Source organism: Eschrichtius robustus, chromosome X (assembly GCF_028021215.1).
Source record: "Eschrichtius robustus isolate mEscRob2 chromosome X, mEscRob2.pri, whole genome shotgun sequence".
In the NCBI taxonomy this organism is placed as follows: Eukaryota; Metazoa; Chordata; class Mammalia; order Artiodactyla; family Eschrichtiidae; genus Eschrichtius; species Eschrichtius robustus.
The window spans coordinates 42,887,694-43,031,872 of NC_090845.1; the positions used below are offsets into that span (position 1 = coordinate 42,887,694).

At 39.6% G+C, this 144,179-nt stretch overlaps 1 protein-coding gene across 1 annotated transcript; it reads right to left on the reverse strand.

Annotated features, from left to right (window-relative positions):
- Window positions 1-9,967: 9,967 nt before the first annotated feature.
- On the reverse strand, window positions 9,968-115,283 carry LOC137756299 (5E5 antigen-like). The gene is made up of 7 exons (XM_068532606.1): window positions 115,253-115,283; window positions 108,627-109,064; window positions 106,436-106,533; window positions 63,674-63,820; window positions 32,987-33,160; window positions 24,739-24,811; window positions 9,968-10,013 (listed from the first exon to the last, which is right to left on the reverse strand). Exons 1-4 carry the CDS (start codon window positions 115,281-115,283, stop codon window positions 63,782-63,784), a joined length of 606 nt encoding a protein of 201 aa, XP_068388707.1. The 3' UTR covers window positions 9,968-10,013; window positions 24,739-24,811; window positions 32,987-33,160; window positions 63,674-63,781.
- Between the last annotated feature and the right edge of the window lie 28,896 nt (window positions 115,284-144,179).

Below are 144,179 nucleotides of genomic sequence, written 5' to 3' on the forward strand. Positions count from 1 at the left end.
ATATCTGCAGACATTGTCAACAAAATACTAGCAAGGATTATGCATCTTGACCAAGTAGAGTATATACCAGGAATGTAAAGTTGGTTTAACATTTGAAAAATCATTCAATGTAATTTACCTTATAGACTAAAAAAGATATGCCATAAGATCATCTTAATACATGAAAAAAAAAAAAAAGAGAAAAAGAAAGTATGTTTGTTCTCACAACATCTATTCAACATTGTACTTGAAGTCTTACCCAGGGTAACAGGGCAAGAAATAAAGACATATATATTGAAAAGTAAAACTATCTTCATGCGCTGATAACATGACCATGTTTGTTTAAAAAAAATCCTGAGATATCTACAAAAAGCTACAAGAATACTGCAATGGACTGAATATTTGTGCCCCCCCTCCAAATTCATATTGAAATCTTAACCCCCAATGTGATAGTTTTAGAAGGTGGGACCTCTGGGAGATGATTAGGTCATGTGGGTGGAGCCCTTGTGAAGGAGATTAGTGCCCTTATAAATGAGACCTTAGAGAGCTCTTATCTCCTTCCACCATGTGAGGATACAGCAAACAAGAAAGCAGACCCTCACCAGACACCAAATCTGCCAGTGCCTTGATCTTGGATTTCTCAGCCTCTAGAGCTGTAAGAAATAAATTTCTTATATATGTATAACTGAGTCACTTTGCTGTGCAGCAGAAATTAACACAATATTGTAAATCAACTATACTTCAATAACATTTAAATATATATATATAAAATAAATAAATTTCTTTTGTTTATAAACCAACAGTCTATGGTATTCTGTTATAGCAGCCCAGACAGACTAGGACAAATATGTAAGTTTAGCAATGTCACAGAAAACACAATCAACATATAAAAATCAACTGTATTTCTATATATGTAGAATGTAGAATTGGAAACTGATATTAAAAAGACCAGTTGCAGTAGCATTGAAAAAACATAAAATACTTGGAATAAATTTAACAAAATATGGACAAGATCACTACTCTTGCAAAACGTAAATCACTGCTGAGAAAAAATTTTAAAGCCCTAAATAAAAGGAAATATCCATCCCATGTTCATGGATCAAAAGACTCAACATTGTTAGGATAAAAATTCTCTCCAAATATATCTACAGGTTTTATGTAATCTCAATCTAAATCCCACTAGGTTGTTTTGTAAAAAATAAAAGATGATTCTAAAATTTGTATGGAAATGCAAAGGATCTAAAATAACCAAATAAGATTTGAAAAAGAAGAATAAAGTTAATGGACATACACTACTGACTTCAAGTCTTACAGTAAAGCTTCACTTATCAAGACACTGTGGAATTGACATGAAGATAGATATACCTATCAACAGAACAGAATAGAAAGCATAGAAATAGACCCACACATATACGGTTAATTGATTTTTAAAAATGAGGACAAGATAATTAACTAGGGATAATTATCTTTTCAGCAAATGGTGCTCAGAAAAATTGGAAATCTACAAGGAAAAAAAAAGTTTTACCTTTACTACAAACCATACATAAAAATTAACTAGAAATGGATCATAAACCTAAATACAAAAGCTAAAATTATGAATATTCCGTAAGGAAATGCAACAAACATTTTTTTCCCTGACTGTGTGGTAGTCAAAGATTTCTTCAATAAGCCATCAAAAGCATGACAATCTTAAAAGGAAAATGCATAAATTAAATGTCAAAATTAAAAACTTTTGTTCTTTCAACAATACTCTTAAGAAAATGAAAAGGCATGCAACAGACTCAGGTTGGGATAAAATATTAGCAAAACAGGTATCTAGGGGCTTCCCTGGTGGCGCAGTGGTTGAGAATCTGCCTGCCAATGCAGGGGACATGGGTTTGAGCCCTGGTCTGGGAAGATCCCACATGCCACGGAGCAACTAGGCCCGTGAGCCACAGCTACTGAGCCTGCGCGTCTGGAGGCTGTGCTCTGCAACAAGAGAGGCCACGATAGTGAGAGGCCTGCACACCGCGATGAAGAGTGGCCCCCACTTGCCACAACTGGAGAAAGCCCTCGCACAGAAACGAAGACCCAACACAGTCAAAAATAAATAAATAAATAAATAAATAAATAAAATTAAAAAAAACCAAAACAAAACAGGTATCTAATACAAGATCTATACCCAGACTATATAAAGAACTCTTAAAACCCAATAATGAGAAGAGAAACAATCCAATTAAAAATGAGCAAAAGATAAAGAAATATTTAACCAAAGAAGATATATGAATGGCAGATAAACACATGAAAAGAAAGTCAACGTATTTAGTCATTAGGAAAGTGCAATTTAAAACCATAATGAAATACTACCATAAGTGTAACCATAATGAAATGAAACCGTAAGTGTAGCTAAAATTAAAAAGGACTGCCAATACCAAGGGTTAGCAAGGATGTAAAGCTAATGGAACTCTCATAAATTGTAGGTGACAAGATAAATGATAAAATCACTTTGGAAAACAGTTTAGCAGTTTCTTATAAAACTATAAAATTAAAAATACAACTACCCATGACTCGTATTTTCCCAAGAGAAAAGAAAATATATGTCCATACAAAGACTGAATATTCATTGAATATTCATAAAGCTTTATTTATAACAGTAAAAAACTGACAAGAATCCAAATGCCCATCCACAGGTAAATGGATAAACAAATGTGTGATATTCATACAATAGAATACTACTCAGCAATAAGAAGGAACAAACTACCAATACATGCAACAGGATGAATCTCAAAAACATTATGCCCAGTGAAAGAAGCTTAACTCAAAAGGCTGCGTATTGTATAATTCCATTTACGTAAATCTCTAGAAAAGGAAACACAATCTACAGGGATAGAAAGCTGATCAGTGTGTGCCTTGTGTGTGTGGCAATGATGGGAATTATTTAAGAGAAGTACAAGGGAGATTTTGGGGGTAATAGAATGCTTTATATCTTGATTGTAATGGTTGTTAATGGGTATACACATTTATCAAAACGCTTCAAACTATACACTTAAGATGGTTGCATTTTAACATATGTAAATTATACCTCATTAAAGGTGATTTTTTAAAAAAAAATCAGTGTAATTCACCACATTAACTAAACAAAAAAGACAAAAATTAGATGACCATCTCAATAAATCTAGAAAAAGCATTTGATAAAATTCACTATCTACTCATGATAAAAACTCTTAACCACCTTGGAAGAGAGGAAAACTGTCTTAAAAGATGTCTACTTTACAAAGAAACTATAGTAAACATCACACTTGCTGGTGAAATGTTGAAAGCTTTCCCTTTGATACCAAGACAAGGATGCCCTCTATCTACCCTTCTATTTGACACTGTACTACATGTCCTAGCCAGTACAATTAGTAAATAAAAATAAATAAGAAGTAAAAAGATTAGAAAGAAAGAAAACTTATTCACAGATATATTTATATACATAGAAAACTTCAAAAGAATCTATAGTTAATCTTGGAATTATCAAGTAAGTTTAGCAAAGTTGCTGGATACAAAGTAAAAACAAAACAAAAAACACATGTTTATATACCAGCAACAATCCATTACAAAGTAAAATTTTAAGAAGGTACCACTTATAATAGCATCGTAAAAGATCAGTTACCTCTGAATCTAGCATATGATATGCAAGAGCTCTACATGGAAAACTATGAAACATTGTAAGAAAATAAAGAAGACCTAAACCAATGGAGAGATCCCAATATTCATGTACCAGAAGACTCAGTGAAGTATAAATGTCAATTCTCCCAAAATTTACTAACTGTAATTCCCATTAAAATCCTAAACTGTTTGTCAAAATTGACAATGGATTCTGAAATTTTATAACACAAATGCGAAATGCCTAAAATAAATATCCCAAGCAATATCAAAGAACAACAACTCTAGTGGATATCAAGAGGGAGGGGATATGGGGATATATGTATACGTATAGCTGATTCACTTTGTTATACAGCAGAAACTAACACACCATTGTAAAGCAATTATACCCCAATAAAGATGTTTTAAAAAAATTTATATGGCTTAGTAATAAAGACAATGTGGTATTGGCACAAGAATACTCAAATAAGCCAATAAAATAGAATAGATATCTAGACACCTACATATATGGGCATTTGACTTACAACAAAAGTGGCACTGCAGAGCATTGGGGAAAGTCTTTTCAACAAACAACGTTGGGTAAATTGTATAGCCCTATATTAAAAAGTGAAATTTGATGTCTAACACACCCAATTTACAAAATTCAATTCCAGGAGAACTGTAGATTTAAATGTGAAAGGCAAAATAACAAAAATTTTGGAATAGGGAAAGATTTTAAGCGGGTACACAAAACCCAGCACTTACTCTGAAAGAAAAGATTGATAGATTGAAATACATTAAGAATTTTTGATCACTGAAACCACTGAGAAAATAAAAGGGAAATCAGAGTAAAATATATTTGTAATAAAATAACAAACAGCTCACATCCAGGATATATGAAGAATTCCTACAGGTCAACGAGTAACCCAACCCAACATAAAAATGAGCAGGAGATTTGAACAGGTACCTCACCAAAGTGGATATCTAAATGGCCAAAAAACATATAAAAAGTGCTCAATTTCATTAATCATCATATTAAATGTACCATAAATATCATTAAATACCTAGCAGAGCGGTTAAAATTAAGAAGACGTACAATACTGTGTTGGTAAGGATGTGGAGCAATAGTAATTCCCATACATGGTTGGTGGAAGCGTGAAGTCTAACAATCACCACGTAGCACTGGCATTATCTATTAAAGCTGACTTATCCAAATTCCATGACCTAACACTTCTACTCCTAGGTATTCTCCAACAGAATGAGTGTACATGTCCCATCAGGTTGTAAGTAAAAGAACATTCATAGCAAGGTTACTGGATGCACAACTGGAAATATCCAAATGTTTACTAACATGGATTGAAATGCAGCAATGAAAATGAACAAACTACACCTACATAAAGCATGGATAAATCTCACATTTTTTGAGAAAAATAAGTCAAACACAAAAGATTATGTGCCATATAGTTCCATTTATAGAAACTTCATTAACAAACAAAACTAAGCTATAATTTTAGATTTTAGGAAAGGAGTTTCCTTTGGGGAGGGGGAGGGATAGTGACTGGGATGGACTCATCAGAATAGTGTTTCTGAAGCACTGGCAATATTCCATTTCTTGACCTGGGTGATGGTTACACAAATCTGTTCAGTGAGTTGTTCACTTATTTTATGTGCATTTTCCCATATGTGTGCTATACTTCAGAACTTAAAAATTTTAAAAATGGTAAAAGATATGAACAGGAAACTTACAGAAAACTCCCAAAGCTCAAATGCATATGAAAAGATGTTCATAATCATTAGTAACTAGAGAAATGCAAATTAAAACAATAATATATCACTTTACACCTTTTAGACTGGTAAAAACATCTCCAGTGAATCAATTATTGGCAGGGATATGCATAGGACATCTCATTCACTGATGTTGGGAGCAGAGACTGATCAGGCCATTCAGAGGGGTATGTTGTGTGTGCATGTGTGTGCGTGTGTGTGTGTGTGTGTGTGTATCTATTATGATCCAACAACTCCACTCATTATATATTCCAAATAATTTCCTACACAGATCCAGAAGGAGACATGTATTAGGATGTTTATTATGATGTAATTTGTGGTGGCAAGAAATTGGTTCCCATTTGGGGTCCATTACTAGAAATGGTATAGATGAAATGTGTTAGTTGCAACTCCATGGAGTACTATGCAGAATTAGAAGCAACAAATTAGACAGCAATGTGGACTGACCTTAAAAACATAGTGCTTAATTTAAAAAAAGAAACAGAATGAGCTATAACATAGTACCACTCATGTAAATTAAAAATACCTGGGACTTCCCTGGTGATGCAGTGGTTAAGAATCCGCCTGCCAATGCAGGGGACAAGGGCTCGATCCCTGGTCCGGGAAGATCCCACATGCCACAGAGCAACTAAGCCCGTGCACCACAACTACTGAGCCTGTGCTCTAGAGCCCGTGTGCCACAACTACTGAAGCCCACGCGCCCTATAGCCCGTGCACCGCCACTACTGAACCCGCGTGTTGCAACTGCTGAAGCCCGCATGCCTAGAGCCCATGCTCCACAACAAGAGAAACCACCACGATGAGAAGCCCACGCACCACAACGAAGAGTAGTCTCCGCTTGCCGCAACTAGAGAAAGCCCACGTGCAGCAATGATGACCCAATGTAGCCAAAAGTAAAAAAACAAAATTAAAAAAAATACCTGAATGCCAAAAACAAGATATATTTTCAAGAATGTATACAAATTAAATGATGTATATTAAACATAGTTAACTTTGGGTGGGGAGTGAAGGAAAATGGGAGTACAGGATGGTGATAAAGGAAATTTTTTTAAAGCAAGAAAGAAAAATGTAAATAGCCTGGATCAGACACCAACTTAACCAAATGATCAAAGTTAACATTACCAGTAATGGAACAAACCAACATAAAGTGCCTTCTGATATGATGCACCAAGGACACGATGTCACTTGTGTGGTATTCTTGCCAAACACATGTAACCTGAATTTAAGTAGAAGGAACCATCAGGGAAATCCAAATTGAGGGACAGTCTACAAAATAACTGGCTTGTACTCTTCAAAAGTGGCAAAGTCATGAAAGACAAAGGGAGGCTGAGGAACCGTTCTGGGTTAAAGGAAACTAGAGGTAGGACAACTATATGTGGCATCTTAGATTGGATCTTGAATGAGAAATAGGACAACAGTGAGACAAGTGATGAAAGCTGCATAAGGTGTCTAGATTATATTATCATATCGATGTTAATTTACTGATTTTTATAACTAGTTACATGAGATATTAATAGCTGGGAAATTGGCAAGGAGTATGTGAGCACTGTATTTTTGATATAATTCACATACAATAAAATTCATCCTTTCAAAGTGTACAATTCAGTAGTCTTTAATATATTCACAAAGTTGTGCAACCATTACTTGGACATTAATTCCAGAACATTTTCATCACTCCAAAGAGAAACCCTCTACCCATTAGGAGTCACTCCCCTCTCCCTTCTCCCCCTAGCCCTTGGCAACCATTCCTCTACTGTCTGTCTCTCTAAACTTGCCTATTCTAGAAATTTCATGCAAATGGAATCATACAATATTTGGCCTGTTTTGTCTGGCTTCTTCCACTTAGTGTAACGTTTTCAAGTTTCATTCAATGTTGTAGCACCTATCAGTACTTCATTTCTTTTTATGGCTGAATAATATTCCATTGTATGTATAGAACATCTTTTGTTTATCCACTCATCAGTTGATGGGAATTTGGGTTATTCCCAACCTTTGGCTATTATGAATATGAACATGTGTGCACATGTATTTGTTTAAGTATCTTCAGTTCTTTTACGTACGTACCTAGGAGTGGAAGTGCTTGGTCATATACATGGTAACTCTGTTTTAACTTTCTGAGGAACTGCCAAACTTTTCCAAAACAGCTGCACCATTTTAAACTCCTACCAGCACTGTCTTTAAATTATTTTGGTTAACTGTTTTAAGGTCTGAATTGTTTCAAAATGGAAAGTTAAAAAAGTGATCATATAGCCAGGGTGCTGTGCCTTTTCTAGGAAAAGCCAACATACCAACGTCCATCCTTTCCTGGGTCCCATAGAGTGAGAGAAAAAGTGAGAAAACAAGCCCCTAGTCATTTGTACCTTCATTCTTGCTTTGGGGATCAGTTCAGTACTGGTCCATCAGACTTGAGAGGGAAATGAAAACCTGACCATGTAACTAGGGGGTTCTTCTTCACACCAGCCTCCAGTGTCAACACTGTCTTGTTTAATGACAGCCAAAGGGACTCAGAACATCACAAGTACAGGAGTGGAGATGGGAGGAAGAAAACTGTCCCTTTGATAATTATAATTTATTAAACATAACCATGCTTCCCAGAGACTCTTCTCACTCTTCAAAAGCTGTCAACTAGCTCGAGTAGAATGACTTTCTCTTAACAGGGCACAAAGGCCAGTGACTTGGGTACAGAATAGACAATGGAACTGATTGGTGGATAGAAAGCCAAAAGACACACATACACACACAAAAAAAGCACAATCTTTTAAAAGCTCCAAGTCATTGGCTTTATTTTTACTGAATTCAGCATGGGGTGACAAAAATACATTATATCACTAAAATCGACTATTACATGCAGACATTTATCCTTTCATTCCGTATATTCATTTTCTACTTTAAATCTGTTAAGTCATATTCTTTTAAAATACATGTTTACTAACTAAATATCTCCAGTTCATATAACCAAGGGTTTATAACATCTCCTTTAAAAGTTATGTTCCTTTATTATTGAGAATTTAATGGTTTAGATTGGTCTATTTTTTTTAACGCTTAGAGATTTAAATTTATTTACCAGGAACAGAAAAACAAAACATAATATAAAAAATAGTTTTCCAGAAGCTATTTCCATCATTCTTTTCTTCCTTTTCTCCTGCAAACTGGTGGTTTATCTTTACAAGTTCTTGGTCATTCCATAAGAAAGCTGCTCTTCTTCCGGTTTCATAAGAGATGGTGGACAGTGGTAAAAAAAATCCAGTTTACTTAAATTCTAGAGTTCACTTCAGGGAGCAAACAATGGGGTGGGATATTGGGACAGAGTGAGAGATATGGATTCTGGTGAGACTGAGAGTCATTCACAAAAATTACAGGGCTGTGGTAAAAGGAGAACAAAAAGAAACCGGGTTCCTGCTGGTGGGCAGGAAGCCAAAATGAGTACGAATGGTGAGGTAGCAGGGCAGTGTGATGAGGCCCATAGGTGCTATGACTTCTGATAGTAAATATGAATAGAAACCAAATAATAATTACTAATAACATGTAGGTGACCAATCCTTGAGAGTTGAGGCAGAGAGAAGGAAGGATGGCATTACACCTGGTCTCTGGTTCATTGAGTTTCCCGGGCTGGTGTGTGACCATCTTGGTGAAATCATAACAAAATCATGTTTTGCTAAGGTGATCAGCTTTCATGGGGTCCTTTCTCTGCACTCTGTCCAATGATAAAGCCCACTGGCTTATGCCACCTGGAAAAGTTATTCCAAAACAGTATAGGTGAAGCATTGATGAAAATAGCCATGAAGAACGTGTTTCCAGGTAGCCTGAAACCCAGCAGACAATGTAGCTGTTGCCCAACAAACACAGAAATCTACATTGTATGCCAGGTTCATGCCCCAGACCTGGATGTTGTGCCTGCAAGCCTTCCCACATATGATTTCAACATAAATGCCCCCTGCATCCAAGATTTCTGGCATTTATCTTCTCTAACACAGGGAAAAGACAACCACAAATCACAAGTGCACTGCTGGGATGTATTTACTACAAATGAAATTTCCTTAAATTACCACATTATTCTGAGAATGCCATTTAAAAGTCAAGAGATGAAAAAGATGGATGGATGGATGGATAAGATAGATAGGTAGGTAGGTAGGTAGGTAGGTAGGTAGATAGATAGATAGATAGATAGATAGATAGATAGATAGATAGATAGACAGATAGATAGATACATAGACAGACAGATAGTTTTGTGACCAAATGATACCTTCCACAGGGGAGGGAGAGAGAGAAAAAACAGATAAACAATCCACAGATAAAATATCCAGATTCCTCCCCTTTGTGGTGCTGAAATCAAATGCACCTCATTACTCATAAAACCCTGATGGTTCCCACACTCCAGCTAATAATGGAAGACTTACCACCCACCCAAGAACTTAATCCTGTGTGTATATGTGTGTGTAAATCAAGGTAAAGCCTTATTATTGAGTACTTCCCAACAACCTCACTCAGGACACTGTAACAGAAGGTAGAAGATGCCATCAGAGACCCAGTAGCCAGATGTAGCTACTGATTACAAAAGACAGGATCTACACTGGCTACTGAGCCATTGAGGGTACCTACACATTCCAGCAGCTAGATGATCCGCAGCCTTCTAGGGAGGGGCTCTGTGGAAGGAAAGAGAAGACATCAATCCTGGAAACTTATGTGGGAATGGTATTAGGAGGTTTCAATTGCATATTTTCTTTATTGACAGTCTGACACTAACCCCATGTCTGCAGTTTAAAACAACCTCTAGATTTATTTACTTACTCAACATATGTTGATTGAGTGACATTGAGGAAAGTACCAGATACTCTCTCAGGTGCTAGAGAGCCAGCAGCAAACAAAAAAGATGAAATTCCCTGCCCTTCTAGAGCACGCATGATTGTCTGTGAGAAAATCTACAGTTGATTATTTGGCATGTTTTTGCAGTAAAATGTAAAAAAAAAAAAATATATATATATATATATAATGTATATATTTAATGTAAAAAAATGTGTGTATGTGTGTATATATATATATGTGTGTGTATATATGTATGTATATATATGTATATATATGAAAAACAAACAAGCAAACAAAAAACCCAATCCACCATTTCACTGTGGTCTTGGAGCATTTTTGTCTGCCTTACTACACTTTAACTTGGGTAATCCAGCAATGATGCACATATGTACAATAAAGAATACTGTATATTGCAGTATATTGTTTCCTCTATAAACTGAGGATGATGCAGTTATTTCTACCAAGTTTCTAAAACACCTAGGAAAACTGCAAAAAAGATACATGACAAAGTATCCAAAGCAGCATCTCACCGGTATGTCAGTTCCAAGCTTTCCTCCCATAATACCATGTAGGTATAAAAAAAGTTAGAGGATAGGTGTCTTCCTCATTGATTCATTCATTCACCCCAGAAATGCCTGCTGAGAGCCTTCTCCTTATTTTCTGCCAGGCACTGGGGATGTGACACTGAAACAAGACCCAGCACTCATGGAACTGAAAGGTGAAGATTTAAGGTGCAGGTAGGGAAAGACAAAAAGCAACTCAACAGGTACCGATGGTTATTTCCATTCCTTTTCCACAGTGAAAAGGAATGCTATTTTTCACAAGGCTTTTCATGAAAAGCCTCATTGCGGGTGTGACATTGGAGCAGATTCTTTGAAGGAGGAAGAGGAGAACTGTTCACACACCTGTGGTGAGAGAACATGGCAGAGAGAGGCGAGATTCAGAACAAAGGCCCCGCCCGAAGTGGGAAGAAGCCTGGTGTCTTGGAGAAGGTGTTCTTATATTAGCACATGACTGCTGTAGCCAATTATTGTTTTCCACTTTTAGGATTTTTTTTTAGAATGTAAATGACTATGCAAGTTTGCGCCAAGTACACACATTTTAGAATCTGACCTTCTTATGAATTTAAAATGCTTTGGCTATCACTTAGAAAAGATTTAGGAAAGTTATCGTCAATTGGAAGAAAGTCTATACTGAGAACTTTATATTAGTACAATTGGACTGAACATGAAGCTGGATGGGAATATTTATTGCCCAAAAGGTAGCTTTTAAAAAGATGTGTTAGGCAACATTGTAAATCAACTGTACTCCAATTTAAAATTTTAAAAAAATAAATAAATAGTTTAAAAATGTGCTAAGTGTAAGAAGAGACAACCAGCTTTCTGAGAGCTCTAAATATATAAATTTCGAGGGAATGATTTAACTATTTAATCACAGGTGTCTAATTTTAAGAGGGAACCCACTTGCCAAATTATAATAATAGTGTTTCACCAGGTGGTTAGCTCTTAGGAAAGGAGAAGGATGGAATTTATAAAGTGAAGTAGGTTTTTGTTTGATTGCTTGGGGTTTTTTTTTCTTTTTAAATAAATTAAAAAACAACTCAGTCTATGAAGTATATTTTGGCATTACCTAAAAAGCCAGGGCGTACATACCAAAGTAGGAAAAAAGACTGCTTAGACAGGTTTGGCTGAATCTTACCCTCAATATAAAATAAAGCATTTACAGAACATACAAACTTACATTTCATAAACCACTGAAACTAAATGTTCGTAACTATTTTTATGAATAATAAGACTAACAATTAAAGTGAGGCAAGGGTTTAGCTTGGTTAGTCTTAACACCAAAATCCAAAGGATCATCTTTTATAAATTTTGGTCTATATTTAGATTAGAAGAATGGCATTTTTAATTCTCAAAGCTCACCCTATCTATCCTCTAAATCTTCCTAAGTCAAAATAACTATAAAGTTAAGATAGTTTTCTCCCCTTATGTTTAAATTTATCTAGGTAATACAAAAAGGAAAAACTGTAAATAAAATTTTATTAAAGGTTACTCTATAGATTAGTGTCAACCACTAACCAATAATACACATTTTAAAGTTTATTAAAATATAGAGAATATATAAGAAATATACTATAGCATAGACTATTAACCAATAATACATTTTAGAAGTTTATAAATAAGTCAAACTAAAAATGGCAAATTACATAATTCTATTATCTAACAAGAAGACAATTAAACCCCAGGGACGGGTGAAAGAATTATAACCAAGGTACTCAATGCTCAAGTCCTATTCACAGTACAAACAAACAAAACAAAGACAATCATAATAAAAAAAAAACCCCGTCCATGCTGGCTAAAGACCATTTATTTGAGGTACACATAATGGGAAAGAGAGTTAAAAGGGAGGAAAAGACCGATTAAAAGTTAAGCCTGCTACCTGCTGTTGGAAAGCCTGCTTGGAACTGGGATAAGGACCATTTCTTGAAACATTAACCTAGAATTTGAAGAGCTGACCCTCCGGAATGAGAACAGGGGCAACCCATAAATCCAACCAAGAAGCAAAGAAACCCACTGATGTTTAAAGCCAAGCTGACATTTGCATCAAAGTTTCACTAGAAATTAATGAAATGCAGCTTCGTGGGTCATTCAACGAAAGGAAGAGTAGACGTCCCTGTCTTTTTAAGGGATTATCTGGATGATTCTATATTGCCTCCCCAAAGCATCCCTAACTTTAGAAATTGTAGTTTTTGGAAAGAAATTTTGACCCCAAGCACTGTACGTGGCAGTAAATGAAGAGGGATGAACAATTTCATAGCACTGCCAGAATGTTAACTTTACCAAGTCAAAATTGTAAAGTTTGGCTCTAGATGTCCCCTTCCAATCCCCATCCATGATTTTTCACATATTTTAGCACATGTACTAGCAGCCTTCTGGAACTAAATAGGAATATACGACAGCATATTTATGGATTTGACAGAACACACGCCAGTACATTACTCGAACAAAGATTTTACTTCTAACAAAAATTGCCTCCCATGGAGTAGATCTCATGTTAAGTGTTCTGACCACACATGCATTAAGATAGACAAACGGAAGCTATGTTAGCCGTTGGATATGTCTATTACCTGGATTGTGGTGATGATAATGGGTGTTTGCACACGTAAACTCATCAAATTGTACACATTAAATATGTGCAGTTCTTTGTATATCAATGATACCTCAATGAAATTGTGTACAAAAAACAAACAAACAAACTGCCTTCCACGTGGTTAAGAACAAAAGTCTAACTCTAACTGTAGCCCAGGAAAGAAATGCACACATATATGTCTACACAGTGTGCCGCGGGGTGAAATTATGCCCGAGGAAAAACCAACCTTTTAAATACAGGTGTCTAATTAAAGTACGTTCTTGTGAACTTGGATTCCTTTTGTGTTACGTTAGAGCATTTGAGCCAGGGTCTCACCATAACCAGCACGTGGCTGCAGCCCGTCCAAGTCTTGCATACCTGAGATCCTGTGACTACACTGACCAAAAACATTTACACCAGCTGATGGTCACTTGATTCTCATATCACTTATTTAGTAAATTGCTCGGCAAGTCAACTTGAAGATTGAGGTGAACGTTTTCTGAGATGTTGCTGCTCAAGACATTAAAAAAAAAAAAATTCCCTGCCAGATAACTCTAGTCTGAACAGACCTGGGAAGGGATGGGGTTGGCGCGAGATCCTAAAACAAGCTTCTAAAGGCGAAACCACTCACAGCCCATAAAGACACACTCAGACCAGTTTTTAAAAAATAATATTTAGCAATTAGGCACATGCCTTTAATCCTTCTCAATGCAAACCAATTTTTTTTAAACAACCATTGGATGAAAACATGAATCATTTTACTCGCTAAAAGCACTCAGAGAAAAAGGATAGTTTTCACCTAAGTAACTGCCTTTTTAAGGACAAGTTCCAGAAATTAATTGCACTAAATCCACGTGCAAATATCTCTCTCTCTGTCACTCTCCCCCTCTCTCAGAGAAACTCCTAAATTCTCTTCATACAATGTTGGCAGCGTGCAAGAGTGGTGAGGAATTCATCATTGGAAAAACAACGAAATAAAATAATCTGCATTCTTCTACCAATGATAAAAAAAGGGTATCAAAGTAAGGTGACTATTTTCTGAACCTGTAAATAATAGAAAAAACAGTTCTCCCAAGAATCCCCGATACAGACTTTTAATAACAATTAACCCATTACTATTCTATACTATTACTGGGGCCTTTCTAAATTTGGTCTCATTTCTAAGCCTTGTGCTATTTTCTAAAGGCGTTGACATCACATACGCCTAACAGTGCAGGTTTCATGTATAATCAAATCTCTACCAAGCCTCCGCTTTCACTACTATACAGAACTCCTTTTGTCACCAAGTGTTCTCATGGTACAAAATTCTTCGTTTGGTCTTCCTTGACTCTTCCCATCAAGTTTCACTCAGCTCAGATGCACTAAGGAGGAGCAAATCCTTGGCCTCTACATACTGCTTGCTCAGCCCCCCTCTTCGCCCTCTGCTGGGCCTGGCTCAAAGAGATTCTAGAAGAGTCTAGAAGGATTCTAAGGGGCCTTCCCGGAGTCCTCCGAAAAGTTAGCTGCATGCTACTCAGGGCCAGCTCCCTGATCACTCAGTCTGTATCTCAGGCAGAAACACAAGCCAAATTGTTCTTTAATTATTTGTTTAGAAATACATCTCCCTATAAGAATATGAGCTCTGTGAGGGTAAGGATTGAGTCCCGTTCTTTTGAGACTCCCCAGGTACTAGCAGGTACACTGGATCATAGTCATCTTTTAATAAATATTTGTCAAATAAGGAAATCTGAGTGACGTGCCTGGCACCTGTACTGATATTCTTCAAAAAACAAAATAACCTAAAACAACAGGAGACTATCTCCACTTCAGGAAAATTCTTACATTTCTTTATCCTTTAAACATTACTCACTTCCCATCTCAGTTTTATGGTACTTTTCTATAATATCTGTGGGTGCTTATAGGATCAAGCTATTTGTAAAAGAGGATATTTTCCTAACAGAAGTGCAGACTAGTGAAAGCACTCTCTCAAGGTGAACATCTCTATACAGTCCCTTGTAGCACAAGGAGAATAGCCTTGTAGCACAGAAGATGGGGCTCAGGAAGGCTATCCTAACTGCCTTCATTCCACAGGACAAGTAAACTCTGATGAAATGGAAGAATTGAGACAATTGAACAGGTAATGGCGGGGGATGGGAGAAGAGGATAGAAGGAAGAACAAAGGGAACATCCATGGGTTACAATTTCCTTTGGTTGTGATGGCTATGAAATGAAGTATGTTGTGAGCAAATGAAGCCTCTTCCAAAAATCATACATGTCTACCAGCAGCTAACATTGGGCTTCAATTATTATGAGGTCTATGGTAGCGTGTTGATTTTTTTTAAACATCTTTATTGGAGTATAACTGCTTTACAATGGCATGTTAGTTTCTGCTGTGTAACAAAGTGAATCAGCTATACATATACATACATCCCCATATCTCCTCCCTCTTGCGTCTCCCTCCCACCCTCCCTATCCCACCCCTCTAGGTGGACACAAAGCAACGAGCTGATCTCCCTGTGCTAGTTAGCATGTTGATTTTTAAAATTATGTGGTTTGTGTAAATGGCTCATACCACAAAGGAAGAGAAGGGGAGACAGCTAACAGACAAGTGTGAAGATTTGGAGGGGCTAATAAAAATGATTAGAAAATGGTGGAGTGCAACTAGAGATTATCATATTAAGTGAAGTGAGTCAGAAAGAGAAAGACAAATACCATATGATATTACTTATTTGTGGAATCTAAAATATGACACAAATGAACCTATCTATGAAACAAACAGACTCACACACATAGAGAACAGACTTGTGGTTGCCCGGGGGGCTGGGGGAGGGACGGATTGGGAGTTTGGGGTTAGCAGATGCAAACTATTATATGTAGGATGGATAAACAACGAGGTCCTACTGTAGAGCACAGGGAACTATATACAATATCCTGGGATAAACCATAATGGAAAACAATATTAAAAAGAATGTATGTATGTGTATAACTGAGTGACTTTGCTGTACAGCAGAAATTAACACAGCATTGTAAATCAACTATACTTCAATTAAAAAATTTTTTTTTAATTGAATGTGTTGACAAAAAAAAAAAAAATGGTGGAGGGCTAAATGTAGCATATATCATACTTACTGATACTATCTGATGACCTAGCAGCTACAGCACCCACAAGACGTTTAGCAAGGAGGAATAAGATGAAAACTTGAATGGTACTTGTGTAACAAGAGAAAATGGGAACGTTAATTAAGATTTATAGAGAAAGACTCTTCTGATATGTGTTAAATAAAGGAAAAGGGGGTAATTGTCTACTTTGAAACTTCTAGAGAATGCATCAAATATTCGCTCCCAGAGTGGGCGCCACCCAGTGGATGTGTGACCAGTTCGCCAACTGGTCGTAAGGAAACAGAGTTTCAGCGGTAATAACTCAGTACAAACCAAGGGCCATGAAAAGTCTTGCCAACAGCATTTTTCTCCACCTTCTTCTCGCCTTATTAGTTGATGATCCCAGTGAAGGGTTTTTGACAAGGGACGGACAGTTCTGTAGAACAAATGAAAGTGTTCAGGGAAACACTATCCATCTAATTAAAAGTCAGATTCAAAAAAATAATGGAGGAAAATATCAAAAGATTAAGCTCTTGGCTCACAGTTGGAGACGGATTTTTGAGATGGTCACAGAAGTAGTCTGGAATGGAAAAAGGAAAAGGGATACCAAAGAAGGAGGGCCATTGAAGAGAGCAAAGAGGAGAGACGTCAGTCAATACAGCCAAAAGGGAGTAGAAGAGAAGCCCAACACTCATTTACAACACTGAGGCACTCATCAATGGGGCAACAGCTTCATGGCCATCCTCTGTGAACTAGCTAGAAAAGGAAGTTTACCAGATGGAGAAAACCAGAAGGATACAGGAGGAGTGACTCTTGGGAGTTTAAAAAAAAAAAGTTAGAAAAGGTGAGCATCCGGAGTCCAAGAGAAAGGGAAGATTATTCATAGGCCTGGGCAAAGTCAAGAGATGAAGGAAGGAAGTCTTTCTTCCTGTGCGGGGTCGGGGGAGCAGCAGTGGCAACCTTTATCGCTAGGTTGAAAGGGGAATTAACAGAAACAAAACTACGGTTTATAGTGATGGTAAGTAACACTGGGGAAATCTGGTTCCTCTTTCTGTGAGTGGAGAAAGAGGTCAGGAGAGGTACTTGGCACTGAAGGATAGTATAACCTTGAAAGGACTAGCTCAAAGAGGACAAGAGAATGTGTGTGTGTGTTGGGGGGGCTACAGAAGTCATTTTTAGTCAAAAAGGAATAGCAAAAGCCTCTCATTTAGAGAAAAGGGGGGCTATAAGGAGCTCAGAAATGAAGGGGAACCCTCGACGTCTAATGAGAACACACTAGATGTAACATGGCAATTCTAGAAGAGCAGTCAACCTCAAGAGCCCCATGAGCAATCCAAACCACCAGACCAAGCTTTCCTGGGGTATCCTGCCTGCGGCTATACATCCCATGTAGATGTCACAAGCCAGGAATGATCCCAATTTACTAAGCCCAGAATTGCCTGCTCCCCTTCCTGACCCCATGTTCGTCCTCCTGCCTCCCATTTCTCGCTGGGAGGCAATGGCATCAAACCTGTTGAAATTTCTCACGGACAATTACTATTCATTCTGACACTCTCTTTTAAGTCCTAGCCTGCTTATTGAACTTTCTATAGTCTGGGGAACAAACTGTAAAAAAAAAAAAAAAAAAAAAAAGCCATCCATACGATGATAATCCTTTTCATGCTGAGAGTCAAACTCATCTTACTACTGGAAACACTAAAAGTTAATGCAAACCCTATGCTGACACAAGAGAGCTGTTATGTACATCACCACTTTTCTTTCATCTCTGCCCCTATGGAGGCCAGGACGGGCCACAGAATCAGGGATGGAATAAATGGAGGTACTTAAAAGGGCAGAATCTAGAGGATTTGGTAGAAAAAAAAAAAAAAACAAATAGGTATTCCCTAGATTGAGTTTCATACTCAGACAAAACCTTACAATCTTTGTACGCTCTTATTATTATATCTTCTGATTTTCTAAGGTTAAATGAACCTCAATAAATTTTAAAATCATGAATAAAAAGTTGAGAAACTAGAATTCTCGAGACTTGGTCAAGAAAACACGTCATGTTTTGTTTTAGATGTGCCAGTAGGGACAGACAGAAAACGCTTAAGAAAATTGTCATTTTACCAATATATGAAATAACAGGTTACAAAACAGCATTACCCAAAGTGTGTTCTTTGGAGTATTAAACCAAGAGATGACTCAAAAAAAACCCTAGGGCTTCCCTGGTGGCGCAGTGGTTGGGAGTCCGCCTGCCAATGCAGGGGACACGGGTTCGAGCCCTGGTCCGGGAGGATCCCACGTGCCGCGGAGCAGCTGGGCCCGTGCGCCACAGCTGCTGAGCCTGTGCTCTTGAGCCTGTGCTCTAGAGCCTGCGAGCCACAACTGCCGAGCCTGTGTGCCGCAACTACTGAAGCCCATACACCTAGAGCCTGTGCTCTGCAACGGGAGAGGCCACCGCAATGGGAGGCCCACGCGCCGCGGCGAAGAGTGGCCCCCGCGTGCCGCAACTGGAGAGAGCCGGCGTGCAGCAACGAAGACCCAACACAGCCAAAAATAAAAATAAAATAAAATAAATAAATTTATTAAAAAAAAAAAAAAACCTACAGTTCTTGGAATCTATTAAATTTAGGAAATGTTGTAGACGTACCATATGCCCCTCTTGAAGTTTCGATACAAACATGAAAGGTTCTGAAAAGTCCTGCAGGAGAGGAACTTATTTAATGTTGTTCAACCCAGCTTTTCCTGAACTTACTGGACCACAGAATTTTCTCCCTGTCTCCTGAAAATGTGTTTTGTACTAGACAGTACTAAAGCCTACACTGGTCCCCGCACAGTTTATCACATACACTAGGGAGAAGTTTGGGTGGCCACAGACCTGTCAAGAATTCTGCTGAGGAAGCTGCCCCCAAGCCAGGAATGTGAAAAGGAAGAGGGATACTGAAGACAGAGGGCCACTGAAAGCGACAGAGAGCAAGGGCACATGTCAGTCAACACAACCAAAGGGAAAGGGGGTGCCGGGCATGGGCCAACCTTCTTGGCTAAGTAAACTCTAATGGCACCTGCGTCTTCAGCTCTATGCTGTTTCCTTTCAAAGCCACCAGTTTCCGTGGCTGGGACAAAACGAATGACTGTTGAGATCTTTTAAAGAAGAATTTAAAATAATACAGTGCACCAGATTTCATTTATAATGAAACACGGCAATCTTGATGGAAGCCACAGTGCGAATAATGGAATTAAGCTCTCATGTTTCCTTGTTGGTTTTACAAAGCCACCCGCTCAGTACTGTGCCATCCGTAATCAGGCCGGATGAAGGCAATCACGTAGTAAATGTCAACACCCGCTGTGTATACAGTACTGCCCAACTATCACAGTTCTTTCACATCCAAGTCTTTGACCCTTACAACAACCTTGTGAAGCCTGTGGTTGTGTTATTATCTATTTACAGATGGCGAAACAGGATTAGAGGGGATCATTGCCATGAACACCTCATATACAAATAGAAGGGACTCTAGTAACTGCTTGACAAATTGATGAGCAAAAAGTCCAGGCCAAATACTCAATGACATGAGTTTGGGGAAGCAGCAAGGTGCCATGGGGAGAATGGTGACCTCTGCCTAAGAAGATGGGGGCTCTGTGATCCAGGCAAACAGCTTGGCTTCACTGGGTCTCAGTTTGCTCCCCAAGCAAATGAGGATAATACTTACCCTACCTATAATGGGATCATTGAGATGACCCCACAAAATGAGGTTTATTAAAGTACTTTACCAATTTTCATGCATTCTGCAAATAGAAGAGATTTTATTTCTCTCACAGTGGTAGAATACGATGGTAGTATTTTCATGTCTTTGCAATCTGAACCCTGCTTCAGATGCTTTAGCCCCCATCATACAGTGAGTGCTACAGTAGTTGTGTTTAAGTGCAAATGCTAATAAACCAGGGCTGGACCAGATACTTTCTGAGCCACTTGCTTCAACACCTTGTAAACAGGAGGAACTAAAGCAATGGCAATTATTACAGTTTAACTTTGGTTTCTCATCTGTACTAAAAGGTTACATTTCTATCCCCAAACCATTAAAACTTCATCAGTTTTTTTCTCTTAAGAGATGCTAAGTTTTTATTTTGCCAAATAAGGGCATTTTTAAACCCCTCCATCTATAAAAATGATTTCTCATTTTTTTAGGTTTTTTTTTTAAAATTAAGAACTAACACAGTAAACTGCACATATTTAAAGTGTACAATTTGATAAGTTTTGGCATACATATGCACCAATGAAACCATCACCACCATCAAGATAATGAAATTATCCACCAGCTCCAAAGCTTCCTCATACCCTTTTGTAATCACTCCCACCTGCCCCCTCACAGCTCCCCCACTCCAAGCAACCACTGATTTGCTTTCTGTCACTATAGATTGCTTAGCATTTTCTAGAATTTTATATAAATGGAATCATACAGTATGTACTTTTTTGGGGGGGGTCTGGCTTTTTTCACTTAGTGTAGGGTCATCTGTGTTGTTCAGTATATCAATAATTCACTCCTTTTCACTATTGAGTACAACCTGCTGGTGGACATTAGGGTTATTTCCAGTTTTTAGCAATTACTTACAAAACTGCTGTAAACATTCATGTACAAGTCTTCATAGGGACACATGCCTTCTTTTCCCTAGGAGTGGAATATCTGGATCAAATGGTAGGTGTATGTTTAACATTTTAAGAAACTGCCAAACTGTCTTCCAAGATGTTTGTATCATTTTACACTTTGACCTACATGTATTATGAGAGTTCTAGATCCTCCAAAAACTTGCCAACACTTGGTATAGTCAGCCTTTTTAACTGCAGCCATTCAAATAGGTGTGTAGTGGTATCCCATTGTCTTTTTCATTTGCATTTTCCTAACGACTAACGATGTTGAACATCTCTTAATGTGCATATTTGTCATTTGTATATCTTCTTTAGTGAAGTGTTTGTTCAAACCATTTGCCCATTTTTTTCTATGTTGTTTGTTTTCTAATTATTAAAAACCCCAGTTTTTTTAACAGATGGTACAAGACTGGTAACTAAGAACTCAATCAAAATTTTACATAATTCATGGGTACCCAAGAGGATAAAAACTTCACAATGATTATTTCCTAAAACCTATGCTGAACTAAAATATTCTCTAAATGTTATGACAAACTTGAAATTCTTCTAAAGCTTGAAAAGAACTTTATTTTTTATCAGTATTGCTGCTAAGTCTACACAAGTTCAGAACTTAATAAAAAAGTAATTATATTTCCATGTATTCTACTAGTACCTAAACCATCTTAGTTCCTCCTCAGTGCATTAGCTGAAAATCACCAAAGTTTCTGTCTCTAAACCACATTTCACACTTTGTACTAATTATATTCTAATCCCATAAGATCCCATTTTCCAAAAGTAATTTTTTTATGTCAGACGTGTGCCTACATTCAAAAAGTGACAAAGGCCAAAACCTCTGTCACGTTGTTTGTGCAAACAGTCACAGCTAAAATGTGATTTGCAAGCATGAAGAAGAATTCTCCTTTAAGATCTGTAGAGCAGGCTGGATTTGAGGGCTGCTACGGGCTTTCCTTTGAGGAAAAGCAGGCCCAGTTCTGCTGTGCAGGGCCATCGGTTCGCAGCTCAATTGTTACAGTTGATGTGGGTTTCCTTTTAGATGCCTGGAAAATGACTCTGCTGACCACATCCACATTCTGAAATACTTTTTGAGAACTTGTAACCAAACTGCAGGAACTGACTCATTTTGCAGTGCCCAGCTACCACACAATCGTACCAGAATAGACTCCAGTCAAAAGCAGAAATAGCAAGGTCTTAGAACACAGGCAACAAATTGCCTATTTATATGGGGGAAGAAAGGGGGAAATCCCAGGGTGCATGGGGCAAAACGGCTCAAGCCCCGAGAGACCATGAGACGTGACCAGCCTGAGAGGAAGGACCGAACAGAACACATGACTTCATGGGCAACATATGTGCTTCCCTCAAAGCTAGAAGTCATAGGCTGATAGAAAAGGAACCTTAATGTCTAGCTCTCCATAGTCCACCTAGAAAGTAGATTCAGTTGAGAGAGATGTACGCAGGAGGATTTGGGGGGGAGATGGTGTCTTGAATGCCCATTCCTGAATTCCTTGCTCAGGAAGTCAGCAGCATGCCCCTCATCTCCCAGGAGATGAGCAAAAATGGACATCCTATCAGGGATGCCAGAAAGAAGTCAGGCCAGGGCCCGGGGACACCAGGGCTTAGGACCAGAGAGATTTGCCAGCACCCTGAGGCTCCCCTACGTCCTTCGTTATCCGTTTCTACATCTTTCTCAGCTCCCAACGCGGTTCATCCAAGTGGGTCAGCTTCCTCATGATGTGCGAACTCTCACTCCCTCTCTCAGTGCAGAGTTCCTACCTTAGGTGGAAGATGGAAAGGAGTAAACTAGGCCCTCCTCCACGAAACACTCTATGTTCCCAAGGTACTGATTTCTCCTCCCCACAAGTGAGACTGTCATTCTCTCAGTCAGTTTCAGCCAGAGGAGGTAAGGAAATCCGGTCCAGTTGAACTAAACTATAAATGACAAAAGCAATAACTCTTTTCTGCAGGTGGCTCCCTGGCTAAAAGAATATGAATGTTAACCCAAATGCATAACTAACTAGTCAGGCTAGGTCAGGCTAGGTGATAAAAGTTAGATGGGAAGTCTCAGGTGATGTAAAGTAAGATAAACCTGGACCATACCTCCAAAGAGCTACCAAGTCCCTGCTAAGCCCTGGTTGTTATCAGGCCTGGTGACATGGTCCAAGGTTGATAAAATGACCTATATATACATTTTATGTCTCACCTCACTGAGGCCATGTCTCTTAACATGTAAACTCCAAGATAACAGAAATTATACCTACACCTTATACAAAAGGTAGGACTTTTAATATCAGATATTGAGAGTAAGAGAATGACAAGGGGCTGCAATTCATTTACACCAATCAACTCTATCTTTAAGAAACTGCAAAAGTGTTTTCTTCCCAACTGGTCAACTGCTTTTATTTTCCCATGATCCCCTTCTGCCTCCAACTGTGAAAATGAACACTGTGTGACACGACTTTTTAACCCGTATCAAACAATAAATTTTCATACAGAATTCTAAGAGGGAACCTATCAATTGATTGAACAGAAAACGAGGCGCTACAAAAACCATTTTGAACACAGAATTACTTAAAAACCACGCAGTTCAAAAGTCTAAACTATTTCTCACCGAGTGTAAAATCAGCAAAGACACACCCCATCAAAAGTACGTTTGGGGCAAGTATAAATAGAATCGAAGCATCCCACTGCTAGAAAACTGAGTAACCTCACGCCTCTGAGGAATAGATACGACAGGAAAAAATTACCCACTTTTGGATCTTTAGCTGATAAGGAGTTGATAGCTCAACTTTATCTTTCTTTACCAAGGTTTTCATATCATCATAATTTAAATGAAAAAAGTAGCATTTTCCCAAAAGAGTGCCCTGCACAACTTGTACACACTCTGGTCATGAGGCACAATGGGCTGGACTCCCCAGGTTCCCTGCAGAAATCACCTGTCCCTTCGGAACACCATCCTCCTTCTCTTCTGTTATCGTCTCCCACCTTCTAGCAGCTTCTTACTGTGGCCAACAGGGCCCTACGTAATCTGCAGTTCACTACACCTCCAGACCTCATCGACTACTTTCCCACGGGTAAACCTCTGCACAAATATCACAACATCAGAGAGGACTTTCCTGTCGGCTCTAGATAAAGCAGCTCTTTCCCGGACCCCTGGGTGCGACCTCTCTGTTGGACCAGGTTTTATTTTTTCTCTCTAGCACCTTCTAACGCCTGGCATCTACTTATTGGTTCAATCACTGTCAGCCTGCCCCCTCCATGCAATCAGGGACCTTGTGCACTGCTGTATTCCCAGACTAGGAACACCATCTGGCATGTAGTACGTATGCAATACATTTTTGTAAAGTGAACATCTCCCACCTGATAGCTTGGCCAATTGTTCTGCTACAAGCTTATGAGGTCTGGTTGGCACCTGGGACACTTTTTGTTAACATCTTATCAAATACTCCATACTTCAAGGGCCAGGTGGACAGTGTGAAGAGAAATTAGGCAGGGGTTGGGGAAGAAAGAACAGTTTCTTTATACTCTCCCTGCTCCCCAAGGGTAGAAGATACCGGAGAATCTTTCAGAAAAGGTAGAAATTTACTATCTTTATCGACCTAACTTGTCACAAACAGTCCTTACTTGATCTAGCTCAGAGAGAAAGAGCCCTGAGATCGGGAGCCATCCTTTTAGAGGTTGAATGATTTTGTTTTTAAATTTACATTCACATTTCCTTCCATTGGGCCGTATATACCTACTGTGGATGTAGACTTCGCATTTCATGCTAAAAGATATAAAGCATTTTCATCGCCTTTGTTGCTGTGGCCAAACCTGTATCAGAAAACACACAGACAAAGTTTGTGCCATTACAAAGAGTTTGAATGGTTAGTTATGTGTTTTTCAAAAACTATGCAAAATAACACCCAAGTTTAAATCACTGCGAAATCACACGTAAAGATGATGACCCAGTCTGCCTTGAGGAATAGTATTCCTAACTGCAGCATGGTACCAAGTAACACTTCTTGAAGAGTTAGTAGTATAAACCCTCCTCCCTATCCTCATTTCCCCCAAAGAGAGGGTATCCCTCATTTTTTCCCACCTTTACTTGGAGATATTTTCAAAAACTCATAATAAATTTAATCGAGGGCAGAACAGGACTTTTTACCTCCACATTGGCTTAAATTCTATTTAAAAATGATTTTCCAAGACATCGTTGTGGAGGCCTTTGTTGTCTCTTAATTTTCTTCAGAGAAATGAGTCAAAAGCTTGGGGGAATTCTTAGACCGGATTTACTGACAGATTCCCTACTATGAGCCCTCCTTCCACCACCATTAAAAGAAGAAAGAAAAAACGTTTCTCCGCATTATTTTCCTGTCATGAGCCCTTTTTTCCCCCTTACTTTAAAAAAGAAGTCCGGCTGCCAAAGGAAGATGCTTAAAGTCTTTAATGAATGTCAGTCTGTGAAATGTGCCTTGCCTCCAAGATGGCAAAGGATCAAATAAAAGATGTAGTCACTAAGGTGAAAGGAACCAAGAGTGAGTTGGTAGTTACTCCTCCTTCCTTCCCCTAATGGACCCTCCACCCCGTCCTTTCTTTCATGTGTCTGCAGGTAGGCGTTGAATGAGTTACACGAGAATACGGATAAATGAATGAATGAATGAAAAAATGAACGAATGAAGACAGACATGCTTAATATATCCTCCCATGGGCAGGCTCAGTCCAAGGCCAAGGGAATTTTTAAAGAGATTTCTAAGCACTCAGAACCCACGGGCTACGGTGACCTGCCCTTGCCTTCTAAACCAAATTCTTAACCTATATTTGAAAGAGGAGGAAATTCTCAAGGTGAAACCCCTTTCCCATATTCTGAAAATTAACTCCTCATCCAAACAAAGGGCTTTATGCACATAGATGGCTTCTTATAATTCTTTACTTACAAATTCTGCCCCTCTAGATTACACCCAGAATGAGATGGAGATAAAGGAGAAAATATTAGTAATCACAGATTCTTACTCATCTTATTTTCTATGGATGAATGCTATACTGATAGAAGAATCTCCAGAAAGGCTGATGAAAGTGCATCCTTAGGACCCGAAACACATACCTCTCCCTTCCACCCTCATTTTCAAGTGAAAACATTAGAGAAAAAAATAGGGGAAGTTACATGAGTAAATGTGTTAGTGCATGAGATCAACTGAAAACAAGGAATTCCCCTCTTGGACTTCAGTGGCCTAATTAAAACTCATAAAACACAAGTGACTAAAACTGTTCCCAGAGATCTGTGTAATAAGAAGCAGAAAAAGTCAATTTTGTATTTCAATATTGAGAGGGCCAGGCCTGGAAGATGTGACACTTCGCAGAATAGAGATGAGAAGACCATTTCTGAGACTTTCAAGTTCAATCAACTTTTATTCTGCTTTTCTGCCAGAAGTACTTACCGTCTGTACTGGTGACATCTTATTTGGATGTAGATTCTGGTCCCACAGCTTATCAGCTGAGTGGCCCTAAGCACATTCCTTTACCTCTCTGTGCCTTAGTGTCCTCACCTATGAAATGGGCATAATAATTGCACCAATGGGTTGTCAAGAGGATTACACAGGTCAATGTGGGTAGAGTACTCACAACTGTGCCTACCCAGAACATGGGAAGCGTGCCAGAAATGGCAGCCACCATTATCATCACTGTTTTGCTTAATCTGGTGTGAAGAAAAACATATAGCTTAGAACGGATCCACAGGCTTTGAGACTAAACTGAAGTCTGTTTCCGAAAGGATCTGGGAAGGAACTCAAGCGTGTTAAGTACCATTATTCCAGGGACCACAGCATGTGCTTTACATGCCACGGCCCTGGAAGCTAAATACTGATGCTCTATTCTCTGGGGCTTACGGACATAAATGGGATAACTTACTCAGCTAGCAAGGGGCCAAGTGAGCTTAAAGCACAAGTCTACTTATTTCCAAAGCCTGGGCCTCTTAGGGGGCAAACACATCAATGGATGCTGTGAACAGGTACCGTCTTGGGGTCATATGAACCACTGTCACATACTTGATACTCACTGGAAAATGTCTGGATGTCTGGAGGTTTTTTTCAGGTAATCAGAACTTTGAAAGCACCTTGTAACGTTTTGCTGGGCCTGTACAAAGTCACTCAGTTTCTCTCATTGTTAAGAACTCTCGTCTCACTTTATATATATCACACAACTAATTGAGAGAAATCAATGGGTTTTCATTTGAAAAGTCTTTATCCATCTGCTTTAAGAAAGGTGAGAAAACTAAGCTTTCTTCTAATACCACCACCAGCCATGGGCTTTCAGTAAAACAGGTGCTTAAGGAGAATTAAACTCTTCCGAGGCAGAAAGGGAAGATCATTTAAAATAAAGCCTTAGATTGCCTTTCATAATCAATGACTCCATCTTCTACCTTAAAGTAACCAGTTACACTTCGTTTTTAAGCAAGTTATTACTTTGTTAGATTGACCATTTAAAAGAAAGCAACTAGAAACTATTTTGCTATTAAAATATAGCTAAGAAAAACAAAATGTCTCAATTATATTGACTTAACAAAAGTATTTTATATTCAACTTTTATATGCATCTAATCTGTTTTAAGAATTTAAAGAAAAAAAAGAATTTAAAGAAAATCAACTCTATGAGCGTTCTAATGATGTATATACACGACCATATTATTTATAGTTCATAATATCTATGTATTTTTCAATTTTATATTTTAGATTAACCTAAATACTTTGGAATGTATAAACTAGAATAAATATAGGGTAGAAAGACAATAGGTTACACAGTTGAGAATTTAAGAACTTGAGCCAGGAAATGTCCAAGATTAAATCATTTACATTCTTTAATATGTAGAATGATTGTTTTATATTCATTTTTTTTAAATTTTTCAAAGGAAAAGAATAGCAAGTAGGCGAGTTTAAGATGTTTTCACTGGAATAAATGTTATGTATTGTTCTCCAGTTCCTTATCTAAATTGAAGGTAATTCATAAGATACAAAAGTATTTTACTTTGCATGTTTCCCTTAGTAATTTAAAATTGTCTTGATTTTAAAAATACTCAATGATTATATTCAAATTTGGCTGAGTTTCCTCTCCTGAATGAAGACATGGGTTCTCCAAATTCTGACTGCACAATCGAAACAGTTTGTTTAAGAAAAAGAAATTCTCGTGGTTGTGAATATAAAAATAACTAACAGTAAGAAAACTCCAATGGGCAGAAAAAATTTCATTATTTATGATAGTCTGAGATTGATAGGAGGGAATGAGTTTGAATAAGGAGATCAAAGAGAAATAAATCTAGGACCCTTACATTTGTTCAAAGATAACATTACTGCTAGTATTTGACTGAAATGCCAAACAAATAACTAAGTAAAACATATAGTATGTCAGACAGAGATAAGTGCTAAGAAGAAAAATTAAGCAAGATAGTGGGATAGGGAAGTTGGGAAGTAGAATGGGGAAGTTGCTATCAGCTTGGAATGAATTTTTATCCTTAGAAATATAGAGGTATTGGAGAGACACCTTATACACTTCTTTGAGAAGTATTGTTAAAAGTATCCTTTTGTGGCTTCAGGGTCATGCAGCACAAGGTCCACAGGGACCCTTGCTGTGTCCAGTGTGGCTCCCACGCCAAGGAGTTCACTCCCTCTGCAGTGACCCGTGTCCTTCTCAGAGCCCAGACCTCCTGCTGGGTTAAGGGCCCAGGAAATGTCTCCAGAAAGAGACTCTTCCCACTATTCCAGATCATTTCCTTGGGGCGGAGGAAAGAGTTATTTTGTGCATCTTCATTTTTCAAGATAAAGAAGTCAGGCTGACTGCTGATGGAGATCCTGTTGGGAAGCCTATAAAGAGATAAAGAGCCTCTCAGAGCCCTGGGACACCCACCCTCCCACCGAGGAAAACCTGTTCTAAGCATTCTTCGGCAGGCCCCTGGTAATGACCATGGTGGTGATGTCTGATGACACCAGGAGCGGGGTGACTAGGAATAAACAGCTGAAACGCCCCTGTGACTCAGTCAAGAGTTCCAGTGCCACATGTTCAGGCCTCCCTCATACCTGAAGCAGACTCATTAAGAGCAAACCTCAGCCAGACTGCTTGCTTCCCAATCTTGGCTCTATCGCTTCCTGGCTGGGACACTTTGGGTAAGTTGCTTCACCTCGTTTCTCCATGTAAAATGGGGATTAAAAACCATATTGGCCCTCTTCGGTTTTTGTGAAGATTAAGTAAGTTAATATATGTAAGGCATTTTATACCAAAACACATCTACTGAGCATCTGCCATGTGCCAGACACTGTTCTAGATGCCAATGATTCGTTTAGAGCAGTGCCTGGCATATAACGTGAGCTCAACGTATACCAGTAATGAGAGGTCTACAAATCCTTATCTCACTCTCAGATTGATTATTATGATGATGATTTTATAAAGATAATAGGGTAACTATTCTATCTATATAAAACTCCAGCAGTCCATGATCAAACACATTAATAATTTCTACAGTAAAACATAAAAACATCCTACTAATTGGGATAAATAAAGACTATAAACACTGGCTTCATGTCAGTTTAGGTCAGGATTTGCTACCAAATTTTCTACATTAAAATCTTTTGGTTTTCAGACCTTTCTGGATTTCAGAAGCGAGCGATGGTGGACCTATATAGTAAATAAGGGGCAAAACCCACTGAAGTCTTCTTTTCCTTTCTAACTTCTGGACATGCTGATGACCAAATAAACAGTCAAAACCATTTAGGAGTAGAAAATAGGAAGCCCTTCAGGCATGGGAAATCCACAACTGCATAATTAATCTATGCCAAATATAATCTAAACAATTCCTCCTCCCCTCCAAATAGAGTGTGCCATAAGCTTCTCAGTCAACCAATTCATTTCCACAAACAACAGGTCTCAAACAGTCTTTAAGGGTTTTTCAAAGTAACTTTTGAATATAGGATAATATACTTAAGTTTTACCACTATTTGAATAGTACAACCCTATCTCTCCTATGGAAAAGAGACAAGCTATTAAATGATTTAAAAAATTGACTTAAAAACATAGACCTTCAAAGAATACAGGATGCCCTGTAGTCCATCTAGGGGAGATGAATAAACGTTATGCCAAAGTGGTAAACTATCCTGCTACCAAAGGAATTTTCTCCACATTGCATTTAAGGAAATATTTGCAGCTCTTGAAGAGCTATACAATAACTAGTTCAAGATGTTTGCACTGCTGGTCAGCACTGGATAAAGGATTTGCACAAACGCATGGAAACCGACTTCTCTTGCCTCTTCATTACCCCCATATGTTGTTATTTATCTTCCCCAGCTTCTCTGACCCCTTTCCACTTATTTTATACTCAAGTAGTGCTTTGTTCATGACCTATGTTTACCACTCCCATGGCGATCGGTACACAAAGGCAAGTCAGGAAGACATGGAACGAACGGAGATACTTATATTGCTTCACGGTTTTTTTCCCCTTCTCATTATCCTCCTACTCAGTGAGACTGTAGTGGGAGGTCTGAATGACATTTGCAAACCGAGAACTTAAAGCTACATTTCAACACCCAGCCCCTCAGTTGTTATAGGAACAACACTACGAGGCTTATCTAGGTTCTGACAAACAGCCACTTGTTCCGCTAGTGATTAAAGTTCCCGCTTCCAATCAAATATATACACATATACATATCCATACCTCGAAACATTTAGTTGGCCAGAACTGTATACCACACCAAAAATGTAAATACAAGCCCAAAGGGAAAGTGTTTATATTCCCAGATTTGCAAATATCAATAGTGCTTAAGAGAAGTTATTCTGAGGTCTGTCCCCTGACCTGAGTTCCTTCCGTTTGTAGCTTTACGTACCCACCAAGACAAAGACATGTGCATACCATTAATGTCTTTTAACAAAGTATACAAAACTTTTAAGACCCTCCATAACCCCAGAGAATTCAGGGCAATGCTCTGTTATTTATTTTACATGTATTTTTTAAAATTAATAAATTGTAACAGAGAGGAGCACAAAGAATTGAAAACATGAAGATCTAAAGAAATGCTTTTGGAATATACTTTTTAGCATTTACTGTTTCAACCTGCTTCTGTCATATTTTTGTCATTCAAAACAATGGCTTCTAAATGGATGAGTAAAACCTAAAAATTACATAGAGGCTTTTTTCCATTAAGCATGGCAGTGTTTAGACAGATTATTAAATCACCATGTTTCTCCCAAGTATTTCCATGAAATACAGAGCTGAAAACAATCGTGAATCACTGAACACAAACTAGCAATCAGATATAAATTACCTGTAAATATCTTAATGTTTTGTCACCACTTTTCTGTCTTCAAGACTTTGAAACCTATAAATCCATGTACTTCAAGAAAAAGAGTAGCATTTTTCCATATCCTTAGCCACACTTTAATTAAGTCAAATAACTTGTAATATTAACAAGTTTGGATCACCAGTCTGATTTACTGGAGGACCTGCCCTTAACGGCCATGCTTACCTTGCTTTTTATCTATTTCTTTGAAAATAAATACTTCTACAGAAGTCTTGAGAGCTATTAGTCTGAGAAAAATGCTCTCAAAAATTCTCAAAGTATATAAGCAGGAAAAAAAGACCAATTAACAGATCCCACTAGATTCATCTTCCTCCCCTCCACCCTCATCTCACTCTAGTGCCAACAAGAGAAACTGTAGAACTGCTATCCTGTTTTTTATTATACATTTTCCCCTTTCGAGTTAAGGATTTCAAGATTTTGAAAGAAACAGAATGAAAACCCAAAGTCAGAAATGCAGATTCAACTCTCAATTTGAAATAATGTACTTTAAAAAGTAAATAAATAATATTGTATCCTCTATAACCCTAAACTTACAATTCTGTCACTAATAGTTTTAACTATATATATTCATATTCATAAAGGGAGATCACCAAAATTACCTACATGTTTGCTAGCAGTTAAAGGACAAAATATCTTTCCATCTGATTCTATAAGTGGACATCACATGATTACTTCTATTGACCAATAAGAAACTGATAAAATCAGGTAGCCACCCTCCATTCTAGTTTTATTTTCTTATTTTATTCAACTTTTCCACCACAATCATTCTTAAGAAGCCAAATCAAGAAATCAGACACTCATGCCTAATATAACATTGTGTTTCCTTACAGTTCATGAACAAGAACCTATTATATATATATATATATATATATATATATATATATATAAAACACAATTCCTCAAAGCATTATTGTATTTTTCTGGAAATTTAAACATAGGGGCAGCTCAGATTTAAGATTAGAAAACTGAATTTAAGGTTCCGGAGAAAGAGAGACACAGGCACACCAGTAAGAACTGCTAATCATGATATCTTGAAACATCTCTCAAAAATGAACCATGTAGAAATAAACCACCCTTCTACTGTACTAATGTAATCAAAGAGAACAGTCTTAAAATTCATGACACAAGTGTAAAAAAAAAATCTGTTACCATCTTGATCTGCCTTTCACAATCAGTAGGAAATTTTTCCAATGCATTTCTTAAACTATCATTTTGTAGAGCTCTAACTAAATTCTTGACATCCTAGTGTAGAAGGACGGAAAGGAGGGCAAGTTGACTAATTCTGAAAACATCCCTTTAAATATCTATCACACATACTGTTCAGACTAAATGGAAATCTATATCCATGGAATGTTAATGCCACAACTCTACCAGAGAACCCATTTTTATTTTCTTCCCCCTCATAAAAAGAAAAAGGTGGCGGGGGGTCGGGGAGCCAAGCTAGCTGTATTACATATATTTGGCTAACTGGTAATGCTCAGCTCATCTTTGTTAATTACCTGGCTTCTTCTCAGCCTTTATGCTGTATTCTTGGGCTGCTCCTTTTTTAGAATTCCTCACTCTGTTTATGTGTTCTTTGGTTCAACACAGTTGTTAGGGGTCTGTGAACAATTTTACAATTCCCACACACACCATATGATATCTATTAGGGAGCAATGCCACTTTTCACTTACCAATTCTGGATAAAGCAGTATTTCCTGGTGACAGAATGCTGCTGCTTCCGTTCGCTAAAACTCCCTCTTCACAGCTTGATAAATCTGATTAGAAAATGTCTTTGTTCCAGATCACACGAGGCGCTTTGCTTTTTTCCTACGAAAGTTTTCTAAAGAGTTATCTGCATTTCATTCCTGTGACAAAACGAATAAGAACAAGGGGGGTAGGGAGGGAACAGGGAGTAAGTCCACACAAGTTCCTGGCAAAGATTTTTAGCTGCATTTTTCTGAGTTTAATCAGTAAGCTACATTAAAGTGACAGTTACCAGTTCAGGGGGCCAGAGTTTGATCAAGGCAGCCACAACCAGTTTGGGTATCTTCCACTGATGTGCAGACCCCAAGGAAGTAGTCCCTTGGTCATCTATCACATGTGGCTGAATCACTGGACACCCGTCGCCCCCCCTCCCCCGCCCCTGTTGAGCAGCAGCCCAGGCAGGAGAGTGGCTGGTCGCCCGAAGCGGGACCTCTTATAGGGACCCGCCAATTAGCTGTTGACCAATCGCAGGCAGCACCTAGTACCTAAGTCACATGACAGGGCAGTCCCTATGACTGCAGGATTTCTGAATTACTGGGGTTACACAAAGGACACTCATTCAGGAAAAGAGAAAAAAAAAAAAAAAAAAAAAGCCATAAGCCGAAACAGAAAACGCCCAGGCTGTGACAACTCCGGCTTTAAAACAGGGAACACCCTAGCCTCACACAGACAGACAAAAAGCCACAACCAAGCCAGGATGGAAATCAGCGGAATGCCTGGCACATATTAAAAAATAATCGCAAAGCAGAGGCTGAGCTTACAAACCCGCTTCAGCTATATATCTACTCCTCCTTCCCCTTCCTCTTCAGTCTCCCCAGCAATTTCACATTCTCAACTTCTTTATTCTAAAAAGCTCCGTTGAGCCTCTGCAAAGCCGCTGGAGGAAAAATGGGTGAGACACACGAGCCCCTGCTCTTCTCAGCCCCTCAAAATACCCCTGAAGGAGATTCAAAGTCTGCTGTGAAAAAGTTCCTTTAACGAAATACACGTCTCGCAAAAAGGTTGCATAAATCAGGCAAAATTAAACATGGTCAGGACAAATTTGCACGGTAACGACCAAATCATCTGTCTCTCCCCCTTTCTTTCTCTCTCATGTAATCATTTTGGACTGTTCACATCAAGAACATTCTTGTTAAGTAAATGAGCCCCCCGCTTAGCTAACTAGCTACCAATTTACTTATTTTAACACCCCCAATGTATTTCTCAAATTTTTTTATATCTTAGGAAAAATTCAACTGTGAACACCCCTACCATTTCTTTGCCCCCCACCCAGAATGGTACTTACATTTTTCCTTTGTTTGGGTCTGTCAGTTTCTCCCCCTCCCCCAACATCTGAAGCCAAAATATGGGCTCAGCTTCAACCTTCAAACCTAAAAGGCCCTATTTTGATCGTGCAAGGCTGCAACAGCTCGTCCTCTGAGGCAAGCCTGGAACATTGTGCTGCTTGCCATTCCCAATTTATGGAAGGAAGCGTATGTCAAACAAACCAGGTGATGACTCAGACTGCCTCCCCCAGCCACGTTTTCCCTAGAATGGGAGGGTAGCGTAAGTGCAGCCCATTTGGATGTGACTCAGTTTTATTAGACTGGTGATTGTAGTTAATCTGACAAGCTCACATTTTTCTTTTATAACTTGTACATTTCAGGATCACAATGCACGTTCTAAATGGTTTCAAAGAATTGGATCATGTAAAAGAGAAAGTTGCAAGATTGTTTTGAAGGTATGGCAAGGCTCTGGTTCTATTCCCAAATATTTAAAACTTCCTAATTATTTGTTGAAAGTTTTACAACTGAGGCAACCGAACGTTTGAGTTCATGTGAACAGCAGTAAACAGGTTTTATAAATTTTAGGTCTACTGGAGGCTTTTACCATGGGGACTTGGACGCTTTCCGTCCTGAGGACCCAAGTTTAACTCTCTAAGTCTGCAGCCCACGTGGCAGGTTCTTTAGGAAGTGGTCAGGGGCATGAGAGCCATGTTGCAGCTTTCACTTTTGCATTTACTGCAATTCACATTATAACTTGAGCCACTCACACACAAGCACACATGCAATACAATCACATTCTCTCTCTCTGTCTCTCTCTCTCTCACACACACACACACACACACAATCTGTACTGTCCTTTAATCCCAACTGGCCTACAAGCTGCAAAATAAAAACTTGAAAATCTTCAAATGTCATCTGAGAAAATTCCGATAAATAAATTGGCATGCCTAAAAGTCTTCCTCTTCAGTAAAACAAAGTTTAGTACCAAGATGGGGGTGGCATTACATGGAATAAATTGTTCCCAGGTATTACGCAGACAGGAAGAATGCAGTAATAAGAAGTGCAAGTCCCCACACAAAAAATCTGGAAGGCTCGGTCTGAGCAGTTTAACTACAGTTATCTCCTTTCAGCATACTTCCTTTAACCCTGACAAAGTCAGCAACTGCTTGTACCAAGGCTTGACAGAGAACTAATTTTGTTATAATATAAAAAATACAGTCTATTTCTATAATATATCAAAATGTTCAAATATCTAATTTTCAAATTGGTAGAGGAGGGCAGAAAAAAAGTATACACCCTGAAACGATGAAATCCAGTTAATTCAGGAGCTGACTATTCACATCACAGAAAGATTCCCTTTAGGGTTTTACTGGAAGAAACCCCACACTAAATTTACATATAGACCTGACTTTCAGAAGTTAAATCCACACAGAACAATTTAGAAGTGCATTTCCGAATTACACTTTTGAAACCTTTCTATGTTAACTATGTACACATATTTCTCATTCAGATCTTAAAACTTATTCATACGTCCACAGGGATGTATTAATTTAGCCACTGACTTTTTTTGAGTAAAATTTTATTGGCTTAAAGAAAGTTACCTTCCTACAATATATAAAGACCTTAAAATCGATAATTATATGGCTTCCAATGGAAATAAACACAGACTATGAAAACAGCATATTAATAAAATCAAACACCTAAAACTTTGGCATCTAAAAGAATCTATAACATATTTTTAAAGCCTGGGGCCAGACTTGTTTGGGGTTTGAAGCCTGGCTCTGCCAAAACTAGCTGTGGCACCTGGGTTAAAAATATATGTATGTGCTGAGGACACTGCCTGACGGACAGTATGTACTATGTAAGGATTGGCTGTTCTGTTACCATTATCATCCAGTCTCTACCCTTTAACTGCCCTTTGTGCCATCATCTTAGAGTAATACGTACCTTACTTAGTCAGTTCCTAAATAACATGTCTACGTGAGAAAAATACAATTCCATAACTTTTCTTAAAGAATCACTTTTTAACAATTTCACTAACGATGACAAACACCTAGCCAATCCATATTTTCCTTCCCAAAGTTTCAGTGGTTTAAATACTTGTCTGGTTTTACATTTGACATCTGTTGGGGCCTTTCTGTCCAAACTTCTTGGAGTTTCCGAAAGCCAGTGCAGAATCGGGCTGGGGCCAGCTGGGGAGGACATTCAAGAAGAATTTCCATTACAGTCAGCCCAGGTGGGTCAAGACATGGAAACTCATCGGCCAGGAAAGAAGGCAAAGAAGGTTTGGTCAAAGACTGGGGCAAATACTACAGCCCTGTTGGAGTGTAGCACCACCCCTGACATCAACAAGGGGCCCCCAAACAGAGGCGTAAGGAAGTGGTTTCAGATCCAGAAAAAAGTACCCAAGATCCACTGTTTATTCTCTCCACAGGGTCATGACATAAAACTTCACCATAGTTACCCTAAGGGAAAACCAAGGAGTGAGGGTGTGTGTGTGTGGCGGGGGGGAGGATTCGAAAAGAAACCTCAGCATGCATTCTCTCCCATGTTGTCTTTCATTAAGCAATCTCATTTCTTAAAGGAGAAAACTACATGGATCTCCATCTGAAAACTATATGAAGAAATTCAAGCATCCCACAAACCCTCCAGTAACAAAAGCTAATCATTTCCAGCCAGCATAGAACACATTTGAAGAATGATAAAAAGGACAGCAACTAGACATCACCGAGGTGCAGGCAAGCTTTATAAATATGGAACTCCTCAAATATGGTGCTCGGCACTGCTCTGGGGGAAAAGAGAAATAATTCTATGTTTTGTTGGAGGGCGAGCAACTGCTCCAACTTGTCTTTATCCAGGCAATGTTTCTGAGACAGATGGTAACAGAATGGGGGGAAAGCCAGCAAAACGGAGAGAAGGTGATTAGGATTACAAATGAGTGTTTGGGGGAAGGCTTGATTCCGTTCCCCTCCACGCGGGAAGTCAGTTCGAAGACGCACAGAGACCCGTTTCAGTTAAAGGCAGGTTTGGAGCTCGGGCATAGAGCTTGGTCTCGGCCAACGCTCCTGTCTCCAGGCAATCTCTAAAATACCAAATGATCCAACTGTGTGGGATTCTCACAGACCAGAGCTACAGGTCAGGATGCAGACAGACAGCCTGGGTTCCGATACTGGCTCTGGGACTATTATCTGTGGGGACTTGGGAAAGTGACTTCTCTCCCCCAAGGCCTTGGTTTCACCTGGAGAATGCGAATAACTGAGAAAATAATGAGGAAGGAACAGAAATCACTGCGTCCATAATGTTTGCCACCACCATCAGCTACTAAGAGGGAGCTGCCACCCCCAGTACCAGTCTCGCGACTCATCGGGGGTAAGAAAACAACAATCTTAGGCTTCTAAGTCACACTGTTCATTTGAAGGTTGACAAAATGACTTTCTCACCTATGTTTTACAATGATCAAAAATCTTTGGCATAAACAAGGTCCTACTGTAGAGCACAGGGAACTACATTCAATATCCTGTGATAAACCGTAATGGAAAAGAATATGAAAAAGAATGTGTATATGTGTATAACTGAGTCACTTTACTGTACAGCAGAAATGAACACAACATTGTAAATCAACTACGATAAAAGAAGATCTTTGGATAACTACTAGATTCACTTTTTGATTATACCAAAGTAATATACTTTGAGATCAGAAGATTAGTTTCATATACAGCGTATGTAAGATTCCCAATATTAGAAAATGTTCATAGAAACCTGCCTATGTGGCTACGTGTTTGCTTCTACCGACATGCATACAAGCTATGTCTAGACTTATATAAGACACTCAACGTTTCTTTATGAGAGTTTGCCTCTGTTCCATGCTTTTCCTATTATATAAGCAGCCACTCTGCCCGTCTTTCTGCAATGATTTCAGATCTAAGCAGTACACTTCGCTCAGAAAAGTTTTTATTAGTTGTCTTCTTTCCCCACCCATTTTAAAGAACGAACTGACTCAGTTTTTTGATGGCAACGCCACTGGGTGGGAGTGAATATGGGAGTGGGCAGGGTGGGAGAAAGGGAGGAGGAGGTGAGAGCCAAAAGCTGAATCACAGCCATGTGAGTAATCTTAGGCTTTTTTTTTTTTCTTCCTAAGGGTATGAATCAAATTAAGCTTGTTTTGCTGTGGGTGAAGGAAGAGGAATATAATAGTGTGAATCAGAGCAATTATCAAATATGCGGCACTCACTAAAAATTAATTACAATCACTGCCTTCTCTCACATGTCTGCCATAAGATGCCGGAGAGCTTTTGTTAATCAATATAATCCTTTACAAAAATTCTTAAGAGTTTGAACTTGATTCTCACCCTCTTCCCTTGAAAAATTTCCTTTTACACATGCATTGCAGACACGGGAATTATTTCGGAGCTTCTGTGAGATAATCTTTGGCCCTTAGAGATAAGTGTGAAAACAACGTGGCTAATACTGGCTAGAGACCAGGTTACATACTATCGAGCCATGAGTACTGGAAGCAAAATTCTGAGTTTAGGAAAACAATCACTCAGACGTGAGTTTAACCTCTTAAGAGCATGCCGATGGGAATGCAGCAAGCCACAACAAACCCGTGGGGGAAAAGTGGGCATGCCTTTTACAATAGTCTTTGGTGAGAATAAAGTTGTCACACAAAATTTTTGAACTGCCTCATGCTGAAATAAATGGATCCTCATTCGTGTAAGAATTTAAGAGTGATATTGAGAAGAGGATGGATCAAAACTTATGAAATCAGGTTTTTTTATGTTTTTGGAATTTACATAGAGAATAAGAACATAGCTCAGTTATTTATAGTCAGGATACATATCTAACCAGACTTACAGAAAGGCACTTCCTTTTCTGCCATATTTTTTAACCCAATCTATTTAGTAATTTGTGGAATATAAATATTACCATGGGGAAAAATTTGCCTATCTAAAGAGAAAGGCTCCAATGACCAAATATCTTCTACTCCCAGGCAAGTCTATGCATTAGGAAATCAAGAGGGCATTATTTTCAACTTTATTGACACATTTACATTTTTTACTACACCAACAGCTACAATGCATTGTTCTTTGGGTTATCTACCCATGGTGGTTTTTTTTCTTTTAAACATAGGTATGGATATTCTGTAGATAGGCAAACTCTCCCTATGGATTTAGGACACTTACAGAATATTCTACACACAGGAGCTCAAGGAGAACAGTATCTTTATCACACTGTCAGGTTTTCCACAGTTCATTTCTATTTATGGAACAGTGTTTTTTGTTCTAGCACAACCTTTCATAAGGTTGCCAAATAAATTCTTTCAGGACCACTCTGAATAGGCAAAAGCTTTTAACTTTTCCATGTCTATGTGTTTCTCAATTTGGAAATTTTCATCTGTAATAATGAGCTCTTTAGCGATGACAATTGGTATGCCCAGTTTTACATATCTCCAAATCTGCCTATATAAAGGAACATTTTGGAGATTTTAGTCAAGAAATATTTATATCATCTACAAAAATATATCAACATTGGGTCCATATAAAGTGAGCTAGATCTGTTTTCAGACTAGACGAACTGGCTGTCTACCCACCAGCCCTCAAGTTCCCTGCCACCTGACTCCCTATCTCAGTATTTGACTTTCAAGTCAGTACTCTCCCTACTTAAAATCTCTAGTTTCTTATGTAGTAGAAATAATATTCCCAAAGCTAATTTTGTCACACCCTGACCCGTGTCTGTTGCAAGGGAAGAAGTGTCCAGAAATTGTCAATAAATATTTTAGTTCTTTCTCTTTCTTTAAATGTTCTAAGTAGTAATTGCAGGAGAAGACCCTGAAAAATACGGTCTTATCACTTCTCAGAGTTTGAGTCCTCTGAAAAGAAGAGTCCTTGGGGTACTCTGCATGGGCTTTTTCTGCTTCCCAATATACCAAATGTTTGGGGTAGGGCTAGGGGTGGGGTGGTTACCATTCTGATATTTTCCATGGAGAGAACCAGAATTTTCAAAAGCATAATTGATGCTAAGTGTAAGTGAATTTAAGACTTGGTAAATCAGTCACTAACTATGCTGAGGTGACCTGGTTCTCATCTAGCAATAGGAGAGAAAAACCAAAAACAGCACCAAAGTAAACTTGGAAGCCAGGCGTCCAGGAAAGGCCAGTGATGGAGGTGAAAGTGCTGGTGGTGGTCTTGGCTGGGACGTGATGAGGTAAGGGAGCCACTGAGGCAGAAAACAGAAAGTGAGTAGGAGGCTCGGGCTGGGGAGAAGGGGGTGTAGGGACCCCTCACAATGCAGACCACCCCCTAGAAGTCTGGCTTGTGAAAGGGAACAAGTAATAGAAATGGGAAAGAGAAACAAGGAAAGGAGGGCACGGTTTCATTTGAAAAGTATGATTTTAATAGTGAGCTTTTGTTTCCAATCTGGTACTAAATCCTCTTTGTCATTATTTTTCCAAAAATTTATCTCTCAGCTCCCTCTCTAATTTATCTGATCCATCATTATCCTCTCTCCAGGATGTGGCCAAGCTCTCAAAAATCTGCAGCCTGTGGAGGAGCAGTAAGCAGGGTAGTGAGGGAAATTGCTGAAACTACTACAGGATTAAAGGATAGAGACTGATTTAAGCAGAAGGAAGGAGAGAAGCACCGAGGTAACTGTCTGTTGTCTGAGGTGTGGGTAAGAAAAGTCCTATCGTGTGGAAACTGGACGGAGGCCCTAAGCAGAGAAAGGCCTTAAGAAGAGCTAGAATAGGAACCTGGCAGGGATGGTAAAGGGGAAGTCACCCTATCCGATGGGTGGGTGACTTTAAGTCTCTTCCGACTCTGTGATTCTAGAACTCCAAGTTGCTCTATTTCAAGAGTTTTGTAGAACATTTTAAATCGCTTTAAAACAACTTCTTTAAAAGAAACTTTGTGCTGAAACAAAAATAAATCGATGACGACTTCCTCTGTTGGAGAGTTTTAGGTCACAAATTAGTTTAACCTGATTACTTCCTCTATGAGGTGACAATCAATGTATGACGCCCTCTAGAACATCTCTGCCTCCGGTCTCACTTCCGGTGACCAGAAACCCTCCTAAAGTGAGGTGGCTGGTTGTACAGTATGACAAAGCTACTTTTCCTCTCTATTCCTGCCCCAACAGGTCATTGGAAAAGTACAAGATGATCCATTAAAAACTCTAAACGTGCAGTTTTTAAAAAGAATGAAAATATGCCATTTGCAGCAACATGGATAGACCTGGAGATTATCATACTAAGTGAAGTTAGACAGAGAAAGACAAATATCGTGTGATAATCACTTATATGGGGAATCTTAAAAAAAGGATACAAATGAACTTATTTACAAAACAGAAACATACAAGACTTAGAGAACGAACTTATGGTTACGGGGGAGGGAGGGGGAAGGTTTGGGGGATGGGATAGGTTGGGAATTTGGGATTGACATGTACACACTGCTATATTTAAAATAGATAACCAACAAGGACCTACTGTATAGCACAGGGAACGCTACTCAGTATTCTGTAATAACCTAAATGGGAAAAGAATTTGAAAAAGAATAGACACGTATATGTATAACTGAATCACTTTGTTGTACACCTGAAACTAACACAACATTGTTAACCAACTATATTCCAATATAACATAAAAACTTTTAAAAAACTGTAGCTATGCTACAGTTATGATAACTGAGATGTCACCATGGGGGAAAGCTGGGTGATGGATACTCAGAGCCTTCTCCATATTATTTTTCTAACTTCTTGGGAGCCTGTAATTATTTCAAATGAAAAAGTCAAAAAACAGAAACCTTCAGCTGTCAAAAAAATTTATCTTCAAACTAATCATAACAAACCAAAGTCAAAACTCATTTCTGGATAATTATTCCCAATGATGCTAGCTCTCTACTTAATGCTGGAGAAAAACATTCAGTGGGGAAACCAAGAAACCATAACACAAGTACCTGGCCAAGCTTCTCCCTCTTTGTTTAATGCATATGGAAGAGTAAATTTGGTATCATAAAATCTAAAATGTAAACTAATAACTATAGATGACAAAATAAAAGATTTATACATTGGTTTTATAATTTTAAGATCTAGAAAAGAGACCCAGTCTATTTCATCCAACCTGAAATGTCGTTGATTATAAGACACTCCATTCTTTTATGCACCATTAGGAAAGAAACAAACTTTGCCAATTAACTATGACACAATCCCTTAAACACAGTCCTGAGTGACAGTGAAACTAGCTTTTCATTGCTTTGTTCTGTGAGATTTGGCGATTTCTCCTGCCTTCAGTTACACTGCTTGGCGTGTGACTGGCAGTCCTCCTGCATGTATCTCAGCAACAAATAACACAGCTTCAACCACTTGTATTTTCCTAGTTGTTGCTTTGAAAGAAAATGTGGGATTTCAGTAATTTCTCCAACAATGAACATTTGCTTCACTAATATCAAATTTAGCCCATGCTGTTCTCATGCCTTTCTTTCTGGGTACACAGTAACATTTTGTTTCAGTGCCAATAAAATTTTATTTCAATAAGTGTAACATCTTTTTTGAGGTATAGTTGATGTATAATATTATATAAGTTTCAGGTGTACAGCATAGTGATTCACAATTTTTAAAGGTTATACTCCATTTATAGTTATTTTCAAATACTGGCCATATTCCCTGTGCTGCACAATGTATCCTTATAGCTTATTTATTTTATACAAAGTAGTTTGTATCTCTTAATCCCTTACCCCATCTTGCCCCTCCCCCCTGCCTTCTTCCCATTGGTAACCACTAGTTTGTTCTCTGTATCTGTGAGTCTGTTTCTTTTTTGTTATAATCGCTAGTTTGTTGTACTTTTTAGATTCCACATACATCACTGTAGTGATATCATATGGTATTTGTCTTTCTCTTCCTGACTTTCTTCACTTCCTATGATAATCTCTAGGTCCATCCATGTTGCTACAAATGGCATTATTTCATTCATTTTATGGCTGAGTAATATTCCACTGTGTGTGTGTAACACAACTTCTTTATCCATTCATCTGCTGAAGGACAATAAGTGTAATCTTATTGAAAGCATATCAAATGGTAGGTACCCTCAGCCATATATAGAACCAACAGTACAACTCAACTAAATTGTTGGCCATGTAAACAGCCATGGCCAACTTTGTAAATGCGTGGGCAACAGCAACTGCATCATGACCACCGCCTGGCAGATGGCACCTGAGAGAGGCTGTCCATTCTAATATGCATCCCAATTTTAGAAATGGTTAAATATGAGGGATGGGTAGAGGGGATCTCTTCGAACACCTGAAATACTGTAGCTGCTGTAGGTCCCCTTCCAGCCTGAGAAAATCCTTATTTCCCATAGCCTGTTTCTGACCACCTTGTTTGGGTGATTAATTCACTCACTCATTAAAAAAAATTTTATTGAGTACTATTAACTTCCAGGTACTGGGCTAGGTTCAAGGGATACAGCAATTAACAAAAGAGACAAAGTCCCTGAACTCATGGAGTTTCCAGTCCAGAGAAGAAGGACAGACAATCAAATAAATGCAAAATATGCTGGCTGGTGATGAGATCTCTGGAGGGATAGAGAAGGCAAACAATCCTGGGGTGCAGGCGGGGGTAGGAGTCTGGGGGTGACTGTTATTTTGTTTAGAGTGATCAGTGAATAAAGGCCTCTCAGATCAAGTAGGCATTTGAACAAAGTTCTGAAGAAAGAGAGGAACTGGGTTCCAAGGAGATCTAGGCAACAAATGAGGGGGTAAGGCAGAGGAGAGAACTTGTGCAGGGGCGCTGAGGTAGGATTATACGTGGTCAGTTACAGAGACAGCAAAGAGGCCAGTGTCACTACAGCAGAATGGGCAAGGGAGAAAGAAGGAGATGACACAGATTCAGTTGGGCAGGGATGGGGGGAGCAGATCACATAGAGCTTTCAAGGCCATTATCTTTCAAGGACCATGGTCTTTACTCTGAGAAAAATAAAAACCATGTGAGGCTTTTGATCAGGAGAGTGGAACAATCTAAAAGGGCACCCCCTGGGGCATGAGCGCTTAGTTGATTAATTCAGATGAGATGTCAGTGGCCTGGCCTGGGTGATTATCAGTGGAGATAATGATGATTGGTCAGATTCTGGATATATTTTAAAGGAAGAGCAGATAGGATTTGCTGATGGGGGATATAAGCTAAAGAGAGGTGTCAATGGCTACTCCAGGGTTTCTGGTCTGGGCAATTGAAAGAATGAAACTGCCATTTCCCAAAAAGGGGCTAGCTGGGTATGGCAGGGGTAGGGAGGTATGCAGAGGGGGATGAAGAGTTGGATTTTAGACACGCTAGGTTTGGGGTGCCAATTAGATATCTAAGCAGAGAAAAAGTTGAAACTGAGCAGAGAGTTCCAAGATGAAATCATCAGCGTTTAAGTGGTATTTAAAAGCCAAGAGATTAATTTGACTTTGTGAGAGAGGACAGACACAGAAGTGGTAGGAGGACTGAGGCACTTGGATAAGAAGAGGTTGGGGTGATGCCAGGAGGAATCAGCAAAGACTGGCAAGGAGCACCCTCTGGGAAGGCAGAATATCAAGTGTGGCACCAAGGAAGCCAAGGGAAGGAAATGATTTCAAGGAAGATGGCAGGAGCAGCTGGGTCAAACCCTGCTGGCAGGCTGAATAAGATAAGGACTGGGGACTCAACAATGAATTTGAAATGTGAAGGTCCTGGGCGCTCTTGATGGGAACCATTTGGGGTGGTAGTGGGTGGGGACACAAAGCTTAACTGGAGTGAAGACAATGGAGCATGGGAGGAGAAGTGTTCGCAGCAGTAAATAGAGACAACACTTTCAAAGAGAAATGGCGGGAGGGAGGGAGACACAAGAGGGAAGAGATATAGGGATATATGTATATGTATAACTGATTCACTTTGTTGTAAAGCAGAAACTAACACACCATTGTAAAGCAATTATACTCCAATAAAAATGTCTAAAAAAAAAAAAAGAGAAATGGCACAGTGGCTGGAAGGGGGTGGGGGTGGGAGAAATGGATGATGCTGGGGGAACACACGATGATTGCAGGAGCCTCAGTTAGGAGACAGATGATGGGACCCAGTGTGCCATGGAGAGGTTAGCCTTTGGTGAGGCAGTACAGGAAAACAACCCCATGAGCAGCCATGGAGGTATGCCAATAGGTCCAGAGGCAGGAATGTGTGTAAGGTCTAATTTCTAGTGTCGTACGTCTAAGAACTTCTCTTTAGACATGGATTAGTTTGTTCTCCTTTGGGACTTTTTGTTGTTGCTGTTGCCACACTGGATCTAGTAAGCCCATAGCCCCAATCCAAATTTTTTTTAAAAGTAACTAAAGAAACAGAAGTTTTAGGAAGGAAACAGAGACTTTGTTGTTGTCGATGTCACCCAGAGTGATCTGTGGCTATACATTGGAATACCTGGCAAACGTTAAACCACAGACATTAAATAGAACTGTGAATGATAAATGGCGTTTGCTTTTTGTTTACACAGCTAAGAAACACAGTGAACTCGAAGCAAAGTACATCAGTACCAAATAATAATGCAAAGCCACTACAGCAACTATAATATCAGTATCTTTTGTATCTGAGTCACACTGTTTGAAAACACCCAACTACATGGTTTATACAGATCCATCACCTGGAATCATGAGACAAACTTCAGATGGAGTGTCTCTCTAGCAGAGACACTGATCACCCAATCAGAAGCACTCCCTGTGTAGCATCTCTCAGAAGCTGACAAGTTGGTAGTCAGCAGGTAGAGTCTATCTGTGGCCACAGAACTGAAGCTGACCAAGTTCTTGGTAACGGAAGACATCAAGCCCAACCATTGAGCTTCTTGAGCTCTAGACAAATTAGTTATCTGTAAATGACATTAAAGTTTATTGCAAAAAAGCTGTGCGTCAGGTAGTGGCTGTGAAAAGCAGCACCAAAATTCCATTATCAATGACAAAAAAAAAATTCAATTGGTCTACCTGAGTCAACTAACTCTAGAGGCAGACAGCAGAGTGAGGTTAAGAGCACAGACTGGGGAGCCAAACTGCCCGGGGCCAAGTCCAGGCTCCACCATTTACAAACTGTGTAACTTTGGGCAACTAATTGAACATCTTTATGTCTGTTTTCTTGTCTGTAAAATGAAGGGAACCAATAGTACGTACTTCATAGGGTTACTGGGAGGGTAGAGTGAATTGCTCTATGCAATAATTATTATAAAGTCATAATCTCCATCTTGGAATTTAAAACTGACCACAAAAAAAATTAGATGGAATTAGCATGAGGACCCTCTTGGGAATTTGCAAAAGCAGGGACATCAACTGTACTCCAAAATTTGAGGACGATAAATAATGTACTCAGCAAAAATAATTTTTAAATTGTTTTAATGTGAAAACATAGACCTCTGGTGAAGATTAAAATACAATCTTCACATTTTAGGATAAGGCAGAGACTTAATCAATAAATTCTATGTCTGCTCGCCTCAGGGCCTTTCATCCTCGCACGCTCTGAGTTTAGTATTCTCTTCTGAAACTTAAGGGGAACACTGGCATAAAACCTCGTCTGAGTCACAGGGGAGAGCTACAGCCTATGGGGGGATCGTGCTGTGAGGGCGCCACCATATTTAATCCCTAACATTAGATAAAACAGACCTAGAAAAGTTCAGTGACTGCTAAAGATTAAATAAATAGCAAGTGGTGAGGTTAGCAAATCAGGGATCCCAACTGCCAGTTCAGTCATCCTTCCACCTTGCCCTGGGATGTAGGATCTCCCCTAAAGGGTACTTATTTGCCCAGTGACTGATGCCATGTTGTAAATAAGTGTTTTCTGTGGGAGAGTCTGGGAATCCCCCCGGGTATTTCTGAGAGGACTGTGGTCTCCACCCTGAACGCTGTCAAAGCGCCCATCCCTCCCTACCTCCCCCACATCAGGTGGCTTGAGGCTCCCGGGTCTCTTCCAGCCAGGCCTGTCACCACCTGTCCCTTACCTTTAGGCTGAGACTTAAAGAGACAGAACCCAATGGATGAGGGAAATAAAGAGAGGATGGTATACACAGATTCCATTTTCAAAACTACATACATTTTTAAGAGGAGCAAAGGAATGTGTGTGCCCTCAGAAGGAGAGGGATGTCAGGGTATTAAAATTTAAATTTGGACCATCTATAAACTCTGTGCTCTGACAATCTGTAAATGAAATATTGATTTGCTTGTGCAACAAATATTTATTTTTGACTATGTGCAGTCCCAAGCTGGGCTCTGGGACTGTAGAACCGTATAGGACAGAGACCCTGTCCTCCAGGATTCAAGATGCAATTGTAGAGACCAGGTACGCAGGTTAGGAAAGATAATGAATACTATGAAGTAACAGGTAGCCTCTAAATGAATGAAAAAGACAATACCTTAAGCTTTGGAATGCTTTCTTCAAAGGAAATTCACAAGAAAGCTCAATATGTAAAACAGATCGAAGCAAGTGATCTGGCAGAAGCTAGGAAAGCCCCTGTAGGCGGCTCTGTTCCCTGATGCCCGCCCTCAACCTTGAACCCTGCCGGTGCCCAGCCTTCAGAGCCCTAGAGAAGGCGAGGCAGGGTATGCTTTCAAAGGTGAGCAGCACCAATGAGCAGGTAGGAAAGGGCTAACTAGGTAGGAAGAATTGCAAAGACACAGGTGTGGAGGCAGAAACAGTGCCACAAGTGTATTTAGGGAAGAAAAAAAGAACACAGGGCTTCCCTGGTGGCGCAGTGGTTGAGAATCTGCCTGCCAATGCGGGGGACACGGGTTCGAGCCCTGGTCTGGGAAGATCCCACATGCCGCGGAGCAACTAGGCCCGTGAGCCACAATTACTGAGCCTGCGCGTCTGGAGCCTGTGCTCCGCAACAAGAGAGGCCGCGATAGTGAGAGGCCCGCGCACCGCGATGAAGAGTGGCCCCCACTTGCCGCAACTAGAGAAAGTCCTTGCGCAGAAACGAAGACCCAACACAGCCATAAATAAATAAATAAATAAATAAATAAATAAATAAATAAACCCAAAAGTTAAAAAAAAATAAATAAAAGAACACAACTGTCAGGAATGGAGGCTTCGTGGATTAGAGGGTTAGAAAAAGCTGGCGCCATGATTTCCCCTTTCTGACTTAAATTCGAATCCTGAAGAGCGCTCAGCAGCCATGCAGCTAGTAAGCTGTGCAGCGGTGGCTTGGGCAGGGATGGATGAAGGGCATAACTCAAGAGCCTCACCCAAATGGCAGCGAGAGCCACATTTCCCATCCCAACCAAGAAGCCGGGCTTCTTGTCCTGGCTCTCACCCAAGCCTCCCCATCCCACAGCATGATCCCTGTGAAAAGGAGGGACATGACTACAGGGGATCCCAACCAAGATGCCCCCTGGGGGTAAAGTATCAAAAACAAGTGAGAGGCGGAGGCCACAGCAGGTTGTAGAACATGTGCCTCTGCTTACCACGGCAGGCATTTCCCCCCACCCCCCAACTTCCTTGACTTTTACCATGCGGGGATATAGGTCCAGGGGGCCAAATCTCCCCGTTTTTCAAGAGAAATAAACATTGCAGCATTTATAACACTGTGTGTGCCAAAGAGGTAGGTACACTGTGTGTACCCACAGGCCATGGTGCATTCTTACATTAGAAGAGGAGTCTGAATCTGTCTTGCCTACTGCAGTGGCCTCAGCAACTTGCCCAGATGTGTTCATGTACACGTGCTCAATACATATCTGCTGAGTACACAAGAACCAAATAGTAGATTAGACAGCAAATTGTAACCCAACTTCTTTTGTCTCTCCTCCATTAGAGAAACACCTCAGCTTAGGGGAAGTATATGGGGTAGCAGGTTCTAAGTAAAGGGAAATCTACGGAAAAATTATTCACAAGTCACTATTAACAGTGCCAGCGTGACTGGATTTGCCCTCTACACCTCAATTCTTCAAGCTCTTTTGTTGTGCTGTTATGATTAGCTCAATTTCAACCTAATTCTTTCCTTCCTCTTTTCCCTTCTCTCCCTCTTCCAAGATTTCACTCGGGGTTTTACGAAGAAAAAAAATAAAAATAAAAATCACTATGTAAATGGGGAGTGTATGTGCAGTTCCATTTGAGGGTGGCAGGTGGCGCTACATCTATTTCCAGCCTCAGAAGAGAGCTAAGACCTGGGCTCCGAGTCTCCGCTCTTCAGAGCCCTGGTCCTTGCCAGAGAACTAGAAGGGATGTGTGTGTACTCATGGGGTTGCTAGGAACATCTTTGGAGCTCTTTTTTTTTTTTTTTTTAATTTATTCATTTATTTATTGGCTGTGTTTGGTCTTCCTTGCTGCGCGCAGGCTTTCTCTAGTTGCAGCAAGTGGGGGCTACTCTTCGTTGTGGTGCGTGGGCTTCTCATTGCGGTGGCTTCTCTTGTTGCAGAGCACGGGCTCTAGGCATGCAGGTTTCAGTACTTGCGGCACGCGGGCTCAGTAGTTGTGGCTCACGGGCTCTAGAGTGCAGGCTCAGTAGTTGTGGCGCACGGGCTTAGTTGCTCCGCGCATGTGGGATCTTCCCGGACTAGGGCTTGAACCCGTGTCCCCTGCATCGGCAGGGGGGTTCTTAACTACTGCGCCACCAGGGAAGCCCCTGAGGCTCTTATATTGAAATTTATTTCCGGTGTTTTTGAGATATCCCAAGTCTCTGCCCTCAGTAGCTCTCATTGGGACTTTACAGAAAGTCAAGTGTAAGACTTGAGGACCAGTGAGTTCCAAGACAGACAGAGTAAAAGTTCTACCTAGGGTGTATCCTGTACATCAGAATAAAACAGCTCTTGCAAGGTAATGAAGAGATGGCTCCAGAAACCCAACCACTGAAGTGAGGCACTTAATCAGAACTTCAGGACAAAGACCAAAGTGTTCCAGAAATTCACAGCTCCTAGAAGTGCTGAGACAGAAGAAATTCTTGATCATCTTGCTGAGAGCATGCAAGACTCTGGGGATGGCACCATATTCAGCATATGAACATAAAGCATTGTTCAGGGCAATGGAAGGTTTGGACCAATTTATTGATGAAAGGGGGGCGGGGAATGGAGCTGAAGAGGATGAGTGGAGGACAGGCTTCATTGGAAAAGCCCCTTTACTGGACGGTTTATAAGAGCCAGGTCAGGACTCACTCATCACAGCTAAGGAATTTCTATCTGCACCCCTCCTCAAACACTCATCTACTGCCTTCATCTTCCACTGACCCCACACAGCTCCTGAGCTGATCCCATACCACATGTGCCTGCCTTCGAACTTGGCCTCTGGGTATATTCAGCTCTTCCCCCTGACCTTTTAAGAGCACCAATGGTAGTACTGGAACAAGATTTAGTGTCATCTATTTCTGCTGCCTCTTTTAAAAATATTTTTGTTGTGGAAACTCTTAAAAGCATCTCCAAAAGTAGAGAGAATAGTATAATGACTCCTACATGTCTTTCATTGTCTGCAAAGGTTATTTTTGCCAAGCTTGTTTCATCTATCCCCGTCCACCACTGTTTTTTCTCCCTCATTTTAAAAGTTAATAAAATTGATGTTAAAGAGTAAGTGCCTCACTCAGAGCTGCCTTGTTAAAAGCAGATATACGATTATAACTTGGCCAAATTTTTTTTTTAAATTGTAAAAGTTTCTTTTGAAAGATTAAAACTAAGGGAAGGGACTTCCCTGGTGGCACAGTGGTTAAGAATCCGCCTGCCAGTGCAGGGGACACAGGTTCGAGCCCTGGTCCGGGAAGATCCCACAGGCCATGGAGCAACTAAGCCTGTGTGCCACAACTACTGAGCCCAAGTGCCACAACTACTGAAGCCCACGTACCTAGAGCCTGTGCTCTGCAACAAGAGAAGCCACCCAATGAGAAGCCCGGGAATCGCAACAAAGAGTAGCCCCCACTCGCCACAACTAGAGAAAAGCCCGTGCGCAGCAACAAAGACCCAGGGCAGCCAAAAATAAAAAAAAAAAATTTAATTAATTTTAAAAAAATTAAAATAAAAAAAACTAAAGGAAGACAAAATATAAAAGATGGACCCTCCCTGAGTGAAAGTCACATACCACCCTTTACAGTAGACTCTCTGACTTCAGGAAGTTAAAAAGATCAGCTGGAAAATAGATAAGCAATACAATATGTAAATCTTTTCAGGCCAAGAGATGTATTTTTAAAATATGACTTTAAATGGTTAGGTTGTTTTGTATTTTCCTGTGGAGTTTAAATTATTAGCAGACGAAAGGTTAACGTTCGGGGAACCACAACAAAAAAAAAAATCTGTATGTCTACCGTTTGACATTTTTTGAAAAGGTAATACGGGGGAAAATCTTTATTTTTTAAATTGAAATTCCATGTCTATAATTGAGAAGATAGCTCCATTTGTGTGTTATTTATACCCATATACAGCTCTCTTTTTTTGGTAGAGATGGTGGTGGCATCTTTGTAAAATATAATTTTAAGAGGGCAGAGATCATTTCCTTTTCAGGTAACTAAAGCACACTTCCTAATTAAAACTGAGAAGCAGAACATCTTGTCTTCTCCTAGGACTATGAGAAAATGTTTTATTTTATAAAATCAGCAGCCTAGATTGTCGTGTCTGCTGTTCCTTCCATCTGCCCTTTCAGTTCTAAGCTAAATCCCATCCCTTCTCTCTCTCTCTCTTTCTCTCTCTGTCGCTCTCTCTCAACTACATCCCCAGTGCCTAAAGAACTCACATTTGCTAGGCACTCAAAATATTTCGGACATGAACCACTGTTGGTTTATTTTACAAACCTTACCTTTCTCAGCTTTCCAGCTCTCTTGTCCCAGCTCTATTCCATTTTTTCATCGATTTCAGTGTTTTGACATTTAAAACAGTGGTAAGTACTCCAAAATGTCTAAGAATGACTTCTCGCGCCAGATACTGTGGGTATGTTACCTTTTACAAATCTATGGCCACTTGGAACGCTGAAAAAGGGAACCTGTTTGGATGGCAGGTGGGAGCACAGGACTTCTGAATTGCTGAAGCCTTGAAACTCAATCTCTGAGTCTCCAGGTACAAGCAAAACATTTAAAAATAGAACTTAAGTGTTTTATTAACAAGAACCACATATTACTGCTGGTTGATGCTAACAAAGCCGTATCGTTACAGTGCATTATATTTTGACTTGGCGACCCTACTATTTTTGACGCTTAGTAACAATCTGAACAATGCCGATACACTGTAGCACTCCACAGTACACCCGCGGTGGATGATGGTATCTGAAGCTCAGGGGCAATGTAACAGCAGCCTCTAAATACCCTGGACAAAAGAACACTTCATGCAGAATGGCTGCCAGCTGATTATTACCTCCATGATGGAGAGATCAAGTGCAAGTGGAAGAAGCCAAAATTATGCTACGAGAAATTCAGGATGGAGAAAAAGAGGTGTATCCTGAAAGTGAAAACCTAAAAAATAATGGACCCCAGGTAGATAAACAACAAGGACCTACTGCACAGCACAGGGAGCTATACTCAATATTTGGTAATAACCTATATGGGAAAAGAATGTGAAAAAAATATATGTAATATATATATTATATATATATGAAACTGAATCACTTTGCTGTACACCTGAAACTAACACAACATTGTAAATCAACTACACTTCAATACAAAAATAAATTAATAAATAAATAATGGCCCCAGAAATCACATGTAAATCCTTTCCGTTAGTAAGCTATAGTTTCCACTCCTTGAGATGTCTAGAAATAATATTTAGAGTTAACTCTTTGCTAAGGTGGGTGAATCAGGCTAACATTTGTTCCACACATCTCAGTGAGGCAGGGAGAACACTGGGTTTAATTTCTTTTCTATGTTCATTTTAAGTTATGTTACTCAACACCAGCACTGTTGACATTTGGGGCCAGACCATTCATCGTTGTTGACGGTGGGGGTGGGCGGGGGGCCTGTCCTGTGCATTGTAGGATGTTTAGCAACATCCCTGGTGTCAACCCACTGGAGGCCAATAGCACCTCCACTCCCCAGTTGGAACAGCCAAAAAAAACCACTCCAGACATTGCCAAATGTCCCTAAGGTGCAAAGTTATTCTCAGTTGAGAACCACTGTTTTAAGTCCCCAAACACACCCATCTGTTTAGTCTCTCCTCCTTCTTAGCACCCCCTATCCAACAAAGGCCAAACTTACCAACCTATGCATTGATGTTCTTTCAAAACTATAAATTTACCTCAATGAATAGTTGTGAAAATTAAAGGAAACCATAAGGAGAATGAATGGATGGCCTGCTTTCAGGAGGGCACACAACTGGCGCTCAAAAAAAAATGTTAGTTCCCACTATCCCTTTCTGTTAAAAAATCTGTAGCTTCTAAAGCAGACACCTGTCCCTTTCAAAGGCAAGCTCACATATTTTGAATATGGCATTACATTCAAAATAACATAACTCAAGATTATGATTTCTTCTATCTTTTCTCTCTGTAGGAGGAACGCAAGTCTTAATTTTTAGGAAGAACACCGGAACTAAGTAAATACTTCACACTTTAAAGGAAATGCGTTTTACACTTCAATGAATTCTTGCCAGGAGGCATGGTCTTAAAAACCCAGTATCTTCACCATGATACCTAACAATAACAGCCCAAGGTACTTCCAGCCTCCCACCCAAGTTTCTATGGTGATACTTGAATTCAAAGGGTTTGAGTTCAAACTACCCGGTAATCTAAAGAAAACCCTTTGCCTCATTCCTCAAAGCAGTTTTAAATAATTTGTTGGGGGGAGCGAAAAGATTCATGCTTTATACTTTTTAATACAAAATTTTTTCCTAAATTAAGACATTAGTTTTCAAGTGAGACCCCCCCACAAATCCTAATGGGCTAAGGATAAGAATTCTAGACCAATTTTCTAAGACCCATTTTCTTTTTGACAATCAGGAAATACTAGACATTGTTCGACTAGAGGCCGAGTTTAAGCTTGCCACGTAGCTGAAAAATCATCAGCAAAATGATTAATCACAGCTGAAACCTGACATATACTCTCCCATGTTCCTTAGGTACAATACATTCCAGCGATTAAAAATACATTCCATTTCCTCTAAGTGCACATTCAATCTGCCAAACTGGATGACAACGCCATCAAGCTGCTGAAATTCTGAAACCCAATCTGCTAAACATCCTGAATAGACCTTTTCCAAAGAAAAGTTACGAGAAATGTATGTATCCTTTTCAGATGTGAAAACGTCTTAAAATTACATAAGAAGGATTTCAAAATAACCCCCTAATAAACTGCTTAACATGAAGAGCATTTCGAGTTTCCAGCTACTTATAATTTCCGTATTCATTGTCAATGGTACTCAAATAAAAGTTTTCCTTGTGCTCCTAAGAATGCTGAAGGGTTTCAGATCCCTCTAGCAGACATAGGCATAAACCCTTGCAAACCGTGGGTTGTATCTTTAAAAGGTGTCAAAGGAAAAGCAGATGAAATGCTGTAATCTCCACCCACTGTCACTTAAGACATAGCAACCCACGCGCTCCACACGCCCAGCCAGCATCCTGCATCCACCCTTTCTTTCAAGCCCACTGCATTAGACCATGGAAACTCAGGATGTGTGGCCACAGCGGCCCCTGCTCTGGCTCCAGCTGGCCCACCACGTGGCGTGGCCGTGACCTTAGTCACACTTCCCCCTAACATCCTGTGAGTGGGCTCAAGCTGGAGCCAGACCTTCCCACCGCGCTGCCAGCCCTGCTCCTGGAAATGACAAACCCCCACTGCCTAAAACATTCCATTCTCCCCTAACACCAACAGAGCTTCCTGCTCCCTACCCCTCCTGAACAACAGGTCTTTGAATATCATTCACCACCTTGGTAATACCTTTAACCATTTAGCTATTGAGGGAGGTATTTACAACTTCACTTCCAATTTTCATAGACGCTTGTTCTCAGATTTTTAACTCAACTATTTTAACTATCAGCACAATAATCGCTTCTCCAGGAATTATTAGCCCAGTTAACACTCAGAATCTAAAACAGGGCACTGAAAAATCTGCACGACAAAGTTCTCCTCATTCAAGAAGTATTTCATTTACTAGGGAGGGTGCTTGCTGGATTCAGATGTACAGAAGCACTATCTTCCTGGTCTTTTTCTAGTTGGACTAAAAGGATTTCAGAAAGCTCTGACTTGTATGTATAACTCTCGTGTTTGAAAAAGAACTTTCATTGTAATAAATAGGTCAATGAGAAAAAACACTCCCCCATTTAATTTTAGTTGTAGAGTCGAGAAGGAAGCAAGTTTTGTTTCATCAGATGATGGAAATAATGCTACTGATTGGCAGTATTAATCCCACCTTCCTCCTAAAATGAGCATCTGGGTCCTAAAGATGGTTCTTCAAGCAAAGATGTAAAGATGGTTTTTCAAGCAAAGAGTAACACTAAGGAGACAGTTCGTGTACCCATTGTTTAGATTCATACTATTCTACATACTTAAAAACAGACATAGAGCTTCCAGGTCTGCGTAAGATGGAGTGAGCACACTCTATCCTGTCTTTCCCAGTGAACACAAACTATACAACCTGGAAAGACAGCCTGGAGCAGCTCTTTGAGGACTGAAAAGTAAATAGTAGCAGGCAGATTAGGAACGACCAGAACTCAAAATACCAGCAAACTGCCCGTGAGTTTACCATGACTTTTTCCTCCAGTATGCCCCAAGCCTGAACTCAACACATTGCCAGCAGGCATTGGGCACTGCCAGAGAGAGAGCCAGGAGATGCCCTGTAGCTCTGGCCCAGGGAGCAGGAAAGAAAACTCCTGATACTCAGAGAGCGGGGGCCTCCTCTCCGTTCTCTCAAGCCACAGCCCCCAAGTGGCAAGAGCAGCCTGCAGCAACAGGAGCCTGCAGGACCAGAACTCTGGAGGGGGAGAACGTCCCTCTGGGTTCAGCAGAGCTATGGTTCCAAGAGGATGGGGCCAAACCCCACGATTTTTTTTCTCTCTGTTTTTCTCTACTGCTTGGCACTGGGGACGTGGGCACGGTTGTGGAAGTACGCGGCAGAGCAGAATAACGAAATCCCAAGCTTTCTGGCTAAATGACCAAAAAAACAGAAGCCTGGTGGAATTGGAAAGTATCGGAAAACAACAGGTCCTACTGTATAGCACAGGGAACTATATTCAATATCCTGTGATCAACCATAATGGAAAAAAGTATGAAAAAGAATGTATGTATATGTGTATATATATATATATATATATATATATATATAACTGAATCACTTTGCTGTACAGCAGAAATTAACACAACATTGTAAATCAACTATACTTGAATCAAATAAATTGTTTTAAAAAGTATTGGAAAGATCACTGAGAGGGAGGAGCTCGGGAAAAGACCCCACAAATTACTTCTGAACTCTCAGACTCACCTGCAAGCTTTACATGCATGGATCTCATCCTAAAGAGCCTAATGAAGACTTTGAGAACTGAATTGCCTAAGTCCCAGATGGGTCACTGGGGCGCGTACATATCAGACACATCCAAGTAGCACTGCCAAGGCTTGGAAAATTGAACTGACATTGGGACCACACCTCACAGAAGGTGGGTTAGAACCTAACTAAGTCAGCTGTCTGCTAAAACAAAAATAGCAACGTTCTTCATGGGCTTTCAACAAGATGCAGAGTTTCATAACATAATATTCAAAATGTGCTGGATAAAATCCAAAATTACTCAGCATGGGAAAAGACTATCAACAGTTGCCAATGTCGAGATGACAGAGATGTTTGAACTATCTGACAAAGACTTTAAAGCAGCTATGACAAAAGTGCTCCAGCAACCAATCGTGCAATCTTGAAACCTACAGAGGAATACAAAGTCTGAGCAAAGACAGAAAATGTATAAAGGAGAACTGTTGGAAATTTTAGAATGGAAAAATATAATAACTGAAATAAAAACTCACTGGATGGGCTCAATGCAGCATGGAGATAAGTCAGTGAACTTAAAGATGAAACCATAGAAATTAGCCAATCTGAACAACAAAGAGAAACCAAGAGAAAACAAACAATAACAAAGAGAAAAAAAGATTTAAAAACAAAACCACAGCGCCCCAGGGATTTGGGGGACAAGAACAGAAGGTCTTTCATTTGTGTCATGGGAGTCCCAGAAAGAGGAGAAAGAATGTAGTGCAGGAAGAAAATCTAACAATATAATAGCTGAAAACTTCCTAAATTTCAAGAGACATAAATCTATACATTCAAAAAGCTACCCTTTAGGAATGAAGGTGAAATACAGATATCTTCAGCTGAAGGAAAACTAAGAACATTCATTGGCGGCTGACTTCCTCTAAGATAACAGCTAAAGAAAGCTCAAAGGGAAATGATACCACAAGGAGCATGAGGGGTGAAGAAAGAGCAAGCGAAATGCTAGATATATGGGTAAATATAAAACACTACACTTCTCCTCTTGAGGTCTTTGTTGAAAGCAAAAATTATAACATTGCCTATGGGGTTTTCAAAGTATGCCAATGTAACAGATCAGATGAAAGTAACAAAAGAAGGGAGGATAAAGGGACCTATATGGTGGTAAGATTTCTACAGTCCTCTTAAAGTGGTAAACTGTTGATTCTAAATCGACAGTGAAGTATATACATCTCAATTCCTAGAGCAGGGACTAAAAAATGATACAAAAAGATACACGAGAGATCAAGTAAAATAAAACACTAAGAAACATCCAAGTAACTCAAAAGAAGGCAGAATACAGAAAGCAGACACCTGAAAATAGAGGGAACAAACAGAAAACAATAATGAAATGATAGGCATAAATCCAACATCAATAACTATGTTAAACTCAAACGGGCTAAACATATGAATGAAAAGACAAAGACTACGAGAGTGAATAAACAATATGAACCATATGCTAACAAAAACATCACTTGAAATATAATACTATCGGGTAGATAGGTTAAAAGTGAAAGGATAGAAAGAGGTATACCATGAAAACACTTCAAAAGAAAGCTGAAGTGGCTTTATACAGACAAAACAGACTTCAAAACAAAGAAAACTGCCAGGGACAAAGAAGGACACTACATAAAAGGGTCAATTTGCCAAGAAGACGTGACAATTCCAAATGCCAAATGCATTTGTACCTAACCACAGACCTTCAAAGTACATGAAGCCAAAACTGACAGAACTCAGAGGAGAAACAGGTAAACCTAAAGTTATCGTCAGAAGCTTCAACACTCCTCTCTCAGTAATACGTGGAAATGGTAGACGGAAAATACCACCAACCAACTGAATCTCATATTTGTAAGACATTCTAACCAACAAAAGCAGAATACACATTCTTTTAAAGCACACGTAAAACATTCATGAGGATAGACCATACCCTGAGGTATAAAACTTTAACAAATTTCAAAGAATTGAAATAATGCAAAATGTGTCTTCTGATCGTAATGAAATTAAACTAGAAATCAACAGCAAAGAGAGAAGATAAAAAATTTCCAAACACTTGGAAATTATACAACACATTGTACTTCTAAATAATGTATGGGTCAAAGGGGAAAGTCTCAAGCGAAAAAAATTGTTGAATTGAACAAAATGAAAATACAACATATCAAAACGTGTGTGATACAGCTAATATGGTGCTTATAGGGAAATTTATAACAAATATTTATATTAGAAAAAAGAGAGAGGTCTCTAATCAACAATCTAAGCTTCTACATGCAGAAAGTAGAAAATGAAGAGCAAAATATACCCAAAGCAAGGAAGGAAATAACAAAGATAAGAGCTGAAATAAATGAAATTGAAAGCAAAAAAAGAAAGAAAGAAAGAAAAGAGAAGAAAATCAATGTAAACAAACACGGGTTATTTGAAAATATCAATACAATTGTTAAGCCTGTAGCAAGACTGACAAAGGAAAAAAAAAGGAGAGAAAAAACACAACTTACTAATATCAGGAGTGAAAGAGGGAACATAACTTACAGTTCCCACTGACATTAAAAGGATAGTAAGGGAATATTATGAACAACTCTATGCATATAAATTTGATAATTAATATTGCTAATATTTTTTATGATTTTTAAAATCTACGTTCTTGAGGTATATTGGTCTGTGGTTTTGTCTTTGTTGTTTTTTTTTCTTACCATCTTTGGCATCAGAGTGATGCTGGCCTTATAAAATAAACTGGGAACTTTTCCCTCTCCTGAAAGATATTGTCTAAAATTGGTGTTATGTCTTCCTCAAATGTTTGTTAGAATTTACCAGCAGAACCACCTGGGTCTGGAGATGTCTTATTCAGAAGATTTTTAACTATGAATTCAGTTTTATTAATGATTATAGAACTACTCAGGTTATTGATTTCATCTCAGATGAGTTTTGGTAGGTTGTAGTTTTCTTGAGAATCGCTGTTAAGTTCTTGTTGAATTCTCAAGTTTGATTCCCCTTGGATTAGAGAAGAGACCATTTGATCCAGGATTTTCCAGATTGTCAGAGAGGTTTCCAATCTTCTTGGCAGTAAATCAGATAGTGGTAGGGGGAGGGGGAAGGGGGAGTTTACAGGGGGATCAGAGGAGAGTGTTGATAGGGTAAATTTCAGGCTCCTAGCTTCTCTGAGAATGACGTGTCACACACCTCTGTAGTTACTACAGTCATCTGAATCCCTATTACCTGGCCAGGGCGGAGGATTTGAAATGTTACAGTGTCTCCACCGCCCCCCTCCCACCAGAGCAACTGCCCTCTGAACCACCTCCTGGGATTCCTCCATCTTACCGGCAGCAAACACATACCCAGGCACAGGTTAAGAGCTGACATGGCTTCTGCCCACACATAACCAGCAGTCTTTTTAATCCGTTTATTATTTTGAAGAGAATTGAGCTGCTACAGAAAAAGTGTGGAAAACACTGCCCCCAGATGTCCCAAAGGAGGTGACTCGGGTTCTGGCCTGGGCTCCTGGGGAAGGCCTTGGGCCAGCCCTTCCCAGCCCAAGGCAGGGCACTTCAATGGAGTCATCCTGCGTTTGGAAACAAAGTCGTGGCACCCAACTGACTGGCTGCAATTCTTCCTCCATTTAGTCAGACTCACAAACTGAGACTCATAAAGCTGAAAGCAACCTCATGAATCCCCCTGTCTGTGACCTTATTTCACAGATGAGGAGACTGTGGTCCAGTTATGGGTAGTAGCTGGCCCAAGGTCGCCTACCTTATTGAGGCAAAAATGGGACTGGAGCCCACATTCCAAGGTCCCAGCACAGTGTTCTTTACCCTACACGTAAAAACAAGTTTTGACTGGACAGCTAATATATATATATGAGGCAGTGTGACAACAGTTCCTGTCATCATGGAATTGAACTTCAGTGGGGAATACAGACATTCAACAATTGCCCAGATAACTAAAATGGAAATGCGTATTAAACCACTAAGGGGCAATGCAAGGAGTGTAAATATCAATATATTGCCTTGAGACTTCCCTGGTGGTCCAGTGGCTAAGACTCCATGCTCCCAATGCAGGGGGCCCGGGTTCAACCTCTGGTCAGGGAACTAGATCCCACATGCCACAACTAAGAGTTCACATGCCACGACTAAAGATCCCACATGCCGCAACGCAGATCCCACGTGCTACAACTAAGACCCGATGCAACCAAATAAATAAATAAATAAATAAATATTTTTCCAAAAAATACATTGCCTTAAAATTTTTCCCCAAAATACAACCCACCACCACCATCAGCACCACAGTCATAGTGATTCCAGTGGAAAAGTTTCGCCTTGGAAAATTGGGGAATGATCATATGTGATCTTTCAGTGATGAAGTGAAATTGCATGTTGTTTAAGTCTGCCACCCAGAGGGTGCTTTTGTCCCCCATCTGAAGCACAATCTTAGACAGGTAAATGGAGAAGAATGTCACATTTAGTATACTAAGAAACTAGACAAAAAGACGGACGTTGAAAGGAATAATGATTCTAGCCACGAGTCCTTTCTTGGACCAGGATGAAAGAGCCACTGTAAGGTGACTCAAGCCAAGCATCATGACCCAGATGCTGCTGGTGAGGTAGCACCGCAGCCATGAAGGCCCTGAAGCAGGCTCCAATCACCAGCATGACATACTCCAGAGAGCGGGAGCCCTCTGCTGAGTAAACTGGATAGTTCTGCAAGCAGAGAATGAATGAATGTAGGAATCTGTTTCAACAGCTTGCTAGTGAAGAAAGAGCATGATGAAACACGCACAGATAAAGCTTCTAGCTTTATCTCAGAGTCTGATCAATGTTAACATTTTAAATGGGAAACTTCTATGAAAGTTTGACAAGTTACTCTTTTGGGAGATGTTTCCCCCACAACTTGCGCTCTCATGATGGGAGCATTTAAAGGGTCTCTGATTTTCCCCTCTACTTTCAAGGGATAAACAAAATCGTGGAATCTGAGACTTGAGGTGACAGTGGCCATCACTGAAGCTTTCTTTGCACATAGTAAGTTACCACATGGGAGAGTTGAATAAAAAAGACTCAAGTCTGTAGCCCATGAACTGAGAATTCTATTGTATCAGGAGGTCAGGCTCTTTTAACCATAATGATAATGACTCAAATAGGTATGCAATTCTACATGAAATATAGAGCCTTCTGGAAGAAAAAACAAGGTCAAGTCACCTACGAGGTGGCCGAGAAAACTACTAAAAGAGATGTTTCCAGAGTCTTCTAAACAACATTGTGAAGTGAGGTAAACGGAACACATAGTTTCGGACAGAAAAGCAGGAGTAACTGTCAGAGACTGTCACCAGAATGGATAGGATTCAGGCCACAGTTGTACCAAACAGGTGTCTGACCACCCACCTGGGCTCTCTGCTCATCATTTCAAAACTCTATAAAGGTGCTTATTTTGGTTAAAGGTATAGAATTTAAGATTTTTTAAAAATGTCTAATGTACTCAGCTTAAAATTCAGATTCATACCTGCCAACTGTGCTTGGGCACAAATAATTAATCATCATCACAATAAGCTGTAAAAGTGTAAAGCGGCAACTAACATAAAGCCTTAATGGAATCTCCCTCCTTGAAAGTTAATAGAATGGTTTAGTTCACACTTCCCTCAGACCCTCAGGAGCTGGCGAAGTAACCTCAGAAGTACCCTGTTAGTTCAGTAATTCTGTGAGTCAATGGAAAAATGACAATGACTGATCTTGGGCTCTGTGTCTCAATGCCTTGATAGAAGAAAGGACAAGATGAAATATGCACAAAACTTCTCATTTTATCTCAGGACTTGACAAAAATAACACTTATTTTTATACATGTTCACTGCTGTATCCAGAGCACCTAGTACAGAGTCTGGCATATAGTGGGACCACAAAAAGTGTTTTTTGGAATAAATAGACAATCTCGTTCTCAGACAAAAATTCTGCCAAACTACAAATATATGCCCTGAAAAGTCACTATTTTGTTATTTACAGTGATATACAAGGAAGGGAAGAAAGAAATAGCAAACCGAACATCCATTTTGTTATTTTTGTCTTGGTATGGTTTGGTGAAATCAGACAAGTGAAGATAATGCATACCTTTTATTGTTTACTAGGTATGTGATTTGGGGCAAATGATTTGAATGCCTCTCTTAAGTATGTATGGCCTCATACCTAAAATAAGGCCAATAATCTCTTCCTCACAGTGTCACAGTAAAGACTAAATGTATACTATTTCAGAGCCTGGCACACAACAGCGGTTCTAACAAACGAAGACCCATGAGACAGTATGAGAAAGCCTCTCATGTTCTTCTTTGACCTCAAACACAGAGCCCAAGTAGAGGTGTGTTATCATCCATGTCACTTTCTGAGTTTCTTCCCAAAGAAACGAGTCCATCACTCATTACAGCAAGAATTCTCTACCCTGACTGCAGAGCGGAACCCCAGGGAAGCTTTCCCATCAGGTGACCTGCTTGCTTTAACTCATCAGTAGTGGATGAGAGGATAAAGCTGCCTGGTGGGGTCCTCTACCTGGCCCTGAACCCCCAGGCCCTGTGCCCTCGAGGAGGGAGCCTAGGTACTTGGGAACAGAGGGGTCCCAGAAAGGATGCCATCAGTAGACAGGGAGCATGATGGTCGAGAGGCAGGAGACAGGCAGGCACAGCCTAGGGAGCACCAGGGAAGGATGGCTGGCCCCAATTAGGAGCATACGACCTCTTCCTCAGAGAAGCAACCTTCATTTCACCAGTAAGTGAAAGGACGTTTCAAAATAACTTCTACAAGCTGTGATTTGACAGAAATTTCGAGTGAATGTATACCTAAGCTTTCCAAAAAACAGCTCTGAAATTGGCTGGTTAATTTGGCCTAAACCGTAACACATGGATTGATCTAAATGCTGCTGAAAGCTTCCATTTTAAAAGCAACATATGTATTTTTGCAATACAGGTTTAACATTTTTAAAAAAAATTCGTAAGTGATGTAATCGGAAGGTCAATACTCACCAAGCTGAGCAAAAGTATTTCTCTTCAAGAGGGCGCCAATCAAGCAGAAGCCATTCCCATCTTTACCTCCTAGATAAGCCATATGCTATTTTAGTTCTTTATATAACTTCAAGGATGTTGCAACCTTTTGGCACTCAGTTTCTCCATCTGTTTAAAAAAAAAAAAAAGCAGGGAGGGATGGATCTAGCTAACTCTAAAACACTATGCTTCTCTTCTGAAAACAGCAATTATTGGTACTTCCCTCTAGGCTGGGAATTTTATTACCAAATATGCTTATCTTTTAAGATGTGGTTCCAGAAGAGGGACCAGAGTTTAAAAAATAACACGATGAGTTAACACAGGCTTAAAGGAAAACTTTCTAGACACCTTGTTCATCCTAAAACAGGACAGACCACATCATCTCCTTTTTCTTTTAATCAAGTTTCCATAACCCCATCTCCCAGATGCGAGAAACCTCTCTCATATTAGCGAAGGCCTGTCTTAAGATAGAATAAATCTACTTATAGGCTGGGAACTCTCTTGCTAAGTATGTGGTTGTTATAATCACAAAAGATGAGCACAGTATTGAGTCAATAGCTTACTGGGGACCCAGTGCCGCATACTAATCTCAACACCCTTGCTTAGCCCATAGCTAGAAGTGCAAGATGCTGACCAAAAAAAAAAAAAAAAAAAATCCAAGGCTTAAAAGAGTGCTCTCATTTAGTATTGACGATGGAAGAATCACATCTATTATTGTGATACATACAAGTTATAATCAAGTTAACATACCAGCAAAGGCCTCATTTTGTAACATTCTCGATAATAGAGGACAAGTCATAAAAACAAAGTATAGCCAAGAACAGTCTGTTTTAAAAAGCATGGGATATTTAGAGTACATGAAGAAAAATGGATTTTTCATAAGTTCGAAAGCAGAGAAAACCTTCGTATTCATTAAACACTGCACAAAATCTTTCATAGGTCTTAAATTTGATAATACTGCATGCTCTAAGAACCCAATGTAGCTACAGAATATTCAACATTTGTCAAGCACTGAGAACTGTACAGACTGCAAAAGCAGAGAGTCCTCAATCACAGAACATAAGGATTCAAAAGCACATTAACAATGACCAAGCTAGGGAACAGTTTAACCGTTTCATTCATTACAAAGGCCCTGTTCTATAACCACTTGAAGTGTTTTTGGTTTGTAATCATACAAGTCCATTTCTTTAAAGTGGAGAACTATTATTGTAGCCAAAGGTCAACAAGCACCTGTGTTCAGAGTCCGCAAACGAAAATCCGTTAGGAAGAAGTACATTCATACTAATGTAGTGTCTGCAAAGTGAAACTTCAACTCTCGATTATTTCTAAGGGGAACATGAAGCCCTCTTTTCTCACTCCAACTCGTTTCTTTGGACCTTAACACCATGCACAAAATGTCTAACTTCTACCATTTTGAAAGGGTTCTCCTAAAAAGCACAAAGAAATTTTTAATTACAAAAGAATTAAAGAAGAAGAACCAATAAGATTTTTTCCACTTACTATAAGAAATATATAAAGGAAGACAAAATGTTATTAAAAATGCTTGATAATAAACTCACGTTGTCAAAATAAAATGTGGAGGTTCATGAAAAATAATCACAACCTTGCTAAATATTAACGTAAAAATTACCTCTTAATGTAGAAATTATTTAAGGGTCCAGTCTCGAATGAACATAAATAAAATTTTCTAGACGTAGATAGCTGAACAGGTAAATTCTTTATTTCTCTCATATTTTTCAGAGTATGTTCACATAGCTCTTAAGTTTAATTCACAAGACATAATATGATCTAGTCCATTGTATAAATGGATTCATTTGGAAAGCCTCCGTTTGTTCATAGGCGGGAAACATGCTCGCTTCCTGTGTTCCAGGAGACCATACTTAATATAATTAGTAGTTTTTCTAAGATTTACTTTGCATGCTTCTCATGTGATTAAGACACTGGCAGGGCTAGCCCCCATGTGGGGTAGCAACTGAGCAGGGGCAAAATGCTCACTTGCTAGAATGTTCACAAGCCTATACTGGTAAGTCCTTGGCCTTCAGTGTTTATGACCCTGAGGCTTTGGTTACGATTCAAGTATTTTACCAGAAAGGAATAATATAGCTAACAGCCACAAAAATATTAATAATTATGACATGCTAATTTATTTCTATCAGCAAAGAAGACACCAGGTGAGAGGAATTTTTTTTAACATCTTTATTGGAGTATAATTGCTTTACAATGGTGTGTTAGTTTCTGCTTTATAACAAAGTGAATCAGCCATACATATACATATATCCCCATATCTCCTCCCTCTTGCTTCTCCCTCCCACCCTCCCTATCCCACCCCTCTACGTGGTCACAAAGCACCGAGCTGATCTCCCTGTGCTATGCAGCTGCTTCCCACTAGCTATCTATTTTACATTTGGTAGTATATATATGTCCATGCCACTCTCTCACTTCGTCCCAGCTTACCCTTCCCCCTCCCCGTGTCCTCAAGTCCATTCTCAATGTCTGCGTCTTTATTCCTGTCCTGCCCCTAGGTTCTTCAGAACCATTTTTTTTTCCTTTTTTAGATTCCAAATATATGTGTTAGTATACGGTATTTGTTTTTCTCTTTCTGACTTACTTCACTCTGTATGACAGACTCTAGGTCCATCCACCTCACTACAAATAACTCAATTTCATTTCTTTTTATGGCTGAGTAATATTCCATTGTGTACATGTGCCACATCTTCTTTATGCATTCACCTGTCGATGGACATGGACACTTAGGTTGCTTCCATGTCCTGGCTACTGTAAACAGAGTTGCAATGAACATTGTGGTACATGACTCTTTTGGAATTATGGTTTTCTCAGGGTATATGCCCAGTAGTGGGATTGCTGGGTCATATGGTAGTTCTATTTTTAGTTTTTTAAGGAACCTCCATACTGTTCTCCATAGTGGCTGTATCCATTTACATTCCCACCAAAAGTGCAAAAGGGTTCCCTTTTCTCCACACCCTCTCCAGCATTTACTGTTTGTAGATTTTTTGATGATGGCCACTCTGACTGGTGTGAGGTGATACCTCATTGTAGTTTTGATTTGCATTTCTCTAACGATTGGTGATGCTGAGCATCCTTTCATGTGTTTGTTGGCAATCTTTACATCTTCCTTTGAGAAATGTCTATATAGGTCTTCTGGCCATTTTTGGATTGGGTTGTTTGTTTTTTGATATTGAGCTGCATGAGCTGCTTGTAAATTTTGGAGACTAATCCTTTGCCAGTTGCTCCATTTGCAAATAGTTTCTCCCATTCTGAGGGTTGTCTTTTAGTCTTGTTTATGGCTTCCTTTGCTGTGCAAAAGTTCTTAAGTTTCATTAGGTCCCATTTGTTTATTTGTGTTTTTATTTCCATTTCTCTAGGAGGTGGGTCAAAAAGGATCTTGCTGTGATTTACATCATAGAGTGTTCCGCCTATGTTTTTCTCTAAAAGTTTGATGGTGTCTGGCCTTACATTTAGGTCTTTAATCCATTTTGAGTTTATTTTTGTGTATGGTGTTAGGGAGCGTTCTAATTTCATTCTTTTACATGTAGCTGTCCAGTTTTCCCAGCACCACTTATTGAAGAGGCTGTCTTTTCTCCATTGTATATTCTTGCCTCCTTTATCAAAAATAAGGTGACCATATGTGTGTGGGTTTATCTCTGGGCTTTCTGTCCTGTTCCATTGATCCATATTTCTGTTTTTGTGCCAGTACCATACTGTCTTGATTACTGTAGCTTTGTAGTATCGTCTGAAGTCAGGGAGCCTGATTCCTCCAGCTCCGTTTTTCTTTCTCAAGATTGCTTAGGCTGTTCGGGGTCTCTTGTGTTTCCATACAAATTGTGACATTTTTTGTTCTAGTTCTGTGAAAAATGCCAGTGGTAGTTTGATAGGGATTGCATTGAATCTGTAGATTGCTTTGGGTAGTAGAGTCATTTTCACAATGTTGATTCTTCCAGTCCAAGAACATGGCATACCTCTCCATCTGTTTGTATCATCTTTAATTTCCTTCATCAGTGTCTTATAGTTTTCTGCATACAGGTCTTTTGTTTCCTTAGGTAGGTTTATTCCTAGGTATTTTATTCTTTTTGTTGCAGTGGTAAATGTGTCTCCTTAATTTCTCTTTCAGATTTTTCATCATTAGTGTATAAGAATGCAAGAGATTTCTGTGCATTAATTTTGTATCCTGCTACTTTACCAAATTCATTGATTAGCTCTAGTAGTTTTCTGGTAGCATCTTTAGGATTCTCTATGTATAGTATCATGTCATCTGCAAACTGTGACGGCTTTACTTCTTCTTTTCCGATTTGGATTTCTTTTATTTCTTTTTCTTCTCTGATGGCCGTGGCTAAAACTTCGAAAACTATGTTGAATAATAGTGGTGAGAGTGGACAACCTTGTCTTGTTCCTGATCTTAGAGGAAATGGTTTCAGTGTTTCACCATTGAGAACGATGTTGGTTGTGGGTTTGTCATATATGGCCTTTATCATGTTGAGGTAAGTTCCCTCTATGCCTACTTTCTGGAGGGTTTTTATCATAAATGGGTGTTGAATTTTGTCAAAAGCTTTTTCTGCATCTACTGAGGTGATCATATGGTTTTTCTCCTTTAATTTATTAATATGGCTTATCACATTGATTGATTTGCGAGAGGAAATTTAAACGGACTCTCCTCCCCCTCTGCCCTTCCCCAGTGGCCCAGCTGGGTTGCCTGGGGTCTAGGAAGTGAAAGGCGAAAAAGGCAGAGGGTTCCTAATAGTTGAGAAACCTGAAAGACTGATTTATCTACTTCCCTAGGTTGCCTTAAAGGCCAGCAATTCTGATTTGCGTTTGTTTTAACCCTCAAATAACTTTATCAAAGTACACAGGTAAAGACAGAAATTAAGATGTACAAAGAAAAAAAATGTAGAAGGCCCAGTTACACAATTCATGGAAAAGCATCACATTTGCATCTCTCAGTCAAGAGACGCATTATGGGAAAGCAGACATTCTGGCTTCCCAAAGCCCCACAGCCTCTGCAGCTTGGCTACTTTAGGGGTGGACCACTTCTCAAAAGACCTTTCGGCATCTTGGAACCATAGCACATCCCTCCTTCCCTCACGACCACGTCAACCCAATGATGAATTTTCCAAGTAAGGTGATTCTGTTGGCCGAAGGAGGCCCTGGCCGCATCATTTCTCTTTGTTTGGAAGGCAGTTTCGTTTCATGTAGCATCAGCAAATTGGGAGTTGATTTGGGAAAGGTGAATGTGAAATAGCAGTAAAGGAAAATGTTATAGCCTCTATGGAAATTCCAGGCCTTTCTGCTGCTTTCAGGTCCACCACAGCTCACGTCAGTCATTATATTCAAGGGGATGCTCACACAGTGCAAAAGGCAATATTCTGGGTAATGAAGCCATAAACCAGTAAAATGAGCCTCAGACTGTGTCTCCTCAATCTGTTATTCTCATCTTTCATATACAGCATCTTCTAAATTTAATCATGATTCTTCAAACCATTATATTACTTTGGGGCATAAAAAACCCTGATGTTGTTTTAGGATCAAAAATCACTTGTATTTTTAAAAATAACTTGTAATAGAATATTTGTTTCAATATACAAAGCAGCAAAAAGTTAGTTTAGAACTCTTGAAATAGATAGCTCAAACTACTATTTAAAAAAAGATAAATATATATGATGTCCAAATGTGACAAATATTTTGAGAGCATCTGAAAGTATTTAAGATATCAACGTTTAAAGAATAAAACACGATTTATTAGACAGTGTAATTTCAGAAGATTTGTCTTTCATTTTAAAATTTCAGTTAGTGTCATAATAAAATTGTTGGGAAACTGAGATTTACTTTTCAATTGCTGCGTAATTTGTCGTCCTTTTTTCTACCTGCCAGTGTGCATGAGACTGCTGTTCCAATCAAGGCAAAATATGAAACTCCCCTATGGCTCAATTTCCTTTTAAATAAAATGAGAAAATTGTAAAAGATTAGTTCCTGCCTCTCGCTACTTTTCAGAACAAGTAAAACTTATAAAGCACTTTGCAAATACAAAAAAAAAAAAAAAGCTATTTTAAAAGATTCTGGGGAGGAACTCTGCTCAATATTCTGTAACAACCTAATTGGGAAAAGAATTTGAAAAAGAACAGATGCATGCAGATGTACAACTGAATCACTTTGTTGTACACCTGAAACTAACACAACATTGTTAATCAACTATACTCCAATATAAACCAAAAAGTTAAAAAAAAAAGATTTTGGGGAGTAATGAAATGTATAAGCAGCATAAATATTTCTAGATGAAAATTCTTATTTTATAACTACCTTTTAATTGTTTATCTCCAACATAATCAAATGCATTTTACAACAGCCACAATCCCTAGAGAAATATTTTTCATAAATCCTCTTTGAACTGAGGAACCATCTCACATTAGAGACTATAAAGGAGACATGATGACTAAAAGCACTGTGGGATCCTGGATGGGATCCTGGAACAGAAGAAGGACATAAATGGAAAAAATTGGTGAAATGTGAAGAAAAGCCTGGAGTTTAGTTTAGAAGTTTTGTACCAATGTTCATTTCCCAGTCTTTTTTTAATAATTAAAAAAAATTTTTTTTTTAATTTTTGGCTGCATTGGGTCTTCATTGCTGCGCACGGGCTTTCTCTAGTTGCAGTGAGCGGGGGCTACTCTTCGTTGGGGTGCAAGGGCTTCTCACTGTGGTGGCTTCTCTTGTTGCGGAGCATGGGCTCTAGGCACACAGGCTTCAGTAGTTGTGGCGCACGGGCTTAGTTACTCCGCGGCATGTGGGATCTTCCCGGACCAGGGCTCGAACCCGTGTCCCCTGCATTGGCAGGCGGATTCTTAACCACTGTGCCACCAGGGAAGCCCTCATTTCCCAGTCTTGATAACTGTTCGTGGAAGATTGAGTAATGGGTGATGGGGATATGGGACCTCTCTGTACTGTTTTTGCCACTCTTCTGCAAATGTAAAATTAGTTCAAAAGAAAAAGTTTAAAAAAACACTTCTTTGAGACAGAAAAACCATTGTTACATGTTTTATTAAGAATCTAAGCAACAAGGATTTACTATATAACAAAGGAACAATATATCAAGACTTGTAATAATCTATAATGGAAAGTAACCTGAATATATATATATATCTGAATCACTTTGCTGTATACCTAAAACTGTATACAATGTTAATGAAACATTGTAAATCAACTATACTTCAATTGTTTAAAAAGTTATATAATTGGAAACAAAAGAAGAACCTAAATCTTCTAAAATAGTGTTTAGGGAAATACATATGATTTGATTCCACTAGTGAAATGATTCCACTAGATGGCACCCTATTTTCTTCAGTGATCAGAGCCATCTCTCTTCACATAGCTACCATCCATCACCTGATATAAATGTTTCTTGAGCTTATTTTATAGCTGTAACGGGCATCATCTCTTTGTATAACAGATTCTATGATTTGACTCCCTGCATAAAACAATGTTTGCTTTCTTTTCTTGAAATGTCTTGTTTCAGGATATAAGCTTCGTTATCGTTCCAGAATTTAAGGTAAGGTTTATGAATTCGCAGTCATTCAGCACATTTCTCAAGCCCTTACTTTGGGCCACATCATCTCAACAGTCCGAGGCAACCCATCCTCTTTAGTGGTGACCAACATTAAAGACTTCACATCCTCCTGCACACTTGAAAAGTGCATCAGATCCAGAGAGCAACTTTGAAGGAGTGAACAAATGAATTCCACTTTGTTTTCATGACTCTGATGCTGCTTCAACACCTCATTGATCTTTACTGCTCAAAGGAAAGGATAGCTATTCTAGATTCCCTTTTTTTATGTCAAAGCTAAAAATCTAAGTTTCTTTTCAAGTTAAAACCGAACAGCTAAGAGTCTACCGGCTCCAGTATGGTTTGGCTTCTGCTCTCCAATTTTATTTATTTGCAGCATTTCCTGGTCCAATCAATGGCCTCCTTATAAAACATTCCTGCCATCTATGTTCCTCGGTTTTCCAATGCTCTCTGCTGAGAAGCTCTAAAAAACCCAAGACACCATGTTCCATTCCCTTCTGAAGTTTCATTTTAGGAAAGCTATTTCAAACATCACTAATGTGAATTTTTTAAAAAGGATTAAACCCATGGGGGTGGGGTGCTTATATGTCAAAATGAAAAGAGTCATGCTGTTTACTAACCTATTTCCAAAGTTCTAAACTTAGATGAGATTGGAAAACATTCAGTCTCTAAATTTTATAGAATAAGCATTTATAGTATTTCAGAATGAACTGGAAACAGTGATTCTACCTAAGAGAGACAATACTTATAATACCTGGCCAAAACCAAAAGATATAAAAAACAGAAGACACCCTCAATTTGGATTAAGGGTCATGCAAAGGCCTGAGACAATTCTTAAATCAAATGTCCATATAAATCCCTCTATCTCCATCCATTTCTCATTCTCGTATACCAACAAAACCTAAAAGGATAGACTGCAGTAACCAAATTGTATCTTAAAAACTATTCCCTTTTAAATGCAATTTGCTCCAATTGTGAATGCAAAATTTTAGATCAAATTTCCTCTAAATATAACACAAAGCTCTACAGTATAGCTTTTCTGGTGCTCTAAACCTAACTGAAATGTACCACCAGTTTTGAAGGAATGGTATTATGTGAGCCTGCTCTCAGCACCTCTAAGTCTGAAAAATGGATTTGTTAAATTTAAGGCAAAATTACTTAAATCATCTCCAATTTTAAATGCAGTGATATACCTTTTCATGTTGAAGAAATTAAACTGAGGGGACTTCATAATACATGCTCTAATGAATGTTTCGTTATTTCTAAACCATTAGATTTCTTTAGAAAAAGCAAAACTGCTCGTCAACTTGCCTATGGATCCCCCTTTATTTAACTAAATATTCCATTTAATTAATTGTTTGAAGACCTTCAGATAATATCTTTACCAAGGAAACCTGAGGCTCTTTCCTATTCATGCCATTCAAATTCATGCACTTTGAGATAATTTTCTTACTTATTTATCTTACTAAACAGGGGAAATTATTTATTTATCCAAAGCCTTACCCAAAAGGATAGAAATTGAGATTACCTTCCATATATATGGAATATATTTATATTTCATATAAATTTTATATATAAAATATAAAATTTAAGAGTGACCCAAGTCCCTGGAAATCCCAAATAACAAGAGAAAACAAAACTTAACAGAAAAAACAATGGGAAAATAAGTTCATTTAAAGATTTTACCTAAAAACTGAATACCCCAGCATGCCCTAGGTGTAGCTGAGTCTGATATCCTTTTCAAGAAAAAAAATTAATCCCCAAGACACAGCTAGATGAATCCACCTTTAACGTATGATTCATGATCTTCTTATTTCTTTGACCAAATAATAAGTGCCTGCTATACGCTAGCTACTGCATTAGGTGGGTGCTGGTATTACAATAATAACCCGTGGTATCCTTGTCCTTAGGGAGTTTAAGTCTAATGGGGACAAGAGACCAGTCAATAATCAATGTCGACTGATGCTATGATAAGAAATTCCCTTATCTGGCCTAGGGTCAAATACTGTTGGGAAAAGGAGTTTCAAGGAAAGTAAATTAACATTTAAAAATATTTTCAACAAGAATGAAAACAAAACATTTTCTGATTAACACTCAAATAATTGGAAATTCCACAACAGACTATCCTGTCTTTGCAAATTCTGGTCAGTTGTATTTTTGCTCTAACTATAGCCTATAATCTTTCATTTTAAAAAAGATAGCATCTATGTTTATGAAAAGGATGGTTTGTCAGTTCTTATACTTTTATCCCATGATTAGAAACAAAAATTAAGAAAATAAATTCAAACAAAACTTTTGTGTTTCCAGTTTGCAGACACCACCACCAACCTTTTTGTTCTTGCTTACCACTGGACACCTATGCATTTCTTCAATGCAAAACCACAAGCAAGCTCATCTGCCAAGAACTCCCCCCAGGAAGCAAGTGGAAAAGGAGCCATATTTGAAAGACTCCATCTAACTTCCCTAAGAGGACTCTTTTACAGAAAGGAAAAATAGAACTTCGTAGGGGTGAACTGAACTACTTCCAAATTTCCCAGAGGGAATCCTTACTTGTGACCAATTCAGCTGCCTTTTGTATTATAGCAATCTTTAAATAGTTCTCCTTCTACTTATATCCCTTCTAAATTCACTACTGTTACTCATTATGAGTTCACTGGTATTAGTCAGCACAAGTCAGTTAGTCACTATATTTTTTAAACCACCAACTCCCTCTGCCCTTTCTGGTTTTCCTATCCCTTCGGTATTTTGCAACATTTAAAAGATGAATAACTATACACAAGAAATGCTGCTGGGCATTTTTTGCTCGTTTTTGGTTTAAACAGTGACCATATCCCCATTAATAAAAGGAGTGCATAGTCACATTTCTTCTCATGAAAAGGTGACCCGTGTGTTTAAACCTTAGGATTAAAATTTTATTTCGCATATATTGCTTAATCATCATTTCTCATAAACTTATTTAGAAGAAGTTCACACAAATTCTTTCTTTATTCAAACAATAAATCGGTGAATGGATACTATTCTTTCTTTTGACAAAAAGACCCTAGTCTAGTATGATTTCTATTAATCACAGGTGGGGAATGGAAAATAATCCAGGAAACTAAGGGGCTGTGTTGGCCTTTTATTTTATTATTTGTTTTAAGATTACTGGGTTTTTGTTGGGTTTTTTTAAGTCTTTATTGAATTTGCTACAATATTGCTTCTGTTTTATGTTTTGGTTTTTTGGCCACGAGGCATGTGGGATCTTAGCTCCGCGACCAGGTATCAAACTGCACCCCCTGCATTGGAAGGCGAAGTCTTAACCACTGGACCGCCAGGGAAGTCCCTGGCCTTTTAAAATTATCTGTCAAAGATGAATGGATAAAGAAGATGTGGTGTATACGCGCACGCACGCGCGCGCACACACACACACACACACACACACACACACACACACACACACAATGGAATATTACTCAGCCTTCAAAAAGAATGAAATAATGTCATTTGCAGAGATTATCATACTAAGCAAAGTCAGAAAGAGAAAGCCAAATACCATGTGATATCACTTATATATGGAATCTAAAATACAGAAATCAACGTACCTATGAAACAAAAATAGACTCATAGACATAGAGAACACACTTGTGGTTGCCAAGAGGTGGGAGGGGGAGGGGAGGGAAGGATTGGGATTTTGGGGTTAGCAGAGGCAAATTATTATATATAGGATGGGTAAACAACAAGGTCATGCTGTATAACACAGGGAACTATATTCAATATTCTGTGACAAACCATAATGGAAAAGCATATGAAAAAGAATATATATATGTATAACTGAGTCACGTTGCTGTACAGAAGAAATTAACATTGTAAATCAACTATACTTCAATAAAATTAAAAATAAATAAAATAAAATTATCTGTCAATTAAGGCCTGACATAATCACCCCAACTTATCTTTTCAACATTATGTGTCAAGACTTCCTCAAATGTGCCATCAATTCATACTGCATTGAGGGAAAAAGCACCTCTGCTTTGAGCAATTGAGACACCTTGAAAGCCCTCTCCCCTTCCTCTCTCCATCCATACCCAACCACCTCAAAGCAGATGCTCCCCCCAAGAAACCTTCCCCAAACACGGTAGCTGCCAGCCACTGCCTGCTCTTTGAACTCGTGCTACACTTACTATCCTGATGCTTCCTGACCTATCACATACCTACATCCTCTCTTCCCAAGTCAACAGTATGCTCCTTCTACAGAATCTGTCCTTTCAGTTCTCTCTTTAACCCACAGCACCTGGCATTTGGACATACACACTAAATATTTACAAAACCAAATCTTCTCTATTTCCCCCTTTTCAAAGACAGGACATCACACAGACCCAGAACAAATTCTTGTCCTACCTGAGTTTGGGTTTTCTTTTCCATCATTCACGCAGCTTGGCACAGCAGTGGTATAAAGACAATTAAAAGAAACAATGCAAGTAAGGATTCCCCAGTGAACCAGTAATACATAGAAATCAACATCTGCATTTCCCCATTTTCCTAATGTGCATGACAAATGTGCCCTTCATAATAGTCAACTAACCTGCCACTTCATAGGGACCTTTAATTCCACATGGACACACAAAAAAAACTTCACCAATCAATTGCTCTCCTTTTTTCTCTCTCCTGTGTATGTGGGGAAGGGAAGGGAGAGGAAGAGAACCAAGAGAAGGGCCAGGGTGTTTACTAAAGGAACAAACTTAGTGTTATAGTGAACATAATCTTTCCAATACACTCGTCATATGCTATCGTTCCCAACTACTTTCAAAACTGTGCTTCTTAAATAATTTATGGCAATTCTGTGACTAGCCAGAAGACTGATTTTGTAAAAAAGAAAAAAAGTTTGCTTTTGTAAAATCTGACAAAATGATGGAAAAATACAGCACTTTATACTTAAGCAGTGTATGTTAATTTTTATCTCAAATTTACATTGTATGTAAATTTTATCTCAAAAGAAAAATACTTAACTTATAATGCAGGAGCATTTACGCGTAAGTGTCTCTTTAAATGCGTCAGAAAATGAGATGGGTTAACAAATGACTAGGTGGGTCAGCTATCTGATAAAGCCAAGTATCATGAGATACTAGTCATCTAGGTGGTAAGCATATTATGCGTTCACTGTAAAATCTTTTCAACTTTGCTGCAGACTTGGAGATTTTCATAAAAAAGGTTGGGGGACAAAATCAACAATGTAAACTTGTTTTTTGAAGCCAGACACATACAAAAAATGACTCGCTAAAGATCTTTTAAAAATATTTCTTCTCGCCTCCAAATTGGCATCCACAAAGCAGAAAGCCCTCGGCTTCCATCTGCCTCGTAAAGCACAGCCCTCACGGCGGGGGCCAGATCTGTCAGGGCCCTCACCTGACTCAGGCCTGAGAATCAGCTGATTGCCCCATCACTGAAGTGCCAGAGGGCCCAGGGTCTCCGGGGAGCCAGAGTCCAAGCACACAAGCGTTTCCCCAGACACCTTAGGTTTCTCCATCAGCCACTGGGCATTTCCATAAGCTTTTCTTCTCCCCTCACCCACCCGGCAGCACCCTGCCTGGCTTTCCTAGGAGATATCAAAGGAGGCGGAGAGAGAGGCAAGGCACCCCCGCAGTTCTGAGCCCAGGTAGGACTGGGACATTTTCGATGATACAGAGTGAAGACCACCCACTCTGTGTGTAGGTCCCAGCCACCTGCAAGGAAAAGAAAAAGAGGGGCTCTCCCACCCTCTGTGGCTCCTCACCCTCACCCAAGAATAATAAAAGAGCCAGGGAGGAAAAAAGGCTCATTCTCAAGACTCGTACTCGCCAAAGACAGGAAACTACTGACACTGCAGCAGCTGTGAGGACAGGGACCCCAGCCACGACCCAAACCAGGCCTCCCTGTCTGCCTCATCATGTTGCTCCCAGGAAGAACCAAAGACAAGAAAAAGTGAAAGCAACACTCTATGATTCAGTCTACCAAACCCCGTGTTCTTTCTTTATTTTATTTTATTTTATTTTTTTTATTGGAGTATAATTGCCTTACAATGTTGTGTTAGTTTCTGCTGTACAATGAAGTGAATCAGCTATAGGTATACCTATATTTCAAGTCAAACTTTGTCCTCTGGTTCTCTGGCAACATTTAGACTAAATCCAGACCACGGAGTGTATTGTTTGTGTGGTTTTGCTTGAGCCAGAGCTGCTTCAACTCTGAGTGTGGGGCTGGAATCCCCAAAGAAGCTCATCTGTGAGAAAGGCCCACACAGTCCAATGAGAAAATCCATTACTAACCCTAATGATCTCATAGGTCATCCATCCTTTCACGGCTCCAAGAGTTCCCTTCCCGCCCTGCCCCTTTTCCCTTATCTCTTCCCTCTAGACATTTGAGTGAAACACAGACAACTTGAGGAGAAAAATGCCACCATTTATCATGCTCTCCAGCAAGCACTTGAGTACATGCCTTAGTCAGTGCAGGCGGGACCACAGGACTCCCAGCTCCAGCAGGGACAGTCTGAGGGGCTGTAATTCTAAGAGGGCTGTGATTGCGGTGTGGGGTGGGGGGAGTGGGAACCTAAACTACTTACACTAGAATTCCAGTTGAGGAAATTCCAAGTTTTGCAAGTATGAAAATGAAAGTCTCATATTAAATATTACAAACAAAAATTCTATTTCTTACCATATGTGACTCGATTTGATTTTTCTATGTCCTCTGTGGTTGGGTTGCTTTAACTCCCAAGCAAAGCTTTCATAAGAATACTTTACAGAAAAGACACACTACTTCCGCAGATAAATGGACAAAGAAAATGTGGTATACACATACTATGGACTATTATTTAGCCTTTAAAAAGAAGAAATCCCCGTCATATGCTGCAACATGGATGAACCTTGAGGACATTATGCTAGGTGAGATGAGCCAGTCACAAGGAGACAATACTACATGCTTCCATTTATACAAGGCATCTTATGCAGTCAAACTCTTAGAAACAGAAAGTAAAATGGTGGTTGCTAGGGGCTGGGAAGGGGGGGCCGGGGAGAGGGGAGATGTTGTTTAATGGGTACAGACTTTCAGTTTTGCAAGATGAAAAAGTTCTAGAGATCTGTTGCACAACAATGTGCATATAGTTGACACGGCTGTACACTGTACATTTAAAAATGGTTAAAGTGGATTAGAATGCATAATGTTCAAGTGCCAATAAAGAGGCAATAAGAGAAAGTCAAATTTTTCTTAGGGCAATTGATTCTTTCTTAATTTAATTCCAAAAATTCCTACAGCTATTTTTATTTCTTATTAGCCTGGATTTTAAAAAAATTATCTTTCCCCAAATTTATCTTTGTAAATAAAACCTGTAATTCCTGACTTTAATCAAAAAAATGGTTAAAGTGGTAAATTTTCTGTTAGGTGTTTTTACCACAATATTTAAAAACTACACACTGCCTCCACCCTACGTTTTGGATATACTCTAAATCTCCAATTCAACATTCTGATATTAAAAACCAAAACAAATATTTGAGTGATCTTTTTCTGATTGAAGATGAAAACCCTCAAATTAAATGGCTTTGAAGATTCGAGAAGAATAAAAAGCACTTGCAACCACTGCTTGCGACAAAGTTTGTCGTTTTAAGCATGCATGACATTTTCAGAGCAGGAAGGATCCTGACATTCTTCTCGAGTGGTATGCGTGGTATGCTGAATTGGCTTCTAAATCAAACGAGGCTGCTGATATGTAGCCTTTTAGCAAAAGAAGGATATATCACAAGACAGTCTTCAAGACCAAACACTGTGGATCTTATAACAAAGGCAGCAAAATGAATAATTCATGCATAGACGGAGTGTACAAGCGTCATGAGCAAACCATGACCGCATGAAGGGTTCCCACAATGGCTCTCCCTCTAGCAAACCTGTCTTATTACTCTAAACATTGACCCATCATCCATTCCTCTGAAATATAAAAGTTACTCTAAGGAGACACATTGCTAAGAAGAACACGAACTCTTAAGTTGACTGAGCAAAAAGGCAGGGCAAACCCTTATTCACCCAGTCTTCCTTTCAGAAAAGGCTAAACTCAAAGGTAACTACACATTTTCTAAAGCTCATGATTTCAACTTTCCATGGTAAGAATGATTACATAAGGGAATGGATTAGAATGTCCAAGATCATTTCCCCTGTAATAGGAATGTAATGAAAAAACAGGTACTATATAACTGAATTTCCCAATAGCTCGTTGATTCCTTGGCTTTTGGGATCTGTGATTCAGAAGAACAGTCTCCTTTGATTTCACCAGAGGCCTTAATCAGGTATGTGAAATCAGGAACAAGATAGGAAATATATTTGCATAGTTTTGATGTGATCTGCATGCTCCGCCACAAATTGCAATCTATTAAGAAGGAAAAGCTACTTTCCAAAACCCAGTTAGGCACTCCAAGTTCTTCTTTTTTTTATTTATCTTTTTTGGCCGCGGCACACAGCATGTGGGATCTTAGTTCCCCAGCCAGGGATCAAACCCACGCTCCTTGCAGAGGAAGCAGGGAGTCTTAACCACTGGACTGCCAGGGAAGTCCCGCCATGTTTTTCTTACTTCTGCCCCATCCCACCAACATGGAGCACTGCCCCAGAGGTAAAGGAGATCAAAAACCAGAGAGAAGCAAACCTGTGAGGCTTAATCCTGGGTGAGCCCTCGGTGGGGATACTGGTCTAGGAAAGGCTGAAGGAAGTACATACCCAAGCACATTCTGGTGGGGGTTGGAGGAATAAAGGAGAGAGGAGACCAAGCAGCGTAAAAGGTCATGGTTTAAGCAATAACCTGCAACTCCAAGCTGAAAGCAGCAAACTCACTGAGGTCCCCAAACTCACACGCTGTTGAACAGACAGGGGCTTCAACTATGAAGTACGCAAGGCCTGGCCCTGTCCTCCCATCATCCCTCATTGCCCATCTTCCCCAAATCTAGTCATCGGAACTGCTAATAAAGGACCCTTTCTATAAATGATACTTATTCGAGGGGGTCTGAAGTTCTTACCCTCTCACTGATGCTCATGTTTTAATAGGAAGTATCAAAGCTCTTGGAGAAACCAGGAAGAAATGAGAGCGAATAAGAGCACTGGGAACTTCTGGAGGCCAGAGATGACTTCTCCTAGTGGCCAAACCTGTCCCTTCCCATCTCATGGGCAGCACCAGGCTCCCAACACCAGCCCTGGTGCACCAGCAGCACAAGCAACATATATGAATTGCTTCTCTCTGGTACTGCACAGAGTCCCGCCCCCTATGAGCCTCCTCCCCCGTCTCAAATCAGACAGGGTGGGCCACGTGGTGATAAGAACGGACACCTGGAATCCTCAGCCCAGGGTTCAAACTCAACACCAAAGCAGCCTGCAGGGCCTCCTCAAACCAGCCCTCTCCTGTCCCTGTTTAAAGAAAGAAACACAAGAAACACATTTAACAGCTCTTCAAACTATCTGCCCCCTGTGGCTTTCTAGAGACCGGACAACAATACAGGGCATCCTTATAAACAGTTCCAGAATTAGAATCAGCATCTGTACTTAGAAACTGCAAAGAGAGAATGGAAGCTTTGATTGAGTGCCCTTTGGGACATTACTTTAGATCTAAGTGGTCTGGAAGAGGCAAACTATGCATATAAAACCAACTGGAAGAATTAGGGACAATTCCTACCATTAATAGACAACACTCCCTATTCAAGGGCAGGGGGAAAGGCAGGAGGAGTCACAAAAAGGGGGGTAGGGTGTGTGAAGGTCATGACAATTCCCGGTTATTGTGTAAATAATACAAGTGACCTCAGGCTTCAGTTTCCTCACTTACAACTTGGAGAATTCACAGATTATCTAGGGGGATGATTTATACTTCTAATGGTGGGAGATTTGGGCTTACGGATCCAACCCGTGGGTCTCATTCTGAATTGTGGTAACCCACCCCACCCAGCTCTCTTCCTTCCCGAACCTGCCCAAGAAAGAGGCAAACCCCACAATGAAACAAAGGAAAAAACAACAAAGACAAAGGAAGGACAAGGAGTATCACGGTCGAGCCTTAACCACAGATGACAGTCCAGGTATTTTAAAGAGAAGGACATAGGAAAAAAAAAAAAAGAGACAAAGGAGGGAATAAAAGAAAAGGAAGAGCACCCCCCCCCCACGGCAGGGACTTCATGAGGCACAGGGGATAAACATGACCATACAAGAGGCCTTCTTCTTATCCCTCCAAACAGAAGAGCTGGATTGTTTTATGGCCAACTGCATGGTACTATCTGCCCTTTCTCATATTCTTCCATGTGCAAAAGTGCTTTGTAAACTTAAACCAACCTCTGCATGACACGAGTTTGACTTTTACTTTGTCTCTCAGTCTTCATGTCAACTACCCTAAGAATATGCCTGAGGCTGATTAAAAGTCCTAAAAGAATATGCTAAATAATCACCCTTTTGTATGTATCTTCAACTCCCTTTGTTATCATCTCCTGGCAAGACCTGACACCTCCTTAGATTCAATTTTTTATCTACACCATGTCTGTGCCCACTCAGTCAACAGCAATGGAAGAAAAACATACCCACTCACTTCATTCATGGCACTAGTCCCATTTATAAGGGCTTTGCCATCATGACCTAATCACTTCCCAAAGGCCTCACCTCCTAATACCGCTACAATGGGAGTTAGGATTTTAACATATGAATTTGAGGGGGGCAGGACATAAACACTCAGTCCATAGCAGGTGTCTAATAGGTATAAGAATGTTGTTAAGAAATGGATGACTCAAATATAAAAACCATCTAATGTCCAATCCCTCATTTTAGAGCCCAAGGCTCCCAGAAATAAACTTAAGTTCCCAAAGGTTAGAAAAGAAGCAAGAATTCTGGTTACTTGATGCTCTTCTCACCACCTATCCACCTCTGCTAAAAGAATAACACTGCAAGTCATAATAATGATAAATATAAATGGGAGGGAAGTATAACAAACAGTAAATTAAAACAGTAACAAAAAATAAAATAAAATAAAATACTAACAAACTTAAGTATGTTTCCAGTAAAGTTAAAATGGAAAACAACTGGAGTAATAAGTAAGAAGCAATCTATAAAACCCTAATTTACAAAACAGAAACCCTATTGACTTTACTTACTGGTCTGTGTAGCTTTCAGATAATTCTAGTCTGAAGTCAACTCCATTCTCAAGACATTCCATCCACAGCCTGAACACCAGAAAAGGATGTTGTCAGAATAGGTAGTTTGGGTCTCTGGAGCTGGCCAACTGGTAGGAAGGCTTGAAAGGGATTCAGCATTCCTAAGAGTGGTTTCTCACACCTTGGGCTGCCATATGATCACCTCACTACTTTTTGTTTCATCTTTCCCAACAACACGACACAGTTAGTTTCATAGCAAGAAACACACCTCCTCTTTCAAATCCAAATGGACAACTTATTAATAATTTGAAAGCTGATAGAGGAAAAAAGTAAAGTTCAGTTCATACGCTTAAGGTCACCTAGAGTGCTATTACACACAGCTCAGATCATTTTCTTCCAAACAAGTTACAATACTGTAAAGTAATAGCATAGACAGATTTATAAATAGGCATTTATAAATGTAATCATACCAAATGTAACTGTACCTCAACAAATTAAGTCACAACTTTAAATTCAACATACTTAACCATCCTCATCCTATGTTTCTTTGTATGAAAAATGCAGTAATTGGACCAGATTATTTTTAATAATTTCCCACAGATTATTTGCAGGAGGAGCATGAGCCACATAATGAAAAGCAATGGCCTACATAGTCACTAGGATGTTCTAATGGTCTTATGATTATAAAATAGTTTAAAGATGAGGCAAAACACAGGAAGCCAACCCTGACCAGAACAGAGATTCAACTAGGGGTATGACAAGTTGTCGGTCCTCCAAGGTCAACATTAATATGTATTACCTCTGTGTATAAAGAATGCATATAAAACCTAAGGAATAGGGCTTCCCTGGTGGCGCAGTGGTTGAGAATCCGCCTGCCAATGCAGGGAACACGGGTTCGAGCCCTGGTCTGGGAAGATTCCATATGCCGCGGAGCAGCTGGGCCCGTGAGCCACAATTACTGAGCCTGCGCGTCTGGAGCCTGTGCTCCACAACAAGAGAGGCCGCGATAGTGAGAGGCCGGCGCACCGCGATGAAGAGTGGCCCCCGCTTGCCACAACTAGAGAAAGCCCTCGCACAGAGACGAAGACCCAACACAGCCATAAATAAATAAATTAAAAAAAAAAAAAAAACCTAAGGAATAAACTCTGAAAGGCAAACCAATACTAAAAATTATGGCAACTTTTACTTTCCGTGAAGATAGACCAAATAATTGGGGCCAACACTCCCACTGAAGATAACTAAAGAAGCAGAGCAAAGTAGAAGAAAACATCTTAAAAGGTATCAAAGAACTATTAAGGTGGTGAGGAACACTGAGAACCAAGTCTGAAAGTGGATGAGAGAATACACAAAAGGCTATTTTTGCCAGGGGTATGTTTGCTGATACCCTAGGAACATGAGAGAATGAAGGTTATTTCTGATGGTTCTGGGGGAGAAAAAACTTACCAAAAGTAAGTCACTTCATTTTGGAATGAAAAAAATAAACAGAAAGTAATCAGCCCTCATATGGACTTACAGCCAAGCTTCAAATCATGTGGGTGGCTCAGATGACCTAGATTAAGATGATTCCAGAAAGCTAGTACCTTCAGGCAACTGACAAAAGAAAACAAAAACATTCTCTAGAGGCATAGGACTTCTCAGCTTTTCAAACACAATATCCAGACACAATCAAAGATAACCATTTATGCAAGAAGAAAAGAAACCATGAGCAAGAAAAAGCCCAACAGAGCTCAACAAGACACAACAGAAGGGAAAAAAAAACAGAACTCCAAATATTAGAATTGTCAGAATTGGACTGTAAAATAACTATACTTAATATATTCAAGGAGCTAAAAGCCAGACTTATTTATTTCAGTAAGGAACTGGAAACTTTTTTTAATGACATAGATTTGAAATAGAAGAAAATATCAATTCTAGACCTGAAAATACAATTTCTTTTTAAATTAGAAACTCAATGGATGAAGAAAGAATTAGTGAACTGAAAAATAAGTCAGGGGAAAGACAGTGTTCAGAATGAAATACAGAGAGGCATAAGGATGGACAAAAGTACAGGGATAAGCAATATGGTAGCAAGTCTCAAAGATAGGCCACAATGAACCATGCTTCTCAGTACTCATAAACGTGTATAGTCACCTCCCACATTAAATCTGGGTTAGCTCTAACTAAAGTTTTGGTTAACTTTAACAAAAGGAGTAGAGCAAAAGTGATAACTATGTCAGTTCTGGGCTTACGTCTTAAGAGAGCCTGGGAGCTTCCACTTCTCTGGAAGCCCTTTTGGGAGCCCCAAGTCACCATGTAAGAAGCCCAGCTGCCCTCCTGGAGAGACCACATGGAGAGGCCATGATGAGACACCAGTAGAAGACAGAATCCTGAGACTAAGACCTGTCATCCCTGTTGACATCAACTTCCGGCTGTCCCCATCAAGGGCTCCAGACATGTAAGCGAAGGCATCTTCAATGTTTAAGTCCCAGATGTCTTCTGACTGCAGCCTCATGACAGATACTAAGCAAGATAAGCAGAAGAATCATCCAGCTGGCCCTAGTCTACCCACAGAACCATGAGAAATAATGAAATGGTTGCTGCTTTAAGCCACTATTTTGGGGGGGGGGGCGGTTTGTGTGCTGTGATAACTAAAACAGGATATATGAAGAATACACTAAGAACATTTAAGACATTTCACTGGAGACAGAGGAAAGAGAAAATGGACTAGAAACAATATAGAAAGAAAATAGCTGAGAATTTTCCAAAATTCACTAAAGATATCATTCTCAGATTCAAGATATCCTAATAACCCCAAAAAGGATAATGAAATCTATGGTTAAGTACATCATAGTAAAAATACAGAAAACTAAAGAGGCAGATAAAATTTTAAAAGTAGCCAAAGCAAAAAAGGCAAATTACATTCAAAGGAGCAATAATTAGACTAACAGTTGACTCCCTCCCCCACTCCCCATTAAAGTACTAAAATCTGAAGGCGATGGAATATCTACACTTGAAAGTGCTGAAAGAAACAGTATGAATAGAACAGTTCCAACCTAGAATTCTATAACCAGTGAACATATCAAGAATGAAAGTGAGAAAGACACTTTCAGACTAACAAAAACTGAAAAACCATCACTAGCAGAACTTCACTAAATGAAATAGAAATGATGTTTGTCCAGCAGAATTAACACCCCAATGTGTTTAAAAATTAAATAACATATCTAAGTAATCCACGGGTCAAAGAAAAAAAAACAATAAAAATTAGAAAATATTCTAAACTGAATAACAAATTTACTACATATTAAACTTGTGGGATGGAGCCAAAGCTACTTAGAATTAAAAATATATGTTAGAAAATAAGAACAGCTGAAAATTACAAAGTTAAGTGTGTATCACAAGACATTAAAAGCAAAATAAACCCAAAGAAAGCACAAGGAAGGAAATATTAATACGAGTAGACATGAAATAGAAAAAAAAGCATAAAATAATGATGATAAACAAAGGTATAAGTTGGTTGCTTGAGTAGATTAATAAACATGCCTAACCTTTGATGAAGACTGATGAATAAAACAGACAGAAGGACATAACTGCAGATAATAAAGATAATTAAAGAGTGTATTTCAATCAACTTTATTCCAAAAAGTTTAAAATTTTGGACAGGTTGGAAAAATTCTCAAAAAATACAACTTATCTAAACGGTCACAAGAAATATAACACGTGAACAGTGCTTTAAGAAACTGAATCAGTAATTAAAAACCTTCCCACAGTAAAAAACAAACTGTATGCCCGGATGGCTTCACCAGAAAGTTCTACCAAAATTAAGAAACCAATAACACTTAATACAAAGTTTTAAGGATAAATTATACAAATCCTGCCATAGAACAGGAGCAAAGGACATTTTCCGAAGCTTGGAGTTTATATTGAGCCAAATACAGAAACAGAACTAGAACTATACAAGTGAAAACTATAAACCAATCTCATTCATGATCATAGATATAAAAATCTTAAAGAAAATATTAGCACACCAAATCCACATTATTTTAAAAGAATAATATACCCTGATCAAACTGAATTTAAATCTGGAATCCACACTAAGTTTAAAAAAAATTTTTATAAGTCAGTCAAAATAATTGATCACATTATATTAAAGGAGAAAAATCACATTCTCACCTCAATAGATGTAGAAAAACTGACATCTATTGATGATTTTTAAAAGAACTTAAACAACAGAAGGAAAATTCCTATTCTAAAAAAAGATACATAACAAAAGCCTATAATAAACATAATAGGATGGTAAAACATCAAAAGCACTCCCTTTTAGAAAACGGAATGAGACAGGATGTCCACCGTCATCTCTTCTACTCAACATTGCACTAGAAGTCTTGGCCATGGCAATAAGGTAAGAAAAATATTGAAAGATTGAAAAGAAAGAAAAAATGGTATTACAGATGGGATTGTATTCATAGAAAAGGAATCACTATTATTACAATTTTGAAGGGTTTTTGCAAGATTGGTGAAGATAACATTAAAGCTCAAAAATAAAATTTACTTTTATATATCAGCAATTGTTAGAAATAAAATTTCGAAAAATATGCCATTTTGATAACACCAAAATATAGCAAGTACGTGGGAATTATATGTGTAAGATCACTATGCACAAAATGACATTACTGAATATGTTGAACAAATAAAGCCAGGCACAAGAGTATATACTATATTAATCCATTTACATAAAGCTCAAAAATCAGCAAAACTACATAATTTAGGGATAAATACTTAGGTAGGAAAATTAAAAAGCAAAATAAGAAAGTGGTTTGCATCAAGTCAGGATACTTCTAGGAGAAAAGGAAGGGGAAAGAGAGGGTTTCTGAGGTCCTGGAACCATTCCATTTCTTGGCATTGGCAGTGGTTAAATAGGTGCTTGTTTACAATATCCTTCAGCTGCACACTGTTAAAACCACATTTCTGTATGTGTATTTTATTTCATATGTGTACATACATGAATAAAGTTTTTTAAAAATCCTCAAAGCAGCAGCTACAAGACAGGGGTGGGAGGGTGGAAGTGGAATCCATATGGTAAACGGATCTTTAAGACATAAGGATAACCAATTTGGAACAATCACTGAAGAAGTTTAGTGAAACACCATTTTATATATATATATATATTTTAAACAGAGTACTAACAGAAAAATAGTCTCCCTAGCAAGATAGCTAAAAGCATGGGTTTTACAGTCAGAATACTTGGGTTTCGATCTTAGCTCCACCACTTACTAGCACTGCAGTTTGGGGCAAGTTTTTTAGCTAAGTCTAGTATTCCCTGCTGCAAAATGAGAATTCCATTGAACTCATGAAGATTAGAGAGAATATATTTCCAGTGTCTTGTCACATAATAGTAGGTCACTAAATGGAAATTGCTTTTGTAATTATCGTTGCTATAACTAGAAGGTGGGTAGTTTGCTATTTTTATTAATAAGTTTACATTCTTAAACTGCCATGTAAAGTTCTGAGCAAAGGCATTACCAGTGATTCAGTTAATAAAAACTGACGACCAGGAACTACCTCCCCTGGAATCATTAGTAGATGACAAGTTTAACAGAACCCTCACACAATCAATAAATAAGACTTTAGTAGGCTACTCCAATAGTTCTTTTTCTGAAAAGAATTATAAGAACCCCTTTTCCATGTACATGTTAGATGACCACACTATAACTTGTACATAAAAATAATAAAGAGCCTTCACAGGCTGAAAATATTAAGGATATGTATGTCACCCATCAATGATGATCATTCATTCACATTAGTCTAAATGTGTTCAAACACATAGGTATTCACTGTGGCAGCATGAGCTGCTCATGAGCTCTTTTGTCCTCTCAGGCCACCTTATTCCTACACACTCATAGCACAAGCAACTAAGGCCATGGAAGATCCACTCAACGTGTGAGAAACAGTGTGAGAAGATGAAAAAAGAATGTAGCTAAGAGACAAATAGACCTGCTTGCAAATCCTGGCCCTGCCACCTCCTAATTAGGTATCCTCTCTTTAAGCCTCAGTGTCCCGAGTTGTCGCAACAGAATAAAACCAATCACATGGGATTGTTTTATGGAAACTCTTTACTGCAAAAGGGTGGGACCATCATTCTGCTGAGTGAAGCTACCTCTAACTCAGATATCCCACCCCACCAGATCAGGCCTACTTCCTCACAAAGGTTATTTCCTTGCTAAGTGTCTCGAACAACTTGGCCAATACAGCCATTAATCAGACATCTACTGTGGTACATGGATTAGAATCCCAGAAACTCAGAGCTGCAGGGAGCTCTGACACCACCATAACGGGCTGCATCTACTTAAACTTACATTTTTTACATCACTTTACAGATCATCAGCATGATGTGGTTAACTGTTGTAGAACAGTAATTCTCAAGCCTGGCTGCATATTACAATCTCGCGGGTAGTTTAACACACACACACACACACACACACACACACACACACACACACACACACACACACATGGCTTATCTCAAATCAACTGAATCAGAAATTTGAGGTGAAGCACAGGCATCTATATTTTGTAAAATCTTCTCCAAATAAGTCTAATGTGAAGCTAGGGATGAGACCACAACAGTAGAAGAAAAGATGGCAAAGAAGCTAACTGTCAGTACTTCGTTATGAAAAAATGGCTTTAAAAATTATGTGGGCATTCTTCTATCCTACTAAAAATTAAAAGTCAAGTCAAGCAAAAGGCAACTCAAGAGATCCAGGCTGTATTTAAAGAATTTCATGGTCAAGAGAGTTATTTGATATAATAGCATTTTAAAAGATATAAAATTACCTTTTCTAGAACAATGTATTTCATATGAAGAGCATATTTTGGTATTGCCATGCTAAGAAAAACAAATGAAAAATGGAATGACATTTCTCTCAGGGTTTTGTACCTTCTCTTGATTTTATCCAAACCAAACAGAGCATTAGAAAGTCACTCACAATGTAACATTTTAAATTATTCCATATCATAAAGAAAAGTATTCTTAATAAAAAGTGAAATCAAAAGCATGACTTTTCTTATGTATTCTCCATTTTGTGCAAAATATATTTCTACCCAAGTTCCAGGCATTCTTGCTTTATTTTCCAAATTTCGCCTGTAGAAAATAAGTCGTTACTATAGTAATATTTGCCCACCCTGATATTATTTCCCAGTTGCTTATTCTAGGGCTTTTGCACATAGCAACCACACAAATCTCTGTTGCAAGCTGCTCGTAGCACTCGGATCCTTGGCAACATTCAGGAATGAATATTATCTTTAAACTATGGGGACGTTTAGCTGAATACCATAGTTTCAAACGTCTCTAAAGTGCTATGTATGCTGAATCTATCCCAGATCTGTCCGTTCTTATGAGTACCACTTCTCTCTTTATCTTCATCCAGGTGCACTAGTGAAAGCTACAGCAGAATAATCTGGTTCATAATTTTGCTCATTATTACTGTATTTTAGAGCTAATGACATTAATTCCCAGCATGTACAGCCAAATGATTATTTAGTACATATGCATTTTCTCTTCTGACAATAGTTGTAAATAAATGGTATAATCTTTATCCGGATTTTGAGAATATTCTAGTCTTTAGGTAAGAATTTAGCAGTTACTATGGTAGCTATTTGAATCAAGGGAATATTGGTGGACTGCTGTGCTTAGTCAACATATTTCATCTAGAAACAAGTGGAAAGTAAGACAATGGATATGATTCTTTGCATAAATTTTCTCCTGTTTGTTGATTAATGAATAAGTGATGAATCAACACCTACCTGAGGACAATTCATCACAGATAGGCAGGGGTCCAGATACAGAAAGAGCTTGTAAAGTGTCTAATCGCAGCCTCTTCTCTTAAAACTCTTTCAGTAACAAGGCTTACTAGAAATGAGAATTAGTTATGTACATGCATGCACACACAAATATGTGGATATATACATAAATGTATATACGTACATTATTTTTAAAATATATCTACATATACAACTATATAGGACAAAGTGTGAAGAATTAACTAAAATGTAAATTAAGATTAAATCCTTAAAAAAGCCCTCATGACTAATTTCTGTATTCCTTTTTTTTTTTTTTAATGTTTATTCTAAAGCCCATTTACAGTGGGAGGAAAAGGGTTTAGGATCAGAATAGGGGATTTTTTTCCAAATTGTAGCCACCAGCAGGTTGTCCCACTCTAATTATTCATAATCTCTTAGGTACATGATGGGGCTTCTGACTCTGAGCGGGGTTTGCAATGAGTCACCCCATGGCTGATTCAATGTTCCTCAATGACTAAGCCAGGCAGGAGTTCGTCAGTGAAAGGCCGACAGCCCACCACGAGGCGGCACCCCAGGGAAGGAAGAGCCTAAGATCAGCAGGTTTGGAGGGAAAACAGTCACTGGGCTGCAGGAGGGAAGTAGCAAACATCCACGAAACATATAAAAATACACAGTTCATTGATGAACTACTGCATTTGTGTAGTACAGTCAGTATCCGATCAGAGCATCATCTTCAGTACTTTGAAAAGGATCGGTTGAGAGACTTAAAATAGGTCCAAAAAGTGGCAGAGTTCATTTAACCTGTAGTCAGGGCCCTAACACAAACATGTAATTTGGAAGAAGAAAAATGAAAACTTATTAAATGTTAGATTTTTTTTTTTTTAATCAAGACTCTTCAGACACTTTTCTCAAGAACTTCACACACATGCAAAAAGCTATCTTTCACTATTGATACCAGGGGTTGACAAATTTCTTCCATTAAATGGCCAGATAGTAAATAGTTGAAGCTTGCAGGCCATACAGTGGTCTCTGTCACTCTGCTACCATGGTATTGATTGTACAATCAGCCATAGACAATTAAGTTAATGAATGGGGTGAGTTCCAATAAAACTTTATTGACAAACACTGGTGCAGATTTGCCCTAAAACCAGGCAAACACCTTACATTGGTTGGGCATCTGAGTTTATAAAGGATTTTTAAATACCACTTCATTCAGTGTCCACACCTTCTCTCCAGTGAGTTAGGTCCTCAGACACGGAATCTACACATAATGAATCTCAAGAACAAGAGAACTATCAAAGAACAGGGACAAGTAGCACCAACGAGTCTTTAGTTCAAGAATTATCATTTTGCTCCAAAGACTCAAACAAACTGTTACATTTTAGATTATTTGTAATACTGTTTGAGTTTGATCTCCTAAAATCAAGACTTCTGAAATTCAAATCAGCCGAACAAAATGTCCTGGACCTACAGCTTGTAATCAAGATTAAACATTTAGACAAAATAATGGTTTTTTTTCTTAGAAGTTGAAAAAGAAAAAATAATTCTAAATAATTACTGTTCTAACTATGCCTATTTTAAATACTGTATACACCAATTTTTTTAACCTAATTGTACTGATTTATTCTTTAGGGTCAAATTGAAAGGCAAAGAACAATTCAAAAAGAAAACGTTTCTTTTAAAACAGCATTTCTAAGGACCAGCTGTATCAGTGCTATTCAGATTTTAATGTACATATGAATCCCCTGGCGATGTTACTGAAATGCAGAATCTGATTCAATAGGTCTGAGGGGGGAACCCAGGATGCTGCATTTCGAACAAACCCCCAGGTGATGGGGATGCTGAGAGCCCATGGACCACCTTTTAAGCAACAAAGAATACATAATCACCTGGGAAATGGTGATTGGCGCCCCACGGAAATTCCTAGGGGCCAGGAATTTTAAATTAGCTCCCCAGTGATTATGAACTTTTTTAGGGATTTAAGGAGAATAATCCACAAATTAGGCCTATCTTTTCTCTAATGACTAGAAAATCCACAACATTGTATATATTTTGAGTTAAACCCCAAAAAACTCGAGTTTCATCCAAACAGGGGCTCTAAAATAGCACATTCAGTACCTTGGCAAAATTACATCTTTAAAGGAAACTAACACTGGCTGGCAGCCTACTACATGTCAGGCAAAGTGCAGCGTACTTTCAATACATCATTTTTTTTCATCCTTCCATTTCACAGAGGAGGCACCTGAAGACAGAGCCTCTCCTCAAGATCAGGATCTGGATTCGAAACCGACCAGCCTGTCTGTCTCTCCTACTTTTATTTACTTCTATTTTTATGTTCTACTTCTAATCATCTCATTCCCTTCCAGGTGGAAGATAGGACCACTATTCCCTATGACTTCTCCCTCTCTGTGATAGGATTGCTCATCCTGTGGATCGTCATGGGGAGAAGTATATGTGCCCACTTCATTGACTTTGGGTTTGGCTCCGTGACACACTTTGCCGAATGGAAATGTGAGCAGATATGACACCAACCACCTCCAAGCAGAGGTTTTAACTGTGTTGCATGATTTGGATCGTGTTCCTGCTCTCTGCCAAAAGAACAGCATGTCCCAGGTGGTAACTGTTCTTTCAGCATTACTTTTAATCAAAATTGGCAACAACCTATTGTCCATTAAAGATAATAAAGACACATGATACGAAAAATACATGATATAAAATGAAAATAGGTATAATATGACCAAGATGACAGCTGTGGGAAACTGCAACATGCATATGCACAGGAATGAAAGGACTGAAAGGAAATATACCAAAATACAATCAAGATTTCGTTTGGGAAAAGAATTTGAAAAAGAATAGATACATGTGTATGTATAACTGAATTGCTTTGCTGTGCACCTGAAACTAACACAACATTGTTAATCAACTATGCTCCAATATAAAATAAAAATTTAAAAAATAAAGATTTTGTTGGACTTCGGGTTAATTTTTGCCCTCTATTTTCTACGTCTGTTACAGTGTCCTATTGCTTCGACAAAATCCAAATTAATCTTCAACTTTCAAATTTAAAGGTAAGACTTTTTAAAAATATAGCATTAGTATAAACCATGAGCATGCCTTGCAAAAGGTAAAATGTCACACCTAAGAATTTTTCTCTTTAGGTGCAATTAAATCTCAGGGTCACCAGTTACTAGCAGTGTGACCTTGTGTAAGTTAACCACTCTGTTTCCTCATCCATAAAATGACTTAATAATATCTACTTCTTGGGTTATTTAGCACATTCAATATGGTAATAGATATAAAGCACCTGACTCATAAAAGCATTCGATAAAAGTACATCTTTCACTACATCTAATATCACAGAAAACTGATAGAATTATATCTGTTATAGAAAGGAATTTATCAGTGAAGCATTAACCAAAGATAATATTCAAGACAATTTGAGACCCTCAGCAGTCCATGAACTTAGCTATAAGGACATCCTACAGTACATACCACTTTTAAGGACGCTTGTGATTACACCGGGTCCACCCATATAATCCAGGACAATCTCTCTATTTTCAGGTCAGCTGAGCAACCTTAAATTCCATCTGCAACCTTAATCTCCTTTGCCATTTAACATGTTCACAGGTTCCAGGGTTTAGGGTACAGACATCTTTGGAGGGCCTTTATTCTACCCAGCACACTGTGGTACTTCATGTAAAATAACTCAATATTCAATAAATTAGCTGATAACATAGATGCCCACAAGAAACAATGTGAACCTCTCTTTTCTGATTTCATACCTTGATGTTCCCCATGGTTGATCAATATTCAGCCTCTTAAATCAGAAAAGCACTTCTCTGTAGGAAGTGTACTTGAATGAATGAATGCTCTCCTTCACTGATTCAGCACTGAGGGCCAAGGCTGATAGAGAAGAATCCCCCACAGCCCCTGCCCAGGAAGCACTCACTGACTCGGAGGGGGATGAAATGGAATCCACTGACATTGAAATCAGGGCTGCTAGAAGGACTTCCAAAGTTCTGTGGAGCTGCAGCTGAGGTTGCTGGTGAAGACTTCACTGAGGGAGGCATTTGGGCTAAATGTTTATGGAAGAAAAGAGAAGCAAGGGGCTGAAGGCATGAAGGCTCAGTGTGGTGTGGGTCAAGGGTGTGAGGAAACAGCCCCTGTTGGCTGGTGAGCATAGATGGAGGAAGAGTGGGTAGGGAACTACGCGTTGCTGCTGAATTCCACTGCAGAAGAACGTCAGAGATTATCATACTAAGTCAGACAGAGAAAGACAAATATCATATGATATCACTTATATGTGGTATCTAAAAAAATGACACAAATGAACTTATTTACAAAACAGAAATAGACTCACAGACATAGAAAACAAATTTATGGTTACCAAAGGTGAAAGGGAGGTGGGGGGGGGGGGATAAATCAGGAGGTTAGGATTAACATACACACACTACTATAATATAAAATTGGTAATCAACAAGGATCTACTGTATAACACAGGGAACTCTACTCAATACTCTGTAATAACCTACATGGGAAAAGAATCTGAAAAAGAATAGATATATGTATATGTATAACTGAATCGCTTTGCTGTACACCTGAAACTAACACAACATTGTAAATCAACTATACTCCAATTAAAAAATTAAAAAAATTAAATTTAAAAAAATTTTTTTAAATAAAAAATTAGAAGCAGGGAAGGAAGCCAGCCTAGATTCTAAGAAGGGATGGAAGAGGCCAAAGAAGGAAGAAAAAGTGCCCAGAAGCTGGTTGGCAAGTTGTCCCCAAGACACAGAAAACAAACTGCATCAAATGGGTGGTAGGCAGAGCAGGGGGGCAAGAGAGAGGCAGAGAGTGAGAAAAAGGAAATAAAAAGAAGGACACCAGGGACGCAAAGGAAGTAGAGAGGCAGAAAGGTAGCTTTCAGGGCTACCACTAAGCACCAGTCACCGTGCTTGTACATTACTGCATAAGGAATACATGTAAAAATCATATAGACAGAAAGTAACAGGGTGGTTGCCAGGGGTTTGGGGGCCATGGGGAGTTATTGTTCAGTGGGGATAGCGTTCCAGTTTTGAAAATGAAAAGGGTTCTGGAGATGGATGGTGGTGATGGTTGTACAACATTATGAATGTATTTAATACCACTGAGCTGTATGTGTAAAAATGGTTAAGATGGCAAGTTTTATGTTCTGTGTGTTTTACCACAATAAAGAAAATGAAGAAAAAGAAAAGGAATATAGGATAACTGCCAGAGAAATCCGGGAGGAGGCAAACGGGGCCAGAATCAAAATCACTTGGGGGGCAGCTTTGGGTGAGAGGTGAAGGACCTTCTTCTCCGAAGTGGGGAGAGGTACCACCACCAGAATGGGAGTGGGGGCTGTGAAGTAGGAAAGAAGTAAGATGTCAGAAGGTGAAGGAGAAGGGAAATGGAAAATCCCAAGGTTTGAAAACAAAAGCAATCTCTTTATTTCAGTCCTTGACCAAAACTGTAGAAGTAATTGCACAAATCAGGGTTTAAACAGAGAACACTTACTGGTGTTAGTTGCGGTTTTACCTTGAAGCAGCTCTGTTACCTTAAGCAAGTCAGGTGAACTTCCTAAACTGAATCTTTAAAAGAGGGGGATTTGCTAAAATAATCCCACCACCCCATCCGGCTCTACATTTCAATGGCTTCAAAGAAAGAGCTTATACCTTGAACACAGTGTCAGCTTACCTAGCCCCCCTTCTCCCCCAAAGTGAAATGGGAACCAAAGTCAAGGTGTATATAATTTAAATACCCTTGGGCTGTTTTCACATCTCACTTTTGATAGTGACAGCCACAACAAACAGATGGTTACTGCTGACAAGGGCCGTGTCATTATAGTCCTAATGATAATTGATGTTTTTACAGCTCTTTACTGTTTATAAAGAGCCTTCACACATGAAACGTTTTAGTTCAGCCTCACAACAGTCCAGTGAAACAGGTAAGGCTGCTGTATTATATCCATTTCCCAGTTGAGAAAACGGATGCTTATAGACGTTGATGATGTGCCCGAGGCCCCAGAGCAGACGAATGACAAACCTGGGACTTGAATCCTGGTACTCAGGACTCAAAGATACTATTTTTTCATTGTTTCTTAGAGAGTGACATACCGCATTTGGCGTCACAAACACAGAAAATTCATGAGCCAAAAGACATTTGCATAGTTTGATTCTTTTAATTGATCCCGGCAGTATAGTTTATTGAAATGCAAGTACAATCTTAATTTCCAAGTGATGAATGATTTGAATCCAAAGGGCAGAGAAGGAGAGAACTAGGGTTCAACTATTTCAATGTCTTCATTCTCGGGATGAGAAAACAGGACTCCCCTGGGACAAATGACTTGTGGGAGGCAGAGCCGATACTAGAACTCAGGGCTCCCACCAGCCCTGGGGCTCTCAGCACTGGCCAGGTCTACCCGGCTTCTGAGAAAAGTTAACAACAGAATTGCTCCTTAACGATGAAATGGTTCCAATTTAAATAATCTGAGGGGCTCCTTCTCTCCTTTTTCCATGTGCAAACCATATGGATGCTGCCTATTAATGGTACTAGAATTCTTTGGAGCAAATTCTTCTCACGAATGGGAGGGGTGGTAATGACAGTCATGCCTCGTTTTAGTACAAAGCAGAAGTAAAATGGATCCAGTAAGGAATCCATCCGAGAGAGTTTTAAACCAACTGAAACTGCCTCCATTTCCATCTTCTACCTACAAAATGTTTTCTAGACAAATTAAAGTGGAAAAAACTAAAAAAAAAAAAACACAATGAAAATATTTTGAAGAGGACCATACTGTAGAAGTATTCCCATTCTCCTCCTTGGGAAATATTGTAATGAGTCAGCAGGTGCTTACAACCAAAAATTACTTTTATCACGAAGCTGAAAAATGTTTACTGTTTAAACAGAAGACTCCACACGGAGAATAGATGAGGATGTGAAAATGATGTATTATGAAATTGCAGATCCCATTTTATATGTTTTATGCAGGAAAAAAAAAAGTATGAGTCTTCCATTAGGCTCTAAAGGACTCAAGAACAAGAATATCAAAGGAAGGGAGCCCTTCTGAGGTGAGCAGATAATTGCTGATCTTCTTCCCTCAGGGCACTTGGGAACTTTGGGTTCATATGATGAGACCAAGAGAAAGGATTTCTACTGAGGAAAAGAAACCAGCAAAGCTTTTTGATGAACATGCAAAGGCTAATGTGACAGATGGAAAATACACCCATGTGTTCAGTTCTGGAGCTGTGAGAAGGAGGCTGAGATATTAGGCTCAAGGTTTCTTTTTAGAGTGAACTCTCCAGTTTCATGGTGTTTCGGAGGTGAAGTTTTTACTAAAATAGGTATGCAGCCTCAAATACTTAACCAAGTTTCTCCTCAAGACAGTTGCAAGAGTTTGAAACTAAGGGGATAGGAGATTAATAAGCCCAAGACCGCCAAAGGGGAAAATTTAATCTCCCACTAAGTTTTCAATCAAAAGCCCAGGAGAGCCAGGCCTGAGGAGCACAAACAACCATAATTGGATTGAGTCTTCCTAAAACTGCAACCTGGCCTTAGCTTAGCTCTATTCCTGATGGAGTGAAGGTGATCAGCTCCTCACTGTATTTACCAAACAGAGGAAAAGAAGGAAATCCTCTCCAGAGGAAGATGTAATCCAGAACTAGTAAGATTCTTTCACACACTGTGTCTGGCACAAAATAAAAAATTATTAGACATGAGAAAAGCTGCAATATTTTATATAATATATATTTTATATTATATTATATTTTCTGCAAGACATGAAGAAAAGCTGTAACCAATATTCAAGAGAAGAAAAACAATAGATGCAGGCTCACAGATGATTCAGACTATTGGATTCAGTAGACAAGACCTTTAAACTAACTGATTAATTGGTTAAAAAAAAGAGAGAGAGAAAAAAGAGAAGGAAATGGATGAAAAGATGGAGGATTTCAAAAGAGAACTAGAATCTATATAAAAAAATCACATGGACATCCTAGAAAAATTAAGTATCTGAAATTAAGAAAAATACAAGGCCTGATACTAACTCACTGGATGGGTTCAATACCAGACAGAGCAAAAGACAGGATTAGTAAACTTAAAGATAAAGGTCAATGGAAAACATTCACGTTAAAACTCAAATAGAAAAGGGGAAAGAAAGAAAAATAGATTGTAAGAAACATGAAGAATCTCCTGACCATTTAATTGGAGAGCCAGAGGGAAGGAAGTGAGGACAGAAGGACAGAAACAATATCTGAAGAGACAATGGCTGAGAATTTTCCAATACTGATGAAAGACATCAACCCTCAAATTCAAGAAAGTCAGCAAACCAAAGCAGGATGATATAAGGAAAACCACACCTGGATTTGTGAATGTCAAATGCTTAGTACAAAAAGCTGGCAAGCACTGAGGAAGTCATGTAGCCACCCCCAAACTTAGTCTAATACAACTTAGCCCTCCCTATTCTTGAAGAGGTTATGATAAAGAGGACAGTGTGGGGGTGGACACCCTACTCAACAATAGTGTACATTCTTTAGTGGGATTGTAGTCACCCTGCTCTTGACCAAGCACAGGAAAATTCCACAATAACATAAATTTGAATATACTATGATAGATCCTTGACTCCTGGTTTCCACCTAGCCACTGATCTCATTTCATTAACCTTGTAATGTGATTCTACATTTTATGCGATCAAAAAATTTTAATCCCAGTAAGAGTTTTATGATAGTTTACTGAAGTCAGGGGGAAAAAACACAACCATAGTATTAAGACTGATGGAGTGTCAGAATAAAATGGGACTTCAAAAATAAACAGTCCAGGGCTTCCCTGGTGGCACAGTGGTTGAGAATCTGCCTGCCAATGCAGGGGACACAGGTTCGGGCCCTGGTCTGGGAAGATCCCACATGCCGCGGAGCAGCTGAGCCCGTGAGCCACAATTGCTGAGCCTGCGCGTCTGGAGCCTGTGCTCCGCAACGGGAGAGGCCGTGATGGTGAGAGGCCCGCGCACTGCGATGAAGAGTGGCCCCCACTTGCCGCAACTGGAGAAAGCCCTTGCACAGAAACGAAGACCCAACACAGCCATAAATAAATAAATAAATAAAATTTAAAAAAATAATAAAAAAAATAAAAATAAAAATAAAAAATAAACAGTCCAACCCTTATGTTAGAGATGACAAAACAAGCCCAGAGCATTAGAATGATGTGCCCGGCCCCACAGCTATTTAGAAGCCTACTGGGAACCAGAACAGCAGTGTTTCTCTCTCCACATAGTATAGTACATATAGACTCTGTATTTATACATCAGTAAGTATATGTTAGGAAGGAAAACACACATTATGCAACATATTGGGAATATAATATATAAAATATTTTAGACTATTGTCTGTGATATTAAACTAGCTCTTTTAGAAAAACAAAGCATGAGTAACCTGTAAATGCTATCTCAATTAGTACCCTATTGCAAGTTGTTATAATTCCTTGATTTGATAAATTATTAACAGATAAAAATATTGATTATTCTAACTCAAAATTGTCATGGTCTTCTAAAAAAACTGTGGCCACTTGAATTGATGTTGTCATTTTAAGTAAGTAGCAAATGCAATACAGAGATTCAATAAGAAACTGATCTATAAATAAGTGAGATGTGAACTAAATCTTCTGTTCTCTGAAAAATAAAAGGCAAAGCATGCCATAAGAGAAAAACTTCTAGAAGATATTTTTTAACATAAGTGAAAGTCCTATTTTCATAAATAGTAGCACACCTGTTATTTTGACAGAGGATTACTAGAGCTGTGGATTTTTCATGCCTCTGTGTCAATGGCCAATCCAGAAGTGGCACAAGGCAGGAGGAAAACACATGAGAGTTCACAAAGAGGCCAGAGGGGGTCTTAAGGCCCTTGAAGTGCTTCCTATTCCTTTAGGCTTTTTGGTCACTTAATAGTTCATTTGTATCTCTAGGATTAGTAGAAATAAGCTTGAATGAGGTAAAATGTTTATGTTTTCTTTAAATACTCCAAACAGCTCTCTTAAAACACACAGATGTGTGCTAAAATAAAGTTCTGGAAAAACTCAAATCTATCCATGGTTACTATATTATCTCTGGAAAATTGGGGTCACTTCACGTATGTTTCAACTAATCTACTACCTGTATATTGGAACAATACTTCCTCCTAATGAACTCTGGTCCTTAAAAAGGATCCTTTAATAGGTAGTAAATCAGAAACTTTTGAATTCATGTTTCCACTCTGAATAGTTTGTAGCAGCTGGAAAAGCACACAAACATTAAGATTGGGTAAACTACTACTACTGTTTCTCAGTAGGACGATAGCTTCAATTTTCACACATGGTGAGGGAGAACACAGATGAACAGCCTCAATCAATCAGATCTCTTTTCACTTCCTGACATTCTCCTTTTCCAAAAATGCCTCTTAAATCAGATGCTAGAGACAAATCAATGGCCAATACTCAAGGGTGCTCCATAATGAGAAGGTTCCCCAATGCCCAAGGGTATCTACAACAGCTTCCAGAATAAAGGAGGAGGAGAGACGTTTCTCCTTTCACCAGGACTGAAGAGCAATGTCCCCATCCCACAGCAACAATGGTAGTTCATCACTACCAAAAGGAAACTGGGGCCGTCTTAAACATGCTTTGGATAAAAAAGGATAAGGAGAGAGGACTTGAGGGGAGAGCCAAAGGAGGATGCTAGGAACCAATGGACCATCTTGGTTAGGCTCATCTTAGATGCAAATAGACGCAATTTGTCAGGGTCAAAACTATTTTCCCTACTGGGGACCTACGTGTAATCAGCCCTCTGAACCAAGCCTGGTCTAATCTCATATTCCTGCTCCTAGGTAAGTGTAAAAATGACTGCAATTATTCTCCTCTATCTGTGCTCCTTGCAGCATGACTGCATCTCCTCCCTCAAGAGAGGGAATCTATTTCCCCACCTCCTGAATCAGGGCTGGCTTTGTGACTTGTTTCAGATAGCAGAATTCAGAGGGAACCACCTTGTGCCAGTCGCAAGCCTAATCCTCAAGAAGTCTTGCATGCCTCCGCACCCTCTCTTAGAACTCTGCCACCCACAGTGTTAACAAGGCCACACTAGCCTGGTTAAAGATTAGAAACCGTGTGGAGAGGAGCTGAGGCCATCCTGGAAGATCCAGCCCCCAACCCGCCCAGCAAAAAACCTGCCCAGATCCAAAGAACTGCCCAGGTGGGTCCTGCCCAAATTGCCAACCCACGGAATCAAGAACTAACTAAATGCTGGTTGTTTTAAACCACTAACCAAGCCAATACTGTGGTGGTTTGTTGAGCAGCCAAAGCTAACTGATATAGTAAGGAATAGCTTCTTCATGAATTATTCATTCAGTGAACATTTGTTAAACACCTTCTATATTTGAAGTAGTGCTCTGGGGGTACAAAGATTAATCTGCGATAGTGCCTGCAGTTATGGAGTCATTCCCCTAACTGTGAATAACAAGGTCTACTTAGAGGATACAAAGGCTCAGTCAAAGAAGAGGTCACATTTGAGCTGGTTTTTAATGAAAAACCAGTAAGTCACCAGCGGACAGGAATGTACATCAGAAGTGGAAGAAACAGCACGTGCAAAAGCACATATGCAGGAAAAGAGCTCACGGAATGTTCTAGGAATGGAAAACAGTTTAAGACAGATGGAGTGCGGGGAGGAAATGGCAGATGACAGAGCAGGAAAAGCAGGCTGAAGGCAAATAATGAAGGGTGTCATACTGTAAATCATACTACGGGATCTGAATGCCTCTTGTAGGCATGGAGAGTTACACATCATTTTTTAAGTGGGAAATGACGTGATTAAATCTGTGTTTTAGGAAACGAAAGCTGATGACAAGTGGGGGATTAGAGGCAAGAGTAAGAATCAGGGAGATGAATTGGGAGGCTATTATTACAATCCTCAAGGAGACCTGAACCACGAGGTAGCAAATATAGGGAAGAGAAGATGCCTCTGAAAGATGTTTCAGAGACAGGAGAAGGATCCAGCAGCCTTGACAACCACCTAAATGTGGGCTGTGAGGGTGATATAAGTTGCATGGGAGGATCAGAGACAGTGCCAAGATTTCTACTTTGGGATCCTAGATTAATAGCAAATACATTCATTAAGGTATAAAAGCAGAAGAGCGGACTGGAAAGGAACACCACAGGTTTTTTAGAAAGGCACCTGTGGTTGTAAATCAACTATACTTCAATTAAAAAGGAAGGAAGGAAGGAAAGAAGGGAGGGAGGGAGGAAGAAAGAAAGGCACCTGTGGGATACCCAGTGGGAAATGTCCAGGAGGCAGAGAAGGATACAGATCTGGACCTTATGCTGAGGAACGGGTGGTGGCAACAGGTGATAAAGACCTGGGGAGTCTTCAGAACACAGGTTAGGAGGAGAGGGCCAGCTCAAGACAGGAGAGTGAGTGTGAACACAGGGCCTTCAGGGAAAAGATGGAGCTGGAGAAGAGCAAAAGCTAATGAATGGCAGAATCCCCAGGGACATGGATATTTCAGAGGCAAAGGAAAGAAGCAGCACCAAACAGCAGCAACCCTCCTTGGGGATGGAAGAGAGGAGAGGAAGGATCGCTCAGAAAGTATGGATTACCAATTAAGGAAAAATAGAAAACCATCCCTTTTGCCACATTCTTTCCCCTAGCCAAGTCATCCACAGGGCTCTTCCCTAGGGTTCCTCCCACTTTAGAGGGGCCCTGAGGTCGTAATCAGTGCGGGGGTCGGGGGAGATGGCAACAGGAGCCGCTTGAGTAAGAGCATCTGTGTCCATGTATTTTACTGAAAAACACACTATTTTTCAAACCCCTTCTGGCACCTGCTGCAGCAAAGAACATCATTAACTTTCATTCTTAGGGTACTTTTTTGAAATCTGCTTCTGGTTAATTTATTGCATCTTCCAAACAGATTGCCTTTATATATTGTCAGTAACTAGAAAGGAAGTTTTTAAAAATAACACCAAAGTAGGCGAAGATTTCATAAATAGAACATAAAAAGCAATAGCCATGAAAGAAAAAAAAAACTGATAATTGGATTCATTAAAAATCATCAAAAGCTACTGTGAAGACAATGAAAAGGCAAGCCAGACTGGGAGAAAATGTCTGTAATACATATATCTGACACAGGACCCATGTGTAGAATACAAAAGAACTTTGACAAAGAAATAAGAAAAAAATCAATCCAATTCAAAACTGGGCAAAAGATTTTAGCAGGACTTTCACAAAAAGATATCCAAATGCCAATAAGTATGTGAAATGGCATTTAACAACATTACTCATCAGGAAACATAAATTAAGACCTTAAGGACCACCTCACACCCATTAGGATGGCTTCTATCAAAAAATAAATAAATAACAAGTGGTGGCAAGGGTATGGAGAAACTGAAACCCTTATACACTGTTGGGAATGTAAAATGGTGCAATGTCTATAGAAAACAGTATGGTGGTTCCTCAAAAAATTAAAACAGAATCACCATATGATCCAGCAATTCCACTGCTGGGTACGTACCCCCCAAAATAAAAGCAGGGTCTCAAAGAAATATCTGTACACCCATGTTCTTAGCAGCATTATTCACAACAATAGCCAAAAGGCAGCAGCAACCCAAGTGTCCACCAACAGACAAATGGAGAAATAAAATGTGGTGTATATTCATACAATGGAACATTATTTAGCCATAAAAAGAAAGGAAATTTTGACACATGCTACAACATGAATGAATCTTAAGGATATTATGCTAATGAAATAAGCTGGTTACAAAACATTTAATGGGTACAGTTTCAGTTTTGCAAGATGAAAAGAGTTCTGGAGATGGATGGTGGTGATGGTTACACAACAAAGTAAATGTACTTGACACCACTAACTGTACATTTTTTAATGGTTACAATGGTAAATTTTATGTATATTTTACCACAATTTTAAAAACCCTCAAGGAGATACCACTATGCCCCCACAAAAGTAGCTAAAATTTAAAAAGCCAAAAAAAAACCAAGTGTTGGTGAAAATGTGGAGCAACTGGAACTCTTGGTCGAATTTAAATTGGTACAACCATCTTGGAAAATCATTTGACAATATCTACTAAAGCTAAATATAAGCCTACCCTGTGGTCTGACAATTCCACTCCAAGGTATATGCTCAAAAGAAATGAGTGAGCGTGTGCACCAAAAATCATAAGCCAGAATATTCATAGCTGCTTTATTCATATTAGCCACACACTGGAAACAATCCAAAAATCCAACATGAAAATGGATAAACAAATTGTGGTTTATCCATACAACGGATATACTACTCAACAATAGACTGGAATGAACTACTAATACAGTAACATGGATGAATCGCAAAGACATTATGTTATATGAAAGAAGATATACACACACACACACACACACACACACACACACACACACACACACACACACACACGAGTCCCTTCTATATGATTCTATTTATACGGAGCTTAGCAACTAACAAAACGAGTGGATGGAGTTTAACAAAAACTACAATGTGAAAACAAAATCACCATGTGGTCACCTTCAGGTTGGAAGTGGGATGAAAACTGACCAGAAGGGGAAAGAGAAGGACATCTTCTGGGGTGCTGTAAATGTTCTATGTCTTGACCTGGGTGGTGGTCCCACGGGCATATACACATGTAAGAATTCATTGAGCAGTACACTTCAGATTCATGCATTTTACACACTTTATTGTATGTATGTTATACCTCAAAAATAAAATATCTCTAAAGCACCTGATGTCTCTATAATGAGAATGCTATCATTCCGAAAAGGAATAAAATCTCATCTTTGCTCCTTTCCTTTCTGACTCAGAAGATTAGACCCTATTCCTCTTAGCCACACTGAGCGATGATTAGCTACTTCCCAGTTTAGAGTCAGATAATGAATCTAAGTCCCACGCAGTGCAAATTTATGTGTTCCTAAATGTCCAAGAGCTTTCCTGAAGCCACTCCATACCCATGGGATCTTTCCAGTAAACAACCTTTCAGTCTTTAGTTTAGTCTATACTTTTTGAGTCAGAGCTCCCGATTTGCTTTCTACTGGTAAGTGTCCAATTTGATCTTTTTAAGCTTCAAGAACAGCATCTGACTTTGTTTTACACCCTCATTGGCAGGGGCTAAACAAATCCCTCCTCAGCCATAAAGGCAGAATGTCAAAAATCAAAAGATATCTCCGCATTCTGGCATTGGATGAAAGCATACACCCCCTAAGGAAAGAGAAAGCTTCATCCTCTTTAACAGCCATTTTGATGCCTGCTCCTTGTACAACCAATATGATAATAACTTTAGCTTCCCCGTGAAAGCATCATTAGCTGTGGCCCACAAATCTAAGGAAAGAAAATTAAAATCCACAAAGGTGAACTTCCCCCACCCCCATACCCACTTCCTCTACCTCTCATTACATACCCAGTGGTTGAAAAAGGGCCTTCATATGCAAAACCTTATATTCTAATGATGACCAAAGGCAAATTCTTTTGAATTGTGTCACAGTGAAAAACTTTCTGAACTTGAGAACTTGACTGTCTTTGATCCCATATTAAACCTGTCATTAGTTGAGTCAAGTGGGTGAATTATGAAGGTACCTGTTACATATTGGGCTTGGAAAAGCAGCAAGGTAGGAGGAGAAAAATGACAAGCTGGTTAAAAACAGAAGGGCTGGTTTAAAAGAAGCAGCCTAGGGAATTCCCTGGCAGTCCAGTGGTTCGGACTCTGACCTTCCACTGCAGGGGGCACGGGTTCATTCTCTGGTCTGGGAACTAAGATTCCCACATGCCACCCGGTGCAGCCAAAAAAAAAAAAAAAAAAAGAAGCAGCAGCCTAATGCATCGGTATTCTGATAAGTGAGATGTCAAGTCAGCAGTGAGACACAGTTTTTATAAAAAGCAGATACTATTATGTTGACTCAGTAGGGTGGCTTGGGTAACAGTGTCCCAAATTAAATTATTCAGAACAATTTGCAGTTTTATACAGTTTCAGGAAAAGTGTTTTTAAAAGCAAGCATCAAGCAACAACTGGTTAAATGCAAAGCCACGTGGCCACAATGGGAAACACAATGCCTCATTTCTAGAGCAGTAAAAAGTAACGCAGTATAATGACGTGCAGTATTTTTATTTAAATACATCGTCTGCAATAGAATACACTTGTTTTCTCCTTTGAGAAGACCTCAAAGTACATTTCACTTCTTAAAAGTCGATATAAATGTCAAGATACTGGAATGCAATAATTTTAAAGCCAGATAGGCGGATTAATTGTTCTACATACCTGTGGTTTTTCAGGTCCCTGTGCTTGCTTACTCGGGTTCAGTCTTATTTTTCCGAAAGCACTTCTAGAAGCTCCCATCTTGGCTTCTACACTGCCACCTGTAGACATAAAAGAGAAATGAGCCATGTATTTATTCATCAACCATGCATCTTTTCTAGGCGTCTAACAGGGACAATTGAAGGGAAAGTGGCAAAATATTTGCTCCAAGAGATAAAAGTGTTCTCTCTCTTTTGTGTGGAAAATTTGTAAGGAGCCCCTCTACCCCAACGGTTTGATAAATTATTTAGAAATCGAACCATACATAAGTCTTAGATCAACACCACTCTGATCAGTTCATTAAAGAAAGAGATGGAGTCACAGAACCCATTCTCATGCCAACCCTACAACCATTTCAAGACCTGTCTTTTAATATTAGAAGACAACTTGACCACTCTGTTAATTGGGTAATTAGGAATTCTGTAAATTACCACAAAGAAAAGAGAGAGGGAGAGATCCAGGCAAAGATTACTCTGTCGCATGGTTGTAAAATGTCTATTTAAAATAATAATGTTAATTCCAACACCAACTAGAGCTTTGTCCAATCTAAAACAGTTAGGTGGGGTATTTTCATCCTAAAGCCCTCTTCTTGATTTGAATGTGGGTGAGTGCTGAAAGGTCTTTCTGACACCCCACAGATTTTCATACAGGTAGGTCTTTTTTCTTAAAAAAAGAATAATAAAAATCCATGAGCAAAACAAGTAACGAATAAAATCCATGAGCAACTATCAGTCAAAGCAGCCATGGGACGAGAGGGATGTGTCTGTGTGTGGTATGCGTGAGAGACAGACAGACAGACACACACACACACACACACACACTGAGATCCTGGAGTTGATTTAGAATAACAGACCGAACCAGGGTGTGTGTGTGGTGTGGATGTGTGTGACAGACAGAGGCAGACAGACAAGCAGACTACGCCAGGGTCTGTAGTGTGAAGTGTGTGTGTGTTTGTGTGTGTGTGTGCGTGTGTGTCTGAGAGAGAGAACACAGAGAGAGGACAGAGAGACAGACACTGAGATTCCAGAGTTAACTGAGAATAACAGACGGCACCGCACAGCTTTTTGCCTCCTCCTGGTCCCACAGTCTATCCAGGACAAGTGCCCCAGCTCCAGCACCTTAAGCCAAAGACACAGGCACCACTCCCTCCCTCCCCCCACTCCCATCCCCACCCCCACCCCTAGGCGAGACAGCGCCAGAAGCCACCCAGCAAGCAGGCCCGCCGAGCCCGCTACCCGGCAAACTCCGGGGCCTTTTTAGCCCCACCAGGGACCCGTCCCTACTTACCGGTGATTCACTTTAATGCCCCGAAAGTCTGGTCTGGTTTACGGAATTGCAGCAAATCCATGAAAATCAAGTCTCCTTGATCCACTCTCCTCCTCCTCCTCCGTAGGACGGACATTCACACACACTCACGCTCTCCCTTCCTTCCCAACCCCAAAGGCGCGCTGGGCCATCCCAAGAGGCTCTTTGGGGGGCCCACCAGCGACCAGTCCTGCTCCCACGTGCCTCCTTGAAACCCTCGTCCAAACCTGCACAAGGCGCCAAGTGCATGTACACAGTCAGCCTTCGGAGAGAAGTTCGGCAAACCCGCTCTCCCACCCCCGTCCCCCCATCCACACACCCCCACCTCCACCTCTGGCCCTGAAAGGGCTAGGGAGCGCGCGGGCTCAGGCACCCGCCCCGGCAGACAATACTCGAGCAACTCCTGCCTTCCCCGCACACGCCCCGCCTGGTCCTGCCACCACTCTCTTCTCCCAAGGTTCCTACAGTCCCGCGGGCCCCAAGCAGGGGCGTCCTGATGGATGCTGGGTGTGGATTGGGAAGAGGGGGGCGAACTGCACGCACCACCGAGACTGCGGGCAGGGGAAGGGGGTCGCAGTCCTCCGAAGCCGCTCGGGGGGTCAGCTCGTCAGGAGGGGGTGGGATGGGGACCGCGAACCCCGAGGGAGTGACTCCCGAGGGACGCAGCTTTTCCGCGCCTCTTCCCCACCTAGCACAGCGCGCGCGCACAAGCGTGCACCCCGAGGGGCCGTGCACCTTCCTCCGGCCCCCGGACTTGTCCAGCCCTCGTCCCTGAGCTCAGCGGCCGGGAAGGGAGGGCATCCGGCCCGTGGCGGCCCAGGAGGGGACAGAGCGCAGCGGGGTTGCCCACCTGCGCGCAGGGTGGCCGTTGCGGCCGGTGCGCCCGCCGGCTGCGCCGTCTCCGCCGTGTCCACTGCTGGAGGAGGTGGCGGCGGCCTGACCCTCGGCCTCCAAACGTCTCCTAGCTCCTCGGCAGCGGCGGTCCTCGCTCCCCTTCCTCCGTGAGGTTGAGCCTCCCACCTAGCCCGCAGGTTCTGCCACCGTCCTTCAGCCCGCCCGAGCCAGAGCTGTCCTCCCCGCCCCTTTCCCGCCGCCCCGCGCAGCGCAGCGCAGCGCAGCGCTCCGCCCCCCGCCCGCCCATCCTCGCCCGGGCCCAGCCGGGGGCTGCGGGCCCCGCGCCTCTTGCCGCAGAGCCCCAGTCCCGGGCGAAGGAGGGTGGAGGGGTTCCGCCTCCACCCCGCGTTCCTACCCCGCTCCCCTCTCCCCCAGCCCGCGGCGGCCGCCCGCACTCACCCAGCGGCCAAGGGCGTGGGCACCGCGCGCTCTGCCCTCGCTCTTCCGGTGTCTCTTCACTCCCCGCGAGGCACCTTCCACGGCCCAGAGGGTACCTCGTGTCTTGGGGGGAAGGGGGTGGGTGAAGCGGGGTGGAGTGTGCGCGAGAGAGGAGGCGAAGAAATTAGCATGTCAACTGCCGCGGGATACAAGTTGCTGCCTGTGCCTTGTTTCTGATACATTAAATACCTGGATGTGCTGCTTTCCTTGTTACCACCGCAGCAACATTCAGAAGCATGAATATGAGATTTCCAAGCTAATTGGTTGTAGGGGCTTTTTTCAAATTTAATGATGTAGAAGACAACAGATTCACTGTTTTTTTAAAAAAGTTACTTTATATATATATATGGCCACATCTCTAATTTTTAAAAATAGCCAAATATAAATAACAGAACAGCTGTGTTTTCCAGAAGCAGATCCAGTGTGTATGCGTTATTTAAGCCCAATGTAATTATTAATTGGGTTCTTTTTAAAGTGTATCGTAGGTATTTCTTAAGAAAACGAGCTCGGGATTTAGGGATTAGGAACCCAAAAGTTTTAATTTGGCTTTTTGCCATAGTTCTAAAATGTCAGTTTCATGGAAATTATTAAATGTGGTTATGTAAAAAAAATGGATCCTTTTTCTTCCAGGTTGGCAACATTGTTAGATTTGGCAAAGAACAGATTTTTTTTTAAAGCCAAGAAATAATACAATTCGTATTCATTTTCTAGTGATGGATAGCAGCTTTTTCTTTAGGGCTTTTCTCTTTGCGGCAAACTTTGTTTCCTCTTACACTTGTTTTCTTCAAAAATGTCTCCTTAAATGTAAACAGAGCTGTAGATACCATGGTTCTTGAGCCTTTGTTTTCTTAAAGGGATAGGAAATTAATTATAATTGATGATCAAAATCAACCTTAGGCTCACAACACTAAATTTCATACTGATTAACCCTGTTTTTCAATTCTGCTTTTAGTCATTTAACCTAACACTTGAGAACAAAGAGTTTTTTTTCAGTTTTATCCTTATAACAATGAAATGCACACTTTTTAATTAACATTTTGAACCAAAATTAAATTCATTAAATTGACTAATGAAAAGCATATTCGTCGTGCATTTGTTGCTGGGTAAATGAGGACAACGTTGATGATAAACAGCATGCTGAAGAAGAGGCTCTGAAGCAAAGAAAACAGTCTTTAGAAAACCTGATGATCCCCTTTTCAAGGCAAGGATGACAAATACCAGTAATTATGCAAAGAATGACTGCTGCCTCTCTTCCCTCTGCTTTGGTTTTGTGGCCAGGCCTGCATTTATCTCTTTTGATCATCATAATAAAAGTAAAGTAATTCAGCATTCCAGTGGCATTGCTTAGTAAATTAGCAATTTGAAAATGCTTTTATTACCTAATTAATCCAAGTAAATGCCTCTGATAAATCCGATTTTACTCTTACATTTTTTTTGTGCCTCCGGAGAAACACTTGCGTGAAATAAAAACAACTAAGGCAAGCTCAAGAACAATTGCCAGCCAGATTTTTCTGTGCTTGTGTGTTGCAATAGAGTTGATATTAAGTAACCTTTGGGTCTTAAATTATATATCAGATATTGGTTATGAATTGCTCATTGGCTGCTGCTTTAATGAGTTCCTGTGTGTTTGCTTTGCCTTGCTTATTCCCCAAAGCATTTTTGTCTGCCTTATTGAATCTACCTTTGCCTAAACTATTTTCATTGAACTTCTACCAAAGAATCAGACCCTAATCCATAGCTCACTTGACAGTCATCTTTATCCCTCAAGTCTCCCCTGAGGTTTTTGGTAGGAATCCAGCATGATCAAACATCCAAAACTGGAAAGAGTATTTCATCAGGCCTGGTTCTAACTAAGAGATAACGATCAGATTTCTCAAAACCAGGAGGGTGTGTCCCATTTGAATAAAAAGGAGAAACAAAACCAGCAAATCCGTTTTGTTCAGGTCAAAACTAAGCCAACAAAATCACAATTGAGATCCTTTATAAGCCCGAATTATGCTAAGAGATGTATAAAAAGCATAATCCAAATAACTTTATCTGTATTTTCTTTCACGGCTACAAATCTCTTGCTCCACTGACCAAACACCATTACACCATTACATTTCACGTTTCCCTTTTAGTTCCTGGGCTATTGAGAATTTTTCACTGATCTTTCAATAAGAAAGTGCATCTGGACACTCATGATGTCTCCAGGGAATCCTGTGTCACCCTCCACTTGTTTTCAAAAGTATTTTTGTGACATTGATAAGGACAGATCTGAACATCCCATGTAGAGTCAAGGAGAAGGAGTTCCAATGACCAGTCCAAATTCAAAACAGTGAGGTTAAAACAAAAAATAAGTTCGTTGTAACAGCTTAATCCTATTGGCATCTCCCATTCTGATCCTCACCAGTATAAAGAGCTTTATAACACATTAGCTTTCCCCTCTAGAGAAAGTTTCTCCTGATGATTATTTTAATAATCTTTGTTCACTTACTCTTTGGGCTGTGTTATAATTTATCGTGAGCCTGAGCCTAGTGCATGGCCTTCTCTCCTTTCTTTCCTATGATAACTGAGAATTGCAGACCTGGAGATGATTTACAGGAGAAGGGAAGATGATGGGACAGCTCTTTTTGCCGAAATTTCCTATTCTGGCTCTAAGAAAAGCATGAACTAAGTTTCTTCACTTTGGCTGATCGGGATTAGTGAGCAAGGCATTGTTTCAAATTTGCAGAATGCCAATTACTTTAATTGGTCTCCTTGTGCTGGGGAAATATGTGACCAGTTATCTCACAAGACAATGGTGATAGAGACAATACCACCCACGGAATGCTCAGAATGAAATGTTGATGCTGTCAGCTAAGTTACTTAAAAATATGTGTGTGTGGATGTGGATGTGTGTGTGTGTGTGTGTGTGTGTGTGTGTATAATTCAAAGCTAAATATAAACCTGAATACTTGTAACAGATCCTTCAGTTACAAAACCCTAGGTAAGCTCTCTCTTATGGTATGGGGGTATGTGATAAACTGATGAGTACCTCAGTATTTCCTCAGTATTTACCTTACTCACAGGAAAGTACCTTTTTCTGATCCAGATCTTCCCATAAATTTCACAGCACCAAATATTTAACCATATCATTCCATGATGAAAGAAAGAAAAGAAAGGAAGGAAAAAGGGAGGGAGGGAGGGAGGAAGAGAAAGAAAGAAGGTATTACAGCCGGTGTGATAGGGTAAATACATTTAGGACTGGTTAGCACAACTGATTAGCACATCAGGCTAGTCAGATCATGGTTTCCTACCCCACGGACCATTTTGTTTTGGTCTGTTTCATGGCTGCCAATCAAAGCCTTATTCCTAGGCATGGACAAACATTGTTGTTCACCAGATGTTGTGCGTGGAATTGTGTCCACCCAAAAATATGTTGAAATCCTAACCCATGGTGCCTGTGAATGTGACCTAATTTGGAAATAGGGTTTTACAGATGTAATTAAGATGTAAGTTAAGATGAAGTCATTCTGGAGTAGGGTGGGTCGTTAGTCCAATACAACTGGTGATTTTGCTGGAGGAGAAGAAAAGACACAGGCCCAGAGGGAAGTCGGCCATGTGAAGATGGAGGCAGAGACAGAGTTATGCTCCCACAAGCCAAAGAAGCTGGAAGAGGCAAGAAAGTATCCTCCCATAGAGGCCCTGCCAACACCTTGATTTTGGACTTCTAGCCTCCAGAGCTGTGAAACAATAAACTTATGTTGTTTTCAGCCATCTAGTTCGTGGTACTTTGTTACTGCAGCCCTAGGAAAGCAATACACCAGGGAATCATTAACTCCTGGTAATGCCAGCCCATCATCTTCCGTACCCAGCACGGGGGAAATGTTCAAGTGTAGAATGTTCAAGAGTGAAAGGCAGGGCTTCCCTGGTGGTGCAGTGGTTAAGAATCTGCCTGCCAATGCAGGGGACACAGGTTCGAGCCCTTGTCCGGGAAGATCCCACGTGCCGCGGAGCAGCTAAGCCCGTGTGCCACAACTACTGAGCCTGCGCTCTAGAGCCCGCGAGCCACAACTACTGAAGCCTGCGCATCTAGAGCCTGTGCTCCGCAACAAGAGAAGCCCCAGCAATGAGAAGCCTGCGCACTGCAACAAAGAGTAGCCCCTTTTAAAAAAAAAGAGTAGCCCTTGCTCGCCGCAACTAGAGAAAGCCCATGCACAGCAACAAAGACCCAATACAGCCAAAAATAAATAAAATAAAAAATTTAAAAAAGAATAAAAGAAGAATGAAAGGCAGAGTCATCTCAATACATGAAGGATGACAGCAGGGGAGAATCATCCAGGAGCTGAAAGGAATCTTGAGAATGTACCTAATCTAATTGCTCCTCCAAGATGGGACTCAGCTACAGCTGAGAATCATGAAGTCACAGAATCTTAACCTGTTCAAAGAATCTTGGAGATTTTTCTCTTCTTTTGAGATTACATGATACATAGGTGGTATGACTTTAAAAGGTGCAGGATAGGGTCCTCTGCACACATGGCGCCCCCCCCAACACCCAATGCACCCCACTGAATCAATTCCACCTCCAGTTGTTGGGTTAAAATAGCTTCCACCCTTTATCTTAAAACTTTTGGTCTTCAGTAATCCCAAATTAAGATGTAAATAGGTCTGGAAGAGTTCCCGGACTAAACTCTTGTCAGTTCCCAACTTGTATGCTTATCAGTTCATCATTATATTCCCCCCATTGCCTAGTCGAATGCTGAGCTCATAGAGTATCCTCCATAAATATTTGCCAAGTTGAACTGAGAAGCAGAAATTAGATGGAACTAGATGAAGGATTGAGTAGGGTGGGTAGAGGAGAGATGGAGAAGAGGAAGAAAAGGAGTGTCCAAGACGAACTTAATTTCAGAGCTCTATGTAGAAGTCCCAGACCTGACTCTGATGGTGACATGGGACATAGGAGTGAAAGGTCAGCTAGGAGCTTTTTCTCTTTACTCATCCCAGTCTGGTAAGCATTTGTGGTGAGGAGGTGAGGCAGGGGGCTTTCATCCTCTCTAATAACCTCCACCAGCTCTCACCCCCTCTCCAGCCAGCCCCCTAAAATACCTAAGCTGAATAAAAATAATGTATTTGATATGAGAATGCAACATCAAGCAAGCCGCAGCACAAATCCCATTGCCTGCCCACACCTCCAAATCCCACTTAGGTGCAGCTCCCGTGTCCTTCCCGAATAGAAACGCCGGAGTTGCCACTGCTAGTGAGGAACTCATTTTGAAATGTATGCCTCAGACAGATATCAATATAAAGCCACAGTCAGTATCAGAAATCCTCCCCCTTCGTATATTATCCATAAAAGAGAACCCAGTACTTTTGAGAGAAGTGTGCACCACTTGAAGATGAATAGAGTCGGTCTTTAGTCAGAAGTGCCTGGGAGAAATAGAAAGGAAAGTGTCAATTTTCTGAAGAAAGGAAAGCTGGAATAATTCTCTGTATGTCTGTTATTGAATCTTGATACCTCCTAGGCTCTAAAACCTTTTGAAAATGTTTGAAACAGTCAGGAGCTGCTTAAGGCCCCACGGATTTATTTCTTCTTGAAAATGTGCAGGTGTAATTCTACTATAGCCCACCCATTGAATCACAGTGTTACAATAGAATGAAAACAAATTTTATATTAGCTTTTGTAAAAATTGGGCTCATGAAGAAAAGTCTAAAATGTTGGTAGTCTACTCATGGTATTTTTTTTTAAATAAATTTATTTATGTTTTATTTATTTTTTGGCTGCGTTGGGTCTTCGTTGCTGCGTGCAGGCTTTCTCTAGTTGCGGGGAGGGAGGGCTACTCTTTGTTGCTGTGCGCGGGCTTCTCATTGCGGTGGCTTCTCTTGTTGCGGAGCACGGGCTCTAGGCGCGCGGGCTTCAGTAGTTGTGGCACACGGGCTCAGTAATTGTGGCTCGCGGGCTCCAGAGCGCAGGCTCAGTAGTTGCAGCGCACGGGCTTAGTTGCTCCGTGGCATGTGGGATCTTCCTGGAGCAGGGATGGAACCCGTGTCCCCTGCATTGGCAGGCGGATTCTTAACCACTGTGCCACCAGGAAAGCCCTACTCATGGTATTTTTGTTATGATATCCTCAGTAAAGGTCGCTCATCTTTACAATGCACGAGAATTCCATCAACCGCTAAACCTACTTGATGGTATAAATACGGTGGCCGACTCCATCTCTGGAAGTGCCACCCAGCAGTTGGGTCCCAGGGAAGAAACATTCTCTGGCTCTCTAGGGTAGTGGTAGCCAATCCCAGCCAGTAGTGAGGATAAAACTTCCCCAGTGCCCAAGACCAAGGTGATCATTTAGATATTACCTGAACTCCCAACCCCTATGGACCTTCAACCTCCAGCAGCTCCATTTCCTGCTTTATATTTCTCTGTAGCATCTGTTTCCATCAAACATCCTTTATATCTTACTCATTTTTATTGTCTGCGTCTCCCCACTAGAATATGCATTCCCTAAGGGCAGGGATTTTTGTCGGTCTTGTTTACTGCTGGAGCCCCTGCACCTACAACAGTGTCTGGCACAGTGTAAGTGCTCGATGAATATTTTTTGAAAGAGTGATTGATGCAAACATTATAGCTTTATATACTTCACTGAATAGAACTGAAGAATGTTCAAAGCATTCTCCCGTTTCTTGATAGGAAAGCCAGTTCATTTTTTGACTATTTTTATTTTATTGAAGCAAAGACTTAATAAGGAAAGATAGTGTACAATGTGAAGAATAACATTCATGATGAGTGCTCTGTGTTCTTTTTCTCTTCATCAGCTCAATTTTTATTTCTGAATATATTAACAAAGATAAACCTGATCAGTTTTGAATCATAGGACTTGTCCACCCAAGACCTTTCTTTTTCATCATTTGGTCTTCCCCTGGTTTCTGTGCAGTAGCCCAAGTGTTCCAATGATAAAGATGCGAAAGGGAGTCTGTGACTCAAAGAACACAAGATTCAGCAAGGGCCACTCTGGAAAGTGAGGACAATAAGGAAAAGCACTTAGGACTTTGGGTTTTCTGCCTACTTTTCTCTCTAGCCTCTGGGTCACTCCTTTTGGTGTCTAGGGCTCAGAGACTTCTACTAGTGGATGACTCGCTAAGGGTCTCACACGGTTTCAAGACCTCACTGGGTACCTGGCTGAAAGGAGAAACTACTCCCAGAAATTCAGATTTCACTGGTGTTGAGTGGGGTCCAGATATTGGAATTATTTTAAAGCTCCTTAAATATTTTTCACATGCAGTTAGAATTAAGAACCGTCATTCTAGCTCTGGGAATCATTAAATTCAGAAGATTCTTACAGTTACAATTGACACCTGCATACAAACTGATCTCTAATTCAATAACTCACAACCCTCACTCTGAAACCCTTTCAGCTTACCCAAGGTGAAATCATCACGACAACATTCTTTAGAAAAATGTTCAACCCATACATAAGTTAAAAGCTGTAGTCATGAATCACCTTTTGATTCCTTTTTAGAAAAACAAAAATGTCATGAACATGGCATATTTTCTCATATAGAAAATTGATGTAATTTGAAGTGTTATTACTCATCATCATTCACATTCGACTTGAAATAAAGCTAAACAAGAATATTGCTAAATGGAAATTTATTAACACATCAATAGAATTCACAGTAACACTTTAAGAAAATTCAAACTCACGTCAAACATCTTTTCCTTTGCCTCCTCCCTGAAGAATAAGGAGCATGAAAGCACTAGTCTGGAAATTTTATCTGGGAGAAACCTCTCAGGAAAGGTCAATGGAGAGTCCTGAGCCTGAGCTAGTCCCACCACTATGAGACTCTAGAGAACCTTAGCACCCTCTCCTATCCTAGGGAACCAAGGTCTTCCTCAGAAGTGCATCTTGAGAAGGGCTCTTCTTGCTGCTTTGGGTTGTAAAAGCCATTGCCATACCTGGATTATACCAACCATAATCCAGAGTTGAAGCCCTCTCCCTCCTCTTCTGCAGTCCCCACATCCCTTGTTGAGACTCAGTTTCTTCCCAGATTTCCAGACTCTGTGCAGCCCTAGAAACCACTGAGTGCTACATCAGGGGAGGTTTGCAACCTTCCTGTACTTAACTGGCTCTGCTTGTGTTACATCTTCGGTGAGATAACCTGAGAGTTCTTCACTGAGTGGCATTTCAGGTAGAGTCACAGGTAGAGTGACCAACCGTCCCAGGTTACACAGGACCATCTGTGTTTTAGCACAGAAAATCTGGTATCCTGGGATCCCATTGGTTACCTTAGAGACAAAGCATCACTCCAGATCTCTTCCAAAGCCTCCAGAACCTAAAAATGTACATATGAAGAAAGTTGTGCTTATTTGTTTTGCCCCAGGATTTTGCCTAACTGTGTTAAATAGCTGCAGATGTGCTTCTGGAAGGGCATGTAGTAGATCATGCTGGTGCTCTGGTCGGATTCCCTAGATTCACCTCTGTGGGTTCTATGTATCCATTCCTTAGCATCCGCTTGCTTGTCTCCTAACTACTCTCACCTGCCACTGTCTTCAGAGACCTACCCTTGGGCTACTGAATCCACTTCACTGGATCTATTGGGAGGCTTACATTGCTCTCCAACCCACCCTCCCACCCTGGGCAGCTCATAAGCAATAACTAACTAGTACGGAAATACGAAGGCTCCTCCTTCCCTTGTCACAAGGGAAACAACTCTGATATGCAATTTATACTTCTGAGCTCCCTTTGGGATTAAGCTGAGGCTGGGATATCACCAGAATTCAAACCCTTGGCTTCTTCCCCTTTCTTGTCTTGTTTGCCCCACTCACTTACTGGTTTCTCCTAGGAGGACCTCCTTCATAAAGAGCTTCTACCTGAATTCTCATCTCAGTCTCTGCTCTGGGGAACCTGACCAAAGATAAGCTTGATTCAGGAAGGGCTTACATGATAAAGATATCTTTGCTTAGATGTCTGCTGGGGAGAAAAGGATATCTTTGTCTTTACAGAGTTAAGGGAAGACAATCGGTCATCGATCCGGGAGTGATTCCTTCTTCATGTTGCCAATAGAGAATTTTCCTGAAAACCCCAAATGAACTTGGGTAATTTTTCCATTCTCCCATTACATTTCCCAGCACTATAGCAATTCCTTCACGGTGTTATGCTATTTCGTGTGCTCAGTCTTGTAATCTTGGCAGACCATAAGCCACTAAAAGGCAGGAACAAAGCATTTTCTTCCTGAATCACAAGTCACATGAAAGGGTGACTTACAGCACAGAATACAAACTTACATAACTGATAGCAACACCACTCAGAAACGTTTAGAATTTTTGCCAACTCTAGTAAATATCCATTTCACTGACTATCAGTTGGGGTTTCAGCAACAGGAAACAGAAGGCACACCCAAATGGAATTTTGAAGAAGGGAATATTTACAGAGGTGACGGCAGGGAAATAAGAACCGGCAATGGATGGTGAAGCACCTTGGAGCTAGTAAGGGTGGGAAGCTACTATTATACTTAGGCCTGAGGGGGCAAGTGGGAAAGCAAAATTGTAGGAACCCAGTGATACCTGCAGCTGTTGGAAAGAGCCACTAAGCAGGAGCCAAGGGTCCAGTAGAACTCAACCGCTGCCAATCTGCAACTCAGTAGGGTGGGTGTTGGCACGAATAAATACACTGATCTCCCTCTCCTCCTGCTCTCAGATCTCTTCCTGGAACCTTCCGTTGGCCAAACCCAACTGGAAAACATATAGTAAGAGAACTTGGATAATGGAATCTAAAGGGGTTCAAATCAGGGGAAAAAAGCTAGAGAATGGATATGGAAGGGCAAATGGGGAATAACCTGAACACTGAACAACTCTCCAAACTCCACCCCATGCATGGCTCTTGACAGCATGTAAAAGCGAACTATGGATAGTAGCTCCTGTTCTAAGTCTTTGATCCAGAATACTCTCCATTTACTCTTTTCCACCCATTTCCATTTCTTCCCATCTCTCTCTTTCTTAGGTTCCTGGCTCTGTACTTATACCTGCTTCTAGCTTTGACATTCAGGACACCCTTTGGATTCTTCCAGTTTCTTAGACTTTAGCGTTCTAGCAGGTTCTTGGCTCTCTGTTAAAGACTCCTATTTTTGCATCTCCTGAAATTTCCAGTGAGAAACTTCCCACTGTTGTTCAGCCCTGTGGAACTTCACTAGGCATGGCCAGTTGCCTGACCTGTTGGAAATCCAGTATTCAAGGAAAAGTAGCTTTTATAACCACTCAGAGACCAACATAAGATGGTGACTTTGAAATGGGGCAAGTGCATAAAAATTATGAGGGTTGCTAGCTTTGAGAGGGTAACTTATCAGAAAGAACTCAGCCTAAAAGTTATTTGTTTGTTTCTGCTAAACATTAAGTTGATGTATGAAACCCTTCTGTGCAGGAAGAGAATGGGCATACTTTTTCCAAAGGGAAAATTAATGTGGAGCCTTCTATTTCTGTTTCCATTTTTACATGTATCTCCCCATTAGCAAGTGGAAAGAGCTATAGAACCATCACTGATGTAGACATTGTGATGTGAATTTATAACTGAGTACTGGCAGATAGAAAACAAAAGTTTCCTGCAATTCACCTATCAGTTCTCATACGAAAAAGTGAGTACTGCGACATGACTCAGCACGGGTTGAGACAGGAATTGGCCACCTTGTTCAATCAAGGGCAAGAAAATGAAGATACAAAATCAGAATAGGAGCATTTACTTTAGCCAGACCTGGCCAAGGGTTTTAGTGAAGAGAAACTGAAGGTGAATATCAGAACTCTACTGTAGTTAGCTGAGATATTTATACCTCCTTTCCTTTAATAAACACACTATTGGGAAAAGTCCTTTGATATGTGGTGAGTTTTATCATTTGTGATACAGAAGTATAAAAATTCCTAGTTCAGAAGGAGGTCAGTGTCAGATCGCTGCCAGTTGTCTAGAAATCTCTTTTATCTTAACACAACACGAGCCAGTATAACAAACACCACCCCACAATTCCACTAACCAAATGGTTGTGCTCAGAGAGCAAACCCTCTGTCAAGAAAACACTTTATTTTTAATGGATTATTATTTGCAACTTAAAGGTGCCACCTGAGGAAGAGAATTCATACCCAATATTTTCATCAACAATACAGAGATTCAATTTATTCGACACACATTATTTGAAAATTTACTCTGTGTCAGGTACTGGGCTAAAGCCTGGGAAGGATAATTGTCATAGAATTTTGCTGTTAAGAATTAGAAAATCAGATCAGGACTCTTTCACAAAAGCCTGACAATTAGAAGTTGTACCAAGCTAGCTAAAGGCAAGATTAAGCTGACAGTCATGGGATGAATAAGAACATCTAACTTTTAATAACAATTTCAGAAGCTATAAGAAACGGATATTGCATCTGGTTTGTTTAAGAGTTTCCCTTTGGCCAACAAATCATAAGATCTACATTACAAAGCAGTACATGATAATCACAGGGTTATAAAGACAAGTGATCCATTGCTTCACGAAACACAGCGGTGGTAGGCAGGGTAACAACCCTCCAAAGATGTTCACATTCCAATCCCCAGAACCTGTGAATGTATCACTTTACATGGCAAAAGGGACTTTGTAGATGCAAATAAATCAAGGATCTTGAGATGGGGAGATTATCCTGGAGTATCCAGGTGGGTTCAACATAATCACAAGGGTTCTTATAAGAGGGAAGCAGACTTCTGATCCCTAGAATTATAAAAGGAGAAATTTGTATTGTTTTAAGCCAATAAGTTTGAAACTAATACAATGGCTGACTGAGGAATGTCCATTGGAAATGACAATGAACTCGCCTGTGCAGAAATCTGCGTGGATGGAGACTGCAGGCACAGCAGGCCTGAAGGAAGCACTGAGGCACAAGTGTCCATCATGCAGTATGGCCATTGTAAAAAATGGTCACTAATTCTTTGATAGATTTCCCCTGAAGAGGTAGGGCCTATGTGCCCTACCCTTGAATCTGGATTCCCTTTGGGACTGCTTCAACCAATACAGTGTGGAAATGCTGACATACAACACTTGAGGCTCAGTCAGTTTCCAGTGAGAAACCGGACAATTCTTAAGTTCTCTTATACTCTGCAGAACTACAATTTGATAAATGTTCACATCTTTTAGGGAGAATACCAGCAAGAGTAAATGCATTTCATCAAAGAAAGAAATGGAACTGCACTGAGTTTAAGATTCCAATTCAAACAAATTATGTATTATTGTTATCAATTATTATTAATTATTATTATTTCCATATGTTCTTATCTTCCAGCCATTACTGTGATCCTTCTTAGACCTCCCTCTTCTACCTTATCAGCTTTCAAATATTTATAAAATTAAAGATTCATCCTCTAACAACACATTTAAACAAGATTACTCGTCTCCGTCCATTCTTCTCATTCCTTTCTAGTTTAGAGAAGCAATTATTTTCCTGGGGATAGTTGGCCATAACGACGGGCAACTCCAAAATTACTTCCGATAAAATGTTTGTTCAACTTTGCTTAATTAAAGAGATGAACTTTGCTTGAAGCTTCAGTGAGTATAATGAGTTCTTTGTGAAGACGTAATAGGTGGTGACTCTATATTAGAAAAGTCACTTGAAACCTCATATGTAGAGCTCCAGTTCAAGTTAAAAAAAAACCCACTAAAGCGTGATTTTTACAGGTAGCTTACATCAGTGACTATGAAAGTTATGTGATTTAGACAGACATTTTGGGGAAATTTTTTAGTTTGATATACTTTCAAATTTAAGGATCTCTCATATACCCTTTACCCACAGTTTCTACTTTGCCCCATTTGCTTTATCATCATCTCTGTGTGTGTGCATGTGCATGTATAATTTTTTTCGGAACCATTTTAGAGTAACTTGAGGATATTTTGTCCCTTTATCCCTAAATTCTCCAGAGTGCATTTCCAAAAAGGACATTCTCTTACATAACTATATGGCTGTCAGTGATTTAGACAGACTTTTAAAAAAAAATTTTTTTTTCTATTTATTTATTTTTTTGGCTGTGTTGGGTCTTCATTGCTATACACGGGCTTTCTTTAGTTGCAGCGAGCGGGGGCTACTCTTTGTTGCGGTGTGCAGGCTTCTCATTGCAGTGGCTTCTCTTGTGGAGCACGGGCTCTAGGCTCACAGGCTTCAGTAGTTGCAGCACACGGGCTCAGTAGTTGTGGCTCGCGGGCTCTAGAGCACAGGCTCAGTAGCTGTGGCACACGGGCTTAGTTGCTCCGTGGCATGTGGGATCTTCCCGGACCAGGGCACGAACCCGTGTCCCCTGCATTGGCAGGCGGATTCTTAACCACTGCACCACCAGGGAAGCCCTAGACAGACTTTTATCATCCATTTCCTCTTAAAAGTCTGAGTGTCTTTCAAAGGAAGTCTCAGTTAGAACACATTGCTATAATCAGGTCAAACTTATAGGAGTCGTGTTCTTCTTATACTGGTAGCTCCTGAGGGTAGAAAAGTCCTCTCTCCCCTACTACAGAGGTGCAGATTTTGTCCTAAATTCCTTTTGTCCCTGTAAGTCCTGGGTCAGGGGTGGGGGGAGAAGAGAGAGCTTCTGAATTCAAGACTAAAAGGAAGCCAAAAATTTAACTCATGAATCCACTCTGTGCCTGATCTCCACATTCTGGTCTGATTAGGTTCACAAAGTCTTTCTAGATGTTTCTGAAAGTAAGATCATAATGGTCTTAAACTGGACTTAGATCTCTGTTGTAGCCACACAAAAATTAGGAGACTGTCACTTTTATTTAGTGATGCAATTTTTACTTTAGGCAGATCTCTTTAAGACTTATTTTTCTGAAAAAAATGATACAAATGAACTTATTTACAAAACAGAAACAGACTTACAGGTCTCGAAATCAAACTTATGGTTACCAAAGTGGAAACGTCAGGGGAAGTGATAAATTAGGAGATTGGGATTAACATATACACACTACTATATATAAAATAGATAACAAGGACCTACTGTATAGCACAGGGAATATTCAATATTCTGTAATAACCTTATATGGGAGAAGAATCTGAAAAAGAATGGGGAGATATATATATATATATATACACATATATATGATTCACTTGTTGTACACCTGAAACTAACACAACATTGTAAATCAACTATATTCCAATAAAAATTTTGTAAAAAAAGACTTTTTTTTTCTGGACTCTGGAAAAGTCCACTTCACGCTACATCATGCTTGTCCAAGCTTTTGAGAAGTACATCTTACTATCACCTTCTAGGAAAACATGGTCTCATTTCTAATTTCCTACAGCGTTCCTACTTTCAGCTCAACTCCCTAATATTATTATTTCATTTATTTCTATATTTATCTGGACATATAAAATTCATTTATCTATTCTTTAGCTTCACTTGAGTAACTTAGTCATCAAAACTAGTAGAAGTAACTGTTTCTAGTGTCCATGTTTTGGCTATTTGATGATTTCATAAACTTTGTTTCCCCAAATGCCACAATTTTTAAATAATTATTTTAAATGTCAAAATATAGTTTTAAAATGTACAATAAAGTAAAATACGTTATTACTGGATATATTTCATTCTACTTTGTACGAGAAAGATGCAAATTGTGTGATTAATTGAAGGCATTTGATAGATAGCAAAAGTGCAATTGGAAGCACGGAGTAGATAGGAAATCACTGGGTTGGAGGATCTATTTTATTAGTGAAATTGTTGAAATTCATAGCATACTAAATTGGGAAGTACTACAATCATCCATAGACTTAGATTTATTCCTAAGTGTATAATGGTATCTGAAGTTATTATAGTGATTTGATTTCATTTTCCAATTGTCTACTGTAAGTATAAAGAAGTACAATTTATTTTTGTATATTGACCTTATACCGTACAATCTTGCTAAACTCACTCATTCTACTAGTTTTTTGGTAGATTCCTTAGTGTTTTCTATGTAAACAGTCCTATCATCTGTAAATAATGATAGTTTTATCTTTCTTTTCAATTTTTACGCCATTTTTTCTTGCCTAATTTCACTGGCTAGTACTATTTAAACAGTGCCGAATCAAAGTAATGAGAGCAGATCTCTTTCCCTTGTTCCTGAACTTAGGAGGAAAGTGCTTCATATTTTACCATTAAGCATGATCTTCACCATAGATATTTCATACATGTTCTTTATAAGGTTCCAGAAGATTCCTTCTATTCCTAGTTTGTATAAAAACCATCTAACACAAGGCTAAACAATTAGCCAAAAATAAAAATCAAGACTGCCTTGGAAAAATTTGGAGTATGTGAGGTTTCTATATCTTTTCCTTTTACCTTTGAGTCTCACACAAACCCTTCCTACCCTCTGAACCTTGTCCTAGTAGCCTCAGCCCTTTGGAACCAAAGACATCTCCTAAGCAGAAGGTAATTAATCTCCAGTCCTAAAATGGGCCTCCATGCAAGAAGATCCCACACACTCTTAAAACCCCAGAAAAATACCACGTAATACCAAAAGCCCTTCCAGTTCTTAAAATCCATTTAATCTTCCTACCAAAGCCCTACCCTCAATCTAGTGAAGGAAAGGAAAATGGGAAAAGCAAAAAGAGAGAAGTCTCTCAGCTTTTCTGCTCCCAGATGCCTCTCTGGATAGGGCTCTTTTAAGTAAGTGCGAAGGGCACTGCATGGGTCTAGGAAGAGGTGGTGAGGATTCAGGTGGTGTGGTGAAAAGAGCCTGGATTGGCAGTAAAGAGACCTGGGTTCTGTTCTGTACTCCATTCCTTCCTAGCCATTTGACCTTGGAGAAGGCTCCCTAGTGACCTCCTTGACCTCAGTGCCCTCACCTATAAAATACATGGATTGAACCAAAACATGAACTCCAAGTGCCCTCTGATATTCTGGACCACTTGATTCCAGATTAGGACAACTAAACATACAGAAAGACTGATGGTTACGAATGGTGACGAATCTACTAGATAACAAATGCAAATACTCTGTGCAACTGTTTACTAGATAACTGGAGCCCCATTAACTGCGAGATTATCAACCTGGGTTGTGACCTTAGGTATTGATTATCCTGCTCCACATTTATCTCCTCAAAGGATCACAGCTTCCTAGCCAATAAGAAATTTGTAAGGTAAGGCTTACTAATGTATCACACAGGACACAGAAAATGTTCCAGCATTGACAGGGAAGAAGTGGGTAGAAAATCTCAAGTTACAACACTGCCCAGGAAGGGATGAGGAAGCAGGGAAGGGGAAGCTGGCAGCTGAAATGTCCCCTTACTCTAATGGGGGAAAAGCAAAGGCAATTCACCTGCATTAATGGGAGTGCTTCATTGGGGGAAGTCCCTGTAGATCCAAGATGTCCGAAGAGTATAGAATAAAATTAGTTGGGCATCAGAGTATTATAGTTGACAACACCTATTCAACAGTGTCAAGTTCCACCCTTGCTTTATTGAAACTGACATGGTCTTGGCTTTCTTGGGACAGTGCAGATTTTATGTAATAAAGGTCATTAGTGAATGCATAACTGTGGTGATTTTAAAACATGGCTACAAATTCTTTGATACTTCTATTGACAGGTGAGGATCTAGGTCCCCTTCCTTTGAATCTTGGCAGGCTTGTGACTGCTTTAACCAATAGAGTCTAGTAAAAGTGGTGCTACGTGATTTCTGAGGCTAGATCAAAAAAGGTGATGTAGCTTCTACCTTGTTTGGTAGAACAGTCTCTCTTGGAGCCCTGAGCCACTATATGAGATTTCAGATTATTTTGAGACACCAGGCTGTGAGGAAGCCCAAGTCACATGGAAGGACAATGAATAGGCACTCCAGTCATCATTCCCGGTCTTCAAGTCATCCCAGACCAAATGCCAGACATGTGAGTGAAGAAGCCTCTAGATGATTCCAATCCTTAGCCATTCATGCCACTTCCAGCTGTCTGAATCTTCACAGCTGAGGCCTCAGACTTTTTGGAAGAGTGATAAGCCACACTTGCTGTCCCCTGCCTGAATTCTTGACACACAGAATCTGAGAGGATAAGAAGGTGATTGTGGCTTTCTGTTACTACGTTTGGGTGATTTGTTACACAACAATAGGTAATGAGAATAATAACCAACAAATGTGATTTAATCACTGTACCAGATACTTTTTATATTCAAAACTGTAAAAGCTAACTCTGCTCAGAAAATATCTCCTAATTTTTCACTTGGGAAGTAGGATCACTGTTATCCATTATCCATCAGGTGGTCCGTCCCCCCAAATGAAAACCTACTGGAGGATTCAGTGAATATATTGATATGTGTGAGTTAGCTGATACTCAGCACCCACTAAATACAGAACTCAGAGTAAGTTTAAAAACAATAATATGGAATACAAGACACATTTTGTTCTTTAGAAATCTGCAGCTGAATTGAATGGCCGGGTCTAAAGACAGGGCAAGGGCAAATTTGCTTATAAAGGGTACATTAGCCTAACTTTAGGCAGTAGGGCATAGTATTTACAAGGTCATGGATCCCAACCACCTGGGATTTGAATCCTCGGATTTAAATTCAGATTCAGACCCCTCCCTTCCAGCTGTGTGACCTCAAGCAAGCTACTTAACTCCTTCATGCCTCAGTTTCCTCATCTGTAACTTGGGGTTATTGGTAGTATCTTCTCATAGGGTGTTTATAAGGATTCAATGAGATAATGCATGGAAAGCATTAGAATGGTGCCTGGCACATACTTAGTTCTCAATAAATGTTAGGTGTCAACATTATAAGAGTATTGAGAGGATGCTTAAGACATACCTCACACGGGAAAGTGCAGACTAAAGCAAAGTTTCATTAAAACGTCACTTAGGGAATTTCCTGGCAGTCCAGTGGTTAGGACGCCGAGCTTTCACTGTCAGGGGCCTGGGTTCGATCTCTGCAAGGGAAACTAAGATCCCACAAGCCGAGTGGTGCGACCAAAAAAATAAAACATTTAAAAAAATAAAATAAAATGTCACAAGTAGTCCAGGGACTGAAGGCTCAGGTGTGCTCCCAGGAGCCTAGAGCTGCTGGCTAGAATCTCAGTGAATCTTGCGTCAGTCTTTCTCCTCTCCCTAGTCACTGACTTCCTCTGGCCCACCTTTCTCACCTGGCTGTGGGTGTAATAAAAGGGTTTGAATTTCAGAGTTAGACAGATCCTAAGTCTTAACCCTGTGACTCACCTTTGTGACCTTGGGCAAATTAGCTAGCATTCCTCAATTTCTCCATCTGTAAACTGGAGTAAACAATACCTACATTCATGGAGTGTGGTGAGGACAAAAGTGCTAAAGAACCTAGCACGTAATAGGCACTTGATAATTAGTCCCTTCATAATGGGGAAGGGGGAGGGAGGTTAGGGAAGATGCCTCAACTACATTTTACATTTTATGTTTGTTTATACACAATTCTGATTAGCCTGTCCTCAGAACAGCCTTAAAAAGCAGTTACCTTATCACAGGTGAGATTTATTATGTCCTAAACACACAGTGCCTTTGGATATGCACTACTGTCTCAGTCCAAACAGAATCTAGACATTCAAGCTTTGAGACATCAAAGCTTCTTATAGGTCAGAAAAAGAAAAAAGTTCTCTGTTTTTGTTTCTTTTTAAAGTTTAGTGTATTTAAAAGTTACTCTCTGTCAGACAGAGAAAGACAAATATCGTATGATACCACTTATTTGTGGAATCTAAAAAAACGATACAAATGAATTTATTTACAAAACAGAAGCAGACTCACAGAGAAAACAAACTTATGGTTACCAAAGGGGAAAGCCGGGGGAAGGATAAATTAGGAATTTATACACAGTACTATATATAAAATAGATCAACAACAAGGACCTACTCTATAGCACAGGGAACTCTACTCAGTATTCTGTAATAACCTAAATGGGAAAAGAATTTGAAAAAGAATAGATACATGTATATGTATACCTGAATCACTTTGCTGTACACCTGAAACTAACACACCATTGTCAGTCAACTATACTTCAATAAAAAATAAAAAAATTTAAAAAATCATTATTACATGGAAAAACATTAAAAACAAAAATAATAATAATAAAAGCCAGAACTCAACTTCCTCTGTCGCCATTAATATTAAACTTATTTAAATTGAAAAAAATAGTTTCTCTGAAGCAGCAATGGAAAAGAGTGGCACACAACAACGTAGATGAAACTTACATACATAGTGATGAGAAAAAAAAACAGGCACGAAAAGAGTACACGCTGTCTGACTCCATTTATATAACATTTAGGAAAAGGCAAGACAACTCAATGGGATTGAGGGCAGAACTGTGATTAATTTTGTTGGGTTCCTGCCTGGGAGAGAGAATGAAGAAGGCTTTAGTGGTTTTGGAAATGTTCTCAACCTTGATCTGGGGCGTAACGTGGATGAGTACATCTCGAAAAATTGTATGAAGCTGTACGCTTAAGATTCGTGCGCTTTCCTGCATGTGTTTTAGACCTCATTAAAAAATGTCCCGGGAAGGTGCTGCCATTACTACTTCCCTTTAATTTACAGGTGGTGGGAATGAGGAAGAGGAGGGTAGTGTGGGGGGCATTTACGTGTGTCTTTGGTTGTAGACCAAAGCCTTCATTTTGATAATTACTTTTAATTTAGCAGAAAAGGCCTGATGCAGCCACAACAGTGTGATTCAGCTCCCAGCTTTCCCACGGCATTCTGCAAAATGAAGGCACGGCAGGGGGGATATATGTATTTCTTTTCTTCATATATAAAGGGCTTATAAATAGTAATACCAACCTCAGTGCCAGGCATTTCCTGGGGAATTAATAGCTAGCTGGGGTTAACGGTCCTTGGTTTGACTTTGGGCCATCAACTCTTCTTGCTGCTCATTAATTCCCAGAAAGTACCCTGTGCCTTGATGGTTATTGCTTAAATACATTAAAATCAAGTTAAGGGTCTGACTTAATGTTTAGTTGTGATAATGGAAAACACAAGGAAGTACTCCCAGCAGACACATCCACTGTTGTGTGTTTTTATTTAACTCATCTTCTATATTTTTGAGTAGCACCATGGAATGATACACATGGAGATTTTTGCAGATGTTGTTGCTGGTGTGTGTGCTCGTGTTTAAGGCTCAGAACTCATAAAACGAGACCTGCACAGGAACCTCACTAAAAAATTTTGCAATGGGTTCATCATTTCAGTGAAAATTTTCTATTTGGATCTAAGCGTTCTATGAGAAAATAGTTGAACATAATATGAGTTAAGTAAAGTATCAGTTCTGCATAAATTTAGCACAAAAGTAAGAGTTTGGAACATGGCGAGCAGCTCTTTACAACAATAATTTCCCTGTGCCTCTTTGGAGGCTGGACGGAACCCTTCCTAGGGTTTTCTGCCCAGTAGAGGAGAATCATTTCAAGGCAATTCCAAGCAGTTCCCGGAATAGGAAAGCATACACATTTCAAGTTTTAAAAATCCTGTCCATTTAATTCAATAAAATGAGCATTTGTTGCAAACCCCGTTATGTGCAAGGCAGAGCAAGGAAGAGATTGTTAACTGTGAATTCCTTACCTTTGGTAGCTCACCGTCAAGTGACAGAGATGGACAGACCCAGACCAGAATACAGGGCAGAATATGTTCATCTCTATCTTTAAGAAAACAGGAACTTCCTTGTGAACAGAGACAGATTTATGAAGATCGCTCACATTGTGAGAACTCGAAGCATTTGGACTAATTCTCAATTTCTTCTATGAATCAGGTTCCAAAGAAAGGGTCTGACTAGATGCGCAAGGTTCCCAAACAAAAGATATTTTGTTGGAAAACATTTAGAGAGCTATCTGAATCTCTCAAACTCATTTCTTTGCATGCCTGGGTTTGGGGGGCAGGGATGAGGGATTGTTTAAAATTCAAATTCACGGCCCGACTTGAGAAATTAAATCAGAATACTGTATCTGGGGGTGGAACCCAGACATCTCATTTAAACAAAGTTCCCTGGTGATCTTTTAGTGTGCTGAAGTTTGAAATCACTGAATTAGGGTCTCTCAAATCTACAAAAACTGTCTTGCCTTAACCACTACTGCCATCAAGTAAACATCTTGTCTTGGGAAGAGCTAAATTCTTAGCATCCAAACTTCCCCCAAGTACTTTCCAGCTAGTTTGATGGTTTGAGATTTGTGTTTAGCTTCTTTCAGGCCAGGACCACTTCTGGTTCACTCTTAACCTCCTGGTCCAGATAGTTCTGGGCACACCAATGATCCACTCAATACATATTTGCTAAATGGAGGAATGGATGAATGAATGCAGATAAGTTCATATTTGAATGGCTAGCAGCCTCCTTTCAAAATGTTCCCAAGATCAAAACATTCATCCAAAATAGACATTAACCTGGAAATGGTCTGAATTCTGTAAGACTGGCAATTACTGGGAGATGTATGCCTGTGCTAAGTCCCTGGTTTGGATGGCACACCTGGTATAGGTAGAACCTGGTAGCTTCAGACATAGGATGCAAAAGAATAATGTGCAACACCTCTACCAGCAAAATTGAGAAAATTTGTCTGTGATGATTAGGAGGGATACAAATGGGGTTTGCGTTAAACTGAAACATAAGTGTCTACATGGACCATTAAAAATATTGATAAAATCCTATTATTGTTTCTCTCTCTCTCTTTCCATGCATCCATCTATAACCCATGGGTAATAATCATATATACCTTTTCTACCTCCCAAGGTTGGGGAATGTATATGTGAAATTTATAAATTGTACTGTGCTATATAAACCCCAACTGTTATTATCACTTCTACTCTCTTTGGGTAAATATTTCTGTGGTAAGTATTTCACTTGATGAGGGTCTTCCCCATGACAGCACACTCCAAGGAGCCTGTACCCCTCACCACCAGACTGAGGTGTGCCCCTTAGGCAAAGTAAAATGATTTTAATTGTTGTTTAAGAAAAACACAGGAGGAAGGTAAATGGTAAGTGAAACAGAATTTTTAAAATATTATCTTGTTTGGGATCCTTTATGCACTTCATTTTTTAAGATAATCAAGAGTTAACTGCCAACATACACCATGTTCAGTTTATTGTGATAACTTGGACAGATCTTTACCAAAAAAGAAGTGCCACTTATTTTATTTATTTATTTTTTTAGAAATGCTGTTTAGCTGATACACTTGACTCTTCCCCATTTCCTAAGTGAAGTTTTTTTTTCCAGCTAGCCAAGTTATTTGCATCATATTTCTTTTTATCTTAAGTTCACATAACCCCTAAACGTGAATCTAGGGCAAAAGAGGACAGAGCAGACCTAATGTTATCGATTCATTGATGTGGCACCGTTGGTTTTGATTTTAGAAGGTCAATGCCCTATGGGCCAAATTTGTTCAAAGGACAAATACACGATAATGGTATAGTGCTTCCTCCCTTTAAAAATCCAACCACCACTGTTTAAATACAGGTAAGCATCAGTGGGAAAATGTAATGTATACTTTTAAAAGTAAGTCTCTGTGTGGTTTAGAGTCATTCTATAATTATGTTTTAAATAAATGATCACCTTTTAAAACATATAATAGTAACATTGCTGATACTTCAGATAAATAGTTCCTGTTTCATTTTTAATATGTCATTAACTTATCATTACTAAAAATTTAAGCATGCTTTAAAGAATTCCCAGATGGAAATGAGATTATATTAGTAATTTACAATAGAGCAATACATTTCTGTTACCCTTATTTATTAGTGCATTTATATCACGCAAATTCCTTTGAATATAAAATTGTCATCTGGATCTACTGGGTAGTAGGTAGGAAATGAAAAAAAATTCAAATAGGAGATATGGGGAAAGATGACAAATATGCAAAGCAGAGTTGTTTTTCCTGTAGACAGGACAATACCTTGAGGAAGAAGTTTTAAAGTATAATTAGGAAAGAAGAGGGACTAAAGGAAGTTTGTGCGTGTCTGTTCATGCACGTGTGCACAAAAGTGTGTGTGTTCAAAATAAAAATAACTCCTAAGAGCCTAAAATTATTCTTCAATGTTCAGAATATTCACTTATAAAAAGAATCACTCAGGGCTATTACATTTGTTGACCAGCTAAATTCACTTTAATGACACTCCGTACAAGTATATAATGCTTTGGGGTTTTATAGCATACAGAAGATGTCACCTACAGATATAACTAATGACCGTTGTAGATGTAGCTGTAGATGTGATCAGATAGATGATGCCATGTCTCTATTTTCAGCATTGGCTAAAAAGCAACTTTATGAGTCTGTGGACATCTGAAATCTGCCTGGGTCTCATATGCTTTCCAAAGCTCCCTGCCTGCTATACGATCTAGTGTAATCTTTTAACATTCATACTAATTACCTACTTGCCAAATTTATTTGAAGTTGTTTTTGTTTCCTTAAGGTGATTATTTGAAACCATTTTATCATTTGATTTATGACAAGAAGTGGACCATAAGTCCACTTATCCCAGGAGTTCTTAAGCTGGAAAGCTTCAGGCATCATCAACTCCCAGAAATTGGACGTTCAATTTGCACATCAGTGCTATATTCCAAGGAGAGGATTCCTACCTTTTGTCAGAGTCTAAGAGATTAGAAAAGCGAGAGGTTTTCATATACACTGCAAGATGGAGCCAATGATAGGGCCAAAGGCAGAGCGAGGAAAGAGGACAAATTGTGAGGGGCAAAAGGAGTAGGAGGGACAAGAGAAACATGAGAAAGGAAAGGTAGAAGAGAGAAGAAGCAAAGGAAGGGGAAGGAGAAGAGGGAACAAAGGTTAAGAGCAAAGGAAAATAAAAGCAAGTCACAGGAAGGGGCAAATTAGGGGTATGGGATTAACAGACGCAAACTACTATATATAAAATAGGTAAGCAACAGGGATGTACTGTATAGCACAGGGAATTAGCCATTATCTTCTAATTACCTGTAATGGAGTATAATCTGCAAAAATATTGAATCACTATACTGTATACCTGAAACTAACATAATACTGTCAATCAACTATACTTCAAGAAAGAAAGAAAGAAAGAGAGAGAGAAAGAGAGAAAGACAGAAACAGGAAGGAAGGAAGGAAGGAAGGAAGGAAGGAAGGAAGGAAGGAAGGAAGGAAGGAAGGGGGGAAGGAAAGGGGGAAGGAAGGGGAGAAGGAAATAAAAGATAAGCTAAAAAAAAGCAAGTCACAGGGGAGAAGGGAAGAGGGAGAGAAAGAAAAGGATAAGAAAGCTCATCCCACAGCCTTCTCTGGGACTCAGGACACCAAGAAATTCCCCCTTCCCTCAGCCAGCTGCCCCCAAGCAGGTCCAGCTTCTATCCAGCTGTGGCACATAGCCCTTATTTTTTTTTTTTCCTATTTTACACTATGCCTGCTGATTCAAGCTCAGGTTTTTACTTGGGCAAAGGTTCCATAACAATGAATTGAACGATGGTTCCAAAACTGCATCAGAGGATGAGGATTGTGTTGCCTCACATTTAGGTGCAATCAAATAGGCTAAGCTAAACAAGAAGTCTTGAGCAGCAACTTGCACTCTAATGGACACTGGACAATCCTACTGACACAGACACAGTGAAAAACGAAATCTGCAGTCTAGGGTGAACAACACATAGGTAAATGCAGGTTCTTCACGTGGATCAAAGCCTTCAAATTTTCAAGGAAAAATAAACTTTTATTTTAAAAATAAAGTTTGAAGGAAAGATGTCCTGAGTTTACATTAAAATAATGCTAAACAATTTGGGGTTCCAGGAATAGATTTTTGGAGTAGACCTAGACTTTTTGAGAGATCTAGAGATTAGATGATTCAGGATCGAGTACACAGAAATTCCCAGTAGCCCTTGAAGTGGCATACTGGAGACCAGGCCCCAAAGGACCTCCTTTTCAAATGTTTAGCTTGGCACCCAGAAACACCTCTGCTGGAGTTCGAATCTGGTCTCAGAAAAGCACAGAGGAATACGGTTTAACATTGACCCATGAGACTAACCTTAATCTGTTCCAAATGACCACTATTTATAGGGTGAACATATGATTTATCATCCATACTGGGATGCTTTGGAGAGTGAAAAAAGGGGTCATTAACCAATTAAGTCAAGGCAATAGTCATAAATGGAGACTGTCCCTGACAAACTGGGATGTATGATCACCCCATCTCTACAGAACTTCTCACTGCTTGTCAGTGAGGTAAAGCACAGGGGGATCAGCTCGGTGCTTTGCGATGACCTAGAGGGGTGGGATAGGGAGGGTGGGAGGGAGGCTCAAGAAGGAGCGGATATGGAGATATATGTATGCATATGGCTGATTCACTTTGTTGTACAACAGAAACTAACACAGTATTGTGAAGCAATTATACTCCAATAAAGATGTATTAAAAAAACAAAACAAACATACAAACCCAAAATAACAACCAGTAATGATTAATAAAACTGTAATGAAATCTGGTTCCAAATAGAACCCAAAAGCTTTCAGCAATTTTAATTACCAAAACTCATCACGTTTGTGGCTATTGGTTAGCCTTGTGTTTGTGTAAAAGAGGTATAAAATAAGACATAAGGCATCTGGATACTGTCTCTCCTTGCATAAATGGAAGATCCTGACCAAAATATAATTTAAGTATTGACAGGAAGGAACCACCTGGTGACTGACAGGTGTCACTTTCTAGGTCAAGGAAGAAAAGTTGGAAGCTAGGACCAACTGGTGGTATATCAAAGAAATAAGTCCCAATTTTGGGAGAAACTTTTATTAAAAAGTTACAGTGTTTCCTAATACACAAGAATTAGCCATATTATATTAGATCACTCTCTCTCATCTTTTTCTAAGTCTGTCTGTTTTTCACTCCTCTGATGAGTCTAAAAAGTCATGGGTCCTGTCTTGAATTCACAAGACTTTCCAGAGACTAGAAGAGACAGGAGCAGAAATAAAGACTTTTCATTGGTCTTCTGGACCATTGCAACATTACTGTTAAAAAGACATGCATGCATACCTACATACATACGCACATAAAAAATAACCTCTCATTACTCTCATTGGTTCCTGAACTGACAAGAGGGTGGGATAGACATTTTGGTTGGCGAGTGGGGCTGGAAAGCCCTTCTGGAATATCTCCTAGGAAGTGGGTACCACTTACTCTAGGGATAATCTTACTGGTATGGTTAACTTACGGCAACTTGATTCCACCACAAGGTGTCCAGACATTTGGTCAGATATTGTTCTGGGTATGTCTGTGAGGGTGTTTCTGGATGAGGTTAACATTTGAATCTGTGGACTAAAGCAGATTGCCCTCCCCAGTGTGTGTGGGCCTCATCCAATCAATTGAAGGCCTGAATAGAACACAAAGGCTGAGTGAGAGGGAACTTTGTCGGCCTGACTACTTGAGCTGGGACACTGATCTTCTGCCCTCGGAGTGAAACTTACACCATCAGCTCTCCCGGTTCTCAGGCCTTCAGACTTGGACTGGAGCTACACCATCAGATCTCCTGGGTCTCTAGCCTGCCGACTGCAGATATTGGGACTTCTCAGCCTCCATAATTATATGAGCCGATGAAGATTGGTTCTGTTTCTCTGGAGAACCCTGACTAATACACCCACTTTCGAGCAATCTAGGTTCAGCAGTGCCTTAAGATACAGCAAAGAATAGGTGTGTGATCCACTGGAAGTTAAGAAAATGTCTCACAGCGTGTAGCCCATGGAGGACAATTATAAGGAGCGTTGACCTGGTCTGGCCCCAATCCCAGCTATAACCATGAACAGGCTGGGCCCAAACCAGTGGGCCCCATGGCTATCAAGTCCCTGCTCTGCCTTGGAAGTCGGAATGCCCCTGGTACTCGTGTACCCCCAAACATCCTGTCAGCTATTTGATACTCTTCATGCTTGGAGTCCAACCCTCAGGAACAAATCCAGAACCATGGATAGACTCTGAGGCTGTCTCTTTGGCAGAGGCCACAGGAATAGTCAAGGGGCCAAGTGGAAAAGTTCACCAGATACCCTAAGCAAACACTTCAGACAAAAAGCAACAAGCCATGAAACAAAGAAGAAATATGGTTGAGAGCTAACGTGGTCAAAAGAGCAGGGCTCCACGTGGAAAAGAAAAATGGAGGGAAGACAACATCCTCAAATACTGCCCCTCCTGCCTCTGTTATCCTTGGGTCCAGTTATTTTTGTTTCTGTTGGGACCAGGTGGGTTGTTCCTCAAGGTACCTGGGCCTTGCTGGATGCCTCAGAGGCATTAGACATTAATTCTCAACTCTACTTTATAGGTATTCTATCCCCGTGATTTTGTCTCATTCTCGCCCTTAGGTGCATCAGTGAGATTTTATATCAGTTGGATAAATCCTCCCTGTAGCCAGACAATCAGGGCCCATAATTATTGGCTGTTTATTTTAAGGACGAAAGCATTTCTTTCCATCTCTACCCCTGTTCATTCCTGAGGTTAAAAAGACATCTGTAAATTTTGTCTGATAAATTTTCCATTCATTCTCCTCCTCTCCTTCAATATGCCAATCAAGCTGTCAGCTTGCTTTCTCTGCAGATTCATAACACTTCACCTTCAGTCTCATTAACTGATTTGCCTTTTGTTTCACATGAAGAAAACTCATCTCAACACTTAAAACCCTGGGAGTTACAATTCAGGACTTCTTCAGCTGTCTTTCGGATTTTTAGCTCCCACTGCTGGTTCTTTATTTTCTGCCTTTGAGATAGAAAAATTTCATTTTTCTTTCAACCACCTTTCGTTGACCCTCTCTTCAAATAGGAAGTAAGATTTACACTCATATTTTAGCTTTTCTATGTGCCAACTTTTATAAATTTCAAAATACAGTCCAAATTCACTCATTCGGACTCTATTTGGACATTGTGAAAATTAAGATAAAATCTGGGCTATACAATTTGCTTAGGTATACCCTTTCCCATTAGGGTAATAAATAGTACCTTAATAATACTTTATACACAAACACTCACGGATGTAATCTGTGTCTTGGAGCACTGTTGAGCCCAGATTGCCTTAAAGTAAAACTGAGCTTAGATGTAAGTAGAGTGAGTGCAAATAATTCCCTTCACTGGTGGTACTTGGTGAGCTCAGTTTAAGTTAATGCAGCCACCTAACTGTTGAAAAAAACACAATGTTTCTAAAACTTAAAAGTTTAGGTGATGGTTAAGGATGCAGTTGTAGAGTCAGACTGTCAAGTTTGGAATGGCTTCACCATTAACTCACTGTATGATCTAGGGCCAGTTACTTCTCAGGGCCTCAATTTCTTCTCCATAAGGCATGGAAAAATAAAATAAATACCTCCTAAAGTTGTCTCGAAGATTAATTGAGTTGAAGCATGTCAAATGCTTAGCATCTTGTCAGGAAGACGGTACTCTCTTAGTCAGCTGACTGAGTTTGTGTTCTCCCTAAAGCAGATCTTGGGATAAGGATGCGAGTGCAAGTAGTTTATCTGGAAGAGGATCCCAAGAAACATGTGCAGAAGAGTGTGGAAGTGAGACAGGGAAGGGAAGGCATCCAATAAAGGGTGTGGTACCAAGTAGGTTATTACTGTGGACCACTGGGGCTCAGTTCCACTGGGGCCCTCTGGAAGACTGTCCAGCACACATCTCAGAGCTATGCCTGGCCCTCTGCCAAGGGGGTAGGGAGCTGGGGTGTTTATGGATGAATTCCTGAGGACCATGCCAAGAGTATTGTTTGAGATGAGGGAGACATTGGCTCTGCCTTTGTGGACCTTACATTTTAGTGGGACTAGGGTAGAACATCTTGGAGTTCTTACTGTATGCATTTAACAAAATTATCTGGGTCCTATGAGAAAGGTTGTGGTCAGTCAAGGGGCAGCCATGCCTGTGGATGCAGAGTCAGGGTAGGAGGGCTGGACACTGGCGTAGAGAATCAGAGCTGCTCAGAAGAACCCAGTTTGTAGCCAAGTTGTCAACCGTATATGTCAAATTTGTGGGGCAAGGCAAGGCCAGAGTAAGGAAAATGGGGAAGACAGGGTGAGAGTCAGAGTATGGGCCATGACAGGTAGATCAGGGCAGATCCTTGCACAAAGAGACGTGCTGGGTAACCCATAAATTTGTCCAAAGCAGGCCGAACTGTCTTAAAACTTGTGTTTTGGAAAAATGATGTAAATCTGTAAAATTTAGAGGAGTTTTCTTTTATCCTGGAAAAGGAATGGGGAAAAGAATCATTTTCTATGTAAATGTCATAAATCTTCCAACTATGAGGGACATGCCAGGCCTTTGGGAAACCCAACCTACATGTCATTCAAAGTTCAGCTCCAATGTCACTCCCTCAAGAAAGCTTTCCCCAAATAGCCTTTCCCACGTGCGCATTGTCATGCCACCCTGTGAATCTCTTTTGTGGCACTTACCTAGATGTCTTGCTTATAATTAAATGATCAGCTGTGTCATTAGCCATTGGATGGTCGCCTTCCTGACAGGTCCGTCACTTTCACCACCTTATCTCAGGACCTTGCATAGTGCAGGCTATAGTCGGTACACAGTAATTATTTGTTGAAGAAAGAGTAAATTTTTCCACGTGAGGTTTAGAAAATATCATGTAGATTAGTAAATAGTAGCCAAAAAATCCCCAAAACAGCCCCTCCTGGGTGATTTTTCCACTGTTTCTCTCAGCAGTGTCTCTGTAACTTGGAATAGTCCCAGATCCTCCTGTCGCCCGGCAGTGTATAGATCCTTCCTCAGCAGCGTCCTTAGTGGGCAGCTGCTCAGGAAGACCCCTTAGTGAATGTGATGCTGTGAAGCTCTTTCAAGACAAGATTGAAATTTGAGACAGTAGCTGAGTCCTACCTGTGTTCTCAGGGGTCTTCTGCAGATACCACCAGATACTTGCCTCATGTGAGCCTTCATCCTTCCCCTGCAATACTTTCAGGAGCAGGCTTTGAGCCTGGAATTTTTCTCTGCCTTACAAGTGTTCAGTCCCAGGTAGCTGAAGACCTTGGTCATAACCCCAAGCCATCTGCCTTCCCCCATAGGGTAGAGGGGCACTTGTATAAGAGTTCTAGAGACATCTTGGATCACCCCATGATTGCCAAGTTACCTGTGCAAATTCAACTCTGATACTAACCCTGGAGAAACACTCATTTATGCAGAGTTGTAAGACAGTGGGTATGGAATCTCATGGTTTTCTATACAGGCAGTCCTTGCTTTGCATGGTTTTGATATGCAAAAATTTCAGATACCACAGTTTAGTTAATAACACCAGTCCCCCAACAACATGACTCAAATTTCAGTTACCATGTTATATGAACACTGAGTAATTGCATAAAGTACAAACTTTGCTGCTAACTCTTTGGTCCACAAATCACTACATAAATAACAGAGGCACATCACAATCAGTGACCAATCATATCACTTCTTTCAAAGTCTATCGGTGATTGGTATCTGAGAATCTGTTATTCAATTCACACAGGGACAGCAAAGCCTGTATTTGCGTTGCCTACTTGTTACCCAGTGATAAAACCATGTGACATTTTACAGAAATGGATAATTGAAAGAGGAAATTGGCCAGCCAAGAAATGAAAAGTAGTAATACTGGAAGTCAAATGAGGAAAATGGTTGTGATGAAAAAAATGAAGATGTCCCAGAGGAAGTGACACCAGAAAAAACTTCACATTAAAGGAACTCTCAGAGATATTTTACAACATTGAAAGTGCAAAAGACAAAATGTTGGAAACTGATTCATACTTAGAAAGGAGTATGACAATTTGCCAAGGCATAGGAAAGGTGCTTGCTCTGTATCCAAGGTTATATGATGAGAAGAAGGCGGCAAGTACTGCTCAGACTACTCTTGATAAGATTTTTACAAAGAAAACCACTTTAATTCTCAATGTGTCTAATGTTTTAAATTGCAGTGTACTAAATAAATATTAATTTGACTATTTTTCATTTTCCTATTTTTCATTTTCCTATACATCTATAGTCAACAGTAAGAGAAATTTTAATGTCTTTGTCAGCAATTTTTAAAAGTCACAGAACACCTGTAATATTTCCCATTGGTTAATATTGCTTTGCCCGGTTTGCAAAACAAAAACTACCTATAATTTGTTGCAGTGGAATATGTCCAGCTATATTGACAAGCTCATTGTTATTATGACTGTATTAGCAAACTAAAAATTATATGAAGGCAAGTATTCACATTCTGATAGTGGGACAGAATATTTAAATTTGAGGGTCTCTGGAAAAATAAAGTTACTAAAAAATGATAGTAGAATATCAGCTATCTGGAGCAAGAGATTGTAACTGCGTTGTCTCTTGGTTATTTTTAATTGAGATATAGTCGCTGTACAATCTTATATAAGTTACAGGTGTACAATATAGAGATTCACAATTTTTAAAGGTTATACTCCAATTATTGTTATTATAAAATATTGGCTATATTCCACATGTTGTACAATATATCCTTGTAGCTTATTTTATACCTAATAATTTGTACCTCTTACTCCCCTACCTCTATCTTGCCCCTCCCCGCTTCCCTCTTCCCACTGGTAACCACTACTTTGTTCTCTATATCTGTGAGTCTGCTTCTTTTTTGTTATCTTCACTAGTTTGTTGTATTTTTTAGATTCCACATATAAGTGGTATCATACCGTATTTGTCTTTCTCTGTCTGACTTATCCCACTAATCATAATACCCTCCAGGTCTATCCACGCTGTCGCAAATGGCAAAATTTCATTCTTTTTTTTTGGCTGAGTAGTATTCCATTGTGTGTGTGTGTGTATATCTCTATCTCTATCTCTATCTCTATCTATCTTCTTTAGCCATTCATCTGTTGATGGACACTTAGGTTGCTGCCATACTTGGCAATTGTAAATAATGTTATGCACATTGGGGTGCGTGTATCTTTTAGAATTAGTGGTTTTGATTTTTTCGGATATATACCCAGAAGTGGAATTGCATTGTCTCAATTTTTAATGCCACCAAATCTGGCTATCCCCGGAACCCCTGTTTTTCTATTCAGTAGGGAAGCTTAAATTCCGTCCCTTGATCCACTACTGAATAAAAGGGACTCTTGAACACGTTTCATTACTTTCCTATCATTCAAACCTTCCAATTGTGTGACTAAACATACTCCTAGGTATGTTGCAAGGACTGACAATACTTTTAGATAACTTTGAATGGCATGTGATGCTAATAAACTGAATACTCAAATATATTTTATGGGTAATGCTTGCAGATCTTATGGTCAGGAGCATTCTCCCTATTGTATTAGTTCCCTCTACCTTGCAACAATCCCCTCTCATAAAGTCTCTCTTTACCAAGTCTGCAAAAAATATGTTTTATGAATACTTATTACTTAACGATCCTTATGTGTACATACACATTGAGAGCTGAAATTCCTAGCTGTAACTTGAACTGGCCAATTCCTGCCAAATATAGGAACCTCTTGCTAATATGAGCTGAGTCTGGTCTGCAAAGTGACTGGAATTTCTTTTTCTCTCCAATGCAACATTTCCAGCATCCCACAGGGCAATGTGTGGTCTTCTCACAGCAATGGCTTGGGGTCTTCCCCCTTGGCTTGATTGGGAACCCAAGGAAGCAGGGACAATGCCCCCACCCCACCCCCTACCAAGATGAACTACAATCCTGCAGCCTGTGGAACAAAAACCACATTCACAGAAAGATAGACAAGATGAAAAGGCAGAGGGCTATGTACCAGATGAAGGAACAAGATAAAACCCCAGAAAAACAACTAAATGAAGTGGAGATAGGCAACTTTCCAGAAAAAGAATTCAGAATAATGATAGTGAAGATGATCCAGGACCTCGGAAAAAGAATGGAGGCAAAGATCGAGAAGATGCAAGAAATGTTTAACAAAGACCTAGAAGAATTAAAGAACAAACAAACAGAGATGAACAATACAATAACTGAAATGAAAACTACACTAGACGGAATCAATAGCAGAATAACTGAGACAGAAGAATGGGAAAGTGACAGGGAAGACAGAATGGTGGAATTCACTGCTGCGGAACAAAATAAAGAAAAAAGAATAGAAAGAAATGAAGACAGCCTAAGAGATCTCTGGGACAACATTAAATGCAACAATGTTCGAATTATAGGGGTCCCAGAAGGAGAAGCGAGAGAGAAAGGACCAGAGAAAATATTTGAAGAGATTACAGTCGAAAACTTCCCTAACATGGGAAAGGAAATAGCCACCCAAGTCCAGGAAGTGCAGGGAGTCCCATACAGGATAAACCCAAGGAGAAACACGCCGAGACACATAGTAATCAAACTGCCAAAAATTAAAGACGAAGAAAAACTATTGAAAGCAGCAAGAGAAAAACGACAAATAACATACAAGGGAACTCCCATAAGGTTAACAGCTGATTTCTCAGCAGAAACTCTACAAGCCAGAAGGGAGTGGCATGATATACTTAAAGTGATGAAAGAGAAGAATCTACAACCAAGATTACTCTACTCGGCAAGGATCTCATTCAGATTCAATGGAGAAATCAAAAGCTTTACAGACAAGCAAAAGCTAAGCGAATTCAGCACCACCAAACCAGCTCCACAAAAAATGCTAAATGAACTTCACTAAGTGGGAAACACAAGAGAAGTAAAGGACCTACAAAAACAAACCCAAAACAACTAAGAAAATGGTCATAGGAACATACATATCGATAATTACCTTAAACGTGAATGTTTTAAATGCTCCAACCAAAAGACACAGGCTTGCTGAATGGATACAAAACAAGACCCATATATATACTGTCTACAAGAGACCCACTTCAGACCTAGGGACACATACGACTAAAAGTGAGGGGATGGAAAAAGATATTCCATGCAAATGGAAATCAAAAGAAAGCTGGAGTAGCTATACTCATATCAGATAAAATAGACTTTAAAATAAAGAATGTTACAAGAGACACTACATAATGATCAAGGGACCAATCCAAGAAGAAGATATAACAATCATAAATATATACGCACCCAACATAGGAGCACCTCAATACATAAGGCAACTGCTAACAGCAATAAAAGAGAAAATCGACAGTAACACAATAATAGTGGGGGACTTTAACACCTCACTTACACCAATGGACAGATAATCCAAGATGAAAATAAATAAGGAAACAGAAGCTTTAAATGACACAATAGACCAGATAGATTTAATTGATATTTATAGGACATTCCATCTAAACCCAGCAGATTACACTTTCTTCTCACGTGTTCATGGAACATTCTCCGGGATAGATCACATCTTGGGTCACAAATCAAGCCTCAGTAAATTTAAGAAAATTGAAATCATATCATGCATCTTTTCTAACCACAACACTATGAGATTAGAAATGAATTACAAGGAAAAAAAACGTAAAAAACACAAACACATGGAGGCTAAACAATACGTTACTAAATAACCAAGAGATCACTGAAGAAATCAAAGAGGAAATCAAAAAATACCTAGAAACAAATGACAATGAAAACAGGACGATCCAAAACCTATGGGACGCAGCAAAAGCAGTTCTAAGAGGGAAGTTTATAGCTATACAAGCCTACCTCAAGAAACAAGAAAAATCTGAAATAAACAATCTAACCTTACACCTAAAGGAATTAGAGAAAGAAGAACAAACAAAACCCAAAGTTAGCAGAAGGAAAGAAATCATAAAGATCAGAGCAGAAATAAATGAAAGAGAAACAAAGAAAACAATAGCAAAGTTCAATAAAACTAAAAGCTGGTTCTTTGAGAAGATAAACAAAATTGATAAACCATTAGTCAGACTCATCAAGAAAAAGAGGGAGAGAACTCAAATCAATAAAATTAGAAATGAAAAAGGAGAAGTTACAACAGTCAATGCAGAAATACAAAGCATCCTAAGAGACTACTACAAGCAACTCTATGCCAATAAAATGGACAACCTGGAAGAAATGGGCAAATTCTTAGAAATGTATAACCTTCCAAGACTGAACCAGGAAGAAATAGAAAATATGAACAGACCCATCACAAGTAATGAAATTGAAACTGTGATTAAAAATCTTCCAACAAACAAAAGTCCAGGACCAGATGGCTTCACAGGTGAATGCTATCAAACATTTAGAGAAGAGCTAACACCCATCCTTCTCAAACTCTTCCAAATAATTGCAGAGGAAGGAACACTCCCAAACTCGTTCTATGAGGCCACCATCACCCTGATACAAAAACCAGACAATGATGTCACAAAGAAAGAAAATCACAGACC

Excerpts from the sequence above, each read along its gene's own strand:
- LOC137756299 (XM_068532606.1), bottom strand. The coding sequence starts at position 115,283 with ATGGAGTCGGCCACCGTATTTATACCATCAA. Across the intron at positions 109,065-115,252 it reads CACCGTATTTATACCATCAA|TGCGGGCGGCCGCCGCGGGC; the intron begins GTAGGTTTAGCG and ends CCGCTGGGTGAG. Across the intron at positions 106,534-108,626 it reads AACGGCCACCCTGCGCGCAG|GTGGCAGTGTAGAAGCCAAG; the intron begins GTGGGCAACCCC and ends TTATGTCTACAG.